The sequence below is a fragment of the Lepidochelys olivacea genome (assembly GCF_965140295.1).
Source record: "Lepidochelys olivacea isolate rLepOli2 genome assembly, chromosome: 6".
Classification (NCBI taxonomy): Eukaryota; Metazoa; Chordata; order Testudines; family Cheloniidae; genus Lepidochelys; species Lepidochelys olivacea.
The window spans coordinates 12,950,352-13,094,530 of NC_140416.1; the positions used below are offsets into that span (position 1 = coordinate 12,950,352).

A 144,179-nucleotide genomic window follows, 5' to 3' on the forward strand; every position below is an offset into this window, starting at 1 on the left:
CATTTTGGGGTCATCTTTTGAGTTTTTGCATTTCTCTTTATATTGATCCCATAGTTTAGAAAGATTCTCCCTAGCAATGGGATCCAGGCCAAACTTCATCCATTTCAGGAAGTAATGTTTCTCCCTGTGATGTAGGTGTTCTATTCCAGTAATAAATGTAATCAAACCATCAGTAAGGTCATGTTTATTCTGCTGAGCACATAAATCCATTAATTTCTTTTTCAGCTGAGATTTATAGTTCTCCAGTGGGGTGTCTCCTTGCTTTCTCATTCGGCACAGCTCTTTATCCACTTCAGCCAAGTTTCTCCATGTCTCCCCTTGGAGTCTCAGCTTTTCCCTCTTGTACTTTGCCACATCTTTGATTTGTGCAGTGATTTCCTTTGCATATGTGTTTGGGGTCTGACATTCCTTGTTATCCTCATCTACCTGGATGCCTAATTGACGTGCTGTCTCAGCCATGGCTTCTATACTCACTCTCTTGGGAGAAGATTTCATTATGGCTGCTATTGCAGACTGCAGAACTTTTACAAATTGTGCCTTATTTGTGGTACCTCCTTTCCACAGCACATGTGACTTGTTCAGTTTCAGCATCGAGGCTAACTTTTTCAGGAATTCCAGCGTTTGCTTGGCTTTCCCAGCCTGATAATTGAAGATGAAGTAGTATTTAGTGGCTGATCCCTGCAGAGATGATAACAGCGTGCATTCTCTCTCACTGATGCTCTCCGTTAATATGAACACTGCTGAGGAGACCTCTGTTAAAAAGCTGAACTGCAGCCAGTGCAACTCAATGTCTCCCCGCAGGTTTGCAACCACAACAGGCTCTGGGAAAAGATCCAGATTCTCCCTCCCAGCAGGGAAATACCAGGAAATCTCGAGCAGCCCACCTGCGATTTCCCGAGGGATGTTCCCAGACTCCATGTCTCGATGGATGAAGAAATCCTGGTGCTGCTGGGAGGGGCTGAGAACCTCATTGAGGAGGTGGGACTTGGAGAAGCTGCAGCTCCCCATCCGCACAAAGGAAATGGTTGGCATTGACGTGAGCACCAGGCTCTCCTCTCTGAACCCTCTACTCTCTGACAGGGAGTGCGGCCTCCACTTCCTCACCATGTCCCTCATGGCCCACAGCAGTAGGGTGCACTTGGGGGTGTCGAGGGCAGGTAGCAGCAGAGGGAGAGCAAACTGGCACATGGACATTTTGGACAGGATCTCCTGCTGTAGGAAACTGTCTGAGGAAAGCAGAATGGCACAGAGAACATCAAGGGTGTGCAGGGAATCACTGGTGTCTGTGTCACTGAGAAAAGTAAAATCTTCAGGAATATCCAGCTCCTCTTTGTCCATAGTTAGTGTTTGATCAGTGGGTACCCTGTGCTCAAGGCTTGTGCTTCTTGCCATCCCATTCAGAGCCATGAGCTTCCTGAGGAAATGCCAAGGTAAATCTCCTGTTGTCTGAGGAGGGCAGTTCTTTAGACTTTCTGGTGTGATTTCCAGGACATCTCTCAGCTTTAGTTTCCTGCTTCTGTATTTCTCCTTTTCTAACTTTGACTCGATGTACTGAAGGGCTTTTGGTCTCTCTGCAGAAAGGTAATACAACGTAAACACTTTGATAAACTGAAAATGTTTCAGGTGGAACTCTTACTTTGGTATTAGGGCCATAATGTGAAGGAATTGCAATTATTAAACAAAAATCATGGAGGTCTGCATGCTCCTTATAAATGACAACCACTTAGAGGGGTCGTGTAGCTGGAGTACTGAAGCACCATTTATCTGGTGCAACCTTCACAGATTTGACCCAACTGTCACACTCTCAGTCATCCTAACTGAAATGCCACACTTATGGAGAGCTACGGAAATTCTTTCAGACAGGTCATGTATTCAACTAGAAATGTGGTTTTGGTTGGCCTAAAATTATTGCAATTTTGATATGAGAGGTTTCAGCCATTCATAAAATGGCCAGAGAAGAAGGAGGAGGTGGTGCTGCTGTTCCCTCCCCCAGTCCTCCCATAACATGTAGCCCAGTGGATGTGGGAAAGCCAAGTTTGAAATCCTGCTCTGAAACAGGTCCCAAATTAACTTTTCTGAGTCACCAAAAATTTCAAAATATTTTAGATTTGGTTTGACGCAAACTAAATATTGTTTTTTAAAGTTTTTTTTTTGGAACCACCACCAAACCAAACAAACACTTACTCATCCAGCTCTGCTCAGTTGCAATGCAGGCAATCCTTCAGGCAATGCATAAATTCTTCCTTCTTTCCACCTCCCTTGTTTACTACTTCACCTGATGGTGTTCTTGTCACCACTTTTCTTCTCAGTACATCACACTAGGGCAGGAAGTGAGGATGAATATGCAGTCAGCTTACTGGCCCACACTAGCAGCATATTCTACCCAGGAGACAGATCCGCAAATGTTACAAAGGCTGAATGATGACTAGAAATTGTAGCAACCAGCATGGAACTTAGAGGGAGGGTCACAAGTTGCAGGAGGGAAGAGTATGGAGAAAGCACCAGCAGGTCAGTCTGTGTGCACATGGCTCGAATGCTAAGCTCCAAGTGCTGCAGCTCTGTAAATAGTTGCTTGAACGAAGGGCTGGCTTAGTTTAATAAGACTGGATCCTCACAGAGGAAAAGATTGATGGATGATATTGAAGCAAATTGAGAACAAACAGACAAAGGCGTATAATTTAAATAACACCAATATCTTGAACACTAGAGGTGTAGAAGCATTCGATGACAAAGTCTGTGAGTACGCTGTTCGAATATTATGCCAAGATGACCAGGCTCATATATGGTGATGAGGATAGAGCCATTGCAAAAACATGCAAGATGGAGTATTTAGGAAGAAAGGCGAAGATCATTTAAATATGTGCCTATAGAATTCAGTACCATGGCTTCCGAGAGATCTTTCTCATACCTGAGCGAGAAGATGCAATAGAGAAGCTTGAACCAAGCAATTCCCCTGGGCTGGACCCCATCTGTGACCATGAGCTAAAGCACTTTGGGAAGAAGGCTAGAGCCAGGTTGTTGGACATCAGAAATTACTCAAGCATAAAAAAGGAAGGTACCTAAATTGATGGAAATCACCAGTTACTGTTTCTCTGAAATCCGGCAAGGATCCCTCTTTTCCAGGCAGCTATTGGCTTATATCTTTAACCAGTCTCCTTTGCAATATAATGGAAAGAACAGTACAGTCAAGGCTTCTATGGTGGCTTCTAAAAGAAGGAAAGGTAGAACCTACCCAAATGGCTTATGGGCCTTTGCACTCAATGACAGACTTGCTGGTGGCCTTCTGGCAGCCTCTTAGCAATGGCTTCCAGAAAAAGCCACCGCAGTCATCAACAGGAGTCTGTTTTAAACTCAGTGCAACATTTAATGGAGTCTGGTATAATAGGCAGTGAGATGGGAGTTTGGTAAAATGCACCTCTGGATAAGAGGTTTCCTACCATACAGGAAAAAACCCCACTAAGATTAAGTTATACTCCTTCAAAGACAAGGAGGCCAGGATTTCTTCAGGGCTCAGTATTAAGTCCTGGTGTTTTTTTGCTGCTCTCCTCTGGTCTGTCAGACTACCTGAAATGATTTGAATACACCTATGCAGACGATGTTGCACTTCATACCATGGGTCTTGAAAAAGATATATGGAGAATGGATTGAATGAGGACTTAGAAATCGTAACTAGATGGGCAACGCAACATAAATTCAAGCTCAATCCAGCAAAAACAAAGTCCACCTACTTTACCATAATTATAGGAGGTTCAACTACAGTCCAATCTTCACACTGGCTGGAGAAGGTATTGCTGTTGAGAAAAATCTGCTATACCTTAGAGTGACATTGACACTGTACTCATGTTTGGACCACAGGTCAAAAAGTTGGCAGCCAAAGCAAAGAAGAGATTGGCTCTTCTATAATGTATTGCAGGTACCAACTGGGGTTCACATGTTTGAACACTGAAAACAACATGCTGCTCAATATCTCATCCAATACTTGAATAACTCTTACCTGTCTGGTCACATAGTGCTCTCAGTAACCTTGCCAAGATCAATGTTGTGCAGTCATCTGCAATTCACACACTAACTGGAGGTGTAAGATCCACTCCAACAGCAATTTGTAAAAAGAGTTTTTGATGTTCAACCACTTGAGAATCATAGAGAAGAATAGCTATTTTGGCATGGAAATTATCTCATTCCCTATCTGAATGTCATCACTGTTCAGGTCTGTTCAGAAACTGGAAAACCAACTTAAGGCTGAAAAGATCCTCTTGTTTCCAGAAGTGCACAAAGGCTACTGGAGAAACAGAAACACTTGATGATGCTATGAGGGTAGAGTGTGTGAAGCAACATGTACACCCACTAATCCCTCCACATGAATCTATTTACTTTAATAAATATCTCTCCCTTTGGGAACATTGCTCAAAGGAACATACGGAGTTGGCCACCCTAAAGAAAATTGTAGAAAAGCCCATTGAACAGTATCAGTCACAAGGCAAACAGATTCATGGGTACACTGATGGTTCATCAAATAAATCCTTTAAGAATGGTGGCTGTGGATGAAGAATGTCTTCATCCAGGACCCTAGTGGAGAACATACTCATGGCACCACAAGAAATAAACAGAGCAGAAATAGAGGCCAGTGTTGTGATCTTTGTTGACAGGTGTCGATCCTCAGTTCCTTTAGAAGAAACCAGAATGCTCTCATCAATGCAATGCATAAAGAGGTTTGGAGGATCAGAGAGAGAGGCAATAAATTAACTTTGGAATATATTCAATCACATGTTGACATATACGGGAGTGAGATAGCTGATAACTGTCCAAAACTGGAAGATCGGAAATTCATGAAAAAACTCATACAGATACAGACAGACATCATCTTCCTTTCTAAATGCAGACAGATGGACATCATACCAAAAGGACTGAAGGTAAAAAATCCATTACAATCTATATACCACACAGACTATGCTGACAGCTTGTGCCACACGCTGTCAAAGAAACTGTGGAAGCACCTGATCAACATCCTCTACAGCAAAGAGGGAAAGATTAAGAATGAGCTCTCAAAACTGGATACTCTCATAAAAAAACAACCCTCCACACAAACTTCCTCGTGGCTGGAATTTACAAAAACTAGACAAGCCATTTACAACACACACTTTGCTTGTCTACAAAAGAAAAAAGTCACTAAACTATCTAAACTACTACATGCCACAAGGGGCCACAGCAATGGTTCCCTTAACCCACCCGGCAATATTGTTAATCTATCCAATTATACTCTTAGCCCAGCAGAAGAATCTGTCCTATCTCGGGGCCTCTCCTTCTGCCCCTCCACCCCCACGAACATGATACAGTTCTGCGGTGACCTAGAATCCTATTTTCAACGTCTCCGACTCAAGGAATATTTCCAACACACCTCTGAACAACATACTAATCCACAGAGACCTTCCTACCAACTCTACAAAAAGAAGGATTCTAGGTGGACTCCTCCTGAAGGTCGAAACAACAGACTGGACTTCTACATAGAGTGCTTCTGCCGACGTGCATGGGCTGAAATTGTTGAAAAGCAGCATCACTTGCCCCATAACCTCAGCCGTGCAGAACACAATGCCATCCACAGCCTCAGAAATAACTCTGACATCATAATCAAAAAGGCTGACAAAGGAGGTGCTGTTGTCATCATGAATAGGTCAGAATATGAACAAGAGGCTGCCCGGCAGCTCTCTAACACCACTTTCTACAAGCCATTACCCTCTGATCCCACTGAGAGTTACCAAAAGAAACTACACCATTTGCTCAAGAAACTCCCTGAAAAAGCACAATAACAAATCCGCACAGACACACCCCTGGAATCCCGACCAGGGGTATTCTATTTGCTACCCAAGATCCATAAAACTGGAAATCCTGGATGCCCCATCATCTGAGGCATTGGCACCCTGACAGCAGGATTGTCTGGCTATGTAGACTCCCTCCTCAGGCCCTACGCTACCAACACTCCCAGCTATCTTCGAGACGCCACTGACTTCCTGAGGAAACTACAATCCATCGGTGATCTTCCTGAAAACACCATCCTGGCCACTATGGATGTAGAAGCCCTCAACCCCAACATTCCACACAAAGATGGACTACAAGCCGTCAGGAACATTATCCCCAATAATGTCACGGCCAACCTGGTGGCTGAACTTTGTGACTTTGTCCTCACCCATAACTATTTCACATTTGGGGACAATGTATACCTTCAGATCAGCGGCACTGCTATGGGTACCCGCATGGCCCCTCAGTATGCAAACATTTTTATGGCTGACTTAGAACAATGTTTCCTCAGCTCTCGTCCCCTATTGCCCCTACTCTACTTGCGCTATATTGATGACATCTTCATCATCTGGACCCATGGAAAAGTAGCCCTTGAGGAAGTCCACCATGATTTCAACAATTTCCATCCCACCATCAACCTCAGCCTGGACCAGTCCACACAAGAGATCCACTTCCTGGACACTCCGGTGCTAATAAGCGATGGTCACATAAACACCACCCTATACCGGAAACCTACTGACCACTATTCCTACCTACATGCCTCCAGCTTTCACCCAGACCACACCACACGATCCATTGTCTACAGCCAAGCTCTACAATACAACTGTATTTGCTCCAAACCCTCAGACAGGGACAAACACCTACAAGATCTCTACCAAGCATTCTTACAATACCCACCTGCTGAAGTGAAGAAACAAATTGACAGAGACAGAAGAGTACCCAGACTTCACCTACTACAGGACAGGCCCAATGAGGAAAATAACAGAATGCCACTAGCCATCATCTTCAGCCCCCAACTAAAACCTCTCCAACGTATCATCAAGGATCTACAACCTATCCTGAGGGACGACCCATCACTCTCACAAATCTTGGGAGACAGGCCAGTCCTTGCCTACAGACAGTCTCCCAATCTGAGGCAAATACTCACCAGCATCCACACACCACACCACAGAACCACTAACCCAGGAACCTATCCTTGCAACACAGCCCATTGCCAACTGTGTCCACATATCTATCCAGGGGACACCATCATAGGGCCTAATCACATCAGCCACACTATCAGAGGCTCGTTTATCTGCACGTCTACCAATGTGATATATGCCATCATGTGCCAGCAATGCCCCTCTGCCATGTACATTGGCCAAACTGGACAGTCTCTACGTAAAAGATAAATGGACACAAATCAGATGTCAAGAATTATAACATTCAAAAACTGGTTGGAGAACACTTCAATCTCTCTGGTCACTCGATTCCAGACCTAAAAGTGACAAGTCTTCAACAGAACTAAGATGGAATATAAGCTGGCCCACCAGGGTTCCCCACCCTCCGCTGCTGGTAAAAGTTCCCGCCACTTGGTAGCTGGGTGGGACACAAGGGTGGGGAAATGCTTCCAGCACTGGCAGCTACTCCCCTGGTCATGGTGGGTTTTTTTGCAGCACTGGGAGAGCTCTTTTCCAGTGCTGGTGCTGCGACTACACAGCCACATTAAAGCATTGCCACGCTTGGTCGTGAAGACATCCCCTAAGTCCAGACAAGGGTGAGGGCACAGTGCCCCTCTTGCTTTGCCTTCATTCAGATGGGAGGCAGTAATTTAGGGCAGGCATCTAACAGCAGAAAATTAATAGAACCCCACGATGGCTCAGCTGTGCTGGCTGACATGTTCTGTGTGAGAGAGCAGAGAACCACATCTCCATCCATTCTCCTCCCACCTTCAGCCATGGACACACAGTCCTTTCCTCCAGCTCTTGACACAGCTCCAGGGATTTATGCCTCTTCTTCCTGCCCCCTTGTCAAATTGAGAGAGAGGAAACTTGTCCCTGAAGCGGTTTCCAGAGCTCAGGTGCCAGTTCTGCTCTCCGAGAGCTTCTCCTGCGGCTTGTGGGCAGGGATGTCCTGCTCTGAGGGGCCAGTGCTGATGGGACACCTCCCCAGCTGCAAAGGGAGGTTATTGGGGGACAAGGAGAGGCCCTTCTGGCCTATGCTATGGAAGGACTCGGGGAGCAGGAATATCTGGGAGGACCATGGGAGAGAAGGAATGGTGGGGGCAGCTATAACCTCTGTAAATGCCCCCATCATTAATGTCACGCATCCTTAGTCAGGAGTTCTCTCCCTGATGATTGGCCCATGGTACAAGAGATTCTTTGTTCAATCACTGGGGATCCCCATCACTGATGATCTTTGTGAAAGGCAAAGGAGGCCTTTGCAGCTGAGCTAGGATCTGTGCTCTTTCTCCCTCCCCACCTACAACGGCAGTTTCTTCTTCTCTCCACCTCCTACAAGGAGGTCAAATATATCCCGTCCATTGATAGCCACCTTTGAAGTTCAGGTGTGGACAAAGCACCCTTTCAGTTAGGCTAAATATGGGAGCAATTAAATATCCCACGGTTTAGTGGGAGCAAAAACAACAGAACCCACCACCCAAGGCATGGACCAGCATGGCCTGAGTAGTAGGTGAGACAAGCAGGCTGAGGAGAACCCTAGGACTGATTGCAAAAATGCAGGGGCTGGGGAATGGATTTATGTTGCAGATAACTATCGAAAGGAATAAGGAAGCCAGCAGAAACCCAGAGAAGCCTTGGTAATGTGGCTGTGGAGGAAGCCAAGAAAAAGCCCTTTGTTAGGGCACAGGACTGGCTACAAGCAAGTTTGCATTTCTACTGTGTTCAGGGAAACAGAGCTGTGTGCACCTTCTTCTTAAGTAAACAAGATTGTACCAAGAAATATGGGACATTTATAATCAATTTCTCCTCTTAATGGAAACAACCTGGAGAGGCCCCGAATACTGCTAACCACTTGGGCCTAGAGGCAACACTATAAAGAAATACAGTACACACAAAAAATGCCTTTAGCTTGAACTGCAACACAAAACCTTATCTCTGAATTCATACTTCCCCCGCACGAAAAGAATAGATCATGTATCTTCACATTTCTAGAAAGCTTATGTTAATGTTGCTGATGTCACAGTTAAAGTTTGTCTTACAGTTGGAGGTAGTGGGCAGTAGCCTGTGGAATCGCCAGGTCCATCAATAAGAGTGATTAACACAATCTGTGGGTTTTAAGGCTTGATAGAGAAGCCTCCGAGTCAAAGGCCAGCCATGCTCTCTGGTTTATTTGGGCAGATCCTCTGAAGCCTGCTTGTGACACCCGTCACCCACAGGGCCACAGACCCCCCAGTTGAGAACTACTGTGGTAGAATAGATCCCTGTCAGCCGAAAGAGCTGAGGCTTTGTCTTGAGTTTTCTACACTCCGTTACTGTGCTTGAGTCAGCCTCTCTCACATGAGAAGAGCCACACTGTGAATAAACAAAGGTCCTGCTGGGTCCAAACTGGCACTGCACTCACTCAGGTGGGGCACTAAGACTTTTAGGAGCTCATCCCAAGGCTCTTTGCACAGCAGTGAGCTGAGCCCCTCTATGGATTCTTTCCCAGTGGATGGTGGGAGAACTTGTCTGTCCTTTCTTGGGACACAGGGGGAAGAGTGGGAAGGCATTGGAGAATTAGAAGCACTCAAGTGCAGCTAGCTTGCATCCATACTACAGAAAGATCATGTTAGCTGGTGAGTTGTGCTAACTTAGTCTTTAGCCTGTGCCCCGAGGGGCCAGCTCACTTGAGTTATAAGCAGCACATCTTAAGGGTTTTTCTGTGTGGACAGGAGTCAAGTTAGGGCAATGCATAAGGTGTAGCTCGAGTTAACTCGGCATCTCCTTTTGAATCTGAGCAATATTATCTGCAGAATACAATGAAAATACTTCACTCTCACAAGCCCCATTCACACCTGGCAGTGCCAATCTCTTCTAACCATGTTCACTGCCACTATAGAACAAAGGGCGATAAGAGGACATTGTCTTGGGGAAGGTCTGTCTCCTCCGGCTCTCTGCTTTGTTGAAAGTCTAATTCCAACTCGGGATTTATGCCACCTTTCTCCCACAGCTTTGGGGCTCGCAGAGTCTGTGATTCCTGATTTAATACCTCCATCAAGATAAACAGAAGAGAAATAAGTTGTTTAATGACTAATTCTCTTCAATCACATCCTGTTTTGTATGTGTTTGTTTTATTCAATACACTGCACCTGCTGCCAGGGCCGGCCCACAACATTTTGGCACCTCAGGCATTAGGGGGACCAGATGTCCCAACTTTATAGGGCCGGTGCCGACTTTTGGGTCTTTTTCTTATATGGGTTCCTATTACCCCCCACCCCCTGTCCTGATTTTTCACATTTGCTGTCTGGTCACCCTATCAGGCGCGGAGCTCAAATGACACCCCCATGCCCCCTTGCTTGGGCCAAAACTTTGAAAGGTCTCAATTCTGCCTTCTTTCCGTTCTACTCCGCCCATGGTACTGCTCTGCTACCTACCCCAATAAAGGAGAACTAACAACTTTAAATGCCTTGTTCAAAAATTGTCAGTACACTTTACTATGCAGACAAGAAAAGTTACATTTGCTGTTCAGGCATTTGAAAGTTAACACTGGCATTTTGATGTTTGAATAATCAAAGTGGTGCTTCCGTGCCTTCTTGGTTGCAGAGACTTGAACTGCTTCTGCTTCCTGAAGGTCCACAGTCTGGGCCAACTCATACTCTATTGAGATGGTTGCAAGGCCGACTAGCCTCTCCTGGGTCATTGTGGAGCGTAGATGTGTTTTTACTAATTTCAGCTTGGAGAAGCTGTGTTCTCCACTGGCAGCTGTTACAGGAAGTGTTAGAAGTATGCACAGAGCAACAAAAGAATTTGGAAAGAGGGTGGTCATCTTATTTGTGCATGTATATTCCAGAACAGCCTTTGGAGTTGATCCTGTTGAATGTATCTGAAAAGGGCTTTCAGTTCATCACCTATATCACTTGCATCAATATCGCACATGTCATCATGTGTCAACACGGTCTCTAGTGCCCTGCATTGCTGGTTTAGGTCTTCTTCAGGTACAGTGAGGAGTTTGGGAACATCCTACAACATCCCAAATATGCTGCTGTGATCCTTGAGCGGCATGAAACTTTCTGCAACTGATTGTATCACACAGTCTAGCACCCGGTTAAAGAATTCAGCTTTGAATTGTTGTTTGGGGCCTCTTATGAGATTATCCCGTGCCTCATATACAAAATGTCGTCTTCTTCGGTGACTCTTGAATGGGTGGGGAAATAGCTTCAGTGTGAAGCTCCTCTACCCATTTCTGCGCACTCTTCAGAATGTTTTGAAACCCCTCATCTGGCCGGAAGGAGTGTACGTGGCTGCAGCGGCAGAGGAGCCAGCCAACAGAGCTGGAGACAGGGGAGTTTGAGGGGGAGTTCTGCTGGAGGAGAAGGACTGAGGTGAGAAGGCAAAGACAGACACAGAGGCAGCAGTGGTGGTGACCCAAGCCGTGAAGGACACAATGAAAACCTCATGTTTTCTTCCACACTATGGATAGAGACATCTTTAATGTTTTTAATGAAGTAAATACTCATGGAAACTGTGTGCTCATGGGAGACTTTAACTTCCCAGATATAGACTGGAGGACAAGTGCTAGTAATAAGAATAGGGCTCAGATTTTAATAGATGCGATAGCTGATGAATTTCCTTCATCAAGTAGTTGCTGAACCAACAAGTGGGGATGTCATTTTAGATTTGGGTTTGGTAAGTTGTGAGAACCTCCTAGAAGAAATGGTTGTAGGGGACACCCTTGGTTCCAGTGATCATGAGCTAATTCACCTTAACCTGAAGGGAAGGATAACAAAAAATAGATCTGTGAGTAGGGTTTTTGATTTCAAAAGGGCTAACTTTAAAAAAATTAAGGACATTAGTTAGGGAAGTGGATTGGACTGAAGAACTTATGGATCTAAAGGCAGAGGAGGCCTGGGATTCCTGCAAGTCAAAGTTGCAGAAGGTGTCAGAAGCCTGCATCCCAAGAAAGGGGGAAAAAATTCATAGGCAGGACTTGTAGACCAAGCTGGATGAGCAAGCATCTCAGAGAGGTGATTAAGACAAAGCAGAAAGTATACAGGGAGTGGAAGATGGGAGGGATCAGCAAGGAAAGCTACCTTATTGAGGTTAGAACATGTCGGGATAAAGTGAGAAAGGCTAAAAGCCATGTAGAGTTGGACCTTGCAAAGGGAATTAAAACAAATAGTAAAAAGGTTCTATAGCCATATAAATAAGAAGAAAACAAAGAAAGAAGAAGTGGGACAGTTAAACACTGAGGACTGAGTGGAAGTTAAGGAGAATCATAGAATCCTAGAATATCTAGGCATGGCCCAATATCTAAACAAGTACTTTGCCTTTGTCTTTAATGAGGCTAATGTGGATCTTAGGGTAATGGTAGCATGACAAATGGGAATGAGGCTATGGAGGTAGAGATTACCATATCCGAGATAGAAGCCAAACTTGTATAGCTGAATGGGACTAAATGGGGGGCCCAGATAATCTTCATCCAAGAATATTAAAGGAATTGGCACATGAAATTGCAAGCCCATTAGCAAGAATTTTTAATGAATTTGTAAACGCAGGGGTTGTACCACATGACTGGAGAATTGCTAACATAGTTCCTATTTTTAAGAAAGGAAAACAAGTGATCCGGGTAACTACAGGCCTGTTAGTTTGACATCTGTAGTATAGAAAAAAATTTTGAAGGAGAAAGTAGTTAAGGACATTGAGGTCAATGGTAAATGGGACAAATTACAACATGGTTTTACAAAAGGTAGGTCGTGCCAGACCAACCTGATCTCCTTCCTTGAGACAGTAACAGATTTTTTAGACAAAGGAAACACAGTGGATCTAATTTAGCTAGATTCCAGTAAGGCGTTTGTTACGGTGCCACATGGGGAATTATTAGTTCAAGAATACAAATTATTACAGAGGGTCCTACTGAAAGGTGAACTGTCAGGCTGGAGGGAGGTTACCAGTGGAGTTCCTCAGGGATCGGTTTTGGGAGCAATCTTATTTAATCTTTTTATTACTGACCTCGGCACAAAAAGTGAGTGTACACTAATAATGTTTGTGTATGACACAAAGCTGGGAGGTATTGCCAATTCAGAGAAGGACCGGGATATCATACAGGAAGACCTGAATGACCTTGTAAACTGGGGTAATAGTAATAGGATGAAAATTAATAGTGAGAAGTGTAAGGTCATGCATTTAGGGATTAATAACAAGAATTCTAGTTATAAGCTGGAGATGCATCAATTGGAAGTAACAGAGGAGGAGAAGGACCTTGGAGGATTGGTTTACCGCAGGATGACTATGGCCACCAATGTGATATGGCCGTGAAGAAAGCTAATGCGGTTTTGGCATGCATCAGGTGAGGTATTTCCAGTAGAGATAAGGAGGTGTTAGTACCGTTCTGCAAGGCACTGGTGAGACCTCATCTGGAAGACTGTGTGCAGTTCTGGTCTCCCACGTTTAAGAAGGATACAGGAACAGGTACAGAGAAGAGCTACTAGGATGATCCGAGAAATGGAAAACCTGTCTTATGAAAGGAGACTCAAGGAGCTTAGCTTCTTTAGCCTAACCAAAAGAAGGCTGAGGGAACATGTGATTGCTCTCTAGAAATACATCAGAGGGATAAATACCATGGAGGGAGAGGAATTCTTTAAGCTCAGTACCAATGTGGAAACAAGAACAAATGGATACTGTGGAAGAAGACAAGTTCTTACTTTTAGTTTGCATGCAACAAGTTAGATACAGTTTTATTTTTAGACAATTGCAAGAAGGAAGACAGCCGTTTGGACAGGGTGTCTGTTTTTATGCAAATTTTTAAAGTATAAGCAATGTAAAGCAAGTATTTATACCTTTTTTTTCCATAAAGCTCTGCTTTGTCTATACATTTTTTATATTTTATTTGTTTGTAACATGTTTTTGCTACAATTACATTTTATTGTTATTTTAAGGTAAGGTTTTTGCTTTGCAATTTTTGTACGCTTACACCTGTTTTGACTTTAGAAGTTTTGAGTTCTTAGGGGTTAGAGTTAGCCTAACTTTAGCTTTTTTTTTTTTTTTTTAAACAGAACTAAGATGGCTGCACTTCAATGCCCTTTTTTACTTTCCCACTCCCCTCTTCAGTGCTTTGAGCACAACCATCATTTTTAAACTTTTATTTTTATTAGAGCTTGTATTTTTGATATTAGATTAAAAGGATCAGCCCCATAACTTTTGGTTGGATGTAGCGATAATGCATAATTAGTATGAACATGAAAAGTATTTTTGTTATTCTGTTTTTTATAACAACAATACCATATTTTTTAATTAAACAAAAACAATACAAACATTAATGTGTTTAGTGTAATAATATGCTGGAGTTATTTTGTAGCCTTAGTTACATACCACAATATAATTATAATTAGTCCATAAGATAAATGCTTTATAGATGGTATGAAAGGCATGTTTTTTAATTTGATATATATTTTGAAGCACATAGATTTGGCCTTGTAATTTAGAGATTTTTTGAACCTTTGGTAGGAGTGAGTGTAGGTTTTGGAATTGGTCGGGTATTAAGGTGGTTTAATTAAAGGGTATTTGAAGCCTAAGATTTAATTGTAGGATTTTATTTGCAGGCCAATAGATAAGGATTTTTTGCAGCAATGGTGAAATTAAAATGTATGTTTTGCAAATGGTGACCTTAACGTTTACACAGCTGTAACTAGCTTGGAAGAGCAGGTGTTTTGTTAGGGTCGGTGTTTGTTTTCTACTTTTTTGACAAATGCTGTTAGAAACAGTGACACATTTTATTTTGGCTTTAGCTTTTGTATGCATGGAGGCTGTGGGGGCTTTAAAGGCCAAAAATGTTTATTGGCTTTTTATTTTTGTGTAAACATTGGGTGTTATTTTAGGAGCACTGACTATAAATTGGCTAGGCATACCAGGGGAATTAATTTTTTTAATATTACCGTGAATTGTTTCATGTTCTATGCATTTTTTTTACGGACCTGCAGGATTTGGTATGTGGGAGCCCACACCCCTTTCACCGGCCCGTAGGCTTGGAAGGAGCACTGGGAGTGCCTGCAACTTTACCCTGAAAACGTTTAAGTTTGTTTTTACGGCCACAGATCAGATGGCACTTTGGAAGCACTAGTAAGGGCAGTGGGCCAGGCCTGGTGCTTAAGGTCACTGTGAATGGCCGTTAGCTGGTTATTTAGGAAATTTTGAACATGCCAGATTTTACTGCAATTTTTTTTGCCTTAGTGATATTTAATACCATTTTTATTAACAGCTTTTGGGTTATTAACCTAAGGGCGGAGATAACATGTAATTTACCCATTTCAGCTTGCACTTGGGTTAACTGTGCTTTAGTAATAAGACTAGTGGCCTTTTTTAGCTGCCCTGATTTTTTATGATGTTGTTGGCTTTTATAAATGTTTTCAATTGCTGCTGCACTATTGGCCCCACTTGACAGGTGTTTGACCAAATCTTTTTTTAGAGGAGACATGGGCGCTTTGCTCCGCTAACCGAATGGCAGCATTTTTGGAGCAGTTGGGATAGATATACGTGACCTGAAAGCTAAATAGGGCGAGGGTAAATTTTATCATTTTTAATATAGCATTAATTACTATTTCTTTAACACATTTCTTTTAGTAAAGTACCATACCACATTTGTTGTTTATATAGTTTAAAATACTTTTAAGAAGCATTGACATGAATAGCATAGGAGGGGTATATTGCAATATGGTACAGATTAGGTTATTAATTACTGGGACTATTTTAGTACAGGTAAATTTTTGGTGGCAGAACACACCCTTTTTTAAATATGAATTTGATTATTTACTAATTGGGCAACCAAAACCAATAAGGACCTTTTTTATGACATATTATAGACCCCTAAGATGGCTTTTATATTAACCCCGCTATAAAATCCACTAATTTTAATGTTAGATTCTTGAGGCTTATTTGTAGTGATATTGTATACTTTTCTTTTTATGGACTAGTTTGTTTTTTATTTAATTGTTTTCTTAGATAGGATATTTTGAACCTTAAACCTAATTTTTTAAACAATATTTAAAGACATTATTAAAATGTGAAGGCCTTGGCCATTGGGTTTTATTAGAATATCTGGTGTTGTTTGTATTTGGATGCGTTACGGGGGTAGAAGCATCATGGAGGGAATGGCGGGGGCATCGGCAACAAGGCACCTTTGGTATTTGTTATTTGAAAGCGAAGTAGGGAGGGCAATACATGCTGAAGGTACTTATTGAAAAACACAGGGCGCAGCCTTGGAATAAACCCCCAAACCCAATTAATACCACACTTTTAAGCATGGATTTTACAAGGGTTTTTTTTTGCCAGTGTATAACGCTATGCCTTGTTTACCAGGGCCAGTTTTTAATGTTCTTTGTAGTTAGGAATTTTTGGACTTTGGCGGTTTTAGCAGAGTGAGCGGCTTTGTTTGGTTGGTTGGTTTGGAGCAATTGTGGTTTAGTACTGTGGAAAAAAAAAATATTTATATTTTTAGTTTGAATGCAACAAGCCAAAAAGCGTTTATTTTTAAGCAATGCAAGGGAAGAAATATAATGGACGGAGAATACCTTTTGCCTTAGTGGTTTTTTAAAGTATAAACAATATAAAGCAGTATTTATACCCTTTTATTATATAAGATGGTGTCTTTGTTTATACTTTTTTTGAGATTTTATTTGTTTTTCAAATTTTTTGTTAACAATTACATTTTATTTTTATTTTAAGGCAAGGTTAAACAGCTTTGCTTGCAGTTTTTTATACGCTTTACCAGGTCTGCCTTTACAAATTTTGCGTTATTATGGTTCTGCGTTAGCCTGACTGTTGCTTTGTTTTTCAATCAACTGAGAGGCCGACATTTAATGTTTTTTAATTTTGTTTTTACACTCTCCCCCCCCCCACTTTTGTGCATTTTTTAGCACAACTACCATTTTAAATTTTTTATTTTTATTAGATTTTGTATTTTTGATTTTAGATTAAATGGTTAGCCTTATCAACTGTGACTGGATATAAGAACAAAGCACACTGTTTGAACATGAAAGGTATTTTTGTTATTACATTTTTTACAACAACATATTTTTAAACTACAGAAAAACAATATAAACATTACTGTTTTTATTGTAACAATCTGCTGGGGTTGATTTATAGCCTTAGTTACATAACACATTACATTATGATAGGCACTTTATAAACTGTGGAATGCATGGTTTTTAATTGAATATATAATTTGAAGTATAATATAATATACTTTGAAGTACATAAATATATATGTACATCAATGAAGTACATAAATACAATATAACTTGAAGTACATAAATTTGACCTTGTAATTTAGAGATTTTTTGAACCTTTGGTAGGAGTGAGTGTAGGTTTTGGAATTGGTTTGGTATTAAGGTAGTTTAATTCAAAGGTATTTGAAAGCTAAGATGTAATTGTAGGACTTTATTTGCAGGCCAATAATGGAATTGTTGGCAGCAGTGATGAGATTAAAATGTATATTTTACAAAGTGGTGGCCTCAACATTCACACGGCTGTTACTAACTGGGAAATTAGGTGTTTTGTTCGGATGGTTTTCTGCTTTCTACCTTTTTAACAACCATTGTTATAAACAGTGACAACTTTTTTTGGCTTTCGCTTTTGTACGCACTGAAGCTGTGGGAGCTTTAAAGGCCAAAGTGTTTATTAATTTTTTATTTTTACTTAAACATTAGGTGTTATTTTAGGAGCACTGACTATAAATTGGCTAGGCATACCAGGGGAATTAATTTTTTTAATATTACCGTGAATTGTTTCATGTTCTATGCATTTTTTTTACGGACCTGCAGGATTTGGTATGTGGGAGCCCACACCCCTTTCACCGGCCCGTAGGCTTGGAAGGAGCACTGCGAGTGCCTGCAACTTTACCCTGAAAATGTTTAAGTTTGTTTTTACGGCCACAGATCAGATGGCACTTTGGAAGCACTAGTAAGGGCAGTGGACTAAGCCTGATGCTTAAGGTTACTTTGAATGGCTGTTAGCTGGTTATCTGGGAAATTCTGCATGTTTGAACATGCCAGATTTTACTGCATTTTTTTCTTTGCCTTAGTGATATTTAATACCATTTTTGTTAACCGCTTTTGGGTCCTTGAACTAAGGGTGGAGATAACATGTAATTTACCAACTTTAGCCTGTACCTGGGTTAACTGTCCTTTAGTAATAAGACCAGTGGCCTTTTTTAGCTGTTTTAATTTTTTATTATGCTGTTGGCCTTGAAATGTTTTAAATTGCTGCTGCACTCCTGGCACCATTTTACAGGTGTTTTACCAGATTTCCTTTTTCTAGAGGAGACCCATGGCCTTTGTTGTGCCAACAGAACAGCAGCCCCCTTGGAGCAGTTTGGATATATAAAATTGACGTGAAACGAGATAGGGCCAAACAAATTTTACAATTTTTAATGTAACATTAATTACTGTTAATTAGTATTTTAAAACTTTTTTTTAATAAATACGATACCACATTTGTTTAAAATTTTTCATGTACCTTTAAGAAGCATTGACATGAATAGCATAGGAAGGGGTATATTGCAATATGGTACAGATTAGGTTATTAATTACTGGGACTATTTTAGTACAGGTAAATTTTTGGTGGCAGAACACACCTTTTTTAAATATGAATTTGATTATTTACTAATTGGGTCACCAAAAACAGGAAGGAGCCATTTTTTTATATATATACTACAGACCCCTGGAATGGCCATTCTATTAACCCCATTATAAAACCCACTAATTTACATTTTAAATTTTTTAGGCTTATTTGTAGTCATGTGATATACCTTTACTTTTACTGACCGGTTTGTTTTATTTAATTGTTTGCTTATATGGGATATTTTGAACATTAAAAATATTTTTTCAACAATATTTCAATAAATTACTAAAGTGGGAAGGCCTTGGCTATTATTAGACTATATGGTATTGTCTGTACTTGGATGTGTTACGGGGGGATAGTATAGTGGAGAAAATGGCGGGGGCAGTGGCAACAAGGCGTTTCTGGTATTTGTTATTTAACAGCCAATCAGAAAGGACAATACATGCTGAAGATACTGAATTAAAAACACAGGGCGCAGCCTGTGGAATAAAGCCCCACATTTAATTAATACCACTTTGTTGAGCATGGGTTTTACAAGGCTTTTTTGGCCAGTGTATAATTTTTTGGTTTTTTACCAGGGTTAGTTTTTAATATTTTTGTAGTTAGGAATTTTTGGACTTTGGCAGTTTTAGCAGAGAGAGCGGGTTTTTTTTGTTTGAAGCAGTTGTGGTTTAGTACCATGTAGGGGAGAAGTGACCAGCACGTTACCCTGCAGTGGTCTGGGTTTTTTTTGGCAAATGCTGGCTGTGTGGTAATTTCATTACTGGACAAGTGAGCGGTTACTAGCACTTCAGTTTGTTTGTTTGTTTGTTAGTTTTGCTGTCCAGAAGGAGGAAAAGCAATGCCAGAAGGAGGGACAGGCTGATTAGTAGTTGAAGTAGAGTTATTTTGAGGCCGAGGGACTTTTTTGCAGAAAGAAGCATGGGTTCAGGCAGTGAGCTCTTGGCACTTTACAGCAGTGTTGGTAGTTAGCAGGACTTGCTAAGGGCCTTTTTAGTGTGGAGCCAGAGCAGTTTTGTGTTGATGGACCTGTACGTAGACCCAGTTACCTGTTTTTTAACCAATGGCAGGTTGGTTGAGGTTTCTTGGAGCAGGACTTGTCTTACCTGTGAATACAGAGACCTAACACATTTTATTAATGCCTGGCAGTGTTCTGCAGATTTTACGGCTGCTTGGACCCATTTTAAGCCCCCGTTTTTTTCTTGGGGCAGTTAGGTTTTAATAAAACCCCTTATGTATTTTTAGCTCATTTGACTAAAATGTTTATGGCCAAATGATTTTAATTAAATCATTTTTTTGCCTGGATTTATTTGCAGACCTTTTTTTGGAAAAGGGCCCTTTTTTTTTCTTTCGACTGGCTGCAAAGAAACCAAGAATTTCTTTTTTTTCCCAGCATTTTGTAAAATTTAACTACTTAATTTTTTTAGCAATTATAGAGTTAACTTTAGTTTTTTTAAAATTACTTATTTTTTAAAATGACACTTAAAATAGTAAAATCTAAGTTAATTAATTGTTTTAGGGATTTAAATTTTTGATGCTTGTAATTAGCTATGCTTTTAAAGTTTTTAACTTTTAAAAAAAAATTGTGTGTTGCTTGCTGGGGCCCGATTTTGCTTTTTTTGCAGAACCGTTCCTTTTTATGGGTACAAGCCTTGTTTTATTACCACTTTAGCAAGGAGGGTGGGCTTTTTAACTAGCCCCCACCCCTTTGGGTTATTTTTTTGGAAACATTTTTATTTCCAAGGGCTACCCGGGTGCTGGCGTGTGAGGCTGGCCACCTGGGCAGAATGCATGGCCAATTGGCGTTCTCACTGTTTCATGTTTTTTACGGCAGACACACGGCCATTGCAGCATATGCTGAGCACACATGGTTAAATTTTCACATGTTCCTGAAGGGCTGGTACTTGCTTAGCCAGGGCTTCAGGCGTGTGCGTTCTGCTTTTTTTGCCTGGAAGTTTTGTTTTAAGGCTTGCAACTTGTTTTGGGCGGAGGTTTGAGTTGCTGCTTGGAGAGTGATTTATGCTTTTAGTTGCTTCATTTTTTTGAGCTGTTGGGTACACATATTTTTTAATTTTTTTTTATTGCTTAGTTTTGCTATGACTTGGGGTAGACCCACCTGCACCCTTTGTTTGCAGCCCGGGGTGGAGAGAGGAATGCTAAACCATTTTTTGGTTTTTAGGCATACTACAATGGAGAGTGGGGCTTATTTTTAATTATGCAATTTTTAACCTATAATACCAACAGTGCCAAACAAAGCAAACGTAAAATAACAAGGATAAAACAGATAGATGGTGTGCACTGTTCAGGGCTTTTTCCCTTTGCAATTTTTTCTTAAACTGTCTCCGATTTTTTGTTACCAATTTGCCTGTGCCTTAGTTAATTAGGCTAAGACCACAGGATCGCAGGGGCGGAGATGAAGAGCACACACCATGTGACTGAATTTTAAATCTTTCGTAATAAACTAACACAGTGGTGAGTGTAGAAACTGCTTTTACATTACTTAAAGGAAGAAAAAATGTTAATACTTAAACCTTGACCCACTTTTATACATGTACACACGCTGCCCGGGCTAGCCAGCCCTGGGGGTAGGAGAGAGAGAGATAGAGAGAGAGAGGTGGATGGTAGGTTGTTTTGTGTATAGATTGTTTAGAGGTACGCTGCAAAATTTTGTAACTTGCTTTTCCTTTGGGGAGGGATTTTTATGCCCTGGGTTTTTTGGGGCGTTCCTTTTAGGGATCTTTGCTTGGTATTTTAGTTTAGGCCGGCTGTTTGTGGCCTTTTTAGCGTTTTCAAACCATTCTGGCTTTAGGGTTGCAAAGGCAGACTGTTGGGTTTTACCGGGCAGCCAATCTTTGCAAATGTAATTTTAGTTTTGCAACTTATTTGCTTTTTGTTTTATGTGTGTTTATATTTTTTTTACAGCCAGCTGGGTGTGAAAGCAGTTTTTTTCTACTTGGCTTGGTCTCTGTTTTTTGATTTTTGAATGCAGGGCAGTTTTTTTTATTTTTAGGCCAAACTGACTTTTAAATTAACCCTCCCCCCCTTTATTTTTTTTTTTCATTTAGCTTTAACTAATTGGGGATATGAAAGAGCTGAGAGGGTTAACAATATAGTTTGGGTAGGGAGGCATTTGGTTGCATTACATTTAGTTTTTAAATTTTGTACTTGAGTTTTTAATTTGGGGAGGGAGTTTTTTGGCTTTTGCACTTGATACTTATGGAGGTTTTTGTAGCTTTTTTTTTTTGACATGTATGATTTTATTTAAATTGAAGGTACCTTTTAGTGGGAATTGTTTAGAGGGATTATTATGTAAAAATTTTAATTACACAAGGGAGTATTTTGTTCACTTAGCGGCTTATCAAATAGTTTCCCCAGTTTATTTTGTTTGCTGTGTTAGCTGCTTAAAAGCTAAAAAGATTTTTAAATACTTTAGGGAAAGGGTTTGCGGGGTAGCAGCTTATAAGTAGGAAAGGCTTTTACTTTTTTGCACTGTTTGCTGGGTCGTGAGGTTTGGCTGACCCTTCCCCCCTTATGTTTAGAACTTTTTTACTTAGAGAGTGAGGGCCCTGGTGTGCCTGAAGTTAGCTTAAGTCCCAGACCTCGATAACGGCACTTACTTTTTACACATTTATTATTTACTTTTATTTACTTTTATCTTTAGATTCATTTTTTTAATCTATAACCTTAATGTTTAATGTTTGGACGTAATACACCCTTATTGAGGCAACAAAAATTTTTAGCTTTGATGAGGTTTGACCTCAACCTCATATTGGGGGTGCGGAAAAAAGTTTTTCAGCACCACTTTGCATTTGGCCTTGTTGCATAATAAATAAGTTTGCATGGCGTGAGCCCAAAGGGACAGACAGTCCCATGGTTAGGATTTTTTTTTTTTTGATACCCCAGTATCGATTTTTATAGGTTTTTTTTTACCTTTTGTTTGGTGCTTTGGGCTTTGAAGGGGAAAGGTTTGTAGTAGTTGCTGCTGTTTTAGCCGCGCATCGTTATCCAAGTCACGGCACCAAATTGTGGAAGAAAACAAGTTCTTAATTTTAGTTTGGATGCAACAAGTTAGAGACCGTTTTATTTTTAGCCAATTGCAAGAAGGAAGACGTCCGTTTGGACAGAGTGTCCTTACGCAAATTTTTAAAGTATAAAAAATGTAAAGCAAGTATTTATAGCTTTTTATTATTTATGTAATAATAAAGCTTTGTTTTGTTTATACTTTTTTATATTTTATTTGTAGCAAAAAATGTTAAACAATTACATTTTATTGTTCTTGTAAGGCAAGGTTAAAACCAGCTTTGCTTTGCAATTTTTATACGCTTACCAGTTTTGCCTTTACGAGTTTTGCATTAGAGTTAGCCTGACTTTTGCTTTCTTTTCAACAGAACTAAGATGGCTGCACTTAAATCCCTTTTTGTTACTTCCACAGGAAGTTTAGACTTGAAATTAGATGAAGGTTTCTAACCATCAGTGTGAGTGAAGTTCTGGAACAGCCTTCCAAGGGAAGCAGTGGGGGCAAAAGACCTAGCTGGTTTCAAGATTAAGCTTGATAAATTTGTGGAGGAGATAGTATGATGGGTTAACATGATTTTGGCAATTAATTGATCTTTGACTATTTGTGGTAGATGGGGCCTAGTGGCCTGGGACGGGATGTTGGATGGAATGGGATCTGAGTTACCCAGAAAAGAATTCTCTGTAGTATCTGGCTGGTGAATCTTGCCCACATGCTCAGGGTTCAGCTGATTGCCATATTTGGGGTCAGGAAGGAATTTTCCCCCAGGGCAGACTGGCAGAAGCTCTGGGGTTCTTTTGCCTTCCTCTGCAGCATAGGGCACGGGTCACTTGCTGGAGGATTCTCTGCACCTTGAAGTCTTTAAACCATGATTTGAGGACTTCAATAGCTCAGACGCAGGTGAGAGGTTTCTTGTGGGAGTGGGTGGGTGAGATTCTGTGGCCTGCACACAACACTCGCCATTAAAGGCGTGTGTTCCGTGTGGCTGATGTCAGGTGTGCAGTCCAGAATAACAGGGTAATATCTTGCTGACGGAAGATCTCCCACAATCATCCATTTGACTTTTGTTGCCAGTAACTGAATGATCTCATTTTGAATGGTTTTCCAAGGTAGTAGTGTGTGTACATTTTTTGGGTGATGACACTTCTTAGAAGCTCCTGGAGTACAGCACCAAACTCAGCCATCAGCTCCACAATTTTAAGGAAGTTTCCATTGTTTGGCACATACAGCTGATCTGAAATGCCACGCAGTGCTAGGTTTTGGGTAGCAAGCATTCTCACAATGGCAAGGAGCCTTTTCCGAACATTTTGCCAGGAAAGAGACTCTGATGCAATCTTCTCTTGATGCTGATCATCTATGGAGGCCTTTAACCTTAGTCTCATCTCAAGCTCTTTCCACCTATGGAATGCTCTCTGGTGATTTGCTGCCTTCTCATGGCATGCCAGATTTCTAGCCAGATTTTTCCAGTCCTTTGTTTCTGTAGAGCCCAAAGAGGCTGGAACATTAGAATGCAGTATTCTCAATTTTTGAATACATAAGCCATGGCCTCTCCACTTTCTCACCATTGGGGATTTCATGCCAGTAATGTGTTGGATGGGAACTACTCTTTTCATTGTCTTTGGGGAACATGAAGTTTTTCACTTGCTGTGGCCCATGCAGTACAAGGAAGTCCCTCAGGCTACTGCTCAAGTGGGTCCACAGTCCTGGATCATCTAGACTTAAGGAATTCAACTCAGCAGCAGCAGTTTCTTGCGCCTCCACCACACTCTTCTCTGATCTACACTTTTCTTCAGGAACGTGCATGGTTACATCCGTTGGAGATGCAGATATGGATGCTGCAGTAGCTGCCAGGTCACCTGCACACTGACTAACTGGAAGATCAGGCATCTCCTCACCACTCACATCCTCACTGGGCTGGAAGGCTCACCATGAATATTTGTTTCAGAGTAACAGCCGTGTTAGTCTGTATTCGCAAAAAGAAAAGGAGTACTCCTTTTCGTGAACATTTGTGTCTAGGTATCTCAGGAGAGCTCCTTCCTGCTTAGATGAAGAAAGCAAAAAAAGCATTTCTCTTTTTCTGAATGCTGCCTCAGAGGGACGTTTTCTTCTTTCACTCATGACTGCTGTTCTGTACCAGCTATAGTGGCTCTCAACACTCAGTTGAAGGGGACAAATAAGCAGGCTGGTAGCAGGGCCTGAGTGAAGGAAGATATCAGCGTCTTAAGGGCCGAACTGGCTCCTACTACCTTAGCTGACTTCCTGTTCTCCTCAGGTGGGTTCAGGGAAGCAGCAGGAAACAGGAAGCTCCCTGAGAAGCTGGGGTTAATCAGTCCAGGCTCCTGGGGATGCTAGAGAGGTACATAAGAGGCTCCTCCTCCTCTGTCTCCCTGCAGCTCCTGCTGCTTGCTGTCATTCTCTCGCACCTTTTCTCCTGCCTGCCTGTTATGTCTCTTGTGCCCTCCTTCCTCCAGCACAGCACTCCACCCTCTCTGTGCATCTCGAGCAGAGAGAATCCACATGCGCCAGCAGCAGACACACTTTTCTACACTCTGGGTCCTAGTGGCGCCCCCCACAGTCTGGCACCTGAGGCGGCCACCTCAGTTCACCTCCTAGTAAGTCCACCTCCTGTGGGCACAGAGCACCTAACTCCCACTGAGGTCAGCCTGGGAGGCTGGATGTGCACATTACAGGCAGTAGACTGTCAGGGCAGCATAATCTACTGAAAAACCGTGTATTGCTCATTGCAACCCAAGCTCTCACTGTGTGGCTTTTTGTCCTGCCTCTGTTGTGTAGAGCATGAGCAGAGGTTTATGAGATGGCGGCTACTGCTGTGGCCAGCCATCTCAGTACCTTTCCCATTGTCTCTCTTCTGGCTGTGGATGCTGGACTGCAGCAGCTCTGCGGAGGTCCCAGCCTCGCTCTTTAATGTCCGCTCTCCACTTGCTTGGATGGCACTTCATGGACCATTGAGTAGCCTCCTGAAAACATCCCAGTTGTGGACACAGGCACCAGCAACCGATTCCCCAAGCCAAACTCCCCTTCGCAATCCAGAGAAACAGCCTGGAGCACAGGGTTTGGCCCATGCTGACTGTAGACACCACAGCTGCTGCACGGTGACTCCTGTGACCCCTCTAGCCCATCAGCACTCGGCTCTCCTGCATTCTGCTGAGCGGCTGAGATCTGGGGGAACAGAAACCCTTTGTTAGAGATGGAAAATCTCTCCACAGGGTCACTCTGTTAATGGCTGCCAGACGCCTTCCCTGTGAAACCCTAAATGTGCAGCCCCTCTGATTCCCACAGGGGAGATCTCTGCTCATTCACTGGTCACCCGTGGCTGCAGTCTCTGATGGGGAATGTAGAGGGGTCTCTGCGGATGGTCCCTTCTACAGCACCCATAATGGGAGGAGGTTTGGCCTTGTGATGTGAGGCATGGATCTGAGACTTAGGGCTCCTGGATTCTGTGACTCGGGAAGAGGGGCGAGGTCTAGTGGGTAGAGCTGGATTGGTTGACAATGAGTGGGCAGAGCTTGTGCTGAAGGACCCTGGTTCCATCCCCCCCAATTCCTGTGGTGTCTACATGTGGCCAGTGTTGAGCTGCCAAAATCTTAACAACCGGTTCCCTATAAAGAGTTCTGATTTAAGGGATGTGCCCCAGTATGTATTTTTTGTACCAGCAGGGTTACCAAATGTCTGTATTTTCCCGGGACTAATTTTTAAAATTTAAAAATTCCTCCTAGACGGCGATTTAAGAACCAAAAAGCCTGACCTGTCTGGGAAAATACGTATTTATATTAACCCTGCGTAAAGTTCTTTTTTAAAAAGATGGGCCTGTACTAGAAATGAGCTCCGTTTCACACGTGCGGGTCTCCGCCACTCCCTGGGGGTGTGCTAGGGTGACCAGATGTCCTGATTTTATAGGGACAGTCCCGATTTTGGGGTCTTTTACTTATATAGGCTCCTATTACCCCCCGGCTCCTATTACCCCCCACCCCGTGTCCTGATTTTTCACACTTGCTGTCTGGTCACCCTAGGGTGTGCACATGTGTTGGTCCCAGCTGCTCCCTGCCCCCCTCATTGAAGCAGGTGTGCAGGGTTACTGCCCTGGGAATAGCAGGGCACCAGTGGATGTGGGGTGGGATCAGCAGGGGGTGGCTGGAGACAGGGGCTGGCTGCGGGCAGGGAGTGCGGCAGGGGGTGGCTGCGGGCAGGGGGTGCGGCAGGGGGTGGCTGCGGGTAGGGGGTGCGGCAGGGGGTGGCTGCAGGCAGGGCCTGGCTGCGGGCACGGTGGTGGGTGCTCATGGGGAGAGCAGCAGGACGCAGCCCAGGCCCAGCAGAGCAGCCAGGGACCCAGCATGCAGTAGTGGGAGCCCCAGGGCCAGGGGAGCAGCAGCAGCCCCAGGGCTTGTGCCCAGGGCCAGGCGGCAGCCCACGTGGCTCCCACAGCGCAGCGCCCCCGGCGGCCGGAGGAGGAATTGCATCACTTCCCGGCCGGAGCCCATCAAAGCCTCAGCGCTCCCTGCAGGGAAGCGGGTTAACAACTGGTTCTAAAATGGCTTCAAAATGTAACAACCGGTTCGTGCGAACCGGCTCCAGCTCACCACTGCATGTGGCCATGACTTTACTTACCTGTCAGTGTAGGTTGTTCAGACTATTCCTGGACACATGGTACATCTGCTGCTGGCCATCCCTGAGATGTAGGTCCTTCATCCACACAAGGACGTGCCATATCAAGGTCAATCCAGCAGCTCCCATCTGGTCTTCACCTCTGCAATGGACGGCTAGTCCGACCCTGACCAGAGAAAGACAGGGTGGTGTTCTTCAGGGGAATCTGCTGGAGCTCCCGTATCCCCCACTCCACCTCACTCCCCCGCACACGAAGGAATTTCCAAAGATACCACTAATCGTGGATAAACAAAGCAGCCAAGATGAGGTCAGTGTGGCTTGACTTACTGAGCAGACTGGTTCTAAGGGAAGAACAGATTTCTCTCCTGCTCTAGGGAGATTCCCATCGGAAAAGTATCTGATGGCGGGGGAGGGGGGGAAATGCAATCCCCCAGCCCCTTGAATGGCAGGAAATCAGGACTCGGGGAGTTAAGGGGTGTCTCTGTCCTGCTGCAGGGAGCAGGCCTGGAGAGCAGAAAGGGCACTAGTGGCTTTGTAGGAAAGAAAGTGACTTCTACCAGTGAAGGTGGCTGAAGCTTCTTGCAGACATTAGAGTCGAAGATCCTCACACCTCCTTTGGGGATCCTTTTCCCTCAGAATAAAATAAGGAGAATGACGTGTGAAGCCCAGGTCTGGGATCCAGGGAAAAGGCAGGATCTCAGCCAGATTACACACCAGGAACCTGATCTTTCTCCCAAGAACCACAATTATCCGGATGAAGTTTTCTCCCCCATTTGCTTCCAGGTTATTTACTCACAGGATTCATTCATTTGCTTTCCTGTGTTTCCACTCTCTGCATCTGTTCATTGGTTTAAGTAACATTCTTTCAGTTTTTGCTTCTGTTTCCTCTTATTACAGGGTAGCATCTGCTTAGCACCTTCAAAAAATAAATTAAAAACAAAATCCTGATTCTACATTGAAGAGGTAAGTTTCTGAGAATTTGGCTGCAGAACTTTAGTGTCTGCATATGTCATTCACTGGTATTTATTGTGGTGCAGGTCTGATGCAATCTGCCCACCCAAGAATACCCACATGAAGCATGGGGTGCCCTTAGAATACCAGTTAAAAGAGAGGAAGAGAGTGGATTAATAGCGGGGGGGGGGTGAGGGGGGAATCCAAAAAAATCCAGTGCATCAGCACTTCTCTGCATCACTGCAGCACCAGTCCCGGGAGCAATACAGGTTAAAAATCTCCATGGTTCTTTCCCCCTAGAACCACATCCGAGCAGAAAAAGGCCTTCAGCCAATTATTTCCTTACACTCTGAATGGGTGAAATTCAGCCCTGTGCAGACAGCCAGGGCAAGGTCTGTGCATCACAGTGGGTTTAAGTGGCCACTTCACTGCCCAGGTGCTGTGAGTCTTCGGTGGCATAGTTTTCATCCTGGATTGGAACAGCCAGTGGGAATCCTGTGAGGTACAGAGCAGAGAGAGGTTGGGGCCACAACGTTCACCTCAGAGGCTGAGCTTCTGCAGACTTTTGGGATGTTCCCATCTGAGGAGGATGATTTTGGACAGCCCTAGTTCAGAGCTTTCAGTCACCTCAACCGGTGATTCTCTGGCACAATTGTTCTAATGTATCTGAACTTTTCAGGCCTTGCCCCCACCTCTGACACCCCTTGTACCTCACCATTGCCCTCTAACAGCCCCTGTCCCTTCTCTTGATCCCTGCCATGCCCAAATACAGAGAGTAGCTCATGCTCCTTCTCTCTTAGACCTTCTTCTTACACGATCCTTCCCTACCTTTTGATAAACTGATCACTGTGCCCTTCCCCAGCTCCTGGAGGAATTGTGGCTCCTCAGGACAACCTGGGAATGGGTGGCTCCTACCTCCGGGTGGGGTGTGTGGTTTTCCATCTAAGCATCACTGAGAGCCAGTACTTCTCGATTTCACAGGATGAGGTCATGGCTCCCCAAGCCGGGCCAGCTGCAGGCTGCATTGCTGTTGGCGACATGGACAGATCCCAGAGCCTGGAAGACAGAGCGGGGAGGAAACCCTTGCTCATTTCTCTTTCAGAGCCCCCTTCGAAGATGGGCCAAGAGGAAAGGAGAGGACGAAGGGCAGAAAGTGAAGCCGCTCCTGTGGCGAGAGCACTCCTGTAGAGCCCAGTCAGTTCCCAGCTCTCCCCCACATTGCTCGGTGTGACCTTGGAGAGGTCACTTCCTCACCTTCATTCCCTGTCTGTAAAATGGGGGTACAAGTCGTCCCCCCCCACACACACAGGGAGGAGAAGGGAGGAGAGACCCATTTTCGGTGAGGGACTCAGACACTCTGGGCACAGATTGTGCCAGAGTGAGGGCACAGATTGTGCCAGAGTGAGGGAAGGGACCCAGAGTTTGCTCCCTAGACCCAGGGGAGGAAGATGTTATCAGAAGGTCAGCAAAGGGGATGGGCCAGGCACTGCTGCCATGGACAGAGCTTAGGGATTTGGTCAGTGCCAGGGACTTTGTACCTCCCTTCAGCAAATGGCTTCCCTCTTGTCATCAGCAGTCCATACAGTATCTGAACTCCTTCCAAGTGTCCTGAAGGGGCTCCCTTCATTCTTCTTGCAGGTGATGGATTCGTTGACCCAGGTCGATAGCTGGGAATTTCGGAGAGGTCATTTGTAGCATGACATGAAATCAGTGGGAAATCTACATTTAGCAAAATAAAGGTTTCATTGGCCTTTGCCAATTTGGAACTGATCTGTCCTATCAATCAACGGTACATGTTCAGAAGAGGATGAAGCACGCCATCGTGGTCAGGTGATCTATGACAGTCAGTTCCATCATGTGGCCATTTGATTAGGTAAAATTCCTGGCAATGGCTGCCCATGGCCAGGGCAGGGTCTCCAGAGGTCTGAAATGCCAAGGAGTTTGGTGCGTGGTGCCTTGGTGAAAGCGCAGAAGTCACATCAGTCAAGCTAAGTCTGAATTTCAGCCCACATCTGGCACCAGCAAATGAAGCAGGCCCTGGTGGTCATAGTAGATGCGTCTACTTCCAGGATGAGCACTGAGCCTCCAAATAGGTGCAGTAGTGAAGGCAGTTGTGAGCTGTTTGTGGGCTTTTTGGAACTTGGGTGACCAAACAAACGTGTCCATTATGTGGAGGAGAGCTCTCGTGGGGGTTATTGGCTCTGAGAACCCTGGGCCGAAGCAGCAGTAAAGCGGGTGAAGTCAAGGAAGCGCTGCTCTTCTTGAGGACTTCAAACTTTGTCCCATCTATGAAAGGCTTCCACCTTATTTGGATCAATCGTAACATTTTCCGGGGAGAGGATATACCCCAAAAACTCTGTGGAGAGTTGGACGGAGGAACGCTTTTCCAATTCTGTGCTGAGACCATGCTGCCGAAACCTCTCCAGGTTCAGGTGTGGTGCGCATGCTGCTCTTGGTTCTCCAAAAAAAAGAAGTCTGTCACCTGAATAGATGACACTGTGCAGATCCACAATGGCCCCAAATACATCACTGATGAAGTGTTGCAAGGGCAGGGGACCGTTAGTTAGCTCAAATGGCATGTCTGACAGTTAAAATGTCCATAGTGTGCTTTGAAATCTGCCTTCCATTTGTCCCCTGCCCAAATGAGTGTTAGATTGGAAATCCTCACAGATGAAGTTTGATGAACAACTTTGCAGATTTCCTGCGAGCCAACAATTGTGGGATTCCCAACAGGGGGTTATGGTTCCAAATGATCCTTTTTTTCAGGGGCTGATTGTCTAAAGAGAGACATAGTAGAGTCCCACATTTCTTCTTCCCCAAAAGGTCCTGGGCACCCGTGGGAAACGCTAATTTGCTCAGAAACTCTTAGGACCGGTTTTCAAGCCTGTACACAGGGAGAGCCACTAATTCTGGTTCCACCAATGTGTAAATACTGGTGAAGGCAACTTTCAACCAAGGTTGCAGGTCAAGAGGGCAGTCATAGTCCTGGGTGCAGAGGCAACGAGTCCCCATTTCTTTCAAGGGTATCCATGTAATGTGGGTATTGATCAGGAATGCCGGGTGTCCGAGTCAAGAAGGTGGAGTAGGTCCAGAGGCAGAGGCTGGTTCAAGGAACCCCGACATTATTTTCAGTCATTTCCATTGTGCAGCTCCAGCAGGGACCTCATCGGGCCAGGCTCATGTAGTGAGGCCCTGGTTCACACCTGGTGTGGTGTGTCCCTGTTGCATACAGGCCACTGACTTGCAGAGATCCTGCTTTTCTCCAAAAAGTTGCACCACCTAATGTCACGTACTGCATCTGATAATGATGCCCAGGGGTGGGAGCACAGGTCGCAGCAAGGTGCAGGATTGTGCCAAGGCTAAGAGTGGTACTAGAATCAAGGTCCAGGGACACAGCAGGGTCAAAACCGAGATCAGAGTCCATCGACAAAGCAGAAGTAGAACCAGGGCCAGAGTCCAAATCCATGCCAAAGGTCATAACCGGGTAGTCAGAGAGCAAAGATCAGCCAAGTCAATGTCAAGCCAGAGTCTAGATACAGGCCGAGGGTCAAAGCCGGGTAGTCAACGTCCGAGTGGTTGGGGAAGATCAGGAGGAGAAGGCAATGCTGGAGCGGGTCAGTGGAGGGCCTGGAGCGGGGCTAAAGAAGGGCAAGGAGATATGGAATCAAGGTGGGCAGGCAACATCTGGAGCCAAGAAGGGTCACGCCAAAGTCATAATCAGAGACCGGAGCCAAGGGTCAAACCAGAGTCAACAATGAAGAACCGGAGGGCAGGGCAGGACAGGGTGGTGCATGCAGGCGGGAACCAGGATGACTTACAGGTTCTCCTAGGCACTGCCCAGCTGGATCCCTAGAGACCCCTCATCGGGAGACTCCCTTCCTAGGAATAAAAGAAGGAGAGCAAGATGACAAAGATGTCTCTGACCCTGGGGTCCAAGCCAAGGGGAGCTCCCACCCAAGCATTGTGCCAGGACCCCATCACCCTCCTGGTTCATTTCACACTCAGAGATCCGCCCCCCCAGCAGGAGGGGAGAATAAAGGGCAGAAAGTGAAGTTGCCTCTTGGGGAAAGGGACTAGCCTGGGATCCACTCCAGTTCCCAGATCTACCCCCAGGAGTGTATGACCAGGTTCGCAGCCCTTCTTCTGTGTCTCAATCCCCACCTGCCAGATGGGGAGGATCCTTCCTTGCCCCAAGGTGTTAGGGGGGAGTTTCATTCCTGTCTGGGAAGGGTTCAGATACCATGTGTGTGGCTTGGGAGCCAGGTGGGGGATGGTCAGACATTCACTGCGACGGGGTAACATGGGCTATGTGGAGGTCTGAGCAGTGACGACAGGGGAGGGCTCCACATCAGGCCACCCCTCCCAGACTGCAATGGTTCCTGAGGATAAACCCTGGCTCTCGATGCTCCCATTTCTGGGCCAGTCCCATGGCCCTGAAAGCCTGATGCTTCTGAAACTGGCCTCTGGGCATGGGGGCAGGGACCGTATGTGGCCTGGCCCCAGCTCCAGGGCTCAGAGTGGGGCAGGGTGGTGAGAGCGAGCTGCTCGGCCTGGGTTTCTCTCAGTGCTGTGGGGTTTATGGCCCCTCCCCCTAGCCCTTCTCCCTCAGGCACAGCAAGAAAGAGCATTACCTGCGGCAGGGAGTGGGAGCTTCTGGGCATGGGAAGGGGGGGCCCTTCAAGGCTGTCCCACGGAGCACAGCCCCTGCAGCGCTTTGGGCACCTGGCGCAAGCACCGGATGTAGAACAGGTGCGCCATGATCGCCGCTGTCACGTCCTCCTGCTGCAAGGGAACAAGGATCGGTCAGAGCCTCCGACACCCATGGCAATGAAGGGCATGAATGGCACTGGGAGCCAGCAAAATTCCCTCCCCAACCCTCCCCACATTCAAGGGACAGATACCCGCACCCAACCCTCTGAGACAAAATCTTGTCTCCTCTCAAGTGACCTCCAACCCCACTCCCACCACTGTGCAATGAACTCCTGTCCCCTTCCTCTCAGTTCCCCTGTGAGAGCTATTCTACCTCCCAACCCAGCCAGGGATTAAGCTCCACTCCCCAGAATCCCCTTATCCACCCTCTCCCGCTCCAGCTGAGGGGCTGGAAGGCTCTGGGCAGCAGTGCTGTGGGGTGAGAGGAGGTGGAAACCTTTCTCAAGGGACCCCCACCCCCCGTTATTAAGATGATGCCATGGACAGTAGCTCTGGGGAATGGGGCACTTCAGCAGCCTCTGCTGACTGACTCCTCCAGTTCTCCCAGAGCAGGTGGTGGCTGGGATAACATGATACTAGGGCCCTAGGAAGCAGCCTGAGGCCTGGAGGGGTATGAAACTCTCACAGGGGGAGTTGGCAGCCCCGAGCATGAGCAATAGCAGCGTGTCATGTTGATGTGACACCTGTTAGGAAATAGCCGAGCTGGGTCTGCTCTGTTTTGAGCTGCTCAGGGGAGAAGCTGACACCTACCAATGGCACCTGCCCGGGTTCATCCTCTCCTTGCTCCCAGGTCAGTGCAAGGGGATGGGATGGGATGGGAGTGACTGTCAATGGCCTGGAGGTGAAAGGCCCTGGGTGCCCCTCCCCAATTGATCCTTCTTTGGTTACCTCATTCCCGATCAGCTGGCCGGCTTCCCCCAGGATAGAATATGTCAGCACAAGCCCAGCCTGGCTGACACGGAGCTGGGGGTCATGTATGGCCAGAAGCGCTGCCTGGAGGAAAGATCTTTTCTGGCCTTCCGTGAAGATCTCTCCAAAGACCTAAAACCAACAGCACCAGAGCCCTTGTCAATTGTCCAGAACCAGGCTCCAAATCCCTCTAGTATCTCACAAGGTGGACAAGAGTCCTGGGGCAGCCAACTTTTGGGGTCCCATGGACCAAGGAACCCCCTTCAGGAAGAGGTTGCAGGCACTGAGGAATAGCTCTTTCTGGAGCAGGAGTCACCACAGGTGCCATGACATGCTGGGAACGTGTCTGCGCGCTCTGGAACCCAGCTCACAAAGACAACAAAGGACCCGCGACTGCTCCCAGCAGCGCTATTTCCTGCAGCTCACCCGCTAGAGGTTAGGGGCCTTTTCCATCTGCTTCCGTTCCTGCTCCCCATCCCACCGACAATCCCACGAGCGTCACATATGCTGCAGTGACTCAGCCCAGGAAAGAAGCTCAGTGTCCCTCACACAACGCCCAGGGCAGGGGCAGGTTCTGCTTCCTGACTCGCCCTGGTGCTCGGCAAACCCCACACCCTGCCTGTGCTTCCAGAGGTGCAGGGAATCCAACAAGGATCTGGTCCAGCAATTGCTGGTGTGAGCTTCCCAACTCACTGACCCAGGGGCTCACCTCTCAGGCACCAGGGTGTCAGCCAGGGAGGCAGTGAGCAGAGCCAGATTCCTGGAGATACAATCCTTCATTAACTCAACCCACCAGAGGATCCCTTTTATGCCATGTAACCATGGATCCATGCAACACACACAAGCCTGGACCGTTCGCAAGGGTCCAGCCCAGGCTCCTCGGCCTCTTGCAGCCAAACACTGTCTGCTGGAAATAAGTATCATAGAATATCAGGTTTGGATGGGACCTCAGGAGTTCATCTAGTCCAACCCCCTGCTCAAAGCAGGACCAATCCCCAACTAAATCATCCAACAGATTTTTGTCCCAGGTCCCTAAATAGCCCCCTCAAGGATTGAACTCATAACCCTAGGTTTAGCAGGCCAATGCTCAAACCACTGAGCTATCCCTCCCCCTACAGGACACACTCACTGCAGGGGGAGACAGCTCCACACCTGAGCTACTGCAATGCCCTGGCGGAGAGTCCTTACCTCCCCCACCCTGGCCATGTTCCTGTACGCCAGGCGCTCGGTGTCTTGGAGCCCGTCCCGACACCACAGATCGCTCTCCTCTCTGATGTTCAGCCCTGGGGGAGAAAGACACACCCATTGGGGAGGTTTGGCATCTGGCTTTAGTGCCTGTTTCCTTCTCTTCCCTTTGCTGGGTGAACACTGGCTGGGGTTCTCATGGCATCCACGGCCCAATGGACTCTCAGGGTCCCCACCAGGTGGTTTAGTACCTGAAGGGGGATTTGTCTCATTCATCACAGTAATCAGGTGACCCTTAGGGTCATTGTGCTCTGGGCATGGGTGCCTGTTAATGGTGGCTGCTAATGCTGAAAACGCCCCACAGCCACTGACTTCAGGATCTGGCCCTAGCTACCCAACTGGTGACATTCTACAAGCTTTGTGTCCATCCCCTGTGGTCCCTGCCCCAGCCTTCATGATGGGCTCTTTCCCTCCATGTGTCTCAATAGGTCCGTTCCTGTCCCCCCACCAGCTGGCAGCCCCCTGGGGGGGGCTGATTTCTCTGGACTGGAGGGCAGAGCCAGGCTATGAGGTAAAGCAGCCAACTTCCCTGGCATCTTCGTCCCCTTCCTCTCTCCCTGAATTAGGGAGATGAGTGTGAGTCATCATCTAAGCTGGGGTCAGTCTCAGAGGAGGGAGCTTCTTTCTGTAGGGTCCCTTGGCCAGTAAGTGGGGGGCCCAAAACAGGGGCCTTCTTTCCATTGGGGGCCCTCTGCCCTGCTGCAGTTGGTCTAAGAGCAGAGGCCTTAGTTCTATTGGTGTCCCAATGGCCAGCTGGAGCTAGTCTCCAAGGGACTCATTTCTATGGGGTCCCATTGCCCAGCTGGGTTTCTTACCCCTCCTCTGCAGCAGGAGCCTCTGCAGCCAATAGATCCCATCCCTGGCTTGCCGGCTGATGTCATCGGCTGGGTCAGAGATGTAGAGACCCAGCCGCAGCACAAAGTTGCCCGCCTTGGGGAAATCGGAGGAGGTCTGGTGGAGGAGGAGAAGGGGGGAATCCATCAACATTCTGCCTTCAGCTCCCCAGCTCTCCTGGGCTAGAGCTCTGCTCCCATCCATCTGCAGGAGGCACTGGGGGAGAGGACCTAGAGCCCTCTTTCTCTCTGCCCCCAAGGGAGCTTGAAGCAAAGGGACCCACGGCCTGGGCCCTCTATGAGCACCAGCTGCCAGGCTTCTCCAGAGTAACAAGGGCACTGAGGCCAGGCACGACCCTGCCAGCCAGTGGCCTATGGAATGTCGCAGTCCCTTACGGAGCCAGGGGGGACCACTTAACCAGGGGATGAGGAACTTGACTCAAGCCCTGGCTCTGCAGGATGCTGGGGTCAAAGGTCACTTACGTCAAATCCAGAGAGGGAGGTGGCAAATCGGAGCAGGGCAGCGCTGCTCCGTATGGCCCTAGCTCTCTCCTGGGTGTTTCTGGAGTCGAGCCAGAAATGGAGGTGCTGCGGGAGAAGAAGGCAGGGGAGGGTCAGCCGGCAGGCTTACATGCTCTACAAACGAGCCTCTCCCACTCCACATGGGGCGGAGAACTTGTGCTCAGGGTGGAATATCTGACTCCTCATGTGGGGGTTCATGACACTGCCCACATCTTGCTGGGCACAAGCTGTCACTGTCTCTCCAGCCTGGGACAAAGCTCAGCCTTGGGGCTGGTCTATTTGCTCTGAACCCCTGATCCATCAACAGCCCATCAGGATCGAGGCACATGCCCTGGGCCCCCAGACCCCAGCTCCAGAGGCCTTGGTAGGATGGATGGAGGGGCCGTGGGGACAATCGCTCCGGGAACTGCCGTGTCCCTAGGACAGAAGAGCTGATTCCCCGAGTCTTCTCCTGTATCTCAGGCTCTCCCTAGAAAGGAGCCAGTAACTTTTCTCAGAGGCCTGTGTCCCAGATCGCACAGGGGTTTCAGTCTGTCAGTCCCCAGCCAGGCCTGGTGCTCACTGTTAGTGCTCAATGGAACCGTGCAGAGCTCTGGCTGACAGTCCCAGCTCCTTCCCTCTTCCCCCGTCCCTTCCCCGCCACCGCTACCCCAGATGGCGGAAGGGTCCCAACATTCAACTGCACTGATGGCTCTGGGAAAGCATGGCCATCTGGGTCCAAGCTGGGAGGACACAATGGAAACATGGTTCTTCTAGTCTCTCCTTTGCAGCCCTCCCACGGGGTTCATGGTAAATTCCCCCCCAGACCCTCCCATTCTGCTCACCTCCAAGAGGTGCTGCAGCTTGTCCGTGGTGGGGGTCTCTGCCAGCAGGCCCCCGAGCATGGTGTCCAGGCTCTCTATGTAGGTGTTGTGCAGAGCCTGTGTCATAAATATAAAGGCAAGGGTAAACCCCTTTAAAATCCCTCCTGGCCAGAGGAAAAATCCTCTCACCTGTAAAGGGTTAAGAAGCTAAAGGTAACCTCGCTGGCACCTGACCAAAATGACCAATGAGGAGACAAGATACTTTCAAAAGCTGGGAGGAGGGAGAAAAACAAAGGGTCTGTGTCTGTCTGTGTGATGCTTTTGCCGGAGACAGAACAGGAATGGAGTCATAGATTCATAGATTCATAGATATTTAGGTCAGAAGGGACCATTATGATCATCTAGTCTGACCTCCTGCACAATGCAGGCCACAGAATTTCACCCACCACTCCTAAAAAAGACCTCACACCTATATCTGTGCTATTGAAGTCCTCAAATTGTAGTTTGAAGACCTCAAGGAGCAGAGAATCCTCCAGCAAGTGACCCGTGCCCCATGCTACAGAGGAAGGCGAAAAACCTCCAGGGCCTTCCAATCTGCCCTGGAGGAAAATTCCCTCCCGACCCCAAATATGGCGATCAGCTAAACCCTGAGCATATGGGCAAGATTCATCAGCCAGATACTACAGAAAATTCTTTCCCGGGTAACTTGGATCTTACCCCATCTAAAAACCCATCACAGGCCATTGGGCCTATTTACCATGAATATTTAATTACCAAAACCATGTTATCCCATCATACCATCTCCTCCATAAACTTATCGAGTTTAATCTTAAAGCAAGATAGATCTTTTGCCCCCACTACTTCCCTCGGAAGGCTATTCCAAAACTTCACTCCTCTGATGGTTAGAAACCTTCGTCTAATTTCTAATCTAAATTTCCTAGTGGCCAGTTTATATCCATTTGTTCTTGTGTCCACATTGGTATTGAGTTTAAATAATTCCTCTCCCTCTCTGGTATTTATCCCTCTGATATATTTATAGAGAGCAATCATATCTCCCCTCAACCTTCTTTTAGTTAGGCTAAACAAGCCAAGCTCCCTGAGTCTCCTTTCATAAGACAAGTTTTCCATTCCTCGGATCATCCTAGTAGCCCTTCTCTGTACCTGTTCCAGTTTGAATTCATCCTTCTTAAACATGGGAGACCAGAACTGCACACAGTATTCCAGGTGAGGTCTCACCAGTGCCTTATATAACGGTACTAAAACCTCCTTATCCCTACTGGAAATACCTCTCCTGATGCATCCCAAGACGACATTAGCTTTTTTCACAGCCATATCACATTGGCAGCTCATAGTCAACCTATGATCAACCAATACTCCAAGGTCCTTTTCCTCCTCCGTTACTTCTAGTTGATGCGTCCCTAGCTTATAACTAAAATTCTTGTTATTAATCCCTAAATGCATGACCTTACACTTCTCACTATTAAATTTCATCCTATTCCTATTACTCCAGTTTACAAGGTCATCCAGATCCTCCTGTAGGGTATCCCTGTCTTTCTCTAAATTAGCAATACCTCCCAGCTTTGTATCATCTGCAAACTTTATTAGCACACTCCCACTTTTTGTGCCCAGGTCAGTAATAAAAAGATTAAATAAGATTGGTCCCAAAACTGATCCTTGAGGAACTCCACTGGTAACCTCCCTCCAACTTGACAGTTCACCTTTCAGTAGGACCCGTTGTAGTCTCCCCTTTAACCAATTCCCTATCCACCTTTCAATTTTCCTATTGATGCCCATCTTATCCAATTTAACTAATAATTCCCCATGTGGCACAGTATCAAACGCCTTACTAAAATCTAAATAAATTAGATCCACTGCGTTTCCTTTATCTAAAAAATCTGTTACTCTCTCAAAGAAGGAAATCAGGTTGGTTTGGCACGATCTACCTTTTGTAAAACCATGTTGTATTTTGTCCCATTTACCATTGACTTCAATGTCCTTAACTACCTTCTCCTTCAAAATTTTTTCCAAGACCTTGCATACTACAGATGTCAAACTAACAGGCCTATAATTACTTGGATCACTTTTTTTCCCTTTCTTAAAAATAGGAACTATGTTAGCAATTCTCCAATCATATGGTACAACCCCTGAATTTACAGATTCATTAAAAATTCTTGCTAATGGGCTTGCAATTTCTTGTGCCAATTCTTTTAATATTCTTGGATGAAGATTATCTGGGCCCCCCGATTTAGCCCCATTAAGCTGTTTGAGTTTCGCTTCTACCTCAGATATGGTGATGTCTACCTCCATATCCTCATTCCCATTTATCATGCTACCATTATCCCTAAGATCCTCTTTAGTCTTATTAAAGACTGAGGCAAAGTATTTGTTTAGATATTGGGCCATGCCTAGATTATCCTTGACCTCCACTCCATCCTCAGTTTTTAGCGGTCCCACTTCTTCTTTCTTTGTTTTCTTCCTATTTATATGACTATAGAACCTTTTACTATTGGTTTTAATTCCCTTTGCAAGGTCCAACTCTACTTGACTTTTAGCCTGTCTCACTTTATCCCTACATATTCTGACCTCAATAAGGTAGCTTTCCTTACTGATCCCTCCCTTCTTCCACTCCCTATATGCTTTCTGCTTTTTCTTAATTACCTCTCTAAGATGCTTGCTCATCCAGCTTGGTCTACAACTCCTGCCTATGAATTTTTTCCCCTTTCTTGGGATGCAGGCTTCCGATAGCTTCTGCAGCTTTAATTTAAAATAATCCCAGGCCTCCTCTACCTTTAAACCCATAAATTCTTCAGTCCAATCCACTTCCCTAACTAATTTCCTTAATTTTTGAAAGTCAGCCCTTTTGAAATCAAAAACCCTAGTTGCAGATTTATTTTTGTTAATCCTTCCATTCAGTTTGAACTGAATTAGCTCATGATCACTTGAGCCAAGATTATCCCCTACAACCATTTCCTCTATGAGATCCTCATTACTCGCCAAGACCAAATCTAAAATGGCATCCCCTCTAGTCGGTTCAGCAACTACTTGTTGAAGGAATCCATCAGCTATCGCATCTAGGAAAATCTGAGCCCTATTATTATTACTAGCACTCATCCTCCAGTCTATATCTGGGAAGTTAAAGTCTCCCATGATCACACAGTTTCCATTAGTATTTACTTTATTAAAAACATTAAAAAGGGCTCTATCCATATCCAAATTAGATCCCGGCGGTCTATAGCACACCCCAAGCACTATCCCAGGGGAGGCTCTAATAGTTTTCTTCCCCAATTTAATTATTGCCCAGACAGACTCAGTCATATCCATTTCATCGCTTCTTATTTCTTTACATTCTATCTCATCATTGATATACAGTGCTACTCCACCACCTTTACCTTTTTTTCGGTCTTTCCTAAACAGCACATACCCTTCAATACCTGTAGCCCAGTCATGACTACTATTCCACCAGGTCTCTGTTATACCTATAATATCTGGTTTCACTTCCTGCACCAGTAACTCTAGTTCCTCCATTTTGTTACCTAGGCTCCTTGCATTAGTGTACAAACATCTTAATTTTTGCTGTTTGGCCTCACTCACATTCTGTACCCTATTAGGCACGGTTATTTTACTACCAGTATAACCTATTAGACTTGTATCTACACTGCCCTTCCTCCTACCTACAGCTGTATCCACTCTTACTTCATTTTCTTTCCACTCTATGCTAAATTCTGGCGTGGAGATTACCTGGACATCTCCCAACCATCTCCCCCAAATTCCTAGTTTAAAGCTCTCTTAATCAGTTGTGCCAGCCTCCATCCTAGAAGTCTATTTCCTTCCCTACTCAGATGAAGTCCATCCCGAGAGAACTGTCCTCTATCCATGAATGCCTCCCAATGGCCATACATCCCAAAGCCCTCCTTATAGCACCACTGCCTAAGCCATCTATTGATAGTCATAATCTTGTCACACCTTTGTTGCCCTTCTCTAGGAACAGGCAGAATCCCACTAAAGATCACCTGAGCCTCAATTTCCTTAAGCGTCCTCCCCAGCCTAACATAGTCTCCCTTAATACTTTCCAGTGAGAATCTAGCCGTAAGTAATCTAGCTAGGTATGTGTTCGATTATGATTCCTTGAAATGGCTGAGAAAAGAGCTGTGCTGAATAGAATGACTATTCCTGTCTGTGTGTCTTTTTTGTAACTTAAGGTTTGACCTCGAGGGATTCTCTATGTTCTGAATCTAATTACCCTGTAAGGTATTTACCATCCTGATTTTACAGAGGTAATTCTTTTCTTTTTACTTCTATTAAAAGTCTTCTTGTAAGGAAACGGAATGCTTTTTCATTCTTCTCAGATCCAAGGGCTTGGATCTGTGGTCACCTATGCACATTGGTGAGGATTTTTACCAAACCTTCCCCAGGAAGTGGGGTGCAAGGGTTGGGAGGATTTTGGGGGGAAAGGCGTGTCCAAACTACGTTTTCCCAGTAAACCCAGATAAAGTGTAGTGGTGGTGGTAGTGGAAATCCAAGGGTAAAATAGTTTGTACCTTGGGGGAGTTTTAACCTAAGCTGGTAAAAGTAAGCTTAGGAGGTTTTCATGCAGGTCCCCACAACTGTACCCTAGAGTTCAGAGTGGGGAAGGAACCTTGACAGCCTGCAAGAAGAGGGAGCACCCGTCAGTCATGGGACATGGGGCTACCCCTCTCAGGGGACCAGGAGGGTTCTCTGGGGAGCCCTGGCCAGACCCAAAAGGTACATCCTGGCCTCTGCCATTCACATCACTGCAGGGACACTTAGCAAGAGTTCATGGCTGGATGCCTGCTGGCTCTTCAATCCTTGCCCTTAGCAGTTCTCTGCGCAGGGCCTGGTACCCAGCAGAATATGGAAAAGCCAAACCGCAATGGGTGGGAGGTAGGATCCCTGGGAAAGTCCAGGCAGCAGAGCACAGAATGAGGAGAAGAGGGAAGGCTGGGATCAGCCACAGAGGGGTAACGCAATCCTCACTGGCGGGAAGGGGCCCTCCCTTGCAGTTTGTGTCATCCCCCCCCAACCCACACGCCCTGCCCGGGCTTGCCCCCCGCTCTGCTCACCCCTCCCCTATTCTCAGCAGCTCCATCAAAGCGAGGGAGCAGGGACCAGAGGCCGCTCCTGCTCCTGGGACAGAGAAGTAGGATCATGACCTACCTGGAAGTGGGTGGTGTCCTGCCCCGTGCCCATGGTGAAAATGGTGTACAGCAGAGCCCGCAGGAGGCGTGACTCCAGCTCCTGGGCAAGTGGTGGCTTCAGTTTGCTGGCGGGAGAGAGGAGCCCGTGTTATGCTTGGCAGCACCGGAGTGGCGCTGGCAGTGTCATGCACATGACCCTCCTCCCCTGCAATGATCCCTCCCTATGGCCACTGTCACGTTACGGGAGTGAAATCACCCCCAGCCAGGAAATAGGGGATGTTCCCACCTCCTCTGCTGGGGGATGCAAACAGCCACGGCTGGGGTTAATCTAGGCCCAAGAGGATCTGCACCAGAGTTAGGGCAGCTGGATGGGAGGGTCCTGGTACCTGAGGCTGCAAACCGCGGCCATGGAGCTGGAGATGATGGAGCTCGGCTCAGACACCATGGGCAGATCTTCAATCAGCTCCTGAGAGACCCCAAGGAGATAAAATTGCATGTGAGATTCAGGCCCTGTAGACCCACAGGCGCTTCCCAGGGAGGAGGCCAAAAGTGCTCTGCAGAAACAGTCAGTGTCACCCCCACCCCCAACCAGCTGGCCTCCCCATTCCTCCCATCCATCAAACTTACTCTTTCCTTTCCCCTCTCCCACCCAATCCCACCTCAGCTGCCCCTCCGGCCTTACAATTTCCCCACTGCCAGTTCCTCATCAGTGTCAGAATTTCCTCTTTCCCTGCTCCCCAGCCCTCAGCCCCAGGAAGCCCTGTCCTCTGCTTCCCCCTCCATCCCCACTAACTCTTCCTCCCATGTTGGGCTCCCTCACCCCAGGAGCCGGGCACGGGGTCCCACTCACCGCAATGCTCTCCACAAGGGCCGCTTTGGAGAAGTGCGGCTCCAGAGTGTCCCACCCCTGCTGCTGTGCCGAGAAGCACAGACGTGGGACAGCGTGGAGGAAGCGGAGCTGTTTGGCCCTGTCCTCCACCCACTACGAGTGGGGTTGGGGGAGATAGAGAGAGAGAGAGAGATGGTCAGGTAGGGACCTCCCCACCCCACCTACAAAAGCTCCAGGTCTCAGGACCTCCCTGGAGTTGGACAGGGAAAGCCGCCCCTCTTCCCAAAACCAGTGTCACCCTGCACAGACTGGGGTTGTAACTGGGGCAGTGTCTGCGGGGAGCGGACACCTTGGCCTGCATGAGATGAACACCCCCACTTTGGCGTGCCAGGTAACAGGGGAGAAGTGCCCCCCATTGCGGGTGATGGATTCTCTGGGACAAGACCCCGAATGTGGGTGGGGATGGAACAAGGGGCAGGACAGACTTGGGGGCAGTGCAGCTGGAAGATTTTTGTACCTCAACTCTGCCCTGGAGGTGCTGCTGGATGACCCTGATGGTGTCTTGTTCAGGGGACACATCCTTCTCCTCCTCCTCCTCATCCTCCAGCTGGGCACTGAGGGTCTCTGCACCAGGGAGAGAAGGAGAAAAGCATTATTTATGCTACTGCTGTGAGAATGCAGGGTAGAGAAATGGCTCAATGTCCCCCATCCTCAACAAGGAACCCCATGGCATCGAGGTCCCCACCCTGCCCTTCCCAGAGATGACCTCAGCCCCATCAGCCTCAGGGCCCCGTGGCCATCAGCCCCCGCCCAACATTACCAGGGGAGGCTGGAGCTCCCCCAACTCTGCCCAGCATCTCCTGCCATGGAGTGTGGCTGGGCCACTCCCACTGGTGTCAGTGGGGCTCCCGTGGCTCAGTCCTGGCGCCTTGGTGAGCCAATGGGCACAGGGTGTGTCATAAATATCAAGGGAAGGGTAACCACCTTTGTGTATACAGTGCTATAAAATCCCTCCTGGCCAGAGGCAAAACCCTTTCACCTCTAAAGGGTTAAGAAGCTAAGATAACCTCGCTGGCACCTAACCCAAAATGACCAATGAGGGAACAAAATACTTTCAAATCTGGAGGAGGGCGGGGGGCTAATAAAGGGTTCTGTCTGTCTGTGTAATGCTGTTGCTGGGGACAAATCAGAAATGCAAGCCTTCCACCTCCTGTTAAGTTAGTAAGTCATCTAATTAGCAAATGTGTTAGATTTTCTTTTGTTTAATGGCTGGTAAAATAAGCTTGTGTTGGAGGGAATGTATATTCCTGTTTTTGTGTCTTTTTGTAACTTAAGGTTTTGCCTAGAAGGATTCTCTATGTTTTAAATCCGATTACCCTGTAAGGTATTTACCATCCTGATTTTACAGAGGTAATTCTTTTACCTTTACTTTAATTAAAATTCTTTTAAAAACCTAATTAATTTTTCTGTAGGAGTTTTCTGTAGGCTGAGAACAGCTATCAAAGAAGAAAGGTATCAGGTTACAGCACAGCAACATTTTACAAGTCAGGGTTTTTGGTTTTTTTGCTTTATTTCTAACTCTTGGGTGTAAAGTGAGTTAAAAACAGAGAGGTTAGGAGGACAGAATGCTATGTTCAACAGAAGCTGCAGTTAGCCAGATTTGAGGCTGAGGAAAAACAAAAGGAACATAAAAGATGGGTCGAACTCAGACAGAGAAAATGAAGGCAAAAGAAAAAGAAATGGAGGAGAGGAAAAAAGAACGGAAGCTTGCAGAGGAGGAGAAGGAAAAAGAGAGGAAGCATACACTGGAGATGGAGAAGGCAAAGGCTCGGCAGAATATACCAAATAACCCTAACAATCCTTCCCCAACAATCCATTACACTATGTCCACAGTATAATGAATCCAGTGATATTGCTGATTATTTTCTCACCTTTGAGAGACTGTGCACACTCTATCAAATCCCTGAAGCTCACAAGATGACCAGATCGGCTGCAAAATTGCCTGGAAGAGCTCTGGACATATTCAATAAGATGCCGATTGAGGAGGCTTTGAACTATAATAAATCCAAGGGTTTGGTTTTAAAACAATTTCAAGTTACACCTGAAACTTACAGAGTAAAAGTGAAAGCCCTTAAGAGAGGACCTGGACTAAGTAATGTGGCTTATGTAAACCAGAGAACAGATCTGTTTGAGAAATGGCTCAATGGACAGGATGTAACTAGCTTTGGAGGAACATGGGATTTGGAGCAATTCCTGAATATGTCCAAGGATGATAGAAAGCAGTGCTTATGAGATAAAAATAATGGACTCAGCAGGAAGTCTTGCTTTTTATGCTGATCAATACAAGCAGTCCCAGACTGCCAGAGAGGCGGGGCAAACTGGAACAAAACGGGTGGAGGGAGGAGAGAGGAACAACCCTGGTCACAGTTGGAGCGGATACCAGAAGGGACACCCTCAGACCACACCCTACTACCAGGGGCAGCCCAAGGCCCCAGCTATACTCCAAGGAACACTCCAGACACCTTGTCGTCCCACCACATCGTTCTCCAGCAACCCACCTCGCCCCAGTGACCAGTCAGCTGGGCAAAGTTTTAAATGTAACAAGCCGGGACATGTAAAGGCCAACTGCCCCAAGAACCCCTGGAAATTACAGTTCATTGCACCAAAATCACACCAGAGGTCCTCACGCCCAGATGCCTCCCAGACACCCTCAGAGCGGAGGGAAACTGTGAGTGTGGGCAGGAAGAAGGTCACAAAATGGAGGGACACCGGAGTGTTGGCTATCCATGCTTCCTTAGTGGACCCCAATGTAATCGACCCAGAGGTCCAAGTAATGATTCAACCCTTCAAGTCCAACTGTTTTGACTTGCCTACAGACAAGTTGTCTGTTCGGTACAAGGGCTGGTCAGGAACGTGGACTTTTGCAGTCTATGATAATTATCCCATCCCCATGCTGTTGAGGGAAGACTTGGCCAATCATGTGGAGGTAGCCAAGAAGGTGGGAATAGTCACCCGCAGCCAGGCTAAGCAAGCTGTCACACCTAGCTCTGTTCCAGAGACTTCTACCAGGACCCACTCAAAGATGTTGGAACCGGACCCCATACAAACGTCTGCAACAGCAGTAGTGAATCCAGTCACAGAGACCCAGACAGAGCCAGTCCCAGAACTGGAACTGGCAAAAAAAACAGCACCAGAACCAATGCCAGCACTGAATCCAGTACTTGCAACCCCAACACCAGAGGGCCCCACCCAACTGCACTGGCAGCAGCAAATAACCCTACACAAGAGGCTCAGCCAGAGCCTAAACCCCAACATAGTGCACCAGCCAAGAGCGGTTCACAGTCAACTAAAACAGCCCCATCACCTGCATCGCTTCCAGAGGGTCCAAGCCCAGGTCCACAATCCAATCAGGAACTGACGTCTCCAGCATCAAGGGAACAGTTCCAGACCAAACAGAAAGCAGATCAAAGCCTCCAGAGAGCTTGGACGGCGGCACGCAACAACCCACCGCCTCTCAACTCTTTGAATCAATCCAGGCTTTGATACAAGCAAACTCTTTCTGGTGGATACGAGGAAAACTGGCATCCTCAGAGACAGTTGGTAGTTCCACTAAGTACCAGGTAATGCTATTAAGCTTAGCCCGCGATCATCCTAGTGGCCATGCTGGGGTGAACAGAACCAAAAACCATTTGGGAAAGTCGTTCCACTGGGAGGGAATGGGCAAGAATGTTTCTTCCTATGTCCGGTCTTGTGAGGTGTGCCACAGAGTGGGAAAACCCCAAGACCAGGTCAAAGCCCCTCTCCAGCCACTCCCCATCATTGAGGTTCCATTTCAGCAAGTAGCTGTAAATATTCTGGCTCCTTTTCCAAAAAAGACAGCCAGAGGAAAGCAGTACATACTGACTTTCATGGATTTTGCCACCCGATGGCCAGAAGCAGTAGCTGTAAGCAACACCAGGGCTAAAAGTGTGTGCCAGGCACTAGCAGACATTTTTGCCAGTGTAATTACGTTGGCCCTCCGACATCCTTACAGATGCAGGAACTAATTTCCTGGCAGGAACAATGGAATGCCTTTGGGAAGCTCATGGGGTGAACCACTTGGTTGCCACTCCTTACCACCATCAAACAAATGGCCTGGTGGAGAAGTTTAATGAAACTTTGGGGGCCATAATATGTCAATTTGTAAATAAGCACTCCAATAATTGGGACCTAGTGTTGCAGCAGTTGCTCTTTGCCTACAAAGCTGTACCACATCCCAGTTTAGGGTTTTCACCATTGGAACTTGTATATGGCCACGAGGTTAAGGGGCCATTACAGTTGGTAAAGCAGCAATGGGAAGGGTTTACACCTTCTCCAGGAACTAACATTCTGAACCTTGTAACTAACCTGCAAAACACCTGCCGAACCTCTTTAGCCCTTGCTAAAGAAAACCTACAGGATGCTCAAAAAGAGCCAAAAGCCTGGTATGATAAACATGCCAGAAAGCGTTCCTTCAGTGTAGGGGACCAGGTCATGGTCTTGAAGGCACTCTAGGCCCACATAATAAAAGCATTGTGGGAAGGGCCATTAATGGTCCAAGAGCTCCTGGGAGCTGTTAATTTTCTCATAGCATTCCCCACCTCCAACCGAAAGCTTAAGGTGTACCATATTAATTCTCTACAGCCCTTTTATTCCAGAGAATTAAAGATTTGTCAGTTTACAGCCCAGGGAGGAGATAACGCTGAGTGGCCTAAAGGTGTCTACTACAAAGGAAAAAGTGACGGTGGTGTGGAAAAGGTAAACCTCTCCATGACCCTTGGGCATATGCAGCGACAGCAAATCAAGGAGCTGTGCACTAGCTACACGCTGACGTTCTCAGCCACCCAGGACTGACTGAACGGGCATACAACTCCACTGACACAGGTAATGCTCACCCAATTAGAGCCCAACCTTACCGGGTGTCTTCTCAAGCTAAAACTGCTATAGAACGGGAGATCCAGGATATGTTACAGATGGGTGTAATCCGCCCCTCTGGCAGTGCATGGGCATCTCCAGTGGTTCTAGTTCCCAACCCAAATGGGGAAATACGTTTTTGCATGGACTACCATAAGCTAAATGCTGTAACGCTCCCAAACAACTATCCAATGCCACGAACAAATAAACTAGTGAAGAAACTGGGACGGGCCCAGTTCATCCCTATCTTGGACTTAACCCAGGGGTACTGGCAGGTACCGCTAAATAAATCCGCCAAGAAAAGGTCAGCCTTCATCACACATGTCGGGCTGTATGAATTTAATGTGCTCTCTTTCAGGCTGCAGAATGCGCCCGCCACCTTCCAAAAACTTGTCGATGGTCTCCTAGCGGAATTGGAAAAATGTGCAATCGCAGACCTTGATGATGTGGCCATATTTTTGGAATCCTGGGCAAAACACCTGGAACACCTACAAAAAGTCTTCAAGCGCATAAGGGAGGCAAAACTAACTGTTAAGACTAAAAAGTGTCAAATAGGCCTAAACAGAGTAGCTTACCTTGAACATCAGGTGGGTCAAGAACCTATCAACCCCCTACAGGCCAAAGTGAATGCTATCCAAAAGTGGCCTGTCCCAAAGTAAAAAAAAAAACTGGTCCAATCCTTTTTAGGCTTGGCCAGATATTACAGGCCATTTGTAGCGCAATACAGCCAAATCGCCAATTTCAATTTACACCTAAAACTTACAAAGTAAAATTTCAAACCCTTAAAAAAAGGCCTGAACTAATGTGGCTTATGTAAACCAAATAACAATTCTGTTTCATAAATGGCTCAACAAACGGGCTGTTACTAACTTTGAAGGAAATGTATATTCCTGTTTTTGTGTCTTTTTGTAACTTAAGGTTTTGCCTCAAGAAATTCTCTGTTTTAAATCTAATTACCCTGTAAGGTATTTACCATCCTAACTTTACATAGGTGATTCTTTTCTCTTTTCTTTAATTAAAATTCTTCTTTTAAACACCTAATTAATTTTTCATTGTTCTTAAAATCCAAGACTTTGGGTCTGTGTTCACCTGTACCAATTGGTAAAAATTATTATGAAGCCTTCCCCAGGAAAGGGGGTGTAGGGCTGGGGGAAATATTTTGGGGGAAAACGTCTCCAAGTGGTCTCTTTCCCTTTTCTTTGTTTAAAATGCTTCGTGGTGGCAGCAGACTGTTCAAGGACAAGGCAAAGTTTATACCTTGGGAAAGTTTTTTTAACCTAAGCTGGTAAAAATAAGCTTAGGGGTCTTTCAGGCAGGTCCCTACCTCTGTACCGTAAAGTTCAGAGTAGGGAAGAAACCTTGACAGGGTGTTACTAGTCCCCCGCTGCTCCTGTCCTCCCCCCTGTCCCGTGGGTCTCCCCTCACCTGCACAGAGGGAGCCTTCAGCCTCAGGGCTCTCAGACCCCACGGAGGGGCTGCTGGCCCCTCGGGAGAAGGAGGAGCTGCTGGTCCCTGTGCCAGAGTCGCCGAGCTCCTGCTCTGGGCTGGCTGGGAGCTCCTCAGTAGCCAGGCTGGTGGATGGCTCCGGTTGGGCACTGGGGTGCGGCTCCTGGCTCCTCTGCTTCCTGTAAAGGAAGCTGCAGAGCCACCTTCCCAGGCTCCCACCCTCTCCTGGGTCCCTCCTACAGAGCATCACCCTGGGCCACCTCCATTTGGGACCAGAAGGGGCCTCAGGGCATGCTAAGGGAGCTGGTGTCTTCCTCCTCCTCCAGAAAGCCAGGGAGCTCCTCCTCCTCGCCTGGCCACTGGCCTCTTCCCCGCCCGCGGGGACAGAGGGGCCGCTCTCCTCCTGGGAAAGCCGGACGCTGCTCCCTACCGGCTCTGGAGCCACCAGCCCGGCCTTCCTCCTCAGAATTTGCCTCAGCCGCTGCATCCTGGGAATGAGTGGGGAGCAGCCATGAGTCTGGGTTCAAGGCAGCCTCTCATTAATGTGCCTGCCTGTTCCTCCATCCACCTCCCCTCCGCTGAGACAATTTCTCCTCACCACACACCCCACCCCAGGGCATGGGGGCTGCCGTCCACACCCACTGGCAGCAGCTCCCAGCACAGGCTGCTCCCAACGTTCCCCCTCATCCCTGGGGCCCTGTGACACCAGGGGAGTCTCGTCCTTTCAGAGCAGTGGGGCTCTCTGTTAGTTTGGACAAGCAGCTCCCTCCACCCCAGAAGGCCCCGCTCCCTCCCAGGCCAGGGAAAGAGCAGCACCCGGACAGTCCCCAGCGAAAGTTCACAAGGTGCCAATGCTGGGAGGGAAGAGTCGCCCTCACTTCCCACTGATTTCACTGATTGCGGTTGTGGGTGTTCAGCACCTGGCAGGTTCTGCCCTCCCCAAAGACTCTCGACGTGGGGAAAAATCTCCTGCAAGGGAAGGGCTGGGAGCCCTCTTGCTGGCCTATTCCCACCACACTGGGGATGGCTCTGGAGAACTCCACTCACTTGCTCTAGATGGGAAAGTGCTGGGTGGCAGATACTCACCGAGGCCTAGTCTCTTGCCCTCCTCCTTGATCTCCTGCACCAAGGTGGGCTGGAAAGGGTGCTGCCCAACGCCCTGCCAGCAGAGCAGGGAGTAGAAGCCTGCAGATCGAAAGTGGCTGTGAAAACAAGATGACGTTTTATTGTCAGGGGATGGATAAACTCAGCCTAGCAACCGGGGGTTTACAACACTGACCTATGGCCAGCAGCACACCTCCCATCTCCAGGTCTCCTCGTACCTCAAGCACATTCCTGAAGCGTGATGACCCAAGGGCTGTAGGGGAGTGTCCCCAGCCCCAGTGAGGGAAACAGAGGCCTGGGCAGGAGAAGCCACTGCCCCAGGGTCACCGAGGGACTCAGGGATAGAGCCGGGGATGGAGCCTTTGTCCAGGCTCCCGCACTAACCACTAGAGGAACACTCCCTTCCAGAGCTGGGAAGTGCCAGCGGGACTCGATTCCCAGTCTCCCTGGCTCTGAGTGTGACTTGTTGTTGTGACTGAGGCAGAGGGGTGGGAATCTGGACTCCTGGCTTTCACTGGTGATTTTCTTCAATTCCCAGCCTCCCTGGCCCTGAGTGTGACCTATGGAGGTGGTGGAATCTTCATCCTTACAGATTTGTAAGGCCCAGCTTGACAAAAAAAATCATCTATTTTAAATTAAGGACAAAATTTATGAAAATCTCTTCAATAATCTAAATAGAAGAGGAAACAATAACATGAAATCGAACATGTTCACTGCCAAGTTTTTGAGAGAGTCACACCACTGACATGATAGCTAAAGCCCTGGAAGCAAACTTAGCTGAAATGCTAAGCCAGCTTTGGACAGCAATAGCTTCCTTGGAAGGTGCAGAAACTATTGTCTTCTTTTCAGTTTATTCAAAGAGTTCAGTTCAATGACTCGTTCGCTGAAATTCAAGAAAGCCATTGAGAGTTCACAAAACAAGCAAACTTCTTTTCCTCCCTCAATCTATGGATAAAAACTAGGTGTGAGGGGATGGATATACTAGTTCATAAATCTAGAAACACGTGAAAACCAGAACGTATCATTTTAGTTCACTAACCACACTTCAAATTTCCTTTGTTTAAGAAATCAGTTTTAAATGCAAAACATTTCCATACAACTTTTTTCTTATGCTTCTCTTTCTAGCTCCAGCATGACCGTGGTTTGTGACCAAAGAGAGGTCACTTCTTTTCTCTTTCCCTCTCTATCGTGGAGATGGAGAAAATTCTCTAAGTCCTAGCAGGCAAGAGATTTGAGCACGTCAGGCGTGTGAGAGCCCTTGTGCTCTAAAGGACAATGGGTGATTGTTGTTTGGGGCAAGAACCCCAACGGATTTGATACTTGTCCCCCATCCAAAGCCAGTAACACATCTCTGTATTTTCAATCATGAGTTAGACATTCTCAGCACTCCTCTATCTCCCGCAGCCCTCAGGTGTTCCTTGGATTATGGAGGCTTGGTTGCAAAGAGGACTGGAATTTTTTTACTGGCTTCCTGGGTGTCCCTAGCCAATGAGGGTCTCAGTCTGGCCTCCGAGGCCCACACCCCCCAGACACTGAAGAACAGGATGGATTGATTTCACTTCACGTTTTTTGTCTTTGTATTTTTGAATTATTTTCCTAATGAAAGATTGATTCTCATGACATTCATAGAGCTGGCAGATGACAGAACAAGGAGCATTGATCTCAAGTTGCAGTGTGGAAGGCTTGGATATTAGGAAAAACTTTTTCACTGGGAGGGTGGGGATGCCTTTGAATCTGCTAGGATAGGGTCCCCCATCTTCTACTTAGAGCCTATATTTTTTCTTACCTTCTACACAGATGACGATTTCTTTCCACACAATCAATACAGTAATAAAAATAATCCCGAGAATCTCCTCCACACCAACCGTCTCTTGGTCCCCACTGAGAGACTGCGAGATGGAGGCTTGCTGCAGCAAGGCTACAGGGGTCTCCGAGGTTCCCCCTGCCCCGCACCCCTGTCCTGCCGGGCTGTTGTCAAGGGAGCTCTGTGGGGTCACACCCGCCTCATCATCTTTGCCCAATAGGCTGAGTTCCTGCCAAAGGCCTTTGTGAAGTCACTGCCACACTCACCTTTCCCTTGCAGGCCTGATGTCTGCCCCTGGCCAGCCCGGCTGGATGTTTCAGCTGCACCCTGGATCACCCCACTTGCTCATTATTGATTCTGGGGAGCAAGCAGGCCACCCAGTAAAACAGCAGAGTCTATGCCTCACCCCACACTGAGTTTTTCATAGAGGCATCGGTTGTGAAACTATTTGATCTCCTAATCCAGCCTCTATTTCACTGGCTATGACATTGCACACGCTTACCACCATATTAAGCCCAATTGCTTGTAATTCACAAAAAGGTGCCATGGCACCTTCCAGAATGATAACCAGTTGTGATGGGAGGATACCAGGAAACAGAGAATCCACCTCTTCCCCAGGCCCTACGCTACCAGCACTCCCAACTATCTTCGAGACACCACCGACATCCTGGGGAAACTACAATCCATCGGTGATCTTCCAGAAAAGGCCATCCTGGCCACTATGGATGTAGAAGCCCTCAACACCAACATTCCACACAAAGATGGACTACAAGCCATCAGGAACAGTATCACCGATAATGTCATGGCAAACCTGGTGGCTGAACTTTGTCTTTGTCCTCACCTATAACTATTTCACATTTGGGACAATATATACCTTCAAATCAGCGGCACTGCCATGGGTATCCGCATGGCCCGACAGTATGCCAACATTTTTATGGCTGACTTAGAACAATGCTTCCTCAGCTCTCATCCCCTAATGCCCCTACTCTACTTGCGCTACACGAATGACATCTTCATCATCTGGACCCATGGAAAAGAAGCCCTTTAGGAATTCCACCATGATTTCAACAATTTGCATCCCACCATCAACCTCAGCCTGGACCAGTCCGCACAATAGATCTACTTCCTGGACACTATGGTGCTAAGAAGGGATGGTCACATAAACACCACCCTATACCGGAAACCTACTGACCGCCATGCTTACCTACATGCCTCCAGCTTTCATCCAGACCACACCACACAATCCATTATCTACAGCCAAGCTCTACGATACAACTGCATTTGCTCCAACCCCTCACACAGAGACAAACACCTACAAGATCTCTATCAAGCATTCTTACAACTACAATACCAACCTGCTGAACTGAAGAAACAGATTGACAGAGCCAGAAGAGTACCCAGAAGTTACCTACTACAGGACAGGCCCAACAAAGAAAATAACAGAATGCCACTAGCCATCACCTTCAGCCCCCAACTAAAACCTCTCCAACGCATCATCAAGGATCTACATCCTATCTTTAAGAATGACCCATCACTCTCACAGATCTTGGGAGACAGGCCAGTCCTTGCTTACAGACAGGCCCCCAACCTGAAGCAAATACTCACCAGCAACTACACACCACACCACAGAACCACTAACCCAGGAACCTATCCTTGCAACAAAGCCCGTTGCCAACTGTGTCCACATATCTATTCAGGGGACACGATCATAGGGCCTCATCACATCAGCCACATTATCAGAGGCTCGTTCACCTGCACATCTACCGACGTGATATATGCCATCATGTGCCAGCAATGCCCCTCTGCCATGTACATTGGCCAAACTGGACAGTCTCTATGTAAAAGAATAAATGGACACAAATCAGATGTCAAGAATTATAACATTCAACAACTGGTTGAAGAACACTTCAATCTTTTTGGTCACTCGATTACAGACCTAAAAGTGGCAAGTCTTCAACAAAAAAACTTCAAAAACAGACTCCAGTGAGAGACTGCTGAATTGGAATTAATTTGCAAACTGGATACAATTAATTTAGGCTTGAATATAGCCTGGGAGTGGATGGGTCATTACACAAAGTAAAACTATTTCCCCATGTTTATCCCCCCGCCACCACCCGCTCTTCCTCAGAGGGTCTTGTCAACTGCTGGAAATGGCCCACCTTGATTATCACTACAAAAGATTTTTTCTCCCCCGCTCTCCTGCTGGTAATAGCTCACCTTACCTGATCACTCTCCTTACAGTGCATATGGTAACACCCATTGTTTCATGTTCTCTGTGCATATAAATCTCCCCAATGTATTTTCCACTGAATGCATCCAATGAAGTGAGCTGTAGCTCATGAAAGCTTATGAGCTTACTTACTTCTCATTTGAATTTCTCTGGCTTCAACTGACAGCTGTTGGTTCTTGTTGTGCCTTTCTGGGTGAGATCAAATTAGCCCTGCCCCGTGAAATCCGATCTCCCTGTCCTGCTGGGTTCCCTCCAGCAAGGAGAACCCAGTCGGGGCCTCCTAGCTGTTTGTCTGCTGGGCTGGGGATATCAGATGCACCAGAGGCATGCAGAAGTGAATGCACTGCATCAGCCCGGCGTTGGGCTCAGGGGTTTGGCCTTGGCAACTTCTGCTCCAGCCATGTCTCTGGGTGTCTGGGCTCAGGGCTTCTGACCCCCGTGACTGCAGCCAAGCCTGGGGTGCTGAGCTCAGGACTTTCATGCCCCTCCCCACTGCTCTCGGCACTCTGGGTGTCTGCCCGGCATCTGCAGCTGGGGCTCAGGGCTTCCCTTTCAGTTCCTTCTGGGGCTCAGGGGTTCATTTTTAAGGATGCCCCCAAATTGGTCCTTGCGTTAATTTGCCAGGGGACTAGTAGGTAGGAGACCCCAGCTGAGGTGCTCTCAGCAGCAGGGACCCATCCGCACATCTTAGAACCTCCTCTAACTTCAGAAAGATTCTTGGCAGCTGCCCTCAGAGCCCAGGTCTGAGGGTAGCACGGAAGTGAGCGTGGCAATGCTGTAACCCCCCTACAACAACCTCTGAACTCCCCCACTATCCCATTTTGGTTGGGACTCCCAGCAAATGAAATATCATTGAGATGGACATGTTCCAACGAGACAATTCAATTAAGAATAGGATACCAGAGGAGGAAAAATCACTTTTGTCGTGGCAATGAGGGTGGCCCATTTCAAACAGTTGACCAGAAGGTTTCAGGAAGAATAGGGGGAAATTAGTATGGGGGAAGTTAGGACTTTTGGCTGCAGAATTTTATTTCATTTTTTTATGAGATTGTGTCTTTTAGGTTTTCTGGCACACAAGCAGAGAAGTTAGAGAAAAAGATAAATGATTCTTGCGGGAAGTTTGCAATGTCTCGCTAATTTGTTTCTTAAGACCAGAACAAAAACACATAAGAACCCCAAAGTCAGAAGGAGAGAATGTCAGCTTCTGCCTATAACAGAGAGGCACAATTCACTGGGTACCTGCTGACTGACTGCTGCTACACCCCCACTGAGCTGCTTAGCATGCAAGTAGGTCCAGGAACCGTGCCCAAAATTTAAAGTCGCAGTATTCAATTTTAACACAACCACAAATACACCAGAGCATCCAAATTTTCTGTTTTACAAGGTCTCTCCTTGTTTTGGAACACTGGTTTCTAAACTTGCCATCGGGACTTTGAATCCAATTTCAGCTACTAATTAGCAAGTGTGTGGAACAATCATTAATGTGCATTCGGTGTTATGTTGTAGGTTTCTTTAGGAAATCTGACATGCTCTCAGTCCCCCCAAAACCCACTCTCTCTCCCCCCACATACACACAACACACTCCCTGTCACACTCCCCCCAACACCACCCCATTTGAAAAGCATGTTGCAGCCACTTGCATGCTGGGATAGCTACCACAATGCACTGCTCTCTGTGGCCATTGCAAGAGCTGCCGTTGTGCTGGCAGTGTGAACACACAGCAGCGCTTTCCCTGCAGCGCTCTCTGAGGGGCACTGCAGCTCCTGGCGCTGTACATCTGACAGTGTAGACATAGCCTAAGTTACACCAGTGAAACTTTCTTTATTCAAGACAAGGGCAGATTCAGGACCTGAGTATTACATAGTAGGAAGTAATTACTTTAGAATAGGCTGTAAACACAGATAAATGATTGGCATGTATGTTGAGTGTTTAAACTGAGTCTCTCCCCCCCAAATAAGAATCCGTTGAAGACAATTAAACTGCTCTATTTAGAGCATGACTGTCATTTACTCTCCCTATTGTGCATTAAGAAAGTAGTATTCTTGTTTTAATGTAATCACGCATAAGAAGCAACAGAAAACCATTTACAGTTAAACAAAATAAACTTGGGAACAGACTTTTTTATGGTGGCTTATTTATTTTGAAATGTTGCCTTGAAACTTTTTGTTTTATTTAGCCCTGAGAGGAAGGATAGTGGGTGAGGTCAGCAAACATTTCAGGAGATGTGATGCTTCCAAAGTACAAACCCAAGATCCCAAGCGATACAGGACCCCTTAACATTTAAATGAGCCCTTCTGAGAGGCCTGATGCTGATAAGAATGACTGACCTCATGAAAAATGGGCTTTGTTTTCTCATTTAAACAGTGAGAAAATTTCATGGGGCCAGATCTGGAGTCAATGGAGCAACCCCCAGGTGAAGCAGTTAAACCCCAACCCAAAGACTGGATTTTCCACAGTTACAAGGGAAATTAGATAACTATATACACACACACAAAAACAGACTGAAATACGTAGGGTTAGAAATCCCCAGTAACAACATTGATGGCCCAAACTCTCTGCAGTGACCCCAACCCGTGACACTCCCTCTCTGTGTCCCTTCTCGACAGTGGGGCTGTGAGTGTAGCTGGATTGGGCAGTGGCTCCATCTATTGTCCCACGGGGGAATCTCTTCTCTTCATTGCCACATGCCACGCAGTTGCCGTACTCTATCTGTCAGCCCAGCTGCTCAGTGGATTTGCCCATGTCACCCGGTTTCAATATTCCTTTCCACATAGAATCATAGGACTGGAAGGGACTGTCATAAATATAAAGGGAAGGGTAAACCCCTTTGAAATTCCTCCTGGCCAGGGGAAAGCTCCTCTCACCTGTAAAGGGTTAAGAAGCTAAAGGTAACCTCGCTGGCACCTGACCAAAATGACCAATGAGGAGACAAGATACCTTCAAAAGCTGGGAGGAGGGAGAGAAACAAGGGGTCTGTGTGTCTGTCTGTAGTCTGTCTTTGTCGGGGATAGACCAGGAATGGAGGCTTAGAACTTTTAGTAAGTAATTTAGCTAGGTATGTGTTAGATTATGATTTCTTTAAATGGCTGAGAAAAGAATTGTGCTGAATAGAATAACTATTTCTGTCTGTGTATCTTTTTTGTAACTTAAGGTTTTGCCTAGTGGGGTTCTCTATGTTTTTGAATCTAATTACCCTGTAAGATCTCTACCATCCTGATTTTACAGGGGGGATTTCTTTATTTCTATTTACTTCTATTTTTATTAAAAGTCTTCTTGTAAGAAAACTGAATGCTTTTTCATTGTTCTCAGATCCAAGGGTTTGGGTCTGTGGTCACCTATGCAAATTGGTGAGGCTTTTTATCCAACATTTCCCAGGAAAGGGGGGGGGTGCAAGTGTTGGGAGGATTGTTCATTGTTCTTAAGATCCAAGGGTCTGGGTCTGTAGTCACCTAGGCAAAATGGTGAGGCTTTTGACCAAACCTTGTCCAGGAAGTGGGGTGCAAGGTTTTGGGAAGTATTTTGGGGGGAAGGATGCGTCCAAACAGCTCTTCCCCAGTAACCAGTATTAGTTTGGTGGTGGTTGCGGCCAGTCCAAGGACAACGGGTGGAATATTTTTGTACCTTGGGGAAGTTTTGACCTAAGCTGGTAAAGATAAGCTTCGGAGGTTTTTCATGCAGGTCCCCACATCTGTACCCTAGAGTTCAGAGTGGGGGAGGAACCTTGACAGGGACCTTGAGAGATCATCAAATCCAGGGGTTCTCAACCTTTTTCCTGCTGAGGCCCCTATAAAAACATCCTATAAAAACAACAGGGCCCGGCAGTGGGGAAGCGTGGGTTCCAGGCCAGGGGGACACACTTGGGCATAGGCATAGTTTTACTTCTATTTTCTTTTTTGGTGGGGGAGGGGGTAAGGAAGGCCTGGCATGGCTTATCCCAGCTCCACACAGCAGGGTCCAGGGAGGATGTGCCATCTCCACCCCCTGACTCACTCAGGAGGGCACCTAGCTTGTCTGGGCTCTGGGGGGATGCAACCAAAAATATAACTGAAAGGGGGGACTCAGTTCAAAAAGTTTGAAAACCGCTCAGGTGTGGGCAGGAGGTTAGTTAGGGGCTGTGTGAAATGAGGGGAGTAGCTCAGGGTACAGGGAGGGGATAGCTAAGGGCTGTGTAGGGGCAGGGGGTAGCTCAGGGTGCGGGCAGGGGGTAGCTATGGGCTGTATGCAGGCAGGGGGGCTTCCAGTGCAATGCCCAGCTTCAGGGGCAAGGCACTGGGACTCCTGGCTTCAGCCTCCCTGCTGCTCCTGGCTTGTGGGGGAGGGGAGGTTTGCTGGCTTGAGCACCGCGTTGCTCCTGGCTTGGAGGGGATGTGGGGACCCTGCCAGCTTCAGCCCCACCTAGCTTCTGGCTGCGCCACTCCCGGCTTGGGGGGGATGGGGAAGGCATCGTGGGCTTCAGCCCCGCGCTGCTCCTAACTAGAGCAGGGGGCCCACTGGCTTCAGACCCGCACTGCTCCTGGCTTAGGAGGAAGGGGGGGCCCCCAGGCTTCAGCACTGGGGCTCCAGGTTTCAGCCGTGGAGCTCCACGGCCCCCCGGAAAGGGGTCACTGACCCCCGGCTGAGAACCACTGACCTAATCCAGTCCTCCGCACTCATGGCATGACTAAGCATTATCTAGATCATCCCTGACAAGTGTTTGTCTAACCTACTCTTAAAAATCTCCACTGATGGAGATTCCAGAACCCCTCAGGCAATTTATTTCAGTGCTTAACCACCCTGACAGGAAGTTAGCCATTGATAGCTACTCTCTGGGAATGGTTTTCCACCAGTTTTGCACGCATCTTATAGTAGCTCCATCTAAGTTGTCTTTCCCTAGTTTATTTAGGAGAAGGTCAGGTGAGACTGGGACTGATTTAACTGGGAATTGGTCCTGCTTCGAGCAGGGGGTTGGACTAGATGACCTTCAGGGGTCCCTTCCAACCCTGATATTCTATGACTGCATCAAAAGCCTAACTACCGTCAACATATACCACATCTACTGCTTCTCCCCATCCACAAGGCTCGTTACCCTGTCAAAGAAAGCTATCAGGTTGGTTTGACACCATTTGTTCTTGACAAATCCATGCTGACTATTACTTATCACCTTATTATCTTCCAGATGTTTGCAAATTTAGAGCTTAATTATTTGCTCCATTATCTTTTCAGGTACAGAAGTTAAGCTGACTGGTCTGTATTTCCCCAGGTTGTCCTTATTTCCCTTTTTTTAGATGCCCTTTTCCAGTCTTCTTGGAATCTCTCCCGTTTTCCATGACTTTTCAAAGATAATCACTAATGGCTCAGATATCTCCTCAGTCAGCTTCTTGAGTATTCTAGGATGCATTTCATCAGGCCCTGGTGACCTGAAGACATCTCATTGGTCTAAATAATTGTTTACTTGTTCTTTTCCTATTTTATCCTCGGATCCCACCTCATTTTCAATGGCATTCAGTATGCTAGATGTCCAATTACCACTAACCCTCTTCTTGAACACTGAAACAAAGAAGTCATTAAGCACCTCTGCCATTTCCACATCTTCTGTTATTGTTTTTTCCCTCTTCATTGAGTAATGGGCCTACCCTGTCCTTGATCTTCCTCTTGCTTCTTATGTATTTGTAGAATGTTTTCTTGTCACCCTTTATGTCTCTAGCTATGATCTGTTTTGTTCCTTGGCCTTTCTAATTTTGTCCTTAGAAACTTGTGCTATTTATGTTCATCCTTTGTTGTAATTTGACCTAGTTTCCACTTTACGTACAACAATGTTTTGATTTTTAGATCATTGAAGATCTCCTGGTTAAGCCAGCATGGTCTCTGGCTATACTTCCTATCTTTCCTATGCAGTGGAATAGTTTGCTTTTAGGCCCTGTAGTGGGGCAACTGCCCCACTCCAGTAGAACAGGGGTTAAAAGCATCCCTGGAGAGGGCTGTGGCTGGGCTAGGCTGATTCGGGAAGCAGCCACAGCTGTGGCCAGCTCAATCAGGGTCCAGCTGGCCCTTATAAGAGGGCTTGGGGCCAGAAGTGAGAGGAGTGTCACTCTAGTCCTGGAGGGAGAAGGGCTAGCTGCCTGGGAGCAATGTACCTGAAGTGGAGCAGTGCGGGGGAAAGGCAAAGGGAGCGGGGGAGCACCAGCCTGGTAAATCCCCAGGCTGAGGCCTTGTTGAAGGCCTCAGAAAGGTACGGGGGAGGCAGAGGGGCAGCCTGGGGATAAGCAAAGGCAGCAGGTCCTACCCCTTTGCCAATGATAAGTGGCCATTACAGACTGCAGTCTGCCCCAGTGAGCAGGGGCTAGATGATGACTGGCAGTAGCCCCTGAGGCAAGGTGGGTTTAGAGGGTTGGGGGTTCCCCTGGGAGGGGAGACCCAGAGTGTGGCGGTACGGCCAGGGGGCAGCACCCCAAGGTAAAAGGGCACCAAGGTCTGGAGGAATATGGGGGCCCTAAGACAGGCAAGACACCAGCCTGCAGAGGGCGCTCCCAGTGCTGAAGAGCTAACTTCCAAGATGACCAGCAGGAGGCGCTATGCCGGTGAGCCTTCGCCTTGCTACAGGCACATAATAATGTCTCTGAAAAATTGCAAACTCTTGAACTGTTTTTCCCTTTACACTTGCTACCCTGGGATCTTACCTACCAACTCTCTGAATTTTCCTAAGTCAGCCTTCTTGAAAGGCAGCACCTTGCACAGACACATTGAATGTTGCCTGACATTATCAAGCTCTTACTGAAATTCCTCACAATCCACCCAAACAGAAGAATTCAGTGGCCTGGGCAAGTTTTCCTATCTCGTGTTTTTAGTCCATTATTCCAGCTCAATAATAAACATACAGAACACGACCAATCCTCGTATTGCCACTCAGGGCCTCCCACTCTCCAGGTGATCCTTAATTCCCACCTCTCCCCATCCAATTCTTATACCTCACATATGGGCTCTGTCTCTCCGCTGCTCCCAGCACTAGGCTCTTCTCCCCTGCTGCTGCTGCACAGAGGCTCTCCGGCCTCCCTCCTTTGGGTGGCTCAGGGCTCCCTCCCCACAGCTTGGCCTGGGGGCGATGGGGCAGCAGGTCTCCTGGGGCAGGGATGCTGCAGGGGCTAGGGTGCCCAGATGTCCCGGTATTCAGAGCTTTTTCTTGTCTAGGTGCCTATTACCCCCCCACACACACTGTCCCGATTTTTCATACTTGCTATCTGGGCACCCTAGCAGGGGCTGAGGCTGCAGCGCAAGCAGCCCCATCCTGCGAGTTCCCCACCCCAGGGCAGAGGGGCCCAGCTGGGCTGACTGGGGGGGGGCAGGGGGAAGAAGCTGCAGTTCCTGTAATCTGACCTTTCCCACACCCTCCCCCCACAAATCTCCCCATGGGTCTTCTACTAATCCCCCCCAAATCCTCTCTGCTCCTCTGCCTCCTGACACCCTGCCTCGCCCTGCACCTCCTGCCCTTCAGTCCCCCCCAAAAGCCTTTTCCCCCTCCTTCCCCTTGTGCCCCCTGAATTGCCACCTGCCACCTCCTGTTTCCATCTCCTTTGCTTGCCCTTTTAACGGCGCCCCCCCCCATTCTGCTCCCTGCCCTGAGGCAAACAACCCCCCACCCTTTGGCTTGATAACGCCCCTCCCCTGCTCCAACCTCCGTGCCCCCAGTCCCAAACCGCATGGGGCTGGGAGGAGGAGAAAGTCCTTGCTGGCTAATAAAGCCAGTTTGTGCCCTGCAGCCCTGCTTTGGGGAGGGAGGGGGTCAGCCTGAACTGACCCCTGTAAACTGCCCTGAACTTCCCCCTCCTCAACAATCCCCTCAACTCTGCCCCCCAAATCTACCCCATGCCTGGACTCTGCCCCTCCCCCATCCTGGCCCTCTCCTCAGTCCCCCTAATGAGCCCTGTCTGAACCCCCAACCCCCTCTGCTCCCCTGAACCCACCTCCTGACCCCTGCAGCCCCTCCTGCACCTCAGCCCCCCTGAACTACCCCCTCCCTTCCCTAGTGACCCCCAGCTCCACAGGGTGACTCTGCTGTGTCGGTTTAACTGTCACCCCAGGATATGCCAAGCTCCCCTCCCCCCGTACAGCCACCTGGGCCCTCATTAGCTTCGGGGGTGGGAGCTAATTTGCACAGAGGATAATGGAGCAGCCAATCAGGGGCTGGCCTGGGTGACGGGGGGGGGGGGGTCTATAAAGGGCTCCTCAGGGCTTGCGGACCCCTGGGCATGGCTGTGGCTGTGCTGGGAGCCTGGGCTGCAGGGTCAGGGAGGGGTCTGGGCCCAGCCCCAGAGCCGGTAGGGGAAGCGGGAGGCTCTGGTGCTGCGCAGGGTGGGGCAAGAGCTGGGTACAAGAGGCCCTAGTCACTGCAGCTCCCCCTCTGTGGGGCTCTGGGGGAGAGGTCTGGAGCCATTTGTCACACGCTTGGGATCCACCCTGTAAGGGAGGACAAACTGGGCTTCATTCATACCCCAGTCTCAGTCATAATGCTGGGGTAACAGCAGGGGCTCCTTTCATAAAACACCTCATTATTTTTAGCTCTTTGTTTCATGGGTTGCAAGCCTCCCACATTCTGATCCAGTGAAAGAGAGCCGTCCTCTCCTGCTGCCATCGACCCCCATCCCTCTGTCTGCTTCCGACACGGCCTGGCCTGGGAATGTGAAGGAACCTCTCCGAACTAAGAGGAGACACGCACAGCAACATACAGTCCTCTGTATTGGAGAGCGAGAGGCTGGAGAGACACAGACACACCCTCAGTTCACTGATCTCTCATGTTAATAACAGTTTGAAGAACACCCATCCAGTCTAGGAGAAAGGTTTGCACTCTCAGAGCAGCTCAGCACAGGGGACGGGGGTGCTGGGGCAGTAAAAAGGCTCCAGGGAGCCCTGAACCACAATGTCACTAACCCATTCTAGTGCACTAAAAACAGAGTGCAGTCGTAGGGGCATAAGTGGCTAGGTGTAAACACCCATCTACGATGCTAGCCACATCCTCCGGCAGCTAGTCTCTCCTGCCAGTCACGCTGCTGCAGCAACGTTATTTTTAGTGCCCAGCCTGGATCAGAGCTAGTGTGTGTATCTCTACCTGAGCTGGGAATCAGACCCCAGCTTGAAGTGTAGATGTACCCGAAGTAAAACTGTAAGTAGCTTAGGCTCTGGTCAATAATGACTTATTTAATGAAGGTGGGATATTGGTACCCTTCCCAGGATAGAGTCCCCCATCCTGTAAGTATGGCTTACATTCTTCATCAGCAAGGAGATGTGGAGAATTTTAATGGAACTGTGAAAGATGCACACAGGGAAAGGATATTTTGCAAGTATGATGGGTTTGCTCATAAGGGCACAACTCCTCCCATCAGCCCTCTCCCTACTGCACATCCCTTTACTCTGCCCAGGAACTTAAGTATTTGGTCAGTTCCTGAAGGGCTTATTCATTGATTCCAAGGCCAGAAGGGACAATCGTGATCATCTAGTCTAGTCTGACCTCCTGTATAACACAGGCCAGAGGACTGCCCCATAATAATTCATAGAGCAGATTTTTTTTTTAAAATGGCCAAACTTGAATTAAAAATGATCAGTGATAGAGAATCCACCACGACCCTTGGTATACTGTTCCAATGGCTATTTACCCTCACAGTTAAAAATGTACAACTTATTCCCAGTCTGAATTTGTGTAGCTTCCACTTCCATGCATTGGAGTGTGTTATACCATCTCTGATAGAGTAAATATTTGTTCCCCATTTAGATACTTATAGACTGTAATCAAGTCACCCCTTCACCTTGTCTTTGTTAAGCTAAATCACTCTAAGGCATGTTTTCTAATCATTCACATGGCGCTTCTCTGAACCTTTTTCAGCTTATCAACATCCTTTTGGAATTGTGGGCACCAGAACTGGACACAGGATTCCAGCAGTGGTCACATCAGTGCCAAATACAGAGCTAAAATAACCTCTCTGCTCCTACTCGAGATTGGCCTGGTCATGTTTCCCCGGATCACATTAGCTCTTTTGGCCACAGCTTAGTTAGGACTGCTGTGAGACTGACCCTTTTTAAGTCTGTTGCGTGGCTGACCATCCCATTTTAATGTGTTGGAAATGAACAAGCTCCCTAAAGTTTGTGTGGGAAGGAGAGGAAGGTCCCTGAAGGACATCCAAAAACATGGGGAGGGGGAGAACTGAGAGAATCAACAGAGCAGCCTCATACAAAAAGCTATTTTTGAAAATGTTAGTGGCTTCCCCCCATTTTCTGACTTGCTGTAATCACAAGGAACAAATGCATTCGCAAATGAATATTTGCAACAATCTGTTACCTGCATCCTAATACTGCAAACATAGCGCTTTAAACAAACAGCATTTAAAAATAAATTAGAAAGAGGAGCATTTGTCTACTTTTATCTGTCCTCCATTGAACGGAGAATTTATATTTTTCTTCTGAACAGACGCTGTCGCTCCAATTTTCATGAGAATGCACCCTCTCCAAAGATACCCCAGCTAGCTTGGTGGGCATTGCTGCTGGCAATTTGAAATTCTAAACTTGTTGTGGTCTATCCATGACCTGCTTGAGCCTGAATCCAAGTTTCCAGAGGCTGAGTTGAAGCCTTTTTCTCAGCTGCTCTTCTTCTGATTAGTGAAAGGCAAGAGATTTGACTCAAAAATTGGAGGGGATGTCACCCTTGACTGCAGATTCAAGATTACTGTAGCTTTGAGCTCCAGAAAATGAGGCTCTTTCTGTACCTGAACCCCTGTGAGGAAAACTCAGGAAGCCTAATAACAGCCAAGTTAAGGTTTATTTCCCCCTCTCTTTCAGAGCTCCCATTCATCCTTTCCTTCTCCCACTCACCGTCCTGTCTCCTCCCTTTCTCGTGGTGACTCCTGAATCCTGTAGTTTGTGGACCCAAGACTTAAGGAACCTCCTAGGAGCAAACTTACAGTCTCAGACTGCTGTAGTTGTCTGCACCTAGCTAGACACAACCGTTTGTCTGGCTCCTATTCAGACATGAAAAGAGAGCCAGAGTGCACTGTTACTACAATGGATCAGACAGACCAGAGGACCTGAAAGAAGAGTTCAAAGGTTGAACTCAGCTCTTTCTCCAGCAGCTCAGTCTAGGGGCAACTTCTGACTGTCAGCAACACGAGACCTTCAGACAGCGGGATGTACAGGTGTATAATGGAAGATGAGGATGTGAGTACTGGAAAGATTCTTCTGCAAGTGGCAGGTAAATGAACATGTCACAACGTCCAGAGGGGACGGCTTAACTCTGAGTTCATACTAACCTACCCATAGCCAAACAGATGTATTTACACGTTTCCCTATCTAATTGTGCAACAGCTCCTTTTCAGTGACTACACTACTTAGAAGTTTTCCTCAGCCTTTAATATGGTAATTGGTGACAGTGTTGAGCATCTGAACATGAAGTGTTCTAGGAGAGAGAGAAGTGTCCATATGTACTTATAAGGAACATACATTATCTATGTTTAGCTGTTTATGTATCACTTCTTGCCTCTCTCCAAAATGCTGATATTCGACACAGGTACAGATCAAACTCACAGTTCAAGTTGTAACAAGGTGTCTGTTTTATACTAATGAAGGTAATACATTCAACTGGTATGCCGAGAAGCACTTGTGAAGAACAAATCCGTCAAATGTGATAGGAGGTGTAAATGACCATGGGCTCTGATGGTGTGATTGGCAGTTGCACAGAAACACTTACATAAAGTGATCCTAGCAACTTACAAATGAAGTGATGGTAAGAATTAAGTACTGGAACAGAGGTGTAACACCTGATTGGTGCTGAATGAAGCAAATGGATGAAATGACTTTCTATTACTGCCTCCTAATTCTTCCCCATCTGCATTCACAGAGGTGACACTATTTGTTGGTTTAACTGTCACCCCAGGGACACTCTGAGCTCCTCTCCCCTTTGGGGCCTCTTGGGCCCTCGTTAACCTTAGGGGAAGGGGGTGGAGGCTCATTTGCCTAGAGAAGGCTGGAGCAGCCAATCAGGGGCCAGACTGGGGGCTGGGAGAGGCTATGAAGGGCTCCCCAGGGCTCAGGGCACGCAGACCCCTGGGCAGGGCAGTGCCTGTGCTGGGTGCCCTGGCTACAGGGTTGGGGAGGGGTTCGTGCCCAGTCACAGAGCAGGCAGGGCCCCAGGCAGTGGCAGGGGGAGACTGCCCCAGGTAGATGCTGGGGACTCAGGGGCAGCATGAGGTTGCGGTGCCTAGAGCCAGCCACAAGGGGAGGACAGGAGTTGGGGGCTCCTGGGATAGGGAGCTAGGAGCAGAGCTGGGCCCTATCTGGAAACAGGAGCTCCCCTCAGTCCCTGCTGCTCCCCGTATGGATACATGTACACTGGAGCTGGGAGCAAGCTTGCCAGCTTATGGAGACAGACGTGCTAGCTCTGCTGGAGCTATCATGCTAAAAATAGCAGCATCGCAGAGGGTAGACTGGTAGCGGCTTAAGCTGGTCACCAGAGTATAGACCCACCCCGAACCCCTGGATACTGTCTACCCGAGCTGGGAAGCATGTGGTGCTCAGAGGGAGGGTGTGAGGGGTTGGATCACGGAAACCCCCTTTGGGACTGCCCTTTGATGTGCCGAGACTACCTCTGAGCCCGTTTTCCCTGACAACTTGGGACTTCAGTGCCCTGCCTGGTTTAAGCCAGACACGCTAGCCTGCTACAAACACAGACCTAGTTCTGAACTACGTCCCCCAAAAACTGCAGGAGTAACTGAAAACTGCTTAAGAAGTGCTCCTGTCTCCAGAACTCTCAGTGGGGTCCAAACCACAAATAAATCCATTTTACCCTGTATAGCTTCCAAGCTTTCTCCCTTGTGCGTGACTGGAGAGGAAGATTTTGTAACAGTTATAAGGGTTTATACCTTACTGCTTGTGATAATATTGGTTGTGAAGAAGCCCAACAACCTCCAATAAAAATGTATAGCATAGGTGTTAGCTAGAGAGCAAATCTAAGTCCTACTCATGTACCCCACTCCCCAGATGGTTCTGTTTGTGAGTTATATCCCTTCCCCCGACCCTGTGTTTGTCTGGTCTATTTAGAATTGCTCCTCAGACCAGCTCTGTCCACCACCCTCTATTTGTATAGTTCCCACTACAACGGGGCCCCGATCTTGGTTGGCCAATAGGTACGACTGTAACACACATGATTAATAACAAAGGGGAAGAAGTTTAAATCTGAGTGATAAAAGAACAGGTCATTTATTGAAAACTGCCAGAGTAAGGAGGACTCTCTGCCTCCCCGCATGATGGCATGTGACTAGAAATATGGGCAACAAACACTCCCCACATCTCTTAAGTGTGTCAGCACCTTATAGCTACAGAGTGACTGATAGGATTGCCCTGGAGTCTCCAGGAATTCAAGATTAATCTTGAATTAAAAATGATGTAACAGGAGGAGGCTACCTCCAGGAATACATCCAACCACAATTGGCAACCCTAGTGACTGACTAGGCTAATAAATGACTCCCCTCCCCAGAGTGAGACTTTAACCTGATTGCTAATAACTGATTCAGGGCTGTGCCTGAGGGGAAAGGGAGTGATGTGATTGGCCTAAATCTGGATTGAACCTGGTCTGATAAACTCAGTTCAGTTTCACCAGACACAATCGGATCACCACTGTTAATTCTGTAGACTCAGTCACAGCTCAGTAGTGACATGGCCCTGCCATACCAGCATCCTGGCTGGGAGCAAGTCCCTGGGAGCAGGGGGAGAGCAGAAAGATATCGGTGTCCCGAAGCAGCTGCTCTTGCCCTGCCAGTCACGCTCTCTGATGAAGGACAGTCTGAACCTGAGCTCAAACCCTTTCAGTTTCTTCTTGGTTCATGACTGGATACAAATAGAGCCTGTGACGGTGCCAAGGGTCAAAGGAGAGGGGGATGATATGCGCTCTTTAGGGATGTGACTTCTTCTCTTCTGCCAATTTCCTGTAAACCCAGAGGGACACCGGCCAGCGACTCTCCCCAAAACACTTATTGAAATGTCTGACTTATTATAAGCATCCACTGCATAACACAGACACTTCGTTGGGGGATGGGATCTCTTTAGATTCTCACACAGACTGTGAGGTAGATACTAGGCTGGCCAACCTAGGGAATTAGCTCTCACCACTCAGGAGCACCCTCTGCAGGTGGTGTCTTGCCCACAATTACCTGCCCTTTTCCAAGCTCCACCACATTAGGCCCTACATCCCTCCCAGACAATGGCGTACTTTCCTGGGATACTGCCCTCTGGAGGTGCCCCACTCTCTGGGTGCTGCCCCTCCAGGGAACTGGCTACCCCTAATCCCACCACTCGCCTCAGTGACCCACTGCTGTTCTTCACCCTAGCCCCTTCCCTCAGGGCCACACTGCAGTCTGAACTGGCCACTCATCATCAGCAAGGGGGTAGACCTGCTGCCTCTTTCTCCCCTGGCTGCCCCTCCACAGCCCTAATACCTCCTCAAGGCCCTGTATCAGGCCCTCAGCCTGGGACTTGGTCAGGCCAAAACTCCCCCAGCTCCCCCAAAACTTCCCCAGCACTGCTCTGTCCAAGGTACCTTTCCCTATATAGGCAGCCAGCCCCATCACCTCATTCAGTTTTCTCATTTTTTTCGACAGTCACCCTGTGCAGCCTCATACATCCTGCCATATCAGTACCCCGACACAGGCCTGTGGATAAGGCAGATGTTACAAACTTTATGTTCTGGGTTTAGTGTATGTGTCGAAGGGGGTCACACTGCCTGTCGGGTGAACTTATTTCACACCCCAGAGGATCCTCGCATCCCTCCATTCCCACTGTTGCTGGCACCCAGTGCCGAGAGGCTGAACAACAGCTTGAGTGGTTCGTTACCCGGTGTGCTACACCCAATAATCACAACGGGGTGGAGAAGCAGAAAAGTTTATTTGCAGCTGCAAAAAGGTACAGGGAGAATAAAATCTCAAATCCTGCACCACAGAGCAGGAAGTTACACAGGCTTTTATACATCCTTTTTCCCAGCATACTTATCCAATAGCAAGCTGCTCCAAGTATCCATATAGCCAGCCAATCCAGTTCCCAGCTAGTTCCCTGATTCTCTGTATCATTTGTTAAACTATACATAAAGCTGCTTTATTCAGCATTGTTCTTCCATATCTCCCCTGTTTGGCCTTGCTTAGTTTCAGGCAGTCTGACTCTGCAACATACTGTTGCAGATTCTCAGCATAACTGCTGTGTGTGCCTCCAGGCGGGGGGGGGGGGGGGCAAGGACACTTGGGCCTAGCACGCAGAGCTGCTGCGAGTGCCTCCAGGCAGGAGGGGGGGGGCCAAGGACACCGGGGCCTAGTGCGAGGGGGCTTCATCGACACTCGTGGTCTTCCATCCCCTCGAGTTACCTAGTGGCCATGCCCCAGTGTTCCCAACAACTCCCCCCTTTGAGAACACTCAACAGCCTTGGCTCTGAGTTTTCTCACTTGGGCTACTTATTTCTTTACAATATGACTTTGCATAAGCACTTTGTGATAGCCCTGAAGAGAATGACTTATTAACTTTTGCAAAAGGGCCCTGACACATGATACTGCACAGCATAATACCAGTAATACAAGCAATGCAGGAAAGAGAAATTTCAATAGCAGGCTAAATAAACCACCAAGCCAAGATGACAAACCCCAGCCTGAAAACAAGGTTTGCAACCAATTGTTCTCTGGGGCAGTATAGGCAACCTGTGCTCCGGCTCGGGCATGGGCCTCAGCCTGTACCACCTTTTAGGGATCAGATTGGTTTCGGGTAAAACATAACACTCCCTCAGTGAGTACTGCAACTGAATACTCCTGGTCCTGATAGGTGGCTTGCTGTAAAGAGGTCTTGTTCCAGAACGGTGAGTCCGTTCTTTCCTGCTCTTTGGTGGTGGCTAATTCTGCTAGGGTCAAGGGCAGCATGTCAAGGGGCATTCCCGTTTTGGGGGATAGTGGAGTTGGAGCACACACCCAGCAATCAGTCTGGTTTGTTAAAGTAGCAACGTGGTGCGCAAGCAAAACAAAGGAGTTATGCTCCCGATATGCACAGTTTGGAAATACCAATACAGAGAATAACAATGTTACCCAATTAATTATTACCAGAGTCTTCCCAACCCAGGGTCTCCAGTACCTGGGTGGGCCCATTTTAGCATTAAGGTGCCCGCTATTTGTGTCTTTTAAACAGTAGCTTTAGCCCGAGATTTCACTGGATGAGGAGTCAGCAGGTTGGACGGTCCACTGTTCTGCTGACGAGGGGGCAGGTACTGCCTTCAGACGAGAGTGATGGATCCAGTTTTTGTGTCCCTCGATCTTTGCCGCTGTATGGGAGATCAGCAGGACGGTATAGGGTCCTTTCCACTTTTCCTGGAGAGGCTCGTCTTTCCAGGTGCGAACAAGCACAGAGTCACCGGGCTGTAAGGAGTGAACAGGAGAGTCCAAGGGGAGAGGCTGGGAATCCTTGGTATACCTGTGAAGAGACAAGAGAACAGCAGACAGGGAACACATATACTGTGACAAAAAAACATTACCCAACTCCCATTCCCCTGACAGAACCGGGGTGCCATTCATAGGCCATGCCCTTCCAAACATAATTTCAAAGGGACTGAGCCCTAATCTACCCTTTGGGAGAACGCGGATACGGAGTAGGATGAGGGGCAAAGCATCAGGCCATCGCAGTGAGGCTTCTTGGCACTTTTGAGAGATGCCGTTTAAGGGTCTGATTGGTACGCTCCACTACACCACTGGCTTGCGGTCTCCAGGGCGTATGGAGTTTCCAGGGGATCTGTAAGGCATGTGAGATGCTTTGAATGATTTTTGACGTGAAGTGTGTTCCATTGTCAGATTCCATCCACAGGGGGAGTCCAAAGCGAGGAATGATCTCCTTAACAAACTTGAGGGCCACTGTCCTGGCAGTGCAGTTACGGCATGGGAAGGCTTCTGGCCATCCACTGAACCAATCCACTATAACAAGGAGATATTTGAACCCTTGAATCCGGGGAAACTCAGTAAAGTCTATTTGCCACACTTGTCTGGGGCCCGGAGTGGGTTCTAGGGCAGCTGGTGGCACAGGATGTCCCGGTCGGGGGTTATTCTTTTGGCAGACTAAGCAGTCCGCTTGTACCTGGGCAGCCAGGGGTCGGAGTCCGGAAGCGATAAAGTATTTTCCCATTAGCTGGATAAGTGCTTCCCTGCCAGCATGAGTGGTTTGATGTAGTTTTTGCAGCACTGGCCGGATTAGGCCCTTTGGTAAGAGGACCTTCCCTTCTGGGGAATGGAGCCATCCCTCCTTTTCCCGAAGACTGAGTTTGTCAGTTAGCTGTCTCTCCTCCCCAGAGTACTGAGGGGTTGGAAGCTCCCCTACTGATGGGATAAGGGCATGCATATGGGCGTTCTCAGCCTGAGGGGATGGCAGGGTGGCAGCATGCTTAGCCTCTCTATCTGCCCGGGCGTTACCTCTGGCCACATCTTGATCCTCCCTTTGATGGGCTTTACAGTGTACCACCGCCACTTCCGAGGGGAGTTGTACGGCTTCTAGGAGCCGGAGGATTTGGGGCCCGTACTTGACTGGGGAGCCTTGGGCTGTCAGCATTTCCCTTTGCTTTCATAGGCCAGCATGAGCATGCAGCACACCAAAAGCATACGTTGAATCAGTAAAAATGTTGACCCGCTTTCCTTTTGACAGTTCAAGTGCACAGGTCAGGGCTATTAGTTCAGCAAGCTGGGCAGAGGTCCCAGCAGGCAAACCTTCAGCTTCCACAGTGTCATGGAGGGTCACAACAGCATAACCCGCCCTCCTTTGCCCATCTATTACAGTACTGCTACCATCAGTGTACCACTCATAATCTGCATTTGGGAGGGGTACATCCTTTAAATCCGGACGGCTGGAGTACTGGACATCTATGATCTCTAAACAGTCATGTTTCTGTTCCTCTGTTTCTGGCAAGAGAGTGGCTGGGTTAAGGGAGGGGCAAGGCTGTAGGGTGACTTCAGAGTTCTCTAACAGCTTAGCTTGGTACCGAGCAATCCGAGCCTGGGTGAGCCAAAGCCCTCCCTTTGCATCCAATAAGGCTCGGACCATATGGGGAGTATAGATTTGCATAACCCCTCCCAATGTTAGCTTCTCGGCTTCCTCAAGCAATAGGGCAGTTGCTGCGACCGCCCGTAAACATGCCGGCCAACCCTTTGCAACCTGATCCAATTGCTTAGAAAAATAAGCCACAGGACGCTTCCATGCTCCTAACAGCTGTGTGAGCACTCCTAGGACCACCCCCCTTCGTTCATGTACATACAACTGAAACGGCTTAGAGAGATCCGGCAGGCCCAGAGCCGGGGCTTCCATCAATTTTCTTTTCAGGATTTTAAATGCCCTGTCAGCCTCTGGGGTCCAATAGAAGGGGTCATGATCTGCTCCTTTTACACAGTCGTACAGGGGTTTAGCCCACAGTCCAAACTCTGGGATCCATATCCTGCAAAAGCCTGCCATACCCAGAAATGCCCTGAGCCGCTTACGGTTACTTGGGGTAGGAACTTGACAGATAGATTCCTTTCTTTTTTTTCGCTTGAACGCTGACGCTCCCCTTGCCTTAGCTGTAACCTGATCCCTCTCCACCTCAGACAACAAGGTTCTCAGGAGGATATTACAGTCGTCTCAATCGGCTTGTGACTACTGAGGCACCCCTCAAAGACTGAAATAAACCTGTTTGGGTTCGTTGAGAATTCCCCAGCCTGTGTTTTAAAAGCTGCTAAGTCTATTGGATTGAATGGCACATGGATGTAAACTTGCATAGTTGTAGCCTGACGTCCGTCTGCCCCTGGGCAAGCCACAACAGTCTCAGTAAGCAAAGGATAGAGTCCCACCGAGGGGGCAATCTCTGTAACCCGAGGCATCCTACCCTTATAAGGTGGGAGTGTGGGGGCCGAAGGGGACACCGGCTCTGCCATTACAGTGGGGGTGGGGGTCTGGGGACTAACATTAGCTGCTACCGAACCAGTCGGAGTCAGATTACAGTGCTGTAAAATATCTGGTCAAGTACATAAAGTCAGAAACAAATGCGCATACATATGTTCATTCCATTTCCTTGTTCTCTGACAGAACAGGAGTAACTGAAGGATCGTGTTGTAATTAATTGACCCTCCTGGTGGCCACCACTCCTGGTCCTCTAGTTGATATTGAGGCCAGTCAACTGTACAGAATCGTTTTAATTGGCTCTTAGTCATCGGATCCGCACCAAATACCTTCCAGTTTGCTAGAATGCACTCTAGGGGCGTACACCATGCCCTAACCTCTGAGCTCTGTCCCTGTCCCATACCTACAGGGTAACTCTGGGCGTCCCCAGGTTCCAACAGAGCATATAATCCGGATTTTAAAAGGTTCCTACCTTATCCAAGGAACCGGTTCTTCACCGTGGCCTGCAGCTGCTCCTCCCCCATGTCTAAGGGACCGGTTCTTCACCGCCGTCCACAACAGCTTCTCCACTATATGAGTGCGTTGCACCGTTGTGCCCTCTGGGGTCGATCAAATCGCGTCTCCTCCGAGGCCCCCGATGAACTCACCGGTGCGCCCTGGGCGTCGGTTCTCGCCGCAATCCTCGACCTCCAGGAGGGGTCCGGGCAAGGCTAAATTGCAGCCTCGTCGCCCACCCAGGGACGCCAAAAGCTGTTGCCGGCACCCAGTGCCGAGAGGCTGAACAACAGCTTGAGTGGTTCGTTACCCGGTGTGCTACACCCAATAATCACAACGGGGTGGAGAAGCAGAAAAGTTTATTTGCAGCTGCAAAAAGGTACAGGGAGAATAAAATCTCAAATCCTGCACCACAGAGCAGGAAGTTACACAGGCTTTTATACATCCTTTTTCCCAGCATACTTATCCAATAGCAAGCTGCTCCAAGTATCCATATAGCCAGCCAATCCAGTTCCCAGCTAGTTCCCTGATTCTCTGTATCATTTGTTAAACTATACATAAAGCTGCTTTATTCAGCATTGTTCTTCCATATCTCCCCTGTTTGGCCTTGCTTAGTTTCAGGCAGTCTGACTCTGCAACATACTGTTGCAGATTCTCAGCATAACTGCTGTGTGTGCCTCCAGGCGGGGGAGGGGGGGGGCAAGGACACTTGGGCCTAGCACGCAGAGCTGCTGTGAGTGCCTCCAGGCAGGGGGGGGGCAAGGACACCGGGGCCTAGTGCGAGGGGGCTTCATCGACACTCGTGGTCTTCCATCCCCTCGAGTTACCTAGTGGCCATGCCCCAGTGTTCCCAACACCACCCACAAGCTTCTTGCATGCCACGCTCCCATGCCCCTCAATTTCAGGGGCTCTGTGTGCCCCCCAAAGTCCCTCCTCCTCCCATACTAACCCCCTCCCCCGTTTTCCCCTCCAATGACAGCAGCTCTGTGTGACTCCCATTCTCCCCATACCAGGGGCTTTGTGTACCCCATTCCTCACTCCCCCCATTCCTCCCCCAATAGCAGGAGTTCTGAATGTGCTCCCATTCCCCTACCCCCCCACGCATTCTCCTTCACTCCTTCCATACCAGGGTTCCCTAGTCTTCCCCCCACCAGGAGCTCTGTGTGCCCTCCATTACTCCCTCCCTCTAAACCAGGGCCTCCCTTCACTCTCAGTCCAGGAGCTCTGTCTGCCCCCCATTCCCAACTTCCCTCCATGCTAGGGGTTCTATGTGCCCCCTTCCCCCTATACCAGGTTCTCCTAATTTCATGCTGTCTGGAGTGGCTCACAACTGTGAGTTCCAATCTCAGGGCAGACTGTCAGAAAATAGGGCAGAGAGACCAACATGGTGGTGTGTTTTATAATTAGGGTGACCATATTTCCCTATGCTGGATATGAACACCTCGTAAAATTACTCGTGAGTTCACTGGCAATCAATCAGAACTATGCAGTACAAACCTTCAAATTAACATCAAGTTGACTGAGCCTCCATTAAAAAGAAATACTGCCTAGTTGGATTCTTTTTATTTACCTTCTTATCTTGAAGGCTTTAGGGTTCCCATTTAGGGGTGTGTGACACCCCCCCACACACCTTCCCACACATGCAGGGTGAGGCGTCTCACACACACACACGCCCATACACCTCTCTCACATGGGTGTATGTGTGTGTGACTGACGGACTCGACCCTTTCCCTGCCTGGTGCTCTTTGCCCTCTACACCTGGCTGGGCCCCCGGGTCAGACCTGCCTCTCCTGGTACCTGGTGCCACATCTTACCAAGGCAACACATGGATGGGGGCACGCAGGGTCACATGCCTCCCCCCATTTCTGCCAGGGCGTATACCAAAATGTGGCATGTGGCCACCAGCAGCCTTTTGGCACTGTGCAGGAGGGAAGGGACAGGAGCGGCTTCCAGCCGCAGGGGAGGAGTAGAGGGGAAGTGATGACCTGGCCCCTGTCTTTGCAGAGCTCATCTCATCTTGTTCCCCCCACCGTGGCTGGAAGCAGCTTGTCCCTTCCTGCCCACACAGTATCATAAATCAGTTAAGACCTCCATGCTTCTGCTGGCCACCAACATAACCTAGATGCCTTCTGTCCCCCCCGGCTACAGCGTGGGAAGGAAGGGGTTAAGCCTTAAGAATGCACTGTGCACCAGGGCCCAGGTAACCTGATTGCAGAGGCTTCAGAGAACCCCGCCAGAGAGGTCGCTCAGCAGGGGAGGGTGCCTAGGGGACAGAGCAGCCCCACGCTCCCTGGGGGCTGGACCCAGCGCAGGGGGTGGGGTGGGCAAAGAGGGTACTAAGCCCCTGTCCGGGGGCTGCGGTGAAGCCTGCAGGGTCAGGTTGGGAACAGGCTGGAAATTGTTTCCCACCCCAGTCCAGAGCTTAGCGGCTTCCCCATGCATGCATTGCCCAGGGCTTTGGCACATGCAGGGCTCGGCTCCTCCTGGCCAGCGTCCCGGGCCGGAGGGTCTTGGGCTTTCCCGGGGTGCTGGCCCAGCCAGAGGCAGTGGGGGAAGGAAGGAGTCTGCCGGCCAGACTATTGATAAGTGTAGTATTCCGAATAGGAGCTCATTCTCCGCACAGCGCTGGGAATCGGATGTGTCCTGCTGGGGGGGGATGGGGTGATAGAGAGGAGCAGCAGGACTTGTGGAGGTGAAGGGGCAAAGCAGGGAGAGGACAGTGAGAGGAGGAGCATGTCAAGGGCCGATGGGTGGGCAGCAGAAGTGACCTATAATCAGCCACTGCCTGGTACTTGCCCTCACTCTCCAGCCACTGCAGCTCACAGCACACAGCTAGGGCTGGCCAGAAACAGGACCGGGAGCAGGGCCCTGCTGGTCGAGAGCCAGCTTGCAGCAGGGGCTGCGCTGACAGACCAGCAGGGGGAGCAGCTGGCCCTGCGCACTGCATCTTATCCCTGCCACCAGCTTTTCATCCCCACCCCCATCATTGGTCACTGGACCCCCCCACCCCCCCGGCACTGGTGGGAGGATGGCTCGCGAGCAAGGATCCGGCCAGCAGCAGGACTCATTAGTACTGATGCATGCGGGGAGACTGAAAATATGGGATAGTTTGCCCGTTTTTAAGAAAAAGTCAGGACAGCTTAAATACGGGATTGTCCCTTTAAAAACTGGACATCTGGTCACCCTATTTATAATTATATTTCACCAAACCAGCAACAAATATAAATTCCTGGATCACTGGACTAGTCTTACCATGGAGTTACAGACAGTCTCCTTAAGCTCTCCAGCCCATCTCACCACGCAAACAAACTGCACTTAGTGATAATGGTCACATAAACCAAAAATCACACCACATCAGGTTCTTCCCAGTTCCAAGAAACCAGTCACTTCCCCCTCATCAATTGGTACTCTGGATCTTACACCAAGGACAACACTGGTATCCAATGCTATAGTGAACTAATTATAGGTTTATTAGCTGAGAAAAATAAATGTGTTATTGAGAGGTTAAAGCAGGTAAATTACATTAACAGGTGAGTCAAAGTTTGTGAACCCCAAAGGATAACAGGGATGTAGTAATCTGCCAGTTCAGGGCCACCCAGAATAGCTCTGGGGATCTCCGTCTTCTTGTTTAGTTATTCCACCCTGTTAGAATCCAAACAGTCCAGAGATAAAGGATCTTCCTTTGAATCAGTACTTATAGCTTCTTCTCCACACAACAGTCAGAGACATGGTCTAACTCACACAATGGCCTATTGATTTGAATTTAGCACTCTTCATTTGCATTACAAGCTTAGACATAATATAACTGCCTGCCTTTACATTATAATAAGAATAGATACATGAAAAGAATACAAGTAACATTCCATTCGTTTCATGAAGTTCTAACATCTGAATACACTCTTAGATTAACACACACTTTGATCTAGGTCTATTTAATTACCAGGCATGCGTAATGTAAATGTAATGTAATAGTAAACAACAAGATCTAGTTAGGCAAAAACAATGCAATTAACATCTCCTTTGATCTCTATTAACACACTTGTGAATTGGCCTGAATATATACTAATACATTTCACTCCTTTGATAGTCACACACAAGTGAATGGGCCTATGGCTCTGGCCTGGCTTTGTCAGCATCACACCTGCCACCAGGAGTTATGTGAGCCCTTCACACCAGGGTCCCGCATTCTCCCCCCCCCCATGCCATGGGCTGTGTGCATGCCCCTATTCTCCCATCGATACATCCCCATTCCCTCTTCCATCCCTCCTCCATGTTGTTTTTTTCTGGGAGATGAGTCATTCAGGTGGCCAACATCTTAAACTCCACTGGGATGCCAGGAACTTCATTTGTCCCTCATATTCAGTTGACTGATTTCCCCTCAAATCAAAAGGGTTCTGGCCATTGGTGCCCAGGGCACCACCTGAAATTTTGGAATTGATCAGATGAGGCATTTAAAAGTTATCCCATTACAGACAGAGAGACAGACAGAGAAATGGCACCAAGCGGAGTGTAAGGGCATCGCATGCCTGGCCAAAAAGTGACATTTCTAGGCCTTTTTTTTATCCCTTGGAGAGGGCAGCATCCACCACTTCCCTTCCTTGCCCATCCCCCGAGCGTAAATGGAGAAAATTTCTCTCATCAATAGCCAGCAAAGCTCAGTACGGATGCACAGGGGCAGCCTCTTCCCCATGGTGGATACTGAGGTGGGCTAGACAGAAATGTGGAGGGCTGCGCTATATATCTTGTGGGCACACGTATATATTTATTTGTCTAACAATGCGCACTTAAATGTCTCTTTTATCCATGTTATCCTCAAAAGGAGAATAAAAATAAGAATCAGTTTTAAACTTTATCTATGGCAGCTACCTGGGGCAACATTTACTCACAGAAAATCAATAGGAAAAGATAATTGTACTTAGGATGCTCCTCTCTCAAAACCTCGTCTCACACTCCTGTAAACCATTTCTCATTTAATTTTCTTTGAAAATTCTTGATCATTTATACACAAAATACATCAACGTCAGTCAAACATGGCATTTTAGAATTTCATTTTATGAAGCTCCTGGTTGGCCTGAACTGGGACTTATACAGTATCTGGCTAACAAGCAAATGAGATCAGGCAAAAATCGTAGGACAGTAAATAGTCAAATCATCGGCATTTATACGTCAGTGAAAGTCAGGGCAGTGAAGCTCAGCCTTGGCTGTCACAGCTCACTTAAAGCAATTTTAAAATCACGTTTGGATACAACAGGAATTACTGAAATGTTCATTCACATCTTTATAGACACTTTCATCCAGAAGGATCCATTTGGGTGTTACAGACAGAGCTGGGCCAAACCATGCCATGCGAGCAGGGAGGAGGAAACCCAGGCAAGCATTAGCCAAAAAGGCAGTATGTGACATTCCAGCTGGGACCACAGATTTCTTAGCACCACTAACTGCCTTCCCTGGCTTCTCCCCACAGCACCCCCATGCAGAAGGGTAGCAGGCAATCACAGGGCAAATAGCCAATGCACCATGGCTTCTTAGCCTTACTACCCTGGATGAGAGATGTGTGCGGGGCAGTGAGCAGAGCAGAGGGAAAGACCATTCCCAGGGATGGGGTGGGTTTCCCATGGAGCCTCAGTGTCTGTTGGGTTTGTGGGGATTCCCTTTGAAACCTCAGGGTCTTTTGGGGTTGCCGGCTGCATCCCTCCCTTCCCCATTACATTATGCTGCAAACCTCCCTCATTGGTGTTTCTGAAGTACTTTTTCCCGCCCATGTGTTACCCCAGAGAAGGCGAGCATCAGGTCCAGGCTGTTTGGTGTCAGATTAGCCATAAAAGCACAGGATATTGATCCTCTAAGTAGCAGAAGTGGATGGCTGGTATTCGGGGGCTCTTGGAGGGAACACTCATGTGGGAAAGGTTTGCAGGTCACTGGATGGTACCACTGTATCAGCAAAATGCAGTGGTGAGGACAAATTGGGATTTTGGCGATTTGCTCCTGAAGACAGAGGTGCAGAATCTCCACATCTGGGTCTTTCCCTCCTTCTTTAATTTTGCCATACATCGATATGTGATGTGAAATGTGATGTGATGTGAAACGTGAAATAGCATTGTTTCTTTATCTGTTTGGAAGCTGCAACCTGTGTCTGATATTAAAAAAGAATCACCATTACATTTAAGGGAATTAACTTCTGTAATTCTCCATTCACAAAAGAGTTTCTCAGCCTGTTTTTGATTTCAATGTAAAGGCTTCCTTTAGGCTCTCCAGTGCCTGTTCTTTGGTTATTTCACCCCAGTCCTCAGGGAGATCGGCAGGGAGAGCATCAAACTCCTTAGCAAACTGGTGATTGAATTCCTTGAAAACAAACTTCCAGAAATCGGAAGCTGTGATGCTGGGATCTGGCTGGATAAAACAGTCTGGAAAAAATTTGCCATAATCTTTGTAAGGATGAAACTCCCCTTTTGTCTCCAAACATCTGAATGTTTTATTTGAATCCACAGAAGAGGAGCATATATCAGAGACAAGTACTCTTGTTTTATTCCACCGATATGCCCCTAATCCTTCAGGTAGGTGCACTGAAGCAAAATGCTCGTTATGCGCAGGAGCTCCTGCTTCACAGGGGACTTTAAAGAACGGACACTGCTTCCCACAGCCAAACACTCGCTTGAAGATTTCATCCTGAGGCTTCATTGCAAGTTTTGAGAGTTTTGACTGAATTTCCAGATTTTCAAAAGTGGATAAAATTTGTTTTTCCAGATCAGGAATAAACTGTTCTATAAAAGCTGAAAATTGGTCTGCACTTGCTGTGTTTTTAAACATTGTCACTTCTAAGCTATCCCTGGGAATGACTAGATCCTGCTGCAGCTTTTCACACAAATTGTCTAAAAAGGCAGAGACTGTCTTAGTCCTCTCACCTTTGGAGTATTTCAGAACATGGCTGAATTTATTAATTATTGGGGAGAAAATCCTTTTCTCCAAATCTCCCAATCTCGCCTTCTCTTTGTAGAGCATTAACAAGTGTCTCTGTATCCAGGTTTTGATAAAATCTACATAATTCCTTGTGTATTGCACATAAGTGTTAAAGTCATTTTCTTCCAACAGCTGCTTCAGAACAAAGAATTGGAAAAATCTCCGGGTGCTGTACTCAACAGACCGTTCACTGCTGAGAATGTCATCCACGATTTCTGTCCCAAGTCTCTTGTTCACATAGTCCACCAGGGCAGGTCTCAGACACTGATCACAGAAATTCCAGGCCCTGTCCTGACACTCATCTTCTCTAAGTACAGAGCTTTGAACGTGGAGAGATACTGAGGTTTCAGTTTCCCCAGACGCTGCAGAGGATCATTTTCTTTAATGAATTCTTCATGCATCGTCTGAAATGCACGAGCTTCATCCCCCAAAATGTGAAGCTTCAGGTCAACTGCAAAGCAGGCGGTGGTGTGAAGGTTTTGAACATCAGCCTGCTGAAGCCACTCGTTAATCATCCGCAACAACTCTCTGCAATAAGTTTCATCATAATCTGCTTTGCCATTTACTTTTCCATCAGTGTAACTATTGCACTCTTCTATTAAAGATTTAGCTAAAGCCTCTGTTTTATGCCAGCATTCCTGTGTCAAGAATTCTTTCACACCTGATATTTATAGTTTGTAACCTCTGAACACTTTTAAGTCTAAGTATTCCTTTTTCATTTTGAAATTTTTTGTTTAATAAGCACACAAGCTTTTGGCATCCTGTAACATCTTCCAGACTGCACTGCCCCTGTCCGCTAGGTCTCTTCTCAGCTGGAACTCCACATCTTCAAATATGTTGCATCGCTATAAAGGAATAAGTGATAATTCTGACAATGTTTCTGTCCACATGTTCTCAAATTTCTTCTCCAGTTCATCATTATTTAATTTGCAGTTGCTTTTCCTGCAATGGTTCAGAAGCCCATCCACTTTCTCTTCAATTTTTCTCTTGTACTTTGACAGCATAGCATCTGTTTTGTGTTGGCCTTTTTTAATATGAATCGCTTCTTGCCACTTGCTGAATGAATAACTCTCCAGTTCATTCCTGAGACTATTGGCACTTCTTCTAAAATCTTCTTTGTACTTTTCTATCAGGTGCAGATTTGCTGTTCCACTTTCAAAATACTGTTGTAAATGATTCAAAATCTTCTCTGCTTCTTGCCTCAGTTTTTCCTGTGCCTCACTCTTTAGTCTGATTGAAACATTAGTGTCTAGTTTATCTGGTGGCTGATTTTGGATAAAAGTTTCCTTTTCAGATACCCAGAAATGTATCTCCTTCCGAAAACCCCATTCCCACTCTGCATACTTCACAGACAGCTGGTTATAGGCTTCAGCAACAAGGCTGTTTCTAAAGCTGAAAATGAAGTTCTCATGTTTTACAGCATTCCACAGGCTCCTCACCCATGCAAGAAATAGGGGAATGTCATTAGGAGTTCTCTCTTGTGAACAATCTTTCAGAAATTCAAACAAATATTTCTTTAATTCATAAACCTTTTGACTGTATCCCAAATTCACTGGAGCCACGGGGGGGACTCCGTGCCACAGAGCAGGAATGTACCAATTGTGTTTTTCCAGATCATAATCCATAATATCAGAAAAGTTCATCTCTTTGCATTTCTTTTCCATGTTGGCTGCAGCTTTGGTCATTTCATTCAACTGTTCCAGGAGGTGTTTCCTGTCCCTCATGTTTTGTTCATGTGCAGACACATCACTGACGTTCTGATGCACAAACTGGCAGTTGGTTTTTTTCCCGATTTTCTCCATTCTGAGAAATGCATGGACCACAATTTGCAGAACATCTTTCATTCCAGTGGCATTCTCCATGGCCATGTTAAGAATCGTTATGTCACTCAGTCCAATCACCAGGGTGGCCAGCTCATTGTCATGTTGATAACTATCCTCCAGCTTGGCCAGTTCGGGGGCTTTCAAGCCTTCTGTGTCTATCACCAGGATGAAATCACAGCCCAGTTCCTGCTGAAAGTTCTCTGCCACTTTAATGAGTAACGTGAAGGCTCCTCGTGTACATCGGCCACTGCTCACTGCAAACTGCAGGCCGAACATGGTGTTGAGGAGGGTGGATTTCCCAGTGCTCTGTACTCCCAGCACCGTCAGAACCAGGATTTTGGACCTTCCCCCCAGCTTGGCGTGAAGCTGACTCAGAACATCTGTTACCCACTGCAGTGAGATGTTGGAAACGTCTCCATCAATGATCTCCATGGGAAACCCTTCCAGCATGAGGTCAGCTGCTATGCCTGGGAGATGGGTGAATTGCCTTTGGCTTTCTGCCATTTTACCTTCTTTAACCATTGAGCATTCCGCTTCATAAAACTGCCCCAACTCACACATGAAATGCTGCAGTCCTAAGGAACTGGCAGAGATTAATTTGTCTAACTCTGCAAACATTTTGGGGTCATCTTTTGAGTTTTTGCATTTCTCTTTATATTGATCCCATAGTTTAGAAAGATTCTCCCTAGTGATGTGATCCAGGCCAAACTTCATCCATTTCAGGAAGTAATGTTTCTCCATGGGAGGTAGTAGTCTTATTCCAGTAATAAATGTAATCAAACCATCAGTAAGGTCATGTTTATTCTGCTGAGCATGTAAATCCATTAATTTCTTTTTCAGCTGAGATTTATATTTCTCAAGTGGGGTGTCTCCTTGCTTTCTCATTCTGCACAGCTCTTTTTCCACTTCAGCCAAGTTTCTCCATGTCTCCCCTTGGAGTCTCAGCTTTTCCCTCTTGTACTTTGCCACATCTTTGATTTGTGCAGTGATTTCCTTTGCATATGTGTTTGGGGTCTGACATTCCTTGTTATCCTCATCTACCTGGATGCCTAATTGACGTGCTGTCTCAGCCATGGCTTCTATACTCACTCTCTTGGGAGAAGATTTCATTATGGCTGCTATTGCAGACTGCAGAACTTTTACAAATTGTGCCTTATTTGTGGTACCTCCTTTCCACAACACATGTGACTTGTTCAGTTTCAGCATCGAGGCTAACTTTTTCAGGAATTCCAGCGTTTCCTTGGCTTTCCCAGCCTGATTATTGAAGTGAAGCAGTATTTAGTGGCTGATCCCTGCAGAGATGATAACAGCGCATATTCTCTCTCACTGATGCTCTCAGTAACTATGAACACTGCTGAGGAGATCTCTGTTAAAAAGCTAAACTGCACCCAATGCAACTCAATATCTCCAAGCAGATTTGTAACCGCGACAGGTTCTGGGAAAAGATCTGAATTCCCCATCCCACCAGGGAAATACCAGGAAATCTCAACCAGCCCATCTGCGATTGCCCGTGGGACGTTCCCAGACTCCATGTCCCAGTGGACAAAGAAATTGTGGTGCTGCTGGGAGGGGCTGAGAACCTCATTGAGGAGGTGGGACTTGGAGAAGCTGCAGCTCCCCATCCGCACAAAGGAAATGGTTGGCATTGACGTGAGCACCAGGCTCTCCTCTCTGAACCCTCTGCTCTCTGCCAGGGAGTGCGGCCTCCACTTCCTCACAATGTCCCTCATGGCCCACAGCAGTAGGGTGCACTTGGGGGTGTCGAGGGCAGGTAGCAGCAGAGGGAGGGCAAACTGGCACATGGACATTTTGGACAGGATCTCCTGCTGTAGGAAACTGTCTGAGGAAAGCAGAATGGCACAGAGAACATCAAGGGGGTGCAGGGAATCACTGGTGTCTGTGTCACTGAGAAAAGAAAAATCTTCAGGAATATCCAGCTCCTCTTTGTCCATAGTTAGTGTTTGATCAGTGGGTGCCCTGTGCTCAAGGCTTGTGCTTCTTGCCATCCCATTCAGAGCCATGAGCTTCCTGAGGAAATGCCAAGGTAAATCTCCTGTTGTCTGAGGAGGGCAGTTCTTTAGACTTTCTGGTGTGATTTCCAGGACATCTCTCAGCTTTAGTTTCCTACTTCTGTATTTCTCCATTTCTAACTTTGACTCGATGTACTGAAGGGCTTTTGGTCTCTCTGCAGAAAGGTAATACAACATAAACACTTTGTTAAACTGAAAATGTTTTCAGGTAGTACTCTTACTTTGGTATTAGGGCCATAATGTGAAGGAATTGCAATTATTAAACAAAAATCATGGAGGTCTGCATGCTCCTTATAAGTGACAACCACTTAGAGGGATCGTGTAGCTGGAGTACTGAAGCACCATTTATCTGGTGCAACCTTCACAGATTTGACCCAACTGTCACACTCTCAGTCATCCTAACTGAAATGCCACACTTATGGAGAGCTACGGAAATTCTTTCAGAGAGGTCATGTATTCAACTAGAAATGTGGTTTTGGTTGGCCTAAAATTATTGCAATTTTGATATGAGAGGTTTCAGCCATTCATAAAATGGCCAGAGAAGAAGGAGGAGGTGGTGCTGCTGTTCCCTCCCCCAGTCCTCCCATAACATATAGCCCAGTGGATGTGGGAAAGCCAAGTTTGAAATCCTGCTCTGAAACAGGCCCCAAATTAACTTTTTTGAGTCACCAAAAATTTCAAAATATTTTAGATTTGGTTTGACGCAAACTAAATATTGTTTTTTTATTTTTTTTTGGAACCACCACCAAACCAAAAAAACAATTATTCATCCAGCTCTGCTCAGTTGCAATGCAGGCAATCCTTCAGGCAATGCATAAACTCTTCCTTCTTTCCACCTCCCTTGTTTACTACTTCACCTGATGGTGTTCTTGTCACCACTTTTCTTCTCAGTACATCACACTGGGGCAGGAAGTGAGGATGAATATGTAGTCAGCTTACTGGCCCACACTAGCAGCATATTCTACCCAGGAGACAGATCCGCAAATGTTACAAAGGCTGAAAGATGACTAGAAATTGTAGCAACCAGCATGGAACTTAGAGGGAGGGTCACAAGTTGCAGGAGGGAAGAGTATGGAGAAAGCACCAGCAGGTCAGTCTGTGTGCACATGGCTCGAATGCTAAGCTCCAAGTGCTGCAGCTCTGTAAATAGTTGCTTGAACAAAGGGCTGGCTTAGTTTAATAAGACTGGATCATCACAGAGGAAAAGATTGATGGACGATATTGAAGCAAATTGAGAACAGACAGACAGAGGCGTATAATTTAAATAACACCAATATCTTGAACACTAGAGGTGTAGAAGCATTAGATGACAAAGTCTGTGAGTACGCTGTTCGAACATTATGCCAAGATGACCAGGCTCATATATGGTGATGAGGATAGAGCCATTGCAAAAACATGCAAGATGGAGTATTTAGGAAGAAAGGCGAAGATCATTTAAATATGTGCCTATAGAATTCAGTACCATGGCTTCAGAGAGATCTTTCTCATACCTGAGCGAGAAGATGCAATAGAGAAGCTTGAACCAAGCAATTCCCCTGGGCTGGACCCCATCTGTGACCATGAGCTAAAGCACTTTGGGAAGAAGGCTAGAGCCAGGTTGTTGGACATCAGAAATTACTCAAGGATAAAAAAGGAAGGTACCTAAATTGATGGAAATCACCAGTTACTGTTTCTCTGAAATCCGGCAAGGATCCCTCTTTTCCAGGCAGCTATTGGCTTATATCTTTAACCAGTCTCCTTTGCAATGTAATGGAAAGAACAGTACAGTCAAGGCTTCTATGGTGGCTTCTAAAAAAGGAAAGGTAGAACCTACCCAAATGGCTTATGGGCCTTTGCACTCAATGACAGACTTGCTGGTGGCCTTCTGGCAGCCTCTTAGCAATGGCTTCCAGAAAAAGCCACCGCAGTCATCAACAGGAGTCTGTTTTAAACTCAGTGCAACATTTAATGGAGTCTGGCGTAATAGGCAGTGAGATGGGAGTTTGGTAAAATGCACCTCTGGATAAGAGGTTTCCTACCATACAGGAAAAAAAACCACTAAGATTAAGTTATACTCCTTCAAAGACAAGGAGGCCAGGATTTCTTCAGGGCTCAGTATTAAGTCCTGGTGTTTTTTTGCTGCTCTCCTCTGGTCTGTCAGACTACCTGAAATGATTTGAATACACCTATGCAGACGATGTTGCACTTCATACCATGGGTCTTGAAAAAGATATATGGAGAATGGATTGAATGAGGACTTAGAAATCGTAACTAGATGGGCAACACAACATAAATTCAAGCTCAATCCAGCAAAAACAAAGTCCACCTACTTTACCATAATTATAGGAGGTTCAACTACAGTCCAATCTTCACACTGGCTGGAGAAGGTATTGCTGTTGAGAAAAATCTGCTATACCTTAGAGTGACATTGACACTGTACTCATGTTTGGACCACAGGTCAAAAAGTTGGCAGCCAAAGCAAAGAAGAGATTGGCTCTTCTATAATGTATTGCAGGTACCAACTGGGGTTCACATGTTTGAACACTGAAAACAACATGCTGCTCAATATCTCATCCAATACTTGCATAACTCTTACCTGTCTGGTCACATAGTGCTCTCAGTAACTTTGCCAAGATCAATGTTGTGTAGTCATCTGCAATTCACACACTAACTGGAGGTGTAAGATCCACTCCAACAGCAATTTGTAAAAAGAGTTTTTGATGTTCAACCACTTGAGAATCATAGAGAAGAATAGCTATTTTGGTATGGAAATTATCTCATTCCCTATCTGAATGTCATCACTGTTCAGGTCTGTTCAGAAACTGGAAAACCAACTTAAGGCTGAAAAGATCCTCTTGTTTCCAGAAGTGCACAAAGGCTACTGGAGAAACAGAAACACTTGATGATGCTATGAGGGTAGAGTGTGTGAAGCAACATGTACACCCACTAATCCCTCCACATGAATCTATTTACTTTAATAAATATCTCTCCCTTTGGGAACCTTGCTCAAAGGAACATACGGAGTTGGCCACCCTAAAGAAAATTGTAGAAAAGCCCATTGAACAGTATCAGTCACAAGGCAAACAGATTCATGGGTACACTGATGGTTCATCAAATAAATCCTTTAAGAATGGTGGCTGTGGATGAAGAATGTCTTCATCCAGGACCCTAGTGGAGAACATACTCATGGTACCACAAGAAATAAACAGAGCAGAAATACAGGCCAGTGTTGTGATCTTTGTTGACAGGTGTCGATCCTCAGTTCCTTTAGAAGAAACCAGAAGGCTCTCATCAATGCAATGCATAAAGAGGTTTGGAGGATCAGAGAGAGAGGCAATAAATTAACTTTGGAATGGATTCTATCACATGTTGACATATACGGGAGTGAGATAGCTGATAACTGTCCAAAACTGGAAGATCAGAAATTCATGAAAAAACTCGTACAGATACAGACAGACATCATCTTCCTTTCCAAATGCAGACAGATGGACATCATACCAAAAGGACTGAAGGTAAAAAATCCATTACAATCTATATACCACACAGACTATGCTGACAGCTTGTGCCACACACTCTCAAAGAAACTGTGGAAGCACCTGATCAACATCCTGTACAGCAAACAGGGAAAGATTAAGAATGAGCTCTCAAAACTGGATACTCTCATAAAAAAACAACCCTCCACACAAACTTCCTCGTGGCTGGAATTTACAAAAACTCGACAAGCCATTTACAACACACACTTTGCTTGTCTACAAAAGAAAAAAGACACTAAACTACTACATGCCACAAGGGGCCACAGCAATGGTTCCCTTAACCCACCCGGCAATATTGTTAATCTATCCAATTATACTCTTAGCCCAGCAGAAGAATCTGTCCTATCTCGGGGCCTCTCCTTCTGCCCCTCCACCCCCACGAACATGATACAGTTCTGCGGTGACCTAGAATCCTATTTTCAACGTCTCCGACTCAAGGAATATTTCCAACACACCTCTGAACAACATACTAATCCACAGAGACCTTCCTACCAACACTACAAAAAGAAGGATTCTAGGTGGACTCCTCCTGAAGGTCGAAACAACAGACTGGACTTCTACATAGAGTGCTTCCGCCGACGTGCACGGGCTGAAATTGTTGAAAAGCAGCATCACTTGCCCCATAACCTCAGCCGTGCAGAACACAATGCCATCCACAGCCTCAGAAATAACTCTGACATCATAATCAAAAAGGCTGACAAAGGAGGTGCTGTTGTCATCAGGAATAGGTCAGAATATGAACAAGAGGCTGCCCGGCAGCTCTCTAACACCACTTTCTACAAGCCATTACCCTCTGATCCCACTGAGAGTTACCAAAAGAAACTACACCATTTGCTCAAGAAACTCCCTGAAAAAGCACAATAACAAATCCGCACAGACACAGCCCTGGAACCCTGACCAGGGGTATTCTATTTGCTACCCAAGATCCATAAAACTGGAAATCCTGGATGCCCCATCATCTGAGGCATTGGCACCCTGACAGCAGGATTGTCTGGCTATGGAGACTCCCTCCTCAGGCCCTACGCTACCAGCACTCCCAGCTATCTTCGAGACACCACTGACTTCCTGAGGAAACTACAATCCATCGGTGATCTTCCTGAAAACACCATCCTGGCCACTATGGATGTAGAAGCCCTCAACACCAACATTCCACACGAAGCTGGACTGCAAGCCATCAGGAACATTATCCCCAATAATGTCACGGCCAACCTGGTGGCTGAACTTTGTGACTTTGTCCTCACCCATAACTATTTCACATTTGGGGACAATGTATACCTTCAGATCAGCGGCACTGCTATTGGTATCCACATGGCCCCTCAGTATGCAAACATTTTTATGGCTGACTTAGAACAATGTTTCCTCAGCTCTCGTCCCCTATTGCCCCTACTCTACTTGCGCTATATTGATGACATCTTCATCATCTGGACCCATGGAAAAGTAGCCCTTGAGGAAGTCCACCATGATTTCAACAATTTCCATCCCACCATCAACCTCAGCCTGGACCAGTCCACACAAGAGATCCACTTCCTGGACACTCCGGTGCTAATAAGCGATGGTCACATAAACACCACCCTATACCAGAAACCTACTGACCGCTACCTACATGCCTCCAGCTTTCACCCAGACCACACCACACGATCCATTGTCTCCAGCCAAGCTCTACAATACAACTGTATTTGCTCCAAACCCTCAGACAGGGACAAACACCTACAAGATCTCTACCAAGCATTCTTACAACTACAATACCCACCTGCTGAAGTGAAGAAACAAATTGACAGAGACAGAAGAGTACCCAGACTTCACCTACTACAGGACAGGCCCAATGAGGAAAATAACAGAACGGCACTAGCCATCATCTTCAGCCCCCAACTAAAACCTCTCCAACGTATCATCAAGGATCTACAACCTATCCTGAGGGACGACCCATCACTCTCACAAATCTTGGGAGACAGGCCAGTCCTTGCCTACAGACAGTCTCCCAATCTGAGGCAAATACTCACCAGCAACCACACACCACACCACAGAACCACTAACCCAGGAACCTATCCTTGCAACAAAGCCCGTTGCCAACTGTGTCCACATATCTATCCAGGGGACACCATCATAGGGCCTAATCACATCAGCCACACTATCAGAGGCTCGTTTATCTGCACGTCTACCAATGTGATATATGCCATCATGTGCCAGCAATGCCCCTCTGCCGTGTACATTGGCCAAACTGGACAGTCTCTACGTAAAAGATAAATGGACACAAATCAGATGTCAAGAATTATAACATTCAAAAACTGGTTGGAGAACACTTCAATCTCTCTGGTCACTCGATTCCAGACCTAAAAGTGGCAAGTCTTCAACAGAACTAAGATGGAATATAAGCTGGCCCACCAGGGTTCCCCACCCTCCGCTGCTGGTAAAAGTTCCCGCCACTTGGTAGCTGGGTGGGACACAAGGGTGGGGAAATGCTCCCAGCACTGGCAGCTACTCCCCTGGTCATGGTGGGTTTTTTTGCAGCACTGGGAGAGCTCTTTTCCAGCGCTGGTGCTGCGACTACACAGCCACGTTAAAGCATTGCCACGCTTGGTCGTGAAGACATCCCCTAAGTCCAGACAAGGGTGAGGGCACAGTGCCCCTCTTGCTTTGCCTTCATTCAGATGGGAGGCAGTAATTTAGGGCAGGCATCTAACAGCAGAAAATTAACAGAACCCCACGATGGCTCAGCTGTGCTGGCTGACATGTTCCGTGTGAGAGAGCAGAGAACCACATCTCCATCCATTCTCCTCCCACCTTCAGCCATGGACACACAGTCCTTTCCTCCAGCTCTTGACACAGCTCCAGGGATTTATGCCTCTTCTTCCTGCCCCCTTGTCAAATTGAGAGAGAGGAAACTTGTCCCTGAAGCGGTTTCCAGAGCTCAGGTGCCAGTTCTGCTCTCCGAGAGCTTCTCCTGCGGCTTGCGGGCAGGGATGTCCTGCTCTGAGGGGCCAGTGCTGATGGGACACCTCCCCAGCTGCAAAGGGAGGTTACTGGGGGACAAGGAGAGGCCCTTCTGGCCTATGCTATGGAAGGACTGGGGGAGCAGGAATATCTGGGAGGACCATGGGAGAGAAGGAATGGTGGGGGCAGCTATAACCTCTGTAAATGCCCCCACCATTAATGTCACGCATCCTTAGTCAGGAGTTCTCTCCCTGATGATTGGCCCATGGTACAAGAGATCCTTCGTTCAATCACTGGGGATCCCCATCACTGATGATCTTTGTGAAAGGCAAAGGAGGCCTTTGCAGCTGAGCTAGGATCTGTGCTCTTTCTCCCTCCCCACCTACGACTGCAGTTTCTTCTTCTCTCCACCTCCTACAAGGAGGTCAAATATGTCCCGTCCATTGATAGCCACCTTTGAAGTTCAGGTGTGGACAAAGCACCCTTTCAGTTAGGCTAAATATGGGAGCAATTAAATACCCCATGGTTTAGTGGGAGCAAAAACAACAGAACCCACCACCCAAGGCATGGACCAGCATGGCCTGAGTAGTAGGTGAGACAAGCAGGCTGAGGAGAACCCTAGGACTGATTGCAAAAATGCAGGGGCTGGGGAATGGATTTATGTTGCAGATAACTATCGAAAGGAATAAGGAAGCCAGCAGAAACCCAGAGAAGCCTTGGTAATGTGGCTGTGGAGGAAGCCAAGAAAAAGCCCTTTGTTAGGGCACAGGACTGGCTACAAGCAAGTTTGCATTTCTACTGTGTTCAGGGAAACAGAGCTGTGTGCACCTTCTTCTTAAGTAAACAAGATTGTACCAAGAAATATGGGACATTTATAATCAATTTCTCCTCTTAATGGAAACAACCTGGAGAGGCCCCGAATACTGCTAACCACTTGGGCCTAGAGGCAACACTATAAAGAAATACAGTACACACAAAAAATGCCTTTAGCTTGAACTGCAACACAAAACCTTAACTCTGACTTCATACTTCCCCCGCACGAAAAGAATAGATCATGTATCTTCACATTTCTAGAAAGCTTATGTTAATGTTGCTGATGTCACAGTTAAAGTTTGTCTTACAGTTGGAGGTAGTGGGCAGTAGCCTGTGGAATCGCCAGGTCCATCAATAAGAGTGATTAACACAATCTGTGGGTTTTAAGGCTTGATAGAGAAGCCTCCGAGTCAAAGGCCAGCCATGCTCTCTGGTTTATTTGGGCAGATCCTCTGAAGCCTGCTTGTGACACCCGTCACCCACAGGGCCACAGACCCCCCAGTTGAGAACCACTGTGGTAGAATAGATCCCTGTCAGCCGAAAGAGCTGAGGCTTTGTCTTGAGTTTTCTACACTCAGTTACTGCGCTTGAGTCAGCCTCTCTCACATGAGAAGAGCCACACTGTGAATAAACAAAGGTCCTGCTGGGTCCAAACTGGCACTGCACTCACTCAGGTGGGGCACTAAGACTTTTAGGAGCTCATCCCAAGGCTCTTTGCACAGCAGTGAGCTGAGCCACTCTATGGATTCTTTCCCAGTGGATGGTGGGAGAACTTGTCTGTCCTTTCTTGGGACACAGGGGGAAGAGTGGGAAGGCATTGGAGAATTAGAAGCACTCAAGTGCAGCTAGCTTGCATCCATACTACAGAAAGATCATGTTAGCTGGTGAGTTGTGCTAACTTAGTCTTTAGCCTGTGCCCCGAGGGGCCAGCTCACTTGAGTTATAAGCAGCACATCTTAAGGGTTTTTCTGTGTGGACAGGAGTCGAGTTAGGGCAATGCATAAGGTGTAGCTCGAGTTAACTCGGCATCTCCTTTTGAATCTGAGCAATATTATCTGCAGAATACAATGAAAATACTTCACTCTCACAAGCCCCATTCACACCTGGCAGTGCCAATCTCTTCTAACCATGTTCACTGCCACTATAGAACAAAGGGCGATAAGAGGACATTGTCTTGGGGAAGGTCTGTCTCCTCCGGCTCTCTGCTTTGTTGAAAGTCTAATTCCAACTCGGGATTTATGCCACCTTTCTCCCACAGCTTTGGGGCTCGCAGAGTCTGTGATTCCTGATTTAATACCTCCATCAAGATAAACAGAAGAGAAATAAGTAGTTTAATGACTAATTCTCTTCAATCACATCCTGTTTTGTATGTGTTTGTTTTATTCAATACACTGCACCTGCTGCCAGGGCCGGCCCACAACATTTTGGCACCTCAGGCATTAGGGGGACCAGATGTCCCAACTTTATAGGGCCAGTGCCGATTTTTGGGTCTTTTTCTTATATGGGTTCCTATTACCCCCCACCCCCTGTCCTGATTTTTCACATTTGCTGTCTGGTCACCCTATCAGGCGCGGAGCTCAAATGACACCCCCGTGCCCCCTTGCTTGGGCCAAAACTTTGAAAGGTCTCAATTCTGCCTTCTTTCCGTTCTACTCCGCCCATGGTACGGGTGGTCATCTTATTTGTGCATGTATATTCCAGAACAGCCTTTGGAGTTGATCCTGTTGAATGTATCTGAAAAGGGCTTTCAGTTCATCACCTATATCACTTGCATCAATATCGCACATGTCATCATGTGTCAACACGGTCTCTAGTGCCCTGCATTGCTGGTTTAGGTCTTCTTCAGGTACAGTGAGGAGTTTGGGAACATCCTACAACATCCCAAATATGCTGCTGTGATCCTTGAGCGGCATGAAACTTTCTGCAACTGATTGTATCACACAGTCTAGCACCCGGTTAAAGAATTCAGCTTTGAATTGTTGTTTGGGGCCTCTTATGAGATTATCCCGTGCCTCATATACGAAATGTCGTCTTCTTCGGTGACTCTTGTATTCTTGAATGGGTGGGGAAATAGCTTCAGTGTGAAGCTCCTCTACCCATTTCTGCGCACTCTTCAGAATGTTTTGAAACCCCTCATCTGGCCGGAAGGAGTGTAGGTGGCTGCAGCGGCAGAGGAGCGAGCCAACAGAGCTGGAGACGGGAGTTTGAGGGGGAGTTCTGCTGGAGGAGAAGGACTGAGGTGAGAAGGCAAAGACAGACACAGAGGCAGCAGTGGTGGTGACCCAAGCGGTGGAGGACACAATGAAAACCTCATGTTTTCTTCCACACTATGGATAGAGACATCTTTAATGTTTTTAATGAAGTAAATAGTCATGGGAACTGTGTGCTCATGGGAGACTTTAACTTCCCAGATATAGACTGGAGGACAAGTGCTAGTAATAATAATAATAGGGCTCAGATTTTAATAGATGCGATAGCTGATTAATTTCCTTCATCAAGTAGTTGCTGAACCAACAAGTGGGGATGTCATTTTAGATTTGGTTTTGGTAAGTTGTGAGAACCTCCTAGAAGAAATGGTTGTAGGGGACACCCTTGGTTCCAGTGATCATGAGCTAATTCACCTTAACCTGAAGGGAAGGATAACAAAAAATAGATCTGTGAGTAGGGTTTTTGATTTCAAAAGGGCTAACTTTAAAAAAAATTAAGGACATTAGTTAGGGAAGTGGATTGGACTGAAGAACTTATGGATCTAAAGGCAGAGGAGGCCTGGGATTCCTGCAAGTCAAAGTTGCAGAAGGTGTCAGAAGCCTGCATCCCAAGAAAGGTGGAAAAATTCATAGGCAGGACTTGTAGACCAAGCTGGATGAGCAAGCATCTCAGAGAGGTGATTAAGACAAAGCAGAAAGTATACAGGGAGTGGAAGATGGGAGGGATCAGCAAGGAAAGCTACCTTATTGAGGTTAGAACATGTCGGGATAAAGTGAGAAAGGCTAAAAGCCATGTAGAGTTGGACCTTGCAAAGGGAATTAAAACAAATAGTAAAAGGTTCTATAGCCATATAAATAAGAAGAAAACAAAGAAAGAAGAAGTGGAACAGTTAAACACTGAAGACTGAGTGGAAGTTAAGGAGAATCATAGAATCCTAGAATATCTAGGCATGGCCCAATATCTAAACAAGTACTTTGCCTTTGTCTTTAATGAGGCTAATGTGGATCTTAGGGTAAGGGTAGCATGACAAATGGGAATGAGGCTATGGAGGTAGAGATTACCATATCGGAGATAGAAGCCAAACTTGTACAGCTGAATGGGACTAAATGAGGGGCCCAGATAATCTTCATCCAAGAATATTAAAGGAATTGGCACATGAAATTGCAAGCCCATTAGCAAGAATTTTTAATGAATTTGTAAACGCAGGGGTTGTACCACATGACTGGAGAATTGCTAACATAGTTCCTATTTTTAAGAAAGGAAAACAAGTGATCCGGGTAACTACAGGCCTGTTAGTTTGACATCTGTAGTATAGAAAAAATTTTGAAGGAGAAAGTAGTTAAGGACATTGAGGTCAATGGTAAATGGGACAAATTACAACATGGTTTTACAAAAGGTAGGTCGTGCCAGACCAACCTGATCTCCTTCCTTGAGACAGTAACAGATTTTTTAGACAAAGGAAACACAGTGGATCTAATTTAGCTAGATTCCAGTAAGGCGTTTGTTACGGTGCCACATGGGGAATTATTAGTTCAAGAATACAAATTATTACAGAGGGTCCTACTGAAAGGTGAACTGTCAGGCTGGAGGGAGGTTACCAGTGGAGTTCCTCAGGGATCGGTTTTGGGAGCAATCTCATTTAATCTTTTTATTACTGACCTCGGCACAAAAAGTGAGTGTACACTAATAATGTTTGTGTATGACACAAAGCTGGGAGGTATTGCCAATTCAGAGAAGGACCGGGATATCATACAGGAAGACCTGAATGACCTTGTAAACTGGAGTAATAGTAATAGGATGAAAATTAATAGTGAGAAGTGTAAGGTCATGCATTTAGGGATTAATAACAAGAATTCTAGTTATAAGCTGGAGATGCATCAATTGGAAGTAACAGAGGAGGAGAAGGACCTTGGAGGATTGGTTTACCGCAGGATGACTATGGCCACCAATGTGATATGGCCGTGAAGAAAGCTAATGCGGTTTTGGCATGCATCAGGTGAGGTATTTCCAATAGAGATAAGGAGGTGTTAGTACCGTTCTTCAAGGCACTGGTGAGACCTCATTTGGAAGACTGTGTGCAGTTCTGGTCTCCCATGTTTAAGAAGGATACAGGAACAGGTACAGAGAAGAGCTACTAGGATGATCCGAGAAATGGAAAACCTGTCTTATGAAAGGAGACTCAAGGAGCTTAGCTTCTTTAGCCTAACCAAAAGAAGGCTGAGGGAACATGTGATTGCTCTCTATAAATACATCAGAGGGATAAATACCATGGAGGGAGAGGAATTCTTTAAGCTCAGTACCAATGTGGAAACAAGAACAAATGGATACTGTGGAAGAAGACAAGTTCTTACTTTTAGTTTGCATGCAACAAGTTAGATACAGTTTTATTTTTAGGCAATTGCAAGAAGGAAGACAGCCGTTTGGACAGGGTGTCTGTTTTTATGCAAATTTTTAAAGTATAAACAATGTAAAGCAAGTATTTATACCTTTTTATTACATAAAGTTCTGCTTTGTCTATACATTTTTTATATTTTATTTGTTTGTAACATGTTTTTGCTACAATTACATTTTATTGTTATTTTAAGGTAAGGTTTTTGCTTTGCAATTTTTGTACGCTTACACCTGTTTTGACTTTAGAAGTTTTGAGTTCTTAGGGGTTAGAGTTAGCCTAACTTTTGCTTTTTTTTTTTTTTAACAGAACTAAGATGGCTGCACTTCAATGCCCTTTTTTACTTTCACACTCCCCTCTTCAGTGCTTTTAGCACAACCATCATTTTTAAACTTTTATTTTTATTAGAGCTTGTATTTTTGATATTAGATTAAAAGGATCAGCCCCATAACTTTTGGTTGGATGTAGCGATAATGCATAATTAGTATGAACATGAAAAGTATTTTTGTTATTCTGTTTTTTATAACAACAATACCATATTTTTTAATTAAACAAAAACAATACAAACATTAATGTGTTTAGTGTAATAATATGCTGGAGTTATTTTGTAGCCTTAGTTACATAGCACAATAGATTATAATTAGTCCATAAGATAAATGCTTTATAGATGGTATGAAAGGCATGTTTTTTAATTTGATATATATTTTGAAGCACATAGATTTGGCCTTGTAATTTAGAGATTTTTTGAACCTTTGGTAGGAGTGAGTGTAGGTTTTGGAATCGGTCGGGTATTAAGGTGGTTTAATTAAAGGGTATTTGAAGCCTAAGATTTAATTGTAGGATTTTATTTGCAGGCCAATAGATAAGGATTTTTTGCAGCAATGGTGAAATTAAAATGTATGTTTTGCAAATGGTGACCTTAACGTTTACACAGCTGTAACTAGCTTGGAAGAGCAGGTGTTTTGTTAGGGTCGGTGTTTGTTTTCTACTTTTTTAACAAATGCTGTTAGAAACAGTGACACATTTTATTTTGGCTTTAGCTTTTGTATGCACGGAGGCTGTGGGGGCTTTAAAGGCCAAAAATGTTTATTGGCTTTTTATTTTTATGTAAACATTGGGTGTTATTTTAGGAGCACTGACTATAAATTGGCTAGGCATACCAGGGGAATTAATTTTTTTAATGTTACCGTGAATTGTTTCATGTTCTATGCATTTTTTTTACGGACCTGCAGGATTTGGTATGTGGGAGCCCACACCCCTTTCACCGGCCCATAGGCTTGGAAGGAGCACTGGGAGTGCCTGCAACTTTACCCTGAAAACGTTTAAGTTTGTTTTTACGGCCACAGATCAGATGGCACTTTGGAAGCACTAGTAAGGGCAGTGGGCCAAGCCTGGTGCTTAAGGTCACTGTGAATGGCCGTTAGCTGGTTATTTAGGAAATTTTGAACATGCCAGATTTTACTGCAATTTTTTTTGCCTTAGTGATATTTAATACCATTTTTATTAACAGCCTTTGGGTTATTAACCTAAGGGCGGAGATAACATGTAATTTACCCATTTCAGCTTGCACTTGGGTTAACTGTGCTTTAGTAATAAGACTAGTGGCCTTTTTTAGCTGCCCTGATTTTTATTATGTTGTTGGCTTTTATAAATGTTTTCAATTGCTGCTGCACTATTGGCCCCACTTGACAGGTGTTTGACCAAATCTTTTTTTAGAGGAGACACGGGCGCTTTGCTCTGCTAACCGAATGGCAGCTTTTTTGGAGCAGTTGGGATAGATATACGTGACCTGAAAGCTAAATAGGGCGAGGGTAAATTTTATCACTTTTAATATAGCATTAATTACTATTCCTTTAACACATTTCTTTTAGTAAAGTACCATACCACATTTGTTGTTTATATAGTTTAAAATACTTTTAAGAAGCATTGACATGAATAGCATAGGAGGGGTATATTGCAATATGGTACAGATTAGGTTATTAATTACTGGGACTATTTTAGTACAGGTAAATTTTTGGTGGCAGAACACACCCTTTTTTAAATATGAATTTGATTATTTACTAATTGGGCAACCAAAACCAATAAGGACCTTTTTTATGACATATTATAGACCCCTAAGATGGCTTTTATATTAACCCCGCTATAAAATCCACTAATTTTAATGTTAGATTCTTGAGGCTTATTTGTAGTGATATTGTATACTTTTCTTTTTATGGACTAGTTTGTTTTTTATTTAATTGTTTTCTTAGATAGGATATTTTGAACCTTAAACCAATTTTTTTAAACAATATTTAAAGACATTATTAAAATGTGAAGGCCTTGGCCATTGGGTTTTATTAGAATATCTGGTGTTGTTTGTATTTGGATGCGTTACGGGGGTAGAAGTATCATGGAGGGAATGGCGGGGGCAGCGGCAACAAGGCACCTTTGGTATTTGTTATTTGAAAGCGAAGTAGGGAGGGCAATACATGCTGAAGGTACTTATTGAAAAACACAGGGCGCAGCCTTGGAATAAACCCCCAAAGCCAATTAATACCACACTTTTAAGCATGGATTTTACAAGGGTTTTTTTTTGCCAGTGTATAACGCTATGCCATGTTTACCAGGGCCAGTTTTTAATGTTCTTTGTAGTTAGGAATTTTTGGACTTTGGCGGTTTTAGCTGAGTGAGCGGCTTTGTTTGGTTGGTTGGTTTGGAGCAATTGTGGTTTAGTACTGTGGAAAAAAAAATATATATATTTTTTAGTTTGAATGCAACAAGCCAAAAAGCGTTTATTTTTAAGCAATTGCAAGGGAAGAAATACAATGGACGGAGAATACCTTTGCCTTAGTAGTTTTTTAAAGTGTAAACAATATAAAGCAGTATTTATACCCTTTTATTATATAAGATGGTGTCTTTGTTTATACTTTTTTTGAGATTTTATTTGTTTTTCAAATTTTTTGTTAACAATTACATTTTATTTTTATTTTAAGGCAATGTTAAACAGCTTTGCTTGCAGTTTTTTATACGCTTTACCAGGTCTGCCTTTACAAATTTTGCGTTATTATGGTTCTGCGTTAGCCTGACTGTTGCTTTGTTTTTCAATCAACTGAGAGGCCGACATTTAATGTTTTTTAATTTTGTTTTTACACTCCCCCCCCCACTTTTGTGCATTTTTTAGCACAACTACCATTTTAAATTTTTTATTTTTATTAGATTTTGTATTTTTGATTTTAGATTAAATGGTTAGCCTTATCAATTGTGACTGGATATAACAACAAAGCACACTGTTTGAACATGAAAGGTATTTTTGTTATTACATTTTTTACAACAACATATTTTTAAACTACAGAAAAACAATAAAAACATTACTGTTTTTATTGTAACAATCTGCTGGGGTTGATTTATAGCCTTAGTTACATAACACATTACATTATGATAGACACTTTATAAACTGTGGAATGCATGGTTTTTAATTGAATATATAATTTGAAGTATAATATAATATACTTTGAAGTACATAAATATATATGTACATCAATGAAGTACATAAATACAATATAACTTGAAGTACATAAATTTGACCTTGTAATTTAGAGATTTTTTGAACCTTTGGTAGGAGTGAGTGTAGGTTTTGGAATTGGTTTGGTATTAAGGTAGTTTAATTCAAAGGTATTTGAAAGCTAAGATGTAATTGTAGGACTTTATTTGCAGGCCAATAATGGAATTGTTGGCAGCAGTGATGAGATTAAAATGTATATTTTACAAAGTGGTGGCCTCAACATTTACACGGCTGTTACTAACTGGGAAATTAGGTGTTTTGTTCGGATCCTTTTCTGTTTTCTACCTTTTTAACAACCATTGTTATAAAAAGTGACAACTTTTTTTGGCTTTCGCTTTTGTACGCACTGAAGCTCTGGGAACTTTAAAGGCCAAAGTGTTTATTAATTTTTTATTTTTACTTAAACATTAGGTGTTATTTTAGGAGCACTGACTATAAATTGGCTAGGCATACCAGGGGAATTAATTTTTTTAATGTTCCCGTGAATTGTTTCATGTTCTATGCATTTTTTTTACGGACCTGCAGGATTTGGTATGTGGGAGCCCACACCCCTTTCACCGGCCCGTAGGCTTGGAAGGAGCACTGCGAGTGCCTGCAACTTTACCCTGAAAACGTTTAAGTTTGTTTTTACGGCCACAGATCAGATGGCACTTTGGAAGCACTAGTAAGGGCAGTGGACCAAGCCTGATGCTTAAGGTTACTTTGAATGGCTGTTAGCTGGTTATCTGGGAAATTCTGAAAGTTTGAACATGCCAGATTTTACTGCAGTTTTTTCTTTGCCTTAGTGATATTTAATACCATTTTTGTTAACCGCTTTTGGGTCCTTGAACTAAGGGTGGAGATAACATGTAATTTACCAACTTTAGCCTGTACCTGGGTTAACTGTCCTTTAGGAATAAGACCAGTGGCCTTTTTTAGCTGTTTTAATTTTTTATTATGCTGTTGGCCTTGAAATGTTTTAAATTGCTGCTGCACTCCTGGCACCATTTTACAGGTGTTTTACCAGATTTCCTTTTTCTAGAGGAGACCCATGGCCTTTGTTGTGCCAACAGAACAGCAGCCCCCTTGGAGCAGTTTGGATATATAAAATTGACGTGAAACGAGATAGGGCCAAACAAATTTTACAATTTTTAATGTAACATTAATTACTGTTAATTAGTATTTTAAAACTTTTTTTTTAATAAATACGATACCACATTTGTTTAAAATTTTTCATGTACCTTTAAGAAGCATTGACATGAATAGCATAGGAAGGGGTATATTGCAATATGGTACAGATTAGGTTATTAATTACTGGGACTATTTTAGTACAGGTAAATTTTTGGTGGCAGAACACACCTTTTTTAAATATGAATTTGATTATTTACTAATTGGGTCACCAAAAACAGGAAGGAGCCATTTTTTTATATATATACTACAGACCCCTGGAATGGCCATTCTATTAACCCCATTATAAAACCCACTAATTTACATTTTAAATTTTTTAGGCTTATTTGTAGTCATGTGATATACCTTTACTTTTACTGACCGGTTTGTTTTATTTAATTGTTTGCTTATATGGGATATTTTGAACATTAAAAATATTTTTTCAACAATATTTCAATAAATTACTAAAGTGGGAAGGCCTTGGCTATTATTAGACTATATGGTATTGTCTGTACTTGGATGTGTTACGGGGGGATAGTATAGTGGAGAAAATGGCAGGGGCAGTGGCAACAAGGCGTTTCTGGTATTTGTTATTTAACAGCCAATCAGAAAGGACAATACATGCTGAAGATACTGATTTAAAAACACAGGGCGCAGCCTGTGGAATAAAGCCCCACATTTAATTAATACCACTTTGTTAAGCATGGGTTTTACAAGGCTTTTTTGGCCAGTGTATAATTTTTTGTTTTTTTACCAGGGTTAGTTTTTAATATTTTTTGTAGTTAGGAATTTTTGGACTTTGGCAGTTTTAGCAGAGAGAGCGGGTTTTTTTGTTTGAAGCAGTTGTGGTTTAGTACCATGTAGGGGAGAAGTGACCAGCACGTTACCCTGCAGTGGTCTGGGGTTTTTTGGCAAATGCTGGCTGTGTGGTAATTTCATTACTGGACAAGTGAGCGGTTACTAGCACTTCAGTTTGTTTGTTTGTTTGTTAGTTTTGCTGTCCAGAAGGAGGAAAAGCAATACCAGAAGGAGGGACAGGCTGATTAGTAGTTGAAGTAGAGTTATTTTGAGGCCGAGGGACTTTTTTGCAGAAAGAAGCATGGGTTCAGGCAGTGAGCTCTTGGCACTTTACAGCAGTGTTGGTAGTAGCAGGACTTGCTAAGGGCCTTTTTAGTGTGGGGCCAGAGCAGTTTTGTGTTGATGGACCTGTACGTAGACCCAGTTACCTGTTTTTTAACCAATGGCAGGTTGGTTGAGGTTTCTTGGAGCAGGACTTGTCTTACCTGTGAATACAGAGACCTAACACATTTTATTAATGCCTGGCAGTGTTCTGCAGATTTTACGGCTGCTTGGACCCATTTTAAGCCCCCGTTTTTTTCTTGGGGCAGTTAGGTTTTAATAAAACCCCTTATGTATTTTTAGCTCATTTGACTAAAATGTTTATGGCCAAATGATTTTAATTAAATCATTTTTTTTGCCTGGATTTATTTGCAGACCTTTTTTTGGAAAAGGGCCCTTTTTTTTCCTTTTGACTGGCTGCAAAGAAACCAAGAATTTTCTTTTTTTTCCCAGCATTTTGTTTTTCCCAGCATTTTGTTTAACTACTTAATTTTTTTAGCAATTATAGAGTTAACTTTAGTTTTTTTAAAATTACTTATTTTTTAAAATGACACTTAAAATAGTAAAATCTAAGTTAATTAATTGTTTTAGGGATTTAAATTTTTGATGCTTGTAATTAGCTATGCTTTTAAAGTTTTTAACTTTTTAAAAAAAAATGTGTGTTGCTTGCTTGGGCCCGATTTTGCTTTTTTTGCGGAACCGTTCCTTTTTATGGGTACAAGCCTTGTTTTATTACCACTTTAGCAAGGAGGGTGGGCTTTTTAACTAGCCCCCACCCCTTTGGGTTATTTTTTTGGAAACATTTTTATTTCCAAGGGCTACCCGGGTGGTGGCGTGTGAGGCTGGCCACCTGGGCAGAATGCATGGCCAATTGGCGTTCTCACTGTTTCATGTTTTTTACGGCAGACACACGGCCATTGCAGCATATGCTGAGCACACATGGTTACATTTTCACATGTTCCTGAAGGGCTGGTACTTGCTTAGCCAGGGCTTCAGGCGTGTGCGTTCCGCTTTTTTTGCCTGGAAGTTTTGTTTTAAGGCTTGCAACTTGTTTTGGGCGGAGGTTTGAGTTGCTGCTTGGATAGTGATTTATGCTTTTAGTTGCTTCATTTTTTTGAGCTGTTGGGTACACATATTTTTTTAATTTTTTTTTATTGCTTAGTTTTGCTATGACTTGGGGTAGACCCACCTGCACCCTTTGTTTGCAGCCCGGGGTGGAGAGAGGAATGCTAAACCATTTTTTGGTTTTTAGGCATACTACAATGGAGAGTGGGGCTTATTTTTAATTATGCAATTTTTAACCTATAATACCAACAGTGCCAAACAAAGCAAACGTAAAATAACAAGGATAAAACAGATAGATGGTGTGCACTGTTCAGGGCTTTTTCCCTTTGCAATTTTTTCTTAAACTGTCTCCGATTTTTTGTTACCAATTTGCCTGTGCCTTAGTTAATTAGGCTAAGACCACAGGATCGCAGGGGCGGAGATGAAGAGCACATACCATGTGACTGAATTTTAAATCTTTCGTAATAAACTAACAGTGGTGAGTGTAGAGACTGCTTTTACATTACCAAAAGGAAGAAAAAATGTTAATACTTAAACCTTGACCCACTTTTATACATGTACACACGCTGCCCGGGCTAGCCAGCCCTGGGGGTAGGAGAGAGAGAGATAGAGAGAGAGAGGTGGATGGTAGGTTGTTTTGTGTATAGATTGTTTAGAGGTACGCTGCAAAATTTTGTAACTTGCTTTTCCTTTGGGGAGGGATTTCTTTATGCCCTGGGTTTTTTGGGGCGTTCCTTTTAGGGATCTTTGCTTGGTATTTTAGTTTAGGCCGGCTGTTTGTGGCCTTTTTAGCGTTTTCAAACCATTCTGGCTTTAGGGTTGCAAAGGCAGACTGTTGGGTTTTACCGGGCAGCCAATCTTTGCAAATGTAATTTTAGTTTTGCAACTTATTTGCTTTTTGTTTTATGTGTGTTTATATTTTTTTTACAGCCAGCTGGGTGTGAAAGCAGTTTTTTTCTACTTGGCTTGGTCTCTGTTTTTTGATTTTTGAATGCAGGGCAGCTTTTTTTATTTTTAGGTCAAACTGACTTTTAAATTAACCCTCCCCCCCTTTATTTTTTTTTTTTCATTTAGCTTTAACTAATTGGGGATATGAAAGAGCTGAGAGGGTTAATGTTTAGAACTTTTAACATCAATTTTTAAACCCCCTTATGTTTAGAACTTTTTTACTTAGAGAGTGAGGGCCCTGGTGTGTCTGAAGTTAGCTTAAGTCCCAGACCTCGATAACGGCACTTACTTTTTACACATTTATTATTTACTTTTATTTTATTTACTTTTATCTTTAGATGCATTTTTTTAATCTATAACCTTAATGTTTTATGTTTGGACGTAATACACCCTTATTGAGGCAGCAAAAATTTTTAGCTTTGATTAGGTTTGACCTCAACCTCATATTGGGGGTGCAGAAAAAAGTTTTTCAGCACCACTTTGCATTTGGCCTTGTTGCATAATAAATAAGTTTGCATGGCGTGAGCCCAAAGGGACAGACGGTCCCATGGTTAGGATTTTTTTTTTTTGATACCCCAGTATCGATTTTTATAGGTTTTTTTTTACCTTTTGTTTGGTGCTTTGGGCTTTGAAGGGGAAGGGTTTGTAGTAGTTGCTGCTGTTTTAGCCGCACATCGTTATCCGAGTCACGGCACCAAATTGTGGAAGAAAACAAGTTCTTACTTTTAGTTTGGATGCAACAAGTTAGAGACCGTTTTATTTTTAGCCAATTGCAAGAAGGAAGACGTCCGTTTGGACAGAGTGTCCTTACGCAAATTTTTAAAGTATAAAAAATGTAAAGCAAGTATTTATAGCTTTTTATTATTTATGTAATAATAAAGCTTTGTTTTGTTTATACTTTTTTATATTTTATTTGTAGCAAAAAATGTTAAACAATTACATTTTATTGTTGTTGTAAGGCAAGGTTAAAACCAGCTTTGCTTTGCAATTTTTATACGCTTACCAGTTTTGCCTTTACAAGTTTTGCATTAGAGTTAGCCTGACTTTTGCTTTCTTTTCAACAGAACTAAGATGGCTGCACTTAAATCCCTTTTTGTTACTTCCACAGGAAGTTTAGACTTGAAATTAGATGAAGGTTTCTAACCATCAGAGGAGTGAAGTTCTGGAACAGCCTTCCAAGGGAAGCAGTGGGGGCAAAAGACCTAGCTGGTTTCAAGATTAAGCTTGATAAATTTGTGGAGGAGATAGTATGATGGGTTAACATGATTTTGGCAATTAATTGATCTTTGACTATTTGTGGTAGATGGGGCCTAGTGGCCTGGGACGGGATGTTGGATGGAATGGGATCTGAGTTACCCAGAAAAGAATTCTCTGTAGTATCTGGCTGGTGAATCTTGCCCACATGCTCAGGGTTCAGCTGATTGCCATATTTGGGGTCAGGAAGGAATTTTCCCCCAGGGCAGACTGGCAGAAGCTCTGGGGTTCTTTTGCCTTCCTCTGCAGCATAGGGCACGGGTCACTTGCTGGAGGATTCTCTGCACCTTGAAGTCTTTAAACCATGATTTGAGGACTTCAATAGCTCAGACGCAGGTGAGAGGTTTCTTGTGGGAGTGGGTGGGTGAGATTCTGTGGCCTGCACACAACACTCGCCATTAAAGGTGTGTGTTCCGTGTGGCTGATGTCAGGTGTGCAGTCCAGAATAACAGGGTAATATCTTGCTGACGGAAGATCTCCCACAATCATTTTTTTGACTTTTGTTGCCAGTAACTGAATGATCTCATTTTGAATGGTTTTCCAAGGTAGTAGTGTGTGTACATTTCTTGGGTGATGACACTTCTTAGAAGCTCCTGGAGTACAGCACCAAACTCAGCCATCAGCTCCACAATTTTAAGGAAGTTTCCATTGTTTGGCACATACAGCTGATCTGAAATGCCACGCAGTGCTAGGTTTTGGGTAGCAAGCATTCTCACAATGGCAAGGAGCCTTTTCCGAACATTTTGCCAGGAAAGAGACTCTGATGCAATCTTCTCTTGATGCTGATCATCTATGGAGGCCTTTAACCTTAGTCTCATCTCAAGCTCTTTCCACCTATGGAATGCTCTCTGGTGATTTGCTGCCTTCTCATGGCATGCCAGATTTCTAGCCAGATTTTTCCAGTCCTTTGTTTCTGTAGAGCCCAAAGAGGCTGGAACATTAGAATGCAGTATTCTCAATTTTTGAATACATAAGCCGTGGCCTCTCCACTTTCTCACCATTGGAGATTTCATGCCAGTAATGTGTTGGATGGGAACTACTCTTTTCATTGTCTTTGGGGAACATGAAGTTTTTCACTTGCTGTGGCCCATGCAGTACAAGGAAGTCCCTCAGGCTACTGCTCAAGTGGGTCCACAGTCCTGGATCATCTAGACTCAAGGAATTCAACTCAGCAGCAGCAGTTTCTTGCGCCTCCACCACACTCTTCTCTGATCTACACTTTTCTTCAGGAACGTGCATGGTTACATCCATTGGAGATGCAGATACGGATGCTGCAGTAGCTGCCAGGTCACCTGCACACTGACTAGCTGGAAGATCAGGCATCTCCTCACCACTCACATCCTCACTGGGCTGGAAGGCTCACCGTGAATATTTGTTTCAGAGTAACAGCCGTGTTAGTCTGTATTCGCAAAAAGAAAAGGAGTAGTCCTTTTCGTGAACATTTGTGTCTAGGTATCTCAGGAGAGCTCCTTCCTGCTTAGATGAAGAAAGCAAAAGAAGCATTTCTCTTTTTCTGAATGCTGCCTCAGAGGGACGTTTTCTTCTTTCACTCATGACTGCTGTTCCGTACCAGCTATAGTGGCTCTCAACACTCAGTTGAAGGGGACAAATAAGCAGGCTGGTAGCAGGGCCTGAGTGAAGGAAGATATCAGCGTCTTAAGGGCCTAACTGGCTCCTACTACCTTAGCTGACTTCCTGTTCTCCTCAGGTGGGTTCAGGGAAGCAGCAGGCAACAGGAAGCTCCCTGAGAAGCTGGGGTTAATCAGTCCAGGCTCCTGGGGATGCTAGAGAGGTACATAAGAGGCTCCTCCTCCTCTGTCTCCCTGCAGCTCCTGCTGCTTGCTGTCATTCTCTCGCACCTTTTCTCCTGCCTGCCTGTTATGTCTCTTGTGCCCTCCTTCCTCCAGCACAGCACTCCACCCTCTCTGTGCATCTCGAGCAGAGAGAATCCACATGCGCCAGCAGCAGACACACTTTTCTACACTCTGGGTCCTAGTGGCGCCCCCCACAGTCTGGCACCTGAGGCGGCCACCTCAGTTCACCTTCTAGTAAGTCCACCTCCTGTGGGCACAGAGCACCTAACTCCCACTGAGGTCAGCCTGGGAGGCTGGATGTGCACATTACAGGCAGTAGACTGTCAGGGCAGCATAATCTACTGAAAAACCGTGTATTGCTCATTGCAACCCAAGCTCTCACTGTGTGGCTTTTTGTCCTGCCTCTGTTGTGTAGAGCATGAGCAGAGGTTTATGAGATGGCGGCTACTGCTGTGGCCAGCCATCTCAGTACCTTTCCCATTGTCTCTCTTCTGGCTGTGGATGCTGGACTGCAGCAGCTCTGCGGAGGTCCCAGCCTCGCTCTTTAATGTCCGCTCTCCACTTGCTTGGATGGCGCTTCATGGACCATTGAGTAGCCTCCTGAAAACATCCCAGTTGTTGACACAGGCACCAGCAACCGATTCCCCAAGCCAAACTCCCCTTCGCAATCCAGAGAAACAGCCTGGAGCACAGGGTTTGGCCCATGCTGACTGTAGACACCACAGCTGCTGCACGGTGACTCCTGTGACCCCTCTAGCCCATCAGCACTCGGCTCTCCTGCATTCTGCTGAGCGGCTGAGATCTGGGGGAACAGAAACCCTTTGTTAGAGATGGGAAATCTCTCCACAGGGTCACTCTGTTAATGGCTGCCAGACGCCTTCCCTGTGAAACCCTAAATGTGCAGCCCCTCTGATTCCCACAGGGGAGATCTCTGCTCATTCACTGGTCACCCGTGGCTGCAATCTCTGATGGGGAATGTAGAGTGGTCTCTGCGGATGGACCCTTCTACAGCACCCATAATGGGAGGAGGTTTGGCCTTGTGATGTGAGGCATGGATCTGAGACTTAGGGCTCCTGGATTCTGTGACTCTGGAAGGGGGGCGAGGTCTAGTGGGTAGAGCTGGATTGGTTGACAATGAGTGAGCAGAGCTTATGCTGAAGGACCCTGGTTCCATCCCCCGCAATTCCTGTGGTGTCTACATGTGGCCAGTGTTGAGCTGCCAAAATCTTAACAACCGGTTCCCTATAAAAAGTTCTGATTTAAGGGATGTGCCCCAGTATGTATTTTTTGTACCAGCAGGATTACCAAATGTCTGTATTTTCCCGGGACTAATTTTTAAAATTTAAAAATTCCTCCTAGACGGCGATTTAAGAACCAAAAAGCCTGACCTGTCTGGGAAAATACGGATTTATATTAACCCTGCGTAAAGTTCTTTTTTAAAAAGATGGGCCTGTACTAGAAATGAGCTCCGTTTCACACGTGCGGGTCTCCGCCACTCCCTGGGGGTGTGCTAGGGTGACCAGATGTCCTGATTTTATAGGGACAGTCCCGATTTTGGGGTCTTTTACTTATATAGGCTCCTATTACCCCCCGGCTCCTCTTACCCCCCACCCCGTGTCCTGATTTTTCACACTTGCTGTCTGGTCACCCTAGGGTGTGCACATGTGTGGGTCCCAGCTGCTCCCTGCCCCCCTCATTGAAGCAGATGTGCAGGGTTACTGCCCTGGGAATAGCAGGGAACCAGTGGATGTGGGGTGGGATCAGCAGGGGGTGGCTGGAGACAGGGGCTGGCTGCGGGCAGGGGGTGCGGCAGGGGGTGGCTGCGGGCAGGGGGTGCGGCAGGGGGTGGCTGCGGGCAGGGGGTGAGGCAGGGGCTGGCTGCGGGCAGGGGGTGAGGCAGGGGCTGGCTGCGGGCAGGGGGTGAGGCAGGGCCTGGCTGCGGGCACGGTGGTGGGTGCTCATGGGGAGAGCAGCAGGACGCAGCCCAGGCCCAGCAGAACAGCCAGGGACCCAGCAGGCAGTAGTGGGAGCCCCAGGGCCAGGGGAGCAGCAGCAGCCCCAGGGCTTGTGCGCAGGGCCAGGCGGCAGCCCACGTGGCTCCCACAGCGCAGCGCCCCCGGCGGCCGGAGGAGGAATTACATCAGTTCCCGGCCGGAGCCCATCAAAGCCTCAGCGCCCCCTGCAGGGAAGCGGGTTAACAACTGGTTCTAAAATGGCTTCAAAATGTAACAACCGGTTCGTGCGAACCGGCTCCAGCTCACCACTGCATGTGGCCATGACTTTACTTACCTGTCAGTGTAGGTTGTTCAGACTATTCCTGGACACATGGTACATCTGCTGCTGGCCATCCCTGAGATGTAGGTCCTTCATCCACACAAGGACATGGCATATCAAGGTCAATCCAGCAGCTCCCATCTGGTCTTCACCTCTGCAATGGACGGCTAGTCCGACCCTGACCAGAGAAAGACAGGATGGTGTTCTTCAGGGGAATCTGCTGGAGCTCCCGTATCCCCCACTCCACCTCACTCCCCCGCACACGAAGGAATTTCCAAAGATACCACTAATCGTGGATAAACAAAGCAGCCAAGATGAGGTCAGTGTGGCTTGACTTACTGAGCAGACTGGTTCTAAGGGAAGAACAGATTTCTCTCCTGCTCTAGGGAGATTCCCATCGGAAAAGTATCTGATGGCGGGGGAGGGGGGGAAATGCAATCCCCCAGCCCCTTGAATGGCAGGAAATCAGGACTCGGGGAGTTAAGGGGTGTCTCTGTCCTGCTGCAGGGAGCAGGCCTGGAGAGCAGAAAGGGCACTAGTGGCTTTGTAGGAAAGAAAGTGACTTCTACCAGTGAAGGTGGCTGAAGCTTCTTGCAGACATTAGAGTCGAAGATCCTCACACCTCCTTTGGGGATCCTTTTCCCTCAGAATAAAATAAGGAGAATGACGTGTGAAGCCCAGGTCTGGGATCCAGGGAAAAGGCAGGATCTCAGCCAGATTACACACCAGGAACCTGATCTTTCTCCCAAGAACCACAATTATCCGGATGAAGTTTTCTCCCCCATTTGCTTCCAGGTTATTTACTCACAGGATTCATTCATTTGCTTTCCTGTGTTTCCACTCTCTGCATCTGTTCATTGGTTTAAGTAACATTCTTTCAGTTTTTGCTTCTGTTTCCTCTTATTACAGGGTAGCATCTGCTTAGCACCTTCAAAAAATAAATTAAAAACAAAATCCTGATTCTACATTGAAGAGGTAAGTTTCTGAGAATTTGGCTGCAGAACTTTAGTGTCTGCATATGTCATTCACTGGTATTTATTGTGGTGCAGGTCTGATGCAATCTGCCCACCCAAGAATACCCACATGAAGCATGGGGTGCCCTTAGAATACCAGTTAAAAGAGAGGAAGAGAGTGGATTAATAGCGGCGGGGGGGTGAGGGGGGAATCCAAAAAAATCCAGTGCATCAGCACTTCTCTGCATCACTGCAGCACCAGTCCCGGGAGCAATACAGGTTAAAAATCTCCATGGTTCTTTCCCCCTAGAACCACATCCGAGCAGAAAAAGGCCTTCAGCCAATTATTTCCTTACACTCTGAATGGGTGAAATTCAGCCCTGTGCAGACAGCCAGGGCAAGGTCTGTGCATCACAGTGGGTTTAAGTGGCCACTTCACTGCCCAGGTGCTGTGAGTCTTCGGTGGCATAGTTTTCATCCTGGATTGGAACAGCCAGTGGGAATCCTGTGAGGTACAGAGCAGAGAGAGGTTGGGGCCACAACGTTCACCTCAGAGGCTGAGCTTCTGCAGACTTTTGGGATGTTCCCATCTGAGGAGGATGATTTTGGGCAGCCCTAGTTCAGAACTTTCAGTCACCTCAACCGGTGATTCTCTGGCACAATTGTTCTAATGTACCTGAACTTTTCAGGCCTTGCCCCCACCTCTGACACCCCTTGTACCTCACCATTGCCCTCTAACAGCCCCTGTCCCTTCTCTTGATCCCTGCCATGCCCAAATACAGAGAGTAGCTCATGCTCCTTCTCTCTTAGACCTTCTTCTTACACGATCCTTGCCTACCTTTTGATAAACTGATCACTGTGCCCTTCCCCAGCTCCTGGAGGAATTGTGGCTCCTCAGGACAACCTGGGAATGGGTGGCTCCTACCTCCGGGTGGGGTGTGTGGTTTTCCATCTAAGCATCACTGAGAGCCAGTACTTCTCGATTTCACAGGATGAGGTCATGGCTCCCCAAGCCGGGCCAGCTGCAGGCTGCATTGCTGTTGGCGACATGGACAGATCCCAGAGCCTGGAAGACAAAGCGGGGAGGAAACCCTTGCTCATTTCTCTTTCAGAGCCCCCTTCGAAGATGGGCCAAGAGGAAAGGAGAGGACGAAGGGCAGAAAGTGAAGCCGCTCCTGTGGCGAGAGCACTCCTGTAGAGCCCAGTCAGTTCCCAGCTCTCCCGCACATTGCTCGGTGTGACCTTGGAGAGGTCACTTCCTCACCTTCATTCCCTGTCTGTAAAATGGGGGTACAAGTCCCCCCCCCCCACACACACACAGGGAGGAGAAGGGAGGAGAGACCCATTTTCGGTGAGGGACTCAGACACTCTGGGCACAGATTGTGCCAGAGTGAGGGAAGGGACCCAGAGTTTGCTCCCTAGACCCAGGGGAGGAAGATGTTATCAGAAGGTCAGCAAAGGGGATGGGCCAGGAACTGCTGCCATGGACAGAGCTTAGGGATTTGGTCAGTGCCAGGGACTTTGTACCTCCCTTCAGCAAATGGCTTCCCTCTTGTCATCAGCAGTCCATACAGTATCTGAACTCCTTCCAAGTGTCCTGAAGGGGCTCCCTTCATTCTTCTTGCAGGTGATGGATTCGTTGACCCAGGTCGATAGCTGGGAATTTCGGAGAGGTCATTTGTAGCATGACATGAAATCAGTGGGAAATCTACATTTAGCAAAATAAAGGTTTCATTGGCCTTTGCAAATTTGGAACTGATCTGTCCTATCAATCAAAGGTACATGTTCAGAAGAGGATGAAGTATGCCATCGTGGTCAGGTGATCTATGAGAGTCAGTTCCATCATGTGGCCATTTGATTAGGTAAAATTCCTGGCAATGGCTGCCCATGGCCAGGGCAGGGTCTCCAGAGGCCTGAAATGCCAAGGAGTTTGGTGCGTGGTGCCTTGGTGAAAGCGCAGAAGTCACATCAGTCAAGCTAAGTCTGTATTTCAGCCCACATCTGGCACCAGCAAATGAAGCAGGCCCTGGTGGTCATAGTAGATGTGTCTACTTCCAGGATGAGCACTGAGCCTCCAAATAGGTGCAGTAGTGAAGGCATTTGTGAGCTGTTTGTGGGCTTTTTGGAACTTGGGTGACCAAACAAACGTGTCCATTATGTGGAGGAGAGCTCTCGTGGGGGTTATTGGCTCTGAGAACCCTGGGCCGAAGCAGCAGTAAAGCGGGTGAAGTCAAGGAAGCGCTGCTCTTCTTGAGGACTTCAAACTTTGTCCCATCTATGAAAGGCTTCCACCTTATTTGGATCAATCGTAACATTTTCCGGGGAGAGGATGTACCCCAAAAACTCTGTGGAGAGTTGGCCGGAGGTACGCTTTTCCAATTCTGTGCTGAGACCATGCTGCCGAAACCTCTCCAGGTTCAGGTGTGGTGCGCATGCTGCTCTTGGTTCTCCAAAAAAAAGAAGTCTGTCACGTGAATAGATGACACTGTGCAGATCCACCATGGCCCCAAATACATCACTGATGAAGTGTTGCAAGGGCAGGGGACCGTTAGTTAGCTCAAATGGCATGTCTGACAGTTAAAATGTCCATAGTGTGCTTTGAAATCTGCCTTCCATTTGTCCCCTGCCCAAATGAGTGTTAGATTGGAAATCCTCACAGATGAAGTTTGATGAACAACTTTGCAGATTTCCTGCGAGCCAACAATTGTGGGATTCCCAACAGGGGGTTATGGTTCCAAATGATCCTTTTTTTCAGGGGCTGATTGTCTAAAGAGAGACATAGTAGAGTCCCACATTTCTTCTTCCCCAAAAGGTCCTGGGCACCCGTGGGAAACGCTAATTTGCTCAGAAACTCTTAGGACCGGTTTTCAAGCCTGTACACAGGGAGAGCCACTAATTCTGGTTCCACCAATGTGTAAATACTGGTGAAGGCAACTTTCAACCAAGGTTGCAGGTCAAGAGGGCAGTCATAGTCCTGGGTGCAGAGGCAACGAGTCCCCATTTCTTTCAAAGGTATCCATGTAATCCGGGTATTGATCAGGAATGCCGGGTGTCCGAGTCAAGAAGGTGGAGTAGGTCCAGAGGCAGAGGCTGGTTCAAGGAACCCCGACATTATCATCACATCAGCCACACTATCAGAGGCTCGTTCACCTGCACATCTACCAACGTGATATATGCCATCATGTGCCAGCAATGCCCCTCTGCCATGTACATTGGCCAAACTGGACAGTCTCTATGTAAAAGAATAAATGGACACAAATCAGTTGTCAAGAATTATAACATTCAACAACTGGTTGAAGAACACTTCAATCTCTTTGGTCACTCGATTACAGACCTAAAAGTGGCAAGTCTTCAACAAAAAAACTTCAAAAACAGACTCCAGTGAGAGACTGCTGAATTGGAATTAATTTGCAAACTGGACACAATTAATTTAGGCTTGAATATAGCCTGGGAGTGGATGGGGCGTTACACAAAGTAAAACTATTTCCCCATGTTTATCCCCCTGCCACCACCCGCTGTTCCTCAGACGGTCTTGTCAACTGCTGGAAATGGCCCACCTTGATTATCACTTTTACAAAAGGTTTTTGCTCCCCCGCTCTCCTGCTGGTAATAGCTCACCTTACCTGATCACTCTCCTTGCAGTGCATATGGTAACACCCATTGTTTCATGTTCTCTGTGCATATAAATCTCCCCAATGTAGTTTCCACTGAATGCATCCAATGAAGTGAGCTGTAGCTCATGAAAGCTTATGCTCAAATAAATGTGTTGGTCTCTAAGGTGCCACAAGTCCTTTTCTGTTTGTTCCAGTGGTTAGTCTCCCTCACTGTCAAAAATGTGTGCCTTACTTCTCATTTGAATTTCTCTGGCTTCAACTGACAGCTGTTGGTTCTTGTTGTGCCTTTCTGGGCGAGATCGAATTAGCCCTGCCCCGTGAAATCCGATCTCCCTGTCCTGCTGGGTTCCCTCCAGCCAGGAGAACCCAGTCGGGGCCTCCTAGCTGTTTGTCTGCTGGGCTGGGGATATCAGATGCACCAGAGGCATGCAGAAGTGAATGCACTGCATCAGCCCGGCGTTGGGCTCAGGGGTTTGGCCTTGGCAACTTCTGCTCCAGCCATGTCTCTGGGTGTCTGGGCTCAGGGCTTCTGACCCCCGTGACTGCAGCCAAGCCTGGGGTGCTGAGCTCAGGACTTTCATGCCCCTCCCCACTGCTCTCGGCACTCTGGGTGTCTGCCCGGCATCTGCAGCTGGGGCTCAGGGCTTCCCTTGCAGTTCCTTCTGGGGCTCAGGGGTTCATTTTTAAGGATGCCCCCAAATTGGTCTTTGCATTAATTTGCCAGGGGACTAGTAGGTAGGAGACCCCAGCTGAGGTGCTCTCAGCAGCAGGGACCCATCCGCACATCTTAGAACCTCCTCTAACTTCAGAAAGATTCTTGGCAGCTGCCCTCAGAGCCCAGGTCTGAAGGTAGCACGGAAGTGAGCGTGGCAATGCTGTAACGCCCCTACAACAACCTCTGAACTCCCCCACTATCCCACTTTGGTTGGGACTTCCAGCAAATGAAATATCATTGAGATGGACATGTTCCAACGAGACAATTCAATTAAGAGTAGGATACCAGAGGAGGAAAAATCACTTTTGTCGTGGCAATGAGGGTGGCCCATTTCAAACAGTTGACCAGAAGGTTTCAGTAAGAATAGGGGGAAATTAGTATGGGGGAAGTTAGGACTTTTGGCTGCAGAATTTTATTTCATTTTTTTATGAGATTGTGTCTTTTAGGTTTTCTGGCACACAAGCAGAGAAGTTAGAGAAAAACATAAATGATTCTTGCTGGAAGTTTGCAATGTCTCGCTAATTTGTTTCTTAAGACCAGAACAAAAACATATAAGAACCCCAAAATCAGAAGGAGAGAATGTAAGCTTCTGCCTATAACAGAGAGGCACAATTCACTGGGTACCTGATGACTGACTGCTGCTACACCCCCACTGAGCTGCTTAGCATGCAAGTAGGTCCAGGAACCGTGCTCAAAATGTAAAGTCGCAGTATTCAATTTTAACACAACCACAAATACACCAGAGCATCCAAATTTTCTGTTTTACAAGGTCTCTCCTTGTTTTGGAACACTGGTTTCTAAACATGCCATCGGGACTTTGAATCCAATTTCAGCTACTAATTAGCAAGTGTGTGGAACAATCACTAATGTGCATTCGGTGTTATGTTGTAGGTTTCTTTAGGAAATCTGACATGCTCTCAGCCCCCCCAAAACCCACTCTCTCTCCCCCCACATACACACAACACACTCCCTGTCACACTCCACCCAACACCACCCCATTTGAAAAGCATGTTGCAGCCACTTGCATGCTGGGATAGCTACCACAATGCACTGCTCTCTGTGGCCATTGCAAGAGCTGCCGTTGTGCTGGCAGTGTGAACACACAGCAGCGCTTTCCCTGCAGCGCTCTCTGAGGGGCACTGCAGCTCCTGGCGCTGTACATCTGACAGTGTAGACATAGCCTAAGTTACACCAGTGAAACTTTCTTTATTCAAGACAAGGGCAGATTCAGGACCTGAGTATTACATAGTAGGAAGTAATTACTTTAGAATAGGCTGTAAACACAGATAAATGATTGGCATGTATGTTGAGTGTTTAAACTGAGTCTCTCCCCCCCAAATAAGAATCCGTTGAAGACAATTAAACTGCTCTATTTAGAGCATGACTGTCATTTACTCTCCCTATTGTGCATTAAGAAAGTAGTATTCTTGTTTTAATGTAATCACGCATAAGAAGCAACAGAAAACCATTTACAGTTAAACAAAATAAACTTGGGAACAGACTTTTTTATGGTGGCTTATTTATTTTGAAATGTTGCCTTGAAACTTTTTGTTTTATTTAGCCCTGAGAGGAAGGATAGTGGGTGAGGTCAGCAAACATTTCAGGAGATGTGATGCTTCCAAAGTACAAACCCAAGATCCCAAGCGATACAGGACCCCTTAACATTTAAATGAGCCCTTCTGAGAGGCCTGATGCTGATAAGAATGACTGACCTCATGAAAAATGGGCTTTGTTTTCTCATTTAAACAGTGAGAAAATTTCATGGGGCCAGATCTGGAGTCAATGGAGCAACCCCCAGGTGAAGCAGTTAAACCCCAACCCAAAGACTGGATTTTCCACAGTTACAAGGGAAATTAGATAACTATATACACACACACAAAAACAGACTGAAATACGTAGGGTTAGAAATCCCCAGTAACAACATTGCTGGCCCAAACTCTCTGCAGTGACCCCAACCCGTGACACTCCCTCTCTGTGTCCCTTCTCGACAGTGGGGCTGTGAGTGTAGCTGGATTGGGCAGTGGCTCCATCTATTGTCCCACGGGGGAATCTCTTCTCTTCATTGCCACATGCCACGCAGTTGCCGTACTCTATCTGTCAGCCCAGCTGCTCAGTGGATTTGCCCATGTCACCCGGTTTCAATTGTTCCTTTCCACATAGAATCATAGGACTGGAAGGGACTGTCATAAATATAAAGGGAAGGGTAAACCCTTTGAAATTCCTCCTGGCCAGGGGAAAGCTCCTCTCACCTGTAAAGGGTTAAGAAGCTAAAGGTAACCTCGCTGGCACCTGACCAAAATGACCAATGAGGAGACAAGATACTTTCAAAAGCTGGGAGGAGGGAGAGAAACAAGGGGTCTGTGTGTCTTTCTAGAGTCTGTCTTTGTTGGGGAGAGACCAGGAATTGGGTCTTAGAACTTTTAGTAAGTAATCTAGCTAGGTATGTGTTAGATTATGATTTCTTTAAATGGCTGAGAAAAGAATTGTGCTGAATAGACTAACTATTTCTGTCTGTGTATCTTTTTTGTAACTTAAGGTTTTGCCTAGCGGGGTTCTCTATGTTTTTGAATCTACTTACCCTGTAAGATCTCTACCATCCTGATTTTACAGGGGGGATTTCTTTATTTCTATTTACTTCTATTTTTATTAAAAGTCTTCTTGTAAGAAAACTGAATGCTTTTTCATTGTTCTCAGATCCAAGGGTTTGGGTCTGTGGTCACCTATGCAAATTGGTGAGGCTTTTTATCCAACATTTCCCAGGAAAGTGGGGAGGGGGTGCAAGTGTTGGGAGGATTGTTCATTGTTCTTAAGATCCAAGGGTCTGGGTCTGTAGTCACCTAGGCAAATTGGTGAGGCTTTTGACCAAACCTTGTCCAGGAAGTGGGGTGCAAGGTTTTGGGAAGTATTTTGGGGGGAAGGACGCGTCCAAACAGCTCTTCCCCAGTAACCAGTATTAGTTTGGTGGTGGTTGCGGCCAGTCCAAGGACAACGGGTGGAATATTTTGTACCTTGGGGAAGTTTTGACCTAAGCTGGTAAAGATAAGCTTCGGAGGTTTTTCATGCAGGTCCCCACATCTGTACCCTAGAGTTCAGAGTGGGGGAGGAACCTTGACAGGGACCTTGAGAGATCATCAAATCCAGGGGTTCTCAACCTTTTTCCTGCTGAGGCCCCTATAAAAACATCCTATAAAAACAACAGGGCCCGGCAGGGGGGAAGCGTGGGTTCCAGGCCAGGGCGACACACTTGGGCAAAGGCATAGTTTTACTTCTATTTTCTTTTTTGGTGGGGGAGGGGGTAAGGAAGGCCTGGCATGGCTTATCCCAGCTCCACACAGCAGGGTCCAGGGAGGATGTGCCATCTCCACCCCCTGACTCACTCAGGAGGGCACCCAGCTTGTCTGGGCTCTGGGGGGATGCAACCAAAAATATAACTGAAAGGGCGGACTCAGTTCAAAAAGTTTGAAAACCGCTCAGGTGCGGGCAGGAGGTTAGTTAGGGGCTGTGTGAAATGAGGGGAGTAGCTCAGGGTACAGGGAGGGGATAGCTAAGGGCTGTGTATGGGCAGGGGGTAGCTATGGACTGTATGCAGGCAGGGGGGCTTCCAGTGCAATGCCCAGCTTCAGGGGCAAGGCACTGGGACTCCCGGCTTCAGCCTCCCTGCTGCTCCTGGCTTGTGGGGGCGGGGAGGTTTGCCGGCTCGAGCACCGCGTTGCTCCTGGCTTGGAGGGGATGTGGGGACCCTGCCAGCTTCAGCCCCACCTAGCTTCTGGCTGCGCCACTCCTGGCTTGGGGGGGATGGGGAGGGCACCGCGGGCTTCAGCCCCGCGCTGCTCCTAACTAGGGCAGGGGGCCCACTGGCTTCAGACCCGCACTGCTCCTGGCTTAGGAGGAAGGGGGGGCCCCCAGGCTTCAGCACTGGGGTTCCAGGTTTCAGCCGTGGGTCTCCACGGCCCCCTGGAAAGGGGTCACTGACCCCCGGCTGAGAACCACTGACCTAATCCAGTCCTCTGCACTCATGGCATGACTAAGCATTATCTAGATCATCCCTGACAAGTGTTTGTCTAACCTACTCTTAAAAATCTCCACTGATGGAGATTCCAGAACCCCTCAGGCAATTTATTTCAGTGCTTAACCACCCTGACAGGAAGTTAGCCATTGATAGCTACTCTCTGGGAATGGTTTTCCACCAGTTTTGCACGCATCTTATAGTAGCTCCATCTAAGTTGTCTTTCCCTAGTTTGTTTTGGAGAAGGTCAGATGAGACTGGGACTGATTTAACTGGGAATTGGTCCTGCTTCGAGCAGGGGGTTGGACTAGATGACCATCAGGGGTCCTTTCCAACCCTGATATTCTATGATTCTATGACTGCATCAAAAGCCTTACTACCGTCAACATATACCACATCTACTGCTTCTCCCCACCCACAAGGCTCGTTACCCTGTCAAAGAAAGCTATCAGGTTGGTTTGACACCATTTGTTCTTGACAAATCCATGCTGACTATTACTTATCACCTTATTATCTTCCAGATGTTTGCAAATTTAGAGCTTAATTATTTGCTCCATTATCTTTCCAGGTACAGAAGTTAAGCTGACTGGTCTGTATTTCCCCAGGTTGTCCTTATTTCCCTTTTTTTAGATGCCCTTTTCCAGTCTTCTTGGAATCTCTCCCGTTTTCCATGACTTTTCAAAGATAATCACTAATGGCTCAGATATCTCCTCAGTCAGCTTCTTGAGTATTCTAGGATGCATTTCATCAGGCCCTGGTGACCTGAAGACATCTAATTGGTCTAAATAATTGTTTACTTGTTCTTTTCCTATGTTGTCTTCGGATCCCACCTCATTTTCACTGGCATTCAGCATGCTAGATGTCCAATTACCACTAACCCTCTTCTTGAACACTGAAACAAAGAAGTCATTAAGCACCTCTGCCATTTCCACATTTTCTGTTATTGTTTTTTCCCTCTTCATTGAGTAATGGGCCTACCCTGTCCTTGATCTTCCTCTTGCTTCTAATGTATTTGTAGAATGTTTTCTTGTCACCCTTTATGTCTCTAGCTATGATCTGTTTTGTTCCTTGGCCTTTCTAATTTTGTTCTTAGAAACTTGTGCTATTTATGTTCATCCTTTGTTGTAATTTGACCTAGTTTCCACTTTATGTACAACAATGTTTTGATTTTTAGATCATTGAAGATCTCCTGGTTAAGCCAGCATGGTCTCTGGCTATACTTCCTATCTTTCCTATGCAGTGGAATAGTTTGCTTTTAGGCCCTGTAGTGGGGCAACTGCCCCACTCCAGTAAAACAGGGGTTAAAAGCATCCCTGGAGAGGGCTGTGGCTGGGCTAGGCTGATTCGGGAAGCAGCCACAGCTGTGGCCAGCTCAATCAGGGTCCAGCTGGCCGTTATAAGAGGGCTTGGGGCCAGAAGTGAGAGGAGTGTCACTCTAGTCCTGGAGGGAGAAGGGCTAGCTGCCTGGGAGCAATGTACCTGAAGTGGAGCAGTGCTGGGGAAGGGCAAAGAGAGCTGGGGAGCAGCAGCCTGGTAAATCCCCAGGCTGAGGCCTTGTTGAAGGCCTAAGAAAGGTACTGGGGAGGCAGAGGGGCAGCCTGGGGATAGGCAAAGGCAGCAGGTCCTACCCCCTTGCCAATGATGAGTGGCCATTACAGAGTGCAGTTTGCCCCAGTGAGCAGGGGCTAGATGATGACTGGCAGTAGCCACTGAGGCAAGGTGGGTTTAGAGGGTTGGGGGTTCCCCTGGGAGGGGAGACCCAGAGTGTGGGGGTACAGCTAGGGGCAGCACCCCAAGGTACAAGGGCACCAAGGTCCAGGAGGAATATGGGGGCCCTAAGACAGGCAAGACACCAGCCTGCAGAGGGTGCTCCCAGTGCTGAAGAGCTAACTTCCAAGATGACCAGCAGGAGGCGCTGTGCCGGTGAGCCTTCGCCTTGCTACAGGCACATAATAATGTCTCTGAAAAATTGCAAACTCTTGAACTGTTTTTCCCTTTACACTTGCTACCCTGGGATCTTACCTACCAACTCTCTGAATTTTCTTAAGTCAGCCTTCTTGAAAGGCAGCACCTTGCACAGACACATTGAATGTTGCCTAACATTATCAAGCTCTTTCTGAAATTTCTCACAATCCACCCAAACAAAAGAATTCAGTGGCCTGGGCAAGTTTTCCTATCTCATGTTTTTAGTCCATTATTCCAGGTCAATAATAAACATACAGAACACGACCAATCCTCGTATTGCCACTCAGGGCCTCCCACGCTGCAGGTGATCATTAATTCCCACCTCTCCCCATCCAATTCTTATACCTCACATATGGGCTCTGTCTCTCCGCTGCTCCCAGCACTGGGCTCTTCTCCCCTGCTGCTGCTGCACTGAGGCTCTCCGGCCTCCTCCTTTGGGTGGCTCAGGGCTCCCTCCCCACAGCTTGGCCTGGAGGTGATGGGGCAGCAGGTCTCCTGGGGCAGGGACGCTGCAGGGGCTAGGGTGACCAGATGTCGCGATATTCAGGGCTTTTTCTTGTCTAGGTGCCTATTACCCCCCCACACACACTGTCCCGATTTTTCATACTTGCTATCTGGGCACCCTAGCAGGGGCTGAGGCTGCAGTGCAAGCAGCTCCATCCTGCGAGTTCCCCACCCCAGGGCAGAGGGGCCCACAAATCTCCCCATGGGTCTTCTACTAACCCCCCCCAAATCCTCTCTGCTCCCCTGCCTCTGCCTCCTGACACCCTGCCTCGCCCTGCACCTCCTGCCCTTCAGTCCCCCCCCAAAAGCCTTTTCCCCCTCCTGCCCCTTGTGCCCCCTGAATTGCCACCTGCCACCTCCTGCTTCCATCTCCTTCGCTTGCCCTTTGAACGGCGCCCCCGCATTCTGCTCCCTGCCCTGAAGCAAACAACCCCCCACCCTTTGGCTTGATAACGCCCCTCCCCTGCTCCAACCTCTGTGCCCCCAGTCCCAAACCGCATGGGGCTGGGAGGAGGAGAAAGTCCTTGCTGGCTAATAAAGCCAGTTTGTGCCCTGCAGCCCTGCTTTGGGGAGGGAGGGGGTCAGCCTGAACTTCTCCCCCTCCCCAACCTCCCCCCAACACTGACCCCTGTAAACTGCCCTGAACTTCCCCCTCCTCAACAATCCCCTCAACTCTGCCCCCCAAATCTACCCCATGCCTGGACTCTGCCCCTCCCCCATCCTGGCCCCCTCCTCAGTCCACCTAATGAGCCCTGTCTGAACCCTCAACCCCCTCTGCTCCCCTGAACCCACCTCATGACCCCTGCAGCCCCTCCTGCACCTCAGCCCCCCTGAACTACCCTCTCCCTTCCCTAGTGACCCCCAGCTCCACAGGGTGACTCTGCTGTGTCGGTTTAACTGTCACCCCAGGATATGCCAAGCTCCCTTCCCCCCTTACAGCCACCTGGGCCCTCATTAGCTTCGGGGGTGGGAGCTAATTTGCACAGAGGATAATGGAGCAGCCAATCAGGGGCTGGCCTGGGTGCCGGGGGGGCTATAAAGGGCTCCTCAGGGCTTGTGGACCCCTGGGCATGGCTGTGGCTGCGCTGGGAGCCTGGGCTGCAGGGTCAGGGAGGGGTCTGGGCCCAGCCCCAGAGCCGGTAGGGGAAGCGGGAGGCTCTGGTGCTGCGCAGGGTGGGGCAAGAGCTGGGTACAAGAGGCCCTAGTCACTGCAGCTCCCCCTCTGGGGGGCTCTGGGGGAGAGGGCTGGAGCCATTTGTCACACGCTTGGGATCCACCCTGTAAGGGAGGACAAACTGGGCTTCATTCATACCCCAGTCTCAGTCATAATGCTGGGGTAACAGCAGGGGCTCCTTTCATAAAACACCTCATTATATTTAGCTCTTTGTTTCATGGGTTGCAAGCCTCCCACATTCTGATCCAGTGAAAGAGAGCCGTCCTCTCCTGCTGCCATCGACCCCCATCCCTCTGTCTGCTACCGACATGGCCTGGCCTGGGAATATGAAGAAACCTCTCCGAACTAAGAGGAGACACGCACAGAAACATACAGTCCTCTGTATTGGAGAGCGAGAGGCTGGAGAGACACAGACACACCCTCTGTTCACTGATCTCTCATGTTAATAACAGTTTGAAGAACATCCATCCAGTCTAGGAGAAAGGTTTGCACTCTCAGAGCAGCTCAGCACAGGGGACGGGGGTGCTGGGGCAGTAAAAAGGCTCCAGGGAGCCCTGAACCACAGTGTCACTAACCCATTCTAGTGCACTAAAAACAGAGTGTAGTCGTAGGGGCACAAGTGGCTAGGTGTAAACACCCATCTACGATGCTAGCCACATCCTCCGGCAGCTAGTCTCTCCTGCCAGTCACGCTGCTGCAGCAACGTTATTTTTAGTGCCCAGCCTGGATCAGAGCTAGTGTGTGTATCTCTACCTGAGCTGGGAATCAGACCCCAGCTTGAAGTGTAGATGTACCCGAAGTAAAACTGTAAGTAGCTTAGGCTCTGGTCAATAATGACTTATTTAATGAAGGTGGGATATTGGTACCCTTCCCAGGATAGAGTCCCCCATCCTGTAAGTATGGCTTACATTCTTCATCAGCAAGGAGATGTGGAGAATTTTAACGGAACTGTGAAAGATGCACACGGGGAAAGGATATTTTGCAAGTATGATGGGTTTGCTAATAAGGGCACAACAATTCCCATCAGCCCTCTCCCTACTGCACGTCCCTTTACTCTGCCCAGGAACTTAAGTATTTGGTCAGTTCCTGAAGGGCTTATTCATTGATTCCAAGGCCAGAAGGGACAATCGTGATCATCTAGTCTAGTCTGACCTCCTGTATAACACAGGCCAGAGGACTGCCCCATAATAATTCATAGAGCAGATTTTTTTTTAAAAATGGCCAAACTTGAATTAAAAATGATCAGTGATAGAGAATCCACCACGACCCTTGGTATACTGTTCCAATGGCTATTTACCCTCACTGTTAAAAATGTACAACTTATTCCCAGTCTGAATTTGTGTAGCTTCCACTTCCATGCATTGGAGTGTGTTATACCATCTCCGATAGAGTAAATATTTGTTCCCCATTTAGATACTTATAGACTGTAATCAAGTCACCCCTTCACCTTGTCTTTGTTAAGCTAAATCACTCTAAGGCATGTTTTCTAATCATTCACATGGCGCTTCTCTGAACCTTTTTCAACTTACCAACATCCTTTTGGAGTTGTGGGCACCAGAACTGGACACAGGATTCCAGCAGTGGTCGCATCAGTGCCAAATACAGAGCTAAAATAACCTCTCTGCTCCTACTCGAGATTGGCCTGGTCATGTTTCCCCGGATCACATTAGCTCTTTTGGCCACAGCTTAGATAGGACTGCTGTGAGACTGACTCTTTTTAAGTCTGTTGCGTGGCTGACCATCCCATTTTAATGTGTTGGAAATGAACAAGCTCCCTAAAGTTTGTGTGGGAAGGAGAGGAAGGTCCCTGAAGGACATCCAAAGACATGGGGAGGGGGAGAACTGAGACAATCAACAGAGCAGCCTCATACAAAAAGCTATTTTTGAAAATGTTAGTGGCTTCCCCCCATTTTCTGACTCGCTGTAATCACAAGGAACAAATGCATTCGCAAATGAATATTTGCAACAATCTGTTACCTGCATCCTAATACTGCAAACATAGCGCTTTAAACAAACAGCATTTAAAAATAAATTAGAAAGAGGAGCATTTGTATACTTTTATCTGTCCTCCATTGAACGGAGAATTTATATTTTTCTTCTGAACAGATGCTGTCGCTCCAATTTTCATGAGAATGCACCCTCTCCAAAGATACCCCAGCTAGCTTGGTGGGCATTGCTGCTGGCAATTTGAAATTCTAAACTTGTTGTGGTCTATCCATGACCTGCTTGAGCCTGAATCCAAGTTTCCAGAGGCTGAGTTGAAGCCTTTTTCTCAGCTGCTCCTCTTCTGATTAGTGAAAGGCAAGAGCTTGACTCAAAAATTGGAGGGGATGTCACCCTTGACTGCAGATTCAAGATTACTGTAGCTTTGAGCTCCAGAAAATGAGGCTCTTTCTGTACCTGAACCCCTGTGAGGAAAACTCAGGAAGCCTAATAACAGCAAAGGTAAGGTTTCTTTCCCCCTCTCTTTCAGAGCTCCCATTCATCCTTTCCTTCTCCCACTCACCGTCCTGTCTCCTCCCTTTCTTGTGGTGACTCCTGAGTCCTGTAGTTTGTGGACCCAAGACTTAAGGAACCTCCTAGGAGCAAACTTACAGACTCAGACTGCTGTAGTTGTCTGCACCTAGCTAGACACAACCGTTTGTCTGGCTCCTATTCAGACATGAAAAGAGAGCCAGAGTGCACTGTTACTACAATGGATCAGACAGACCAGAGGACCTGAAAGAAGAGTTCAAAGGTTGAACTCAGCTCTTTCTCCAGCAGCTCAGTCTAGGGGCAACTTCTGACTGTCAGCAACATGAGACCTTCAGACAGCGGGATGTACAGGTGTATAATGGAAGATGAGGATGTGAGTACTGGAAAGATTCTTCTGCAAGTGGCAGGTAAATGAACATGTCACAACGTCCAGAGGGGACGGCTTAACTCTGAGTTCATACTAACCTACCCATAGCCAAACAGATGTATTTACACGTTTCCCTATCTAATTGTGCAACAGCTCCTTTTCAGTGACTACACTACTTAGAAGTTTTCCTCAGCCTTTAATATGGTAATTGGTGACAGTGTTGAGCATCTGAACATGAAGTGTTCTAGGAGAGAGAGAAGTGTCCATATGTACTTATAAGGAACATACATTATCTATGTTTAGCTGTTTATGTATCACTTCTTGCCTCTCTCCAAAATGCTGATATTCAACACAGGTACAGATCAAACTCACAGTTCAAGTTGTAACAAGGTGTCTGTTTTATACTAATGAAGGTAATACATTCAACTGGTATGCCGAGAAGCACTTGTGAAGAACAAATCCGTCAAATGTGATAGGAGGTGTAAATGACCATGGGCTCTGATGGTGTGATTGGCAGTTGCACAGAAACACTTACATAAAGTGATCCTAGCAACTTACAAATGAAGTGATGGTGAGAATTAAGTACTGGAACAGAAGTGTAACACCTGATTGGCGCTGAATGCAGCAAATGGGTGAAATGACTTTCTATTACTGCCTCCTAATTCTTCCCCATCTGCATTCACAGAGGTGACACTATTTGTTGGTTTAACTGTCACCCCAGGGACACTCTGAGCTCCTCTCCCCTTTGGGGCCTCTTGGGCCCTCGTTAACCTTAGTGGAAGGGGGTGGAGGCTCATTTGCCTAGAGAAGGCTGGAGCAGCCAATCAGGGGCCAGACTGGGGGCTGGGAGAGGCTATGAAGGGCTCCCCAGGGCTTAGGGCACGCAGACCCCTGGGCAGGGCGGTGCCTGTGCTGGGTGCCCTGGCTACAGGGTTGGGGAGGGGTTCGTGCCCAGTCACAGAGCAGGCAGGGCCCCAGGCAGTGGCAGGGGGAGACTGCCCCAGGTAGATGCTGGGGACTCAGGGGCAGCATGATGTTGCGGTGCCTAGAGCTAGCCACAAGGGGAGGACAAGAGATGGGGGCTCCTGGGATAGGGAGCTAGGAGCAGAGCTGGGCCCTATCTGGAAACAGGAGCTCCCCTCAGTCCCTGCTGCTCCCCGTATGGATACATGTACACTGGAGCTGGGAGCAAGCTTTCCAGCTTATGGAGACAGACGTGCTAGCTCTGCTGGAGCTATCATGCTAAAAATAGCAGCATCGCAGAGGGTAGACTGGTAGCGGCTTAAGCTGGTCACCAGAGTATAGACCCACCCCGAACCCCTGGACACTGTCTACCCGAGCTGGGAAGCATGTGGTGCTCAGAGGGAGGGTGTGACGGGTTGGATCACGGAAACCCCCTTTGGGACTGCCCTTTGATGTGCCGAGACTACCTCTGAGCCCGTTTTCCCTGACAACTTGGGACTTCAGTGCCCTGCCTGGTTTAAGCCAGACACGCTAGCCTGCTACAAACACAGACCTAGTTCTGAACTACGTCCCCCAAAAACTGCAGGAGTAACTGAAAACTGCTTAAGAAGTGCTCCTGTCTCCAGAACTCTCAGTGGGGTCCAAACCACAAATAAATCCATTTTACCCTGTATAGCTTCCAAGCTTTCTCCCTTGTGCGTGACTGGAGAGGAAGATTTTGTAACAGTTATAAGGGTTTATACCTTACTGCTTGTGATAATATTGGTTGTGAAGAAGCCCAACAACCTCCAATAAAAATGTATAGCATAGGTGTTAGCTAGAGAGCAAATCTAAGTCCTACTCATGTACCCCACTCCCCAGATGGTTCTGTTTGTGAGTTATATCCCTTCCCCCGACCCTGTGTTTGTCTAGTCTATTTAGAATTGCTCCTCAGACCAGCTCTGTCCACCACCCTCTATTTGTATAGTTCCCAGTACAACGGGGCCCCGATCTTGGTTGGCCAATAGGTGTGGCGGTTCAGTGATGAGACAGAACACAGCTTTATGCAAGCAAACAGGCTGGTCAGCAGAGATGGGCTGTTCTGCCCCCCCGCCTTCCACCTTCTCCTTTTATTATATTTCTCCCCCTAAGCATTACACACTGCTACACAAAGGAATGTATGACGTTGATTCGTATGCTGAGTTACCATCCTCTATCTGCTACAATCCTGGTTCTCAGGCCTTGAGCCCAGGCTAAAAAAGCCTCCCACAGTTGCTGTCCAAACAATCAAGTTCTCAGGGTTCATATCTAGCCCTTGTCCTTGGATAGAGCAATGTGTGCATTGCTTCTAGGAAACAGTCATGGTGTGCCCCGCCTGCTTCCAGGTGGAATAGCTAAACATTAACCCTTGAAATAGGTACGACTGTAACACACACGATTAATAACAAAGGGGAAGAAGTTTAAATCTGAGTGATAAAAGAACAGGTCATTTATTGAAAACTGCCAGAGTAAGGAGGACTCTCTGCCTCCCCGCATGATGGCATGTGACTAGAAATATGGGCAACAAACACTCCTCACATCTCTTAGGTGTGTCAGCACCTTATAGCTACAGAGTGACTGATAGGGTTGCCAGCGCTCCAGGATTGCCCTGGAGTCTCCAAGAATTCAAGATTAATCTTGAATTAAAGATGATGTAACATGAGGAGGCTACCTCCAGGAATACATCCAACCACAATTGGCAACCCTAGTGACTGACTAGGCTAATAAATGACTCCCCTCCCCAAAGTGGGACTTTAACCTGATTGATAATAACTGATCCAGGGCTGTGCCTGAGGGGAAAAGGAGTGATGTGATTGGCCTAAATCTGGATTGAACCTGGTCTGATAAACTCAGTTCAGTTTCGCCAGACACAATCAGATCACCACTGTTAATTCTGTAGACTCAGTCACAGCTCAGTAGTGACATGGCCCTGCCATACCAGCATCCTGGCTGGGAGCAAGTCCTTGGGAGCAGGGGGAGAGCAGAAAGATATCGGTGTCCCGAAGCAGCTGCTCTTGCCCTGCCAGTCACGCTCTCTGATGAAGGACAGTCTGAACCTGAGTTCAAACCCTTTCAGTTTCTTCTTGGTTCATGACTGGATACAAATAGAGCCTGTGACGGTGCCAAGGGTCACAGGAGAGGGGGATGATATGCGCTCTTTAGGGATGTGACTTCTTCTCTTCTGCCAATTTCCTGTAAACCCAGAGGGACACCGGCCAGCGGCTCTCCCCAAAACACTTATTGAAATGTCTGACTTACTATAAGCATCCACTGCATAACACAGACACTTCGTTGGGGGATGGGATCTCTTTAGATTCTCACACAGACTGTGAGGTAGATACTAGGCTGGCCAACCTAGGGAATTAGCTCTCGCCACTCAGGAGCACCCTCTGCAGGTGGTGTCTTGCCCACAATTACCTGCCCTTTTCCAAGCTCCACCACATTAGGCCCTACATCCCTCCCAGGCAATGGCGTACTTTCCTGGGATACCGCCCTCTGGCGGTGCCCCACTCTCTGGGTTCTGCCCCTCCAGGGAACTGGCTACCCCTAATCCCACCACTCGCCTCAGTGACCCACTGCTGTTCTTCACCCTAGCCCCTTCCCTCAGGGCCACACTGCAGTCTGAACTGGCCACTCATCATTAGCAAGGGGGTAGACCTGCTGCCTCTTTCTCCCCTGGCTGCCCCTCCTCAGCCCTAATACCTCCTCAAGGCCCTGTATCAGGCCCTCAGCCTGGGACTTGGTCAGGCCAAAACTCCCCCAGCTCCCCCTGACCTTCCCCAGCACTGCTCTGTCCAAGGTATCTTTCCCTGTCTAAGCAGCCAGCCCCATCACCTCATTCAGTTTTCTCATTTTTTTCAACAGTCACCCTGTGCAGCCTCATACATCCTGCCATAGCAGTACCCCGACACAGGCCTGTGGATAAGGCTGATGTTGCAAACTTTATGTTCTGGGTTTAGTGTATGTGTCGAAGGGGGTCACACACTAGGTTGCTACTGTCGGGTGAACTTATTTCACACCCCAGAGGATCCTCACATCCCTCCATTCCCACCCACAAGCTTCCTGCATGCCACGCTCCCATGCCTCTCAATTTCAGGGGCTCTGTGTGCCCCCCCAAAGTCCCTCCTCCTCCCATACTAACCCCCCCCCCGTTTTCCCCTCCAATGACAGCAGCTCTGTGTGACTCCCATTCCCCCCATACCAGGGGCTTTGTGTACCCCATTCCTCACTCCCCCCATTCCTCCCCCAATAGCAGGAGTTCTGAATGTGCTCCCATTCCCCTACCCCCCCACGCATTCTCCTTCACTCCTTCCATACCAGGGTTCCCTAATCTTCCCCCCACCAGGAGCTCTGTGTGCCCTCCATTACTCCCTCCCTCTAAACCAGGGCCCCCCTTCACTCTCAGTCCAGGAGCTCTGTCTGCCCCCCATTCCCAACTTCCCTCCATGCTAGGGGTTCTATGTGCCCCCTTCCCCCTATACCAGGTTCTCCTAATTTCATGCTGTCTGGAGTGGCTCACAACTGTGGGTTAATCTCAGGGCAGACTGTCAGAAAATAGGGCAGAGAGACCAACATGGTGGTGTGTTTTATAATTAGGGTGACCATATTTCCCTATGCTGGATATGAACACCTCGTAAAATTACTCGTGAGTTCACTGGCAATCAATCAGAACTATGCAGTACAAACCTTCAAATTAACATCAAGTTGACTGAGCCTCCATTAAAAAGAAATACTGCCTAGTTGGATTCTTTTTATTTACCTTCTTATCTTGAAGGCTTTAGGGTTCCCATTTAGGGGTGTGTGACACCCCCCCACACACCCTCCCACACCTGCAGGGTGAGGTGACACATGTTAGGGGGCTTATTTCTTCACCCACTTACTTCCCTGGTCCTTCTCGCATGAACAGAGAGCAACAATACCCGAAGTCCAAAGGTGCAAACAATTCGATGTTTATTGGGGTGAACTTCCAGCAAGCATGATTCCAGTTTCCTTCCTTACTATCCTCCTTCCCAGCTCTGACACCACAAAGCCTTACACCTGTGTCCCTGTTCCCATTCCTGCCCTTAGCCAAACATGATTCCAACTTCCTTACTCCCATTCCCTGTTCCCATTTCCCCCTTTAGCAAAACATGATTCCAATTTTCTTACCCCCATTCCCTGTTCCCATCTCCCCCTTTAGCAAAACATGATTCCAATTTTCTTACCCCCATTCCCTGTTCCCATCTCACACACCCACATGCCCACCCACACCCACACCCCGTCACTTCCTCATTGACTACAGATTATATAGTAAAACTTGAGTTCTGCTTAGCTATACCTTAACCAATCATTTTCCTGAAATTTAACTAACCAATCCTAACATATTGTAACATGATTATGTAACCAATTATATCCCACCACCTCAATTAGTTTACACCCAGCAAAATTAATTATACAGCAGACAGGAACAATCACAGAACCAGACAGAGATTATACAGACAAACAACAGCAAAGTGGGAACTATAATGACAAAACAATACAGAAGTGAGGATTTCACATCCCAGCTATTGATAAGTGAGTTCTTGCCAGACAGGATGCTATCAAACTAAGTTTCCTTTTACATTTTCTAGGCACTTCCCTTTCTCTGGAGGTGATAGGAATACAATCCTGTCCTGATAGTGCCTAACAGCCCAATAGCACCTTATTTCAATGTGACTAGTTTGGAATGTGAGGATGTGACTGTTCGCTTCCCAGCTTATGGCTGCCTCTGCTGCTTAGCCAAAGGCCTTAGCCTAAGAACAGGGCCTCAGACTGTCACAGTAAGAGAAGGCCCTTACACTGGCAGACAGTGGTTTTGATTCTTTCTTTTATACCTCTATCACTAGCCAAGTGATAAGAATACACCTAAATTCTTAGAGTACAGGCCTTTACAGACAGGCCTGAATATCTATATCCTAACACTCAGCAGACTGAAGTGCCTCTTTTCCCATGCACACATGCCCATACACCTCTCTCACATGGGTTTATGTGTGTGTGTGACTGACGGACTCGACCCTTTCCCTGCCTGGTGCTCTTTGCCCTCCATGCCTGGCTGGGCCCCCGGGTCAGACCTGCCTCTCCTGGTACCTGGTGCCACATCTTACCAAGGCAACACATGGATGGGGGCACGCAGGGTCACATGCCTCCCCCCATTTCTACCAGGGCTTATACCAGAATGTGGCATGTGGCCACCAGCAGCCTTTTGGCACTGTGCAGGAGGGAAGGGACAGGAGCTGCTACCAGCCACAGGGGAGGAGTAGAGGGGAAGTGATGATCTGGCCCTTGTCTTTGCAGACCTCATCTCATCTTGTTCCCCCCACCGTGGCTGGAAGCAGCTTGTCCCTTCCTGCCCACACAGTATCATAAATCAGCTAAGACCTCCATGCTTCTGCTGGCCACCAACATAACCTAGATGCCTTCTGTCCCCCCCGGCTACAGCGTGGGAAGGAAGGGGTTAAGCCTTAAGAATGCACTGTGCACCAGGGCCCAGGTAACCTGATTGCAGAGGCTTCAGAGAACCCTGCCAGAGAGGCAGCTCAGCAGGGGAGGGTGCCTAGGGGACAGAGCAGCCCCACGCTCCCTGGGGGCTGGACCCAGCGCAGGGTGTGGGGTGGGCAAAGAGGGTACTAAGCCCCTGTCCGGGGGCTGCGGTGAAGCCTGCAGGGTCAGGTTGGGAACAGGCTGGAAATTGTTTCCCACCCCAGTCCAGAGCTTAGCGGCTTCCCCATGCATGCATTGCCCAGGGCTTTGGCACATGCAGGGCTCGGCTCCTCCTGGCCAGTGTCCCGGGCCGGAGGGTCTTGGGCTTTCCCGGCGTGCTGGCCCAGCCAGAGGCAGTGGGGGAAGGAAGGAGTCTACCGGCCAGACTATTGATAAGTGTAGTATTCCAAACAGGAGCTGGTTCTCCGCACAGCGCTGGGAATCGGATGTGTCCTGCTGGGGGGGGATGGGGTGATAGAGAGGAGCAGCAGGACTTGTGGAGGTGAAGGGGCAAAGCAGGGAGAGGACAGTGAGAGGAGGAGCATGTCAAGGGCCGATGGGTGGGCAGCAGAAGTGACCTATAATCAGCCACTGCCTGGTACCTGCCCTCACTCTCTAGCCACTGCAGCTCACAGCACACAGCTAGGGCTGGCCAGAAACGGGACCGGGAGCAGGGCCCTGCTGGTCGAAAGCCGGCTTCCAGCAGGGGCTGCACTGACAGACCAGCAGGGGGAGCAGCTGGCCCTGCGCACTGCATCTTATCCCTGCCACCAGCTATGGATCCCCACCCCCATCACTGGTCACTGGACCCCCCCCCCACCCCCCCCGCACTGGTGGGAGGATGTCTCGCGAGCAAGGATCCGGCCAGCAGCAGGACTCATTAGTACTGATGCATGCGGGGAGACTGAAAATATGGGATAGTTTGCCCGTTTTTAAGAAAAAGTCAGGACAGCTTAAATACGGGATTGTCCCTTTAAAAACTGGACATCTGGTCACCCTATTTATAATTACATTTCACCAAACCAGCAACAAATATAAATTCCTGGATCACTGGACTAGTCTTACCATGGAGTTACAGACAGTCTCCTTAAGCTCTCCAGCCCATCTCACCACGCAAACAAACTGCACTTAGTGATAATGGTCACATAAACCAAAAATCACACCACATCAGGTTCTTCCCTGTTCCAAGAAACCAGTCACTTCCCCCTCATCAATTGGTACTCTGGATCTTACACCAAGGACAACACTGGTAGCCAATGCTATAGTTAACTAACTATTGGTTTATTAGCTGAGAAAAATAAATGTGTTATTGAGAGGTTAAAGCAGGTAAATTACATTAACAGGTGAGTCAAAGTTTGTGAACCCCAAAGGATAACAGGGATGTAGTAATCTGCCAGTTCAGGGCCACCCAGAATAGCTCTGGGGATCTCCGTCTTCTTGTTTAGTTATTCCACCCTGTTAGAATCCAAACAGTCCAGAGATAAAGGATCTTCCTTTGAATCAGTACTTATAGCTTCTTCTCCACACAACAATCAGAGACATGTTCTTACTCACACAATGGCCAATTGCTTTGAATTTAGCACTCTTCATTTGCATTCAATGAGCTATTTAATTACACGCTTAGACATAATATAACTGCCTGCCTTTACATTATAATAAGAATAGATACATGAAAAGAATACAAGTAACATTCCATTCGTTTCATGAAGTTCTAACATCTGAATACACTCTTAGATTAACACACACTTTGATCTAGGTCTATTTAATTACCAGGCATGCTTAATGTAAATGTAATGTAATAGTAAACAACAAGATCTAGTTAGGCAAAAACAATGCAATTCACATCTCCTTTGATCTCTATTAACACACAAGTGAATTGGCCTGAATATATACTAATACATTTAACTCCTTTGATAGTCACACACAAGTGAATGGGCCTATGGCTCTGGCCTGGCTTTGTCAGCATCACACCTGCCACCAGGAGTTATGTGAGCCCTTCACACCAGGGTCCTGCATTCTCCCCCCATGCCATGGGCTGTGTGCATGCCCCTATTCTCCCATCGATACATCCCCATTCCCTCTTCCATCCCTCCTCCATGTTGTTTTTTTCTGGGAGATGAGTCATTCAGGTGGCCAACATCTTAAACTCCACTGGGATGCCAGGAGCTTCATTTCTCCCTCATATTCAGTTGACTGATTTCCCCTCAAATCAAAAGGGTTCTGGCCATTGGTGCCCAGGGCACCACCTGAAATTTTGAAATTGATCAGATGAGGCATTTAAAAGCTATCCCATTACAGACAGAGAGACAGACAGAGAAATGGCACCAAGCGGAGTGTAAGGGCATCGCATGCCTGGCCAAAAAGTGACATTTCTAGGCTTTTTTTTAATCCCTTGGAGAGGGCAGCATCCACCACTTCCCTTCCTCGCCCATCCCCCCAGCGTAAATGGAGAAAATTTCTCTCATCAATAGCCAGCAAATCTCAGTACAGATGCACAGGGGCAGCCTCTTCCCCATGGTGGGAACTTAGCGGGGCTAGACAGAAATGTGGAGGGCTGTGCTATATATCTTGTGGGCACACGTACATATTTATTTGTCTAACAATGCGCACTTAAATGTCTCTTTTATCCATGTTATCCTCAAAAGGAGAATAAAAATATACACAGATCAGTTTTAAACTTTATCTCTGGCAGCTACCTGGGACAACATTTATTCACAGAAAATCAATAGGAAAAAAAATTGTACTCAGGATGTTCCTCTCTCAAAACCTCGTCTCACTCTCCTGTAAACCATTTCTCATTTAATTTTCTTTGAAAATTCTTGATCATTTATACACAAAATAAATCAACATCAGTCAAACATGGCATTTTAGAATTTCATTTTATAAAGCTCCTGGTTGGCCTGAACTGGGGCTTATACAGTATCTGGCTAACAAGCAAATGAGATCAGGCAAAAATTGTAGGACAGTAAATAGTCAAATCATCGGCATTTATACATCAGTGAAAGTCAGGGCAGTGAAGCTCAACCTTGGCTGCCACAGCTCACTTAAAGCAATTTTAAAATCACGTTTGGATACAACAGGAATTACTGAAATGTTCATTCACATCTTTATAGACACTTTCATCCAGAAGGATCCATTTGGATGTTACAGACAGAGCAGGGCCAAACCATGCCATGCGAGCAGGGGGGAGGAAACCCAGGCAAGTATTAGCCAAAATGGCAGTATGTGACCTTCTAGCTGGGACCACAGATTTCTTAGCACCACTAACTGCCTTCCCTGGCTTCTCCCCACAGCACCCCCATGCAGAAGGGTAGCAGGCAATCACAGGGCAAATAGCCAATGCACCATGGCTTCTTAGCCTTACTACCCTGGATGAGAGATGTGTGCGGGGCAGTGAGCAGAGCAGAGGGAAAGACCATTCCCAGGGATGGGGTGGGTTTCCCATGGAGCCTTGGTGTCTGTTGGGTTTGTGGGGATTCCCTTTGAAACCTCAGGGTCTTTTGGGGTTGCTGGCTGCATCCCTCCTTTCCCCATTACATTATGCTGCAAACCTCCCTCATTGGTGTTTCTGAAGTACTTTCCCCCTCCCATGTGTTACCCCAGAGAAGGCGAGCATCAGGGCCAGGCTGTTTGGTGTCAGATTAGCCATAAAAGCACAGGATATTGATTCTCTAAGTAGCAGAAGTGGATGGTTCGTATTCGGGGGCTCTTGGAGGGAACACTCATGTGGGAAAGGTTTGCAGGTCACTGGATGGTACCACTGTATCAGCAAAATGCAGTGGTGAGGACAAATTGGGATTTTGGCGATTTGCTCCTTAAGACAGAGGTGCAGAATCTCCACATTTGGGTCTTTCCCTCCTTCTTTAATTTTGCCATACATCGATATGTGATGTGAAATGTGATGGGATGTGAAATGTGAAATAGCATTGTTTCTTTATCTGTTTGGAAGCTGCAACCTGTGTCTGATATTAAAAGAGAATCACCATTACATTTAAGGGAATTAACTTCTGTAATTCTCCATTCACAAAAGAGTTTCTCAGCCTGTTTTTGATTTCAATGTAAAGGCTTCCTTTAGGCTCTTTAGAACAACTCTCTGCAATAAGTTTCATCATAATCTGCTTTGCCATTTACTTTTCCATCAGTGTAACTATTGCACTCTTCTATTAAGGATTTAGCTAAAGCCTCTGTTTTATGCCAGCATTCCTGTGTCAAGAATTCTTTCACACCTGATATTGATAGTGTGTAACCTCTGAACACTTTTAAGTCTAAGTATTCCTTTTTCATTTTGAAATTTTGTGTTTTATAAGCACACAAGCTTTTGGCATCCCGTAACATCTTCCAGACTGCACTGCCCCTATCCGCTAGGTCTCTTCTCAGCTGGAACTCCACATCTTCAAATATGTTGCGTCTCTGTAAAGGAATGAGTGATAATTCTGACAATGTCTCTCTCCACATGTTCTCCAATTCCTTCTCCAGTTCATCATTATTTAATTTGCAGTTGCTTTTCCTGCAATGGTTCAGAAGCCCATCCACTTTCTCTTCAATTTTTCTCTTGTACTCTGACAGGACAGAGTCTGTTTTGTGTTGGCCTTTTTTAATATGAATCGCTTCTTGCCACTTGCTGAATGAATAACTCTCCAGTTCATTCCTGAGACTATTGGCACTTCTTCTAAAATCTTCTTTGTACTTTTCTATCAGGTGCAGATTTGCTGCTCCACTTTCAAAATACTGTTGTAAATGATTCAAAATCTTCTCTGCTTCTTGCCTCAGTTTTTCCTGTGCCTCACTCTTTAGTCTGATTGAAAGATTAGGGTCTAGTTTATCTGGTGGCTGATTTTGGATGAAAGTTTCCTTTTCAGATACCCAGAAAGGTATCTCCTTCCGGAAACCCCATTCCCACTCTGCATACTTCACAGACAGCTGGTTATAGGCTTCATCAACAAGGCTGTTTCTAAAGCTGAAAATAAAGTTCTCATGTTTTACAGCATTCCACAGGCTCCTCACCCATTCAAGAAATTGGGGAATGTCCTTGGGAGTTCTCTCTTGTGAACAATCTTTCAGAAATTCAAACAAATATTTCTTTAATTCATAAACCTTTTGACTGTATCCCAAATTCACTGGAGCCATGGGGGAGAGTCCGTGCCACAAAGCAGGAATGTACCAATTGTGTTTTTCCAGATCATAATCCATAATATCAGAAAAATTCATCTCCTTGCATTTCTTTTCCATGTTGGCTGCAACTTTGGTCATTTCATTCAGCTGTTCCAGGAGGTGTTTCCTGTCCCTCATGTTTTATTCATGTTCAGACACGTCACTGACATTCTGATGCAGAAACTGGCAGTTGTTTTTTTTCCCGATTTTCTCCATTCTGAGAAATGCATGGACCACAATTTGCAGAACATCTTTCATTTCAGTGGCATTCTCCATGGCCATGTTAACGATGGTGATGTCACTCAGTCCAGTCACCAGGGTGGCCAGCTCATTGTCATGTTGATAACTATCCTCCAGCTTGGCCATTTCAGGGGCTTTCAAGCCTTCTGTGTCTATCACCAGGATGAAATCACAGCCCAGTTCCTGCTGAAAGTTCCCTGCCACTTTAATGAGTAACATGAAGGCTCCCCGTGTGCATCAGCCACTGCTCACTGCAAACTGCAGGCCGAACATGGTGTTGAGGAGGGTGGATTTCCCAGTGCTCTGTACTCCCAGCACCATCAGAACCAGCATTCTGTACCTTCCCCCCAGCTTGGCATCAAGCTGACTCAGAACATCTGTTACCCACTGCAGTGGGATGTTGGAAATGTCTCCATCAATGATCTCCATGGGAAACCCTTTCAGCATGAGGTCAGCTGCTATGCTTGGGAGATGGGTGAATTGCCTTTGGCTTTCTGCCATTTTACCTTCTTTAACCATTGAGCATTCAGCTTCATAAAACTGCCCCAACTCACGCATGAAATGCTCCACTCCTAAGGAACTGGCAGAGATTAATTTGTCTAACTCTGCAAACATTTTGGGGTCATCTTTTGAGTTTTTGCATTTCTCTTTATATTGATCCCATAGTTTAGAAAGATTCTCCCTAGCAATGGGATCCAGGCCAAACTTCATCCATTTCAGGAAGTAATGTTTCTCCCTGTGATGTAGGTGTTCTATTCCAGTAATAAATGTAATCAAACCATCAGTAAGGTCATGTTTATTCTGCTGAGCACATAAATCCATTAATTTCTTTTTCAGCTGAGATTTATAGTTCTCCAGTGGGGTGTCTCCTTGCTTTCTCATTCGGCACAGCTCTTTATCCACTTCAGCCAAGTTTCTCCATGTCTCCCCTTGGAGTCTCAGCTTTTCCCTCTTGTACTTTGCCACATCTTTGATTTGTGCAGTGATTTCCTTTGCATATGTGTTTGGGGTCTGACATTCCTTGTTATCCTCATCTACCTGGATGCCTAATTGACGTGCTGTCTCAGCCATGGCTTCTATACTCACTCTCTTGGGAGAAGATTTCATTATGGCTGCTATTGCAGACTGCAGAACTTTTACAAATTGTGCCTTATTTGTGGTACCTCCTTTCCACAGCACATGTGACTTGTTCAGTTTCAGCATCGAGGCTAACTTTTTCAGGAATTCCAGCGTTTGCTTGGCTTTCCCAGCCTGATAATTGAAGATGAAGTAGTATTTAGTGGCTGATCCCTGCAGAGATGATAACAGCGTGCATTCTCTCTCACTGATGCTCTCCGTTAATATGAACACTGCTGAGGAGACCTCTGTTAAAAAGCTGAACTGCAGCCAGTGCAACTCAATGTCTCCCCGCAGGTTTGCAACCACAACAGGCTCTGGGAAAAGATCCAGATTCTCCCTCCCAGCAGGGAAATACCAGGAAATCTCGAGCAGCCCACCTGCGATTTCCCGAGGGATGTTCCCAGACTCCATGTCTCGATGGATGAAGAAATCCTGGTGCTGCTGGGAGGGGCTGAGAACCTCATTGAGGAGGTGGGACTTGGAGAAGCTGCAGCTCCCCATCCGCACAAAGGAAATGGTTGGCATTGACGTGAGCACCAGGCTCTCCTCTCTGAACCCTCTACTCTCTGACAGGGAGTGCGGCCTCCACTTCCTCACCATGTCCCTCATGGCCCACAGCAGTAGGGTGCACTTGGGGGTGTCGAGGGCAGGTAGCAGCAGAGGGAGAGCAAACTGGCACATGGACATTTTGGACAGGATCTCCTGCTGTAGGAAACTGTCTGAGGAAAGCAGAATGGCACAGAGAACATCAAGGGTGTGCAGGGAATCACTGGTGTCTGTGTCACTGAGAAAAGTAAAATCTTCAGGAATATCCAGCTCCTCTTTGTCCATAGTTAGTGTTTGATCAGTGGGTACCCTGTGCTCAAGGCTTGTGCTTCTTGCCATCCCATTCAGAGCCATGAGCTTCCTGAGGAAATGCCAAGGTAAATCTCCTGTTGTCTGAGGAGGGCAGTTCTTTAGACTTTCTGGTGTGATTTCCAGGACATCTCTCAGCTTTAGTTTCCTGCTTCTGTATTTCTCCTTTTCTAACTTTGACTCGATGTACTGAAGGGCTTTTGGTCTCTCTGCAGAAAGGTAATACAACGTAAACACTTTGATAAACTGAAAATGTTTCAGGTGGAACTCTTACTTTGGTATTAGGGCCATAATGTGAAGGAATTGCAATTATTAAACAAAAATCATGGAGGTCTGCATGCTCCTTATAAGTGACAACCACTTAGAGGGGTCGTGTAGCTGGAGTACTGAAGCACCATTTATCTGGTGCAACCTTCACAGATTTGACCCAACTGTCACACTCTCAGTCATCCTAACTGAAATGCCACACTTATGGAGAGCTACGGAAATTCTTTCAGACAGGTCATGTATTCAACTAGAAATGTGGTTTTGGTTGGCCTAAAATTATTGCAATTTTGATATGAGAGGTTTCAGCCATTCATAAAATGGCCAGAGAAGAAGGAGGAGGTGGTGCTGCTGTTCCCTCCCCCAGTCCTCCCATAACATGTAGCCCAGTGGATGTGGGAAAGCCAAGTTTGAAATCCTGCTCTGAAACAGGTCCCAAATTAACTTTTCTGAGTCACCAAAAATTTCAAAATATTTTAGATTTGGTTTGACGCAAACTAAATATTGTTTTTTAAAGTTTTTTTTTATGGAACCACCACCAAACCAAACAAACACTTACTCATCCAGCTCTGCTCAGTTGCAATGCAGGCAATCCTTCAGGCAATGCATAAATTCTTCCTTCTTTCCACCTCCCTTGTTTACTACTTCACCTGATGGTGTTCTTGTCACCACTTTTCTTCTCAGTACATCACACTAGGGCAGGAAGTGAGGATGAATATGCAGTCAGCTTACTGGCCCACACTAGCAGCATATTCTACCCAGGAGACAGATCCGCAAATGTTACAAAGGCTGAATGATGACTAGAAATTGTAGCAACCAGCATGGAACTTAGAGGGAGGGTCACAAGTTGCAGGAGGGAAGAGTATGGAGAAAGCACCAGCAGGTCAGTCTGTGTGCACATGGCTCGAATGCTAAGCTCCAAGTGCTGCAGCTCTGTAAATAGTTGCTTGAACGAAGGGCTGGCTTAGTTTAATAAGACTGGATCCTCACAGAGGAAAAGATTGATGGATGATATTGAAGCAAATTGAGAACAAACAGACAAAGGCGTATAATTTAAATAACACCAATATCTTGAACACTAGAGGTGTAGAAGCATTCGATGACAAAGTCTGTGAGTACGCTGTTCGAATATTATGCCAAGATGACCAGGCTCATATATGGTGATGAGGATAGAGCCATTGCAAAAACATGCAAGATGGAGTATTTAGGAAGAAAGGCGAAGATCATTTAAATATGTGCCTATAGAATTCAGTACCATGGCTTCCGAGAGATCTTTCTCATACCTGAGCGAGAAGATGCAATAGAGAAGCTTGAACCAAGCAATTCCCCTGGGCTGGAGCCCATCTGTGACCATGAGCTAAAGCACTTTGGGAAGAAGGCTAGAGCCAGGTTGTTGGACATCAGAAATTACTCAAGCATAAAAAAGGAAGGTACCTAAATTGATGGAAATCACCAGTTACTGTTTCTCTGAAATCCGGCAAGGATCCCTCTTTTCCAGGCAGCTATTGGCTTATATCTTTAACCAGTCTCCTTTGCAATATAATGGAAAGAACAGTACAGTCAAGGCTTCTATGGTGGCTTCTAAAAGAAGGAAAGGTAGAACCTACCCAAATGGCTTATGGGCCTTTGCACTCAATGACAGACTTGCTGGTGGCCTTCTGGCAGCCTCTTAGCAATGGCTTCCAGAAAAAGCCACCGCAGTCATCAACAGGAGTCTGTTTTAAACTCAGTGCAACATTTAATGGAGTCTGGTATAATAGGCAGTGAGATGGGAGTTTGGTAAAATGCACCTCTGGATAAGAGGTTTCCTACCATACAGGAAAAAAACCCACTAAGATTAAGTTATACTCCTTCAAAGACAAGGAGGCCAGGATTTCTTCAGGGCTCAGTATTAAGTCCTGGTGTTTTTTTGCTGCTCTCCTCTGGTCTGTCAGACTACCTGAAATGATTTGAATACACCTATGCAGACGATGTTGCACTTCATACCATGGGTCTTGAAAAAGATATATGGAGAATGGATTGAATGAGGACTTAGAAATCGTAACTAGATGGGCAACGCAACATAAATTCAAGCTCAATCCAGCAAAAACAAAGTCCACCTACTTTACCATAATTATAGGAGGTTCAACTACAGTCCAATCTTCACACTGGCTGGAGAAGGTATTGCTGTTGAGAAAAATCTGCTATACCTTAGAGTGACATTGACACTGTACTCATGTTTGGACCACAGGTCAAAAAGTTGGCAGCCAAAGCAAAGAAGAGATTGGCTCTTCTATAATGTATTGCAGGTACCAACTGGGGTTCACATGTTTGAACACTGAAAACAACATGCTGCTCAATATCTCATCCAATACTTGAATAACTCTTACCTGTCTGGTCACATAGTGCTCTCAGTAACCTTGCCAAGATCAATGTTGTGCAGTCATCTGCAATTCACACACTAACTGGAGGTGTAAGATCCACTCCAACAGCAATTTGTAAAAAGAGTTTTTGATGTTCAACCACTTGAGAATCATAGAGAAGAATAGCTATTTTGGCATGGAAATTATCTCATTCCCTATCTGAATGTCATCACTGTTCAGGTCTGTTCAGAAACTGGAAAACCAACTTAAGGCTGAAAAGATCCTCTTGTTTCCAGAAGTGCACAAAGGCTACTGGAGAAACAGAAACACTTGATGATGCTATGAGGGTAGAGTGTGTGAAGCAACATGTACACCCACTAATCCCTCCACATGAATCTATTTACTTTAATAAATATCTCTCCCTTTGGGAACATTGCTCAAAGGAACATACGGAGTTGGCCACCCTAAAGAAAATTGTAGAAAAGCCCATTGAACAGTATCAGTCACAAGGCAAACAGATTCATGGGTACACTGATGGTTCATCAAATAAATCCTTTAAGAATGGTGGCTGTGGATGAAGAATGTCTTCATCCAGGACCCTAGTGGAGAACATACTCATGGCACCACAAGAAATAAACAGAGCAGAAATAGAGGCCAGTGTTGTGATCTTTGTTGACAGGTGTCGATCCTCAGTTCCTTTAGAAGAAACCAGAATGCTCTCATCAATGCAATGCATAAAGAGGTTTGGAGGATCAGAGAGAGAGGCAATAAATTAACTTTGGAATATATTCAATCACATGTTGACATATACGGGAGTGAGATAGCTGATAACTGTCCAAAACTGGAAGATCGGAAATTCATGAAAAAACTCATACAGATACAGACAGACATCATCTTCCTTTCTAAATGCAGACAGATGGACATCATACCAAAAGGACTGAAGGTAAAAAATCCATTACAATCTATATACCACACAGACTATGCTGACAGCTTGTGCCACACGCTGTCAAAGAAACTGTGGAAGCACCTGATCAACATCCTCTACAGCAAAGAGGGAAAGATTAAGAATGAGCTCTCAAAACTGGATACTCTCATAAAAAAACAACCCTCCACACAAACTTCCTCGTGGCTGGAATTTACAAAAACTAGACAAGCCATTTACAACACACACTTTGCTTGTCTACAAAAGAAAAAAGTCACTAAACTATCTAAACTACTACATGCCACAAGGGGCCACAGCAATGGTTCCCTTAACCCACCCGGCAATATTGTTAATCTATCCAATTATACTCTTAGCCCAGCAGAAGAATCTGTCCTATCTCGGGGCCTCTCCTTCTGCCCCTCCACCCCCACGAACATGATACAGTTCTGCGGTGACCTAGAATCCTATTTTCAACGTCTCCGACTCAAGGAATATTTCCAACACACCTCTGAACAACATACTAATCCACAGAGACCTTCCTACCAACTCTACAAAAAGAAGGATTCTAGGTGGACTCCTCCTGAAGGTCGAAACAACAGACTGGACTTCTACATAGAGTGCTTCTGCCGACGTGCATGGGCTGAAATTGTTGAAAAGCAGCATCACTTGCCCCATAACCTCAGCCGTGCAGAACACAATGCCATCCACAGCCTCAGAAATAACTCTGACATCATAATCAAAAAGGCTGACAAAGGAGGTGCTGTTGTCATCATGAATAGGTCAGAATATGAACAAGAGGCTGCCCGGCAGCTCTCTAACACCACTTTCTACAAGCCATTACCCTCTGATCCCACTGAGAGTTACCAAAAGAAACTACACCATTTGCTCAAGAAACTCCCTGAAAAAGCACAATAACAAATCCGCACAGACACACCCCTGGAATCCCGACCAGGGGTATTCTATTTGCTACCCAAGATCCATAAAACTGGAAATCCTGGATGCCCCATCATCTGAGGCATTGGCACCCTGACAGCAGGATTGTCTGGCTATGTAGACTCCCTCCTCAGGCCCTACGCTACCAACACTCCCAGCTATCTTCGAGACGCCACTGACTTCCTGAGGAAACTACAATCCATCGGTGATCTTCCTGAAAACACCATCCTGGCCAC

General features: G+C 46.5%; 3 pseudogenes across 3 annotated transcripts in view; all 3 read right to left on the reverse strand.

Moving 5' to 3' along the window:
• The window catches only part of LOC311522748 (up-regulator of cell proliferation pseudogene), a 3,261-nt pseudogene extending 1,923 nt beyond the window's left edge, over positions 1-1,338 (reverse strand). Inside the window, exon 1 of the transcript in view lies at positions 1-1,338. This exon is cut by the window's left edge and continues 1,923 nt beyond it. The product of the transcript in view is annotated as an up-regulator of cell proliferation pseudogene (transcript).
• Positions 1,339-32,811: 31,473 nt separating this feature from the next.
• LOC311522750 (interferon-induced very large GTPase 1-like) lies at positions 32,812-84,943 on the reverse strand (annotated as a pseudogene). Its single transcript has 11 exons — positions 81,022-84,943; positions 43,163-43,294; positions 42,699-42,778; positions 42,332-42,437; positions 41,793-41,801; positions 37,178-37,273; positions 36,315-36,419; positions 35,814-35,949; positions 34,942-35,036; positions 33,733-33,885; positions 32,812-32,916 (listed from the first exon to the last, which is right to left on the reverse strand). The product of its transcript is annotated as an interferon-induced very large GTPase 1-like (transcript).
• A 51,254-nt stretch (positions 84,944-136,197) lies between these two features.
• On the reverse strand, positions 136,198-139,458 carry LOC311522751 (up-regulator of cell proliferation pseudogene; annotated as a pseudogene). Its single transcript has one exon. The product of its transcript is annotated as an up-regulator of cell proliferation pseudogene (transcript).
• Positions 139,459-144,179: the final 4,721 nt, after the last annotated feature.